The sequence below is a fragment of the Lactuca virosa genome, chromosome 1, assembly GCF_052849685.1.
Source record: "Lactuca virosa cultivar CGN04683 chromosome 1, Lactuca_virosa_CGN04683_v6, whole genome shotgun sequence".
In the NCBI taxonomy this organism is placed as follows: domain Eukaryota; kingdom Viridiplantae; phylum Streptophyta; class Magnoliopsida; order Asterales; family Asteraceae; genus Lactuca; species Lactuca virosa.
This window is the reverse complement of record NC_136426.1, coordinates 164955345-165099523: the sequence shown is the minus strand read 5'-3', so window position 1 is coordinate 165099523 and position 144179 is coordinate 164955345. Positions and strand designations below refer to the sequence as shown.

General features: G+C 36.3%; 2 protein-coding genes, 1 long non-coding RNA gene and 1 pseudogene across 5 annotated transcripts; 1 reads left to right on the top strand and 3 right to left on the bottom strand.

The window, feature by feature from the left end:
- Positions 1 to 11004: 11004 nt before the first annotated feature.
- Positions 11005 to 20488, top strand: LOC145160912 (eukaryotic translation initiation factor 3 subunit B-like). Its single transcript, XM_079080288.1, has 11 exons — positions 11005 to 11300; positions 11669 to 11906; positions 12003 to 12149; positions 12272 to 12400; positions 12500 to 12628; positions 13592 to 13675; positions 13767 to 13891; positions 15135 to 15333; positions 16728 to 17248; positions 18877 to 18985; positions 20007 to 20488. Exons 1-11 carry the CDS (start codon positions 11179 to 11181, stop codon positions 20334 to 20336), a joined length of 2133 nt encoding a protein of 710 aa, XP_078936414.1. The 5' UTR covers positions 11005 to 11178; the 3' UTR covers positions 20337 to 20488.
- Positions 20480 to 21784, bottom strand: LOC145160919 (uncharacterized). The gene is made up of 2 exons (XR_013738269.1): positions 21206 to 21784; positions 20480 to 21009 (listed from the first exon to the last, which is right to left on the bottom strand). It is a non-coding gene; the product is annotated as an uncharacterized LOC145160919 (long non-coding RNA).
- A 35917-nt stretch (positions 21785 to 57701) lies between these two features.
- Positions 57702 to 60233, bottom strand: LOC145123454 (gamma aminobutyrate transaminase 1, mitochondrial-like; annotated as a pseudogene). Its single transcript, XR_013715147.1, has 10 exons — positions 60208 to 60233; positions 60009 to 60105; positions 59824 to 59912; positions 59673 to 59746; positions 59547 to 59585; positions 59373 to 59465; positions 59221 to 59297; positions 59045 to 59122; positions 58484 to 58657; positions 57702 to 57927 (listed from the first exon to the last, which is right to left on the bottom strand). The product of XR_013715147.1 is annotated as a gamma aminobutyrate transaminase 1, mitochondrial-like (transcript).
- A 13165-nt stretch (positions 60234 to 73398) lies between these two features.
- On the bottom strand, positions 73399 to 109113 carry LOC145160894 (disease resistance protein At4g27190-like). 2 transcript variants are annotated; one of them, XM_079080274.1, is made up of 6 exons: positions 108884 to 109113; positions 107728 to 107788; positions 77199 to 80146; positions 75962 to 76324; positions 74446 to 75117; positions 73399 to 73593 (listed from the first exon to the last, which is right to left on the bottom strand). In XM_079080274.1, exons 3-5 carry the CDS (start codon positions 80106 to 80108, stop codon positions 74446 to 74448), a joined length of 3945 nt encoding a protein of 1314 aa, XP_078936400.1. In that variant the 5' UTR covers positions 80109 to 80146; positions 107728 to 107788; positions 108884 to 109113; the 3' UTR covers positions 73399 to 73593. The 2 variants fall into 2 exon arrangements, with proteins under 2 accessions (XP_078936400.1, XP_078936403.1); XM_079080277.1 differs by having other exon boundaries at positions 73399 to 73588.
- Positions 109114 to 144179: the final 35066 nt, after the last annotated feature.

Genomic DNA, 144179 nt, shown 5'->3' with positions numbered 1-144179 from the left:
ATACTAAAAAATCGTCCGCTTAAGTTTCATAAAATTTATTGAAAAATAGCGCCATTTCCATACCACCATTTTCCACCTTATAATTTCTCTCCCACGAGACCAAACACGAAGAGAAAGCCCTAATCACGATCTCTTCTCCTCCTGACGATGACGGCACACCACCATAGCAAAATTAACACCTCCAGTTTTCTCACCCCTTCATCGTCACACCACCATAGCAAAATTAACGCCGCCAGTTTTCTCACCCCTAATGCACTCTATCAGTAGTCGTCTATCCGGCGTAAGTTTATCCATTTAATTTTAAATTTGCAATTCTCTTTAGTGTTGAATCTTTATCGATACTGTTCATAGTCTCGAAGATTTTACTTGAGGGTTCCTTCACTAATCAATTTCACGCTGAAGACTTAGCATGTTTAATATGGCAATCGAAGCCAATCAAGTAATCAATCACACTTCTTCATTTAGTTAAATGCGATTTCAATTTTTCAAACTCACAAAACCCATTTCAATATGATTTGAACTCATAGAAACAAAGGATTGAAGAGTCACACTCATACGGAAGAGCTACTTTTAAGTATATAGAAGTTGTTGCTGTTTCTATTTGTTGTACACCAAAATCATGAAAAGTGTTCTATATCAGTGATCAAGTTTTACTTTTTGTGGTAGGAATAAATTGTAAATCTCAACAACAGGAAGGTATAAGGAAAAGCCGTCTGACCTCATTATTTTTTTGTTTTCATAATTTTTTTTTGTTTTTTAGAATGCATAGGACTTCAGGAGTCCCAAGTCTCATTGAAACAGGGTTGTGAAATACTTAATTTATGGTCCTTCAGGAAAGAAGTATAAATATTGTAAGGTGATTGGTTAATTGCTTTGTTTTAGACATGATTGGATATTTGTTTATGATTTCATACTTGTAATTCCCATCTTAACAAACGCATGCCATTAAATGTTTTGCAACATATGGCAAAAGAGGTCGACTGGTGTAGCATCCCACTCCATTTTTTGGTATGTTTTTTTTAATAAACTTTACAATTTTCAGTTGTTGATGTTATACAATATACTTAATAAATAGTTTTTATCTGTTTTTGTTACTAACAATCTTTTGACAAGGTTGTCCCCTCATTCTTCAAGAAAAGAATCCAATTGGTATATTGGTATGCTTTTTATTAAGCTTCCGTTTTAAGTGGTGACGAGTGTAGCATCGTACTTCCATTTGTTATGCTTTTATTTTTTCAATGTATTTGTTGGTTTAACTTTTTTTTTTTTAAAAAAAATATTTATAAGTTTAGTTTTTCAATAAAGCATCCTATTTTAATTTTATGTCTAGTATTGGTTTAGTTATTTTTTCATTTTATTTGTTGGTTTAGCTGATCATTATGGATACTACTTCCATTTTTGAGACAGTAGTGTCTAACATTGGTTTAGTTTTTCAATGTAATTGTCCATTTTTTTCAATTTTGATTGATATACCATCCTGTTTCTTTTTTTCTGCCCCATCAGTGGTTGCATAAATGGATTCTTCTGCACCACATGCTTACCATTTTATTTCATGAAAAATTGCATGGAATTTTGAAAATGAATTAAAAGGCATAAGACTGAGGCTGCTAGCATTGATTTTGAGTGCTGATAAATTGTAAGAATCTTATTTGTCCTTCATTTTTTTATTACTGATATTATCTTTGAATTTATTAGTTGTTGAATCTAATAAAGACTTGGGGAGTGAAATACCTGCACTCAAGATGACCATATTTGAAGACTAAGGGTTGCAATGTATGTATTTTTTTTTTATGTTTTAAGCCTTTTTTGCATTTACAGTTTCCTTAAATATGCTTTGATTTCTCTCATATAGGTGCTGATAATCTTATGTACATTCTTCAACAAGAAGCAGATGCGGCTTTGTATGCACATTAAGTTTGATTAGGTTGTATATACCGGGGTTTTTAAGTGAGTAATGTCAACATATTGATCCTTGTGGGAAGAGGGGCGTGGCAAAGAAGTTGGACTCTAAATCCTATGTTAATGTCTTGTTCAATGTTGGATACTAGAGTTTTTAGATTTAAATATGTAGAAATGCATTGAAAATCAATAGAAGGAATTCTTTATTTGGGTATATCAAATGCAAATATAGAATATGAAAACTATAACTATAAGCATGTTGGTAAGGAGGCTATAGTTTTGTAAAAAAAATATTAAACTAAATTAACGCTACAGGTTTGTAAAAAGTATTAAAATGAAATAAAAAGTCTCGGTTGCATAGCCATAGCTGGATCATATGATCAAACAAAATTAAAATCTAACTTGCATAATAAAACCCGGTTCTGTGCATGATAACCGGGGTATATATTGGTACAAAAGTAATACTCAAATGTAGGAAAAAAACCAGTTTTGTTCACGGAAACCGGGTTGTATTACTCAAATATGGCCCGGTTGTAAAACTGCGTCCTATTATGTTTTCCACATAAGACTCGCTTCCCTTAAGACCCAGTTGAAAACCGGGTCTTTTAATTCATTTAACCGGGTCATTTAAGCCTTTTTGTAGTAGTGTGGGATAATGATACTTCGATGAAGTTTATCATATTTGTGTTTGGTTGAAAAAGAAAAGGGGGCATATACCCGGTACTCATTTCAATTAGCTTAGGTGGGCAAACTTAGAGAAATACATGCATGAAGAAACATACAAAGTCTTTACTAAAAAACAAATTAAAAACAAATGGGACAACTTGAAGAAAGATTAGAAGCTTTATGTGTGACAACCCGAAATTTCTATCTTGTAAAGTCATTCCATTCAATCAAATGTCAGACTTGTTTCTGCTATCTTTTAGCATTGTTAAGGGTTTGTTTGAGAGTTTCTGAGCCTAGTGTAACGTATGAATGGATGCTAGGATGAGTTAGCTTGAGATCGGGAGGATTAATTCGAACCAGAAAATCACTCACAAGGTGTTCACGGCCGTGAACCACCTCCTTTATTTATATATATATATATATATATATATATATATATATATATATATATATATATATATATATATATATATATATATATATATATATGATAGTGAACTCACTTTCTTCTCTTTTCTCCTCCTCCCAACCGTGAACACATCCATTCTCTCTCAACTTCTTCAACCGTGAACACTACTCAAAGCTCCCAAGAAGTAAGTATCTCTTCCATTAGCTTGTTGTCCATTAAATCACTTGATTACATCCATGAAACAAGCACCAAATGACAAGATCTTGAAGAGTTCACGGCCGTGAACCCTTCATTGGGCCGTGAACCCTTCATAGGATCTTGGTTTGGCCGTGATCCCTTCATCCAAGGCCGTGAACACCTCATAGAATCAAGGTTGGGCCGTGAACACATCATGTGTTCATGGGCCGTGAACCCTCCTAAGGTCGTGAACACCCCTTTGTTTGGTCGTGAACTCCTTTAGTGCAATCATATGTGATTGTAACACTTCATTCCAAGTGTTTCCTAGTCCCCAAGATTGTTCCCTATCAAGATTAGTTGTTATATACACTAACTATATCCATATATGTGTCATTATATGCTTAATAGGATCTGTGTGTGCTCGGGACTTCACCTGACACTTAGCTTCCTATATCGATCTTACATTCGAATCACTCACTGCAGGTGAGTTCATACCCCTTAACTTATCTTTTAAATGATTTTAAATGATTTTATGGGGGGGGGGGGGGGAATACAAGTAGAAAACATTATAGTTATTGTATCAATCATATGTGATTAATAACTATCAATCAAGTAGATTTCTTATTCTTCAAAACTGTGTTATCAAACTGTTTCAAAAACCTTTTATAAACTGACATCAAGTCATCTATAGTCATTCAAATGGTTAAAACTCTTTTATATGTTAAATTCTTTATCAAACTCTTTTAAACTTATATATTGTCAAAATCATGTCTATATGGATATAGTTATATAAATAAGGTTGAAAGGGCTTAAGACTGATAACTCGCTTTATTTCCTTTTCCTTGTTTGGTTGTGGACTTAGGGTATCAGTTGTTTGTACGAATGTCGTTTGAATCTTAGTTATATATTATGTATATGTATATAGATATAAAAGTTATTCCATTCAGTTCAATACCTTTGGGTAGCAAAGGCATTCAAACATAATCAGTCATTCAAACAACATCACTAGTAAACTATAATAGGTATAGTTTAGGAAGTCACTACTTACTATTTCTAGAACAATGAAACTTACAAGATTCAGTTCATACATGAGTCAGTTCAAACATACTATATTGAGAAACAGAGAGAACATACTATATAGAGAGAACATACTATACACTAGAACAGAGAGAACATACTATACACTAGAACAGAGAGAACATACTACACTAATTCAATAACAAAGATAACATTAATGTGAGACACTACTTCATGGCACGACAATATACTGTTGTGTCACGTTTTGTAACCAGAGTCTCCTGGAGGGAGAGTGTGAATTTGTGTATAGATCTATACGGGATTGACCATCCTACACCTTGCTGCTAGCTACAGTGGGACCTGCAGGTCTACGGGTGACGAATGTCATACCATTTCGACGTCTTTGATCGTCGTGTTTTAATAGTCAATCAAGTATGGTTATAATCTCATCACATTTTACCTTAATTAAACAAACTGGTTTAAGGTAGTTAGTACATCTGTAGTTACTTATATACAATACTACTGTACATCGTCATTTTCCCATTACATTTATATTGTGATCTTCTCACATAAACGGTAATGTAAACTATATTTTGGTAATGATAGTCATACTTGGGAAAAACATTCACTTTTACAAAAGAACAAACTTACAAAACAGTTGAGTCTTGGTAGAAGACTACTTTAGTAGAACATATAGGATTTTCTAGGAAGTATACAAACATTTAGATCAAACACTTCCAAACTTTTACATCAAACATTTACAAACGCTTTCATCAAACTTATACAAACAATGACACTAAAATACTTATGAACTCACCAACTTTATTGCTGATCTACTCTTTCAAAATAACTTGTATTCTCAGGTCACCAGTAGACAGATACCGATGACCAGGTTTTGAGAAGACGGAGCATGTTCAAGACTCGTTTTTTATTTTGATTTATATTTTGGTGTCTTTCAAACTATACATAGAACACACTTGTATTGAATTATATTATTAATACAATGGATGATGTTGTTGCTTGTTTTACTATTATGCATTGTTATGATACTGTACATGACATCCTCCGCCCCCGAACGTTTCCACCGTTCTGGTTTGGGGGTGTGACATTATGACCGCTTAATGAGGCTTGAAACTGGAATCGGTGGGACAAGAAGCTTATTATACGCATCGCCTGAGTGGTGGGAGGAGAAAATAAAGGTAACATTTACTATTCCTTTTAATCATTTATACTTATTCTTGCATGGTGAAATCTATGAATTAAATGTCATATGTTTATCTTTTAGGTTGATAGACTTTGCCAAATTTAAGGGCACATATTTGTCCATATATGAGATGTATTATGGTCCTTTGTTTCGGGATTCCGTTGCTACCGGAGATCATTCTATGACTTCGTTACAATTTCTAATCGGTGATGAACGTGAAGAAAACATGGAGGGCAATGGAGATAATGAGGAAATCAATTTAGGTGATGATGAGCATCTTTTTCCTAGTTTCCCTCAAAGTAGTTCAACTAAAAGGAAGAAGTCTAAGGATGTTTCCAACAACCGTTCAACCAAGAGTAAAAGTTCACATCTTGAGGAAAAACTAGAAGTTGTATTGGATGCCCTATCAACAAAATGCACACAAACCTTTCCACCAACTAATCCCTCTCCAACACTATCACATTGCATGAACAATGTGGTCAATTTTTCCTTGTTTCAATGAAGGTTTAACATAATATTCACAAGCATTACTTGTCTTATTCGAAAAGCAAAATCGGGAAGCTTTTATATTTCCAACGACTAACAACGCAAAGATGGAGTTCCATAAGTTACTTATAAAGAATTGATGTGTCGCTTGAACAATTGATGTGTTGTCCTTTTATGTGTTCTGGTTTGACATTATGTGTTATCCTTTTATGTGTTCTCGTTTGACATTATGTGTTATCCTTGTATGTGTTATTGTTTGATGTTATGTACTTTGCATTTTATATGATGTGTTACCGTTTAACATTATATATTATATTTAACATGATCTGTTATTATTTAGGATTGATAGTGATGACTCTGGTTTATATGATGATAATGAAGAATATTGTACGAAAGAGGATTTAGAATTCAAATGAATTATGTGGATTAGTTGTCACAGGGATAATAATTGTTCATAAGATGTGTAAGACACGTACGCCATGTCACACATCGGAACACACATGGAACATATTTATTAATGACATTTTAAATGGGAGTGGTAGGTGGTGTTACGAAATGTTTAGACTGCATGTACAGGTATTTAGACAATTATGTTCTGATCTTGCTACAAATTACGGGTTAAAAGGAACACGTCATATTTCTATTGAAGAGTTGGTAGGAATCTTCTTAATAACTTTGGCTCATCGATGTACAAATAGGTTCCTACAGGAAATTATTAATCATTCGGGGGAAACATTTCATAGGCATTTTCATATAGTTTTGGCAACCTTTCTCAAGCTGCCATAATCAAGCCAGACACTAACTATAATGATGTCGTACCCGGATATATATTAAATAATCTGAAATATTATCCAATGTTCAAGATATTATTTAATGTTCTAGTTACTTTAACTTTAGTCGCACTTTAAGAAATGAATTAATCATGATTTACTTTTTATTTATTTATAGGATTGCGTTGACGCTATAGATGGGACACACATGAGCGCATCGGTTCCACACTCTGAAGAAGCGAAATACATTGGTCGAAAGGGATATGCCACACAAAATATCATGACTGTTTTCGATTTTAATATGTGTTTTGCATTTGTGTTCGCCGGATGAAAGGGAACCACACATGACACAAAGATTTTTAATGAAGCCTTACGGAGACCGGAGCTTCATTTTCCACATCCAACGGGTGGTTAGTATAATTTTTTAATAATGAAAGTTGTATGTTTTTTATACTTGTTTGAAATGTATAACAAATGTTTGCTTTATATGTAGATAAATATTACGTTGTTGATGTTGGCTACCCGAATACTAGAGGGTATCTTGCTCCATACAAAGGTACAGTCATTCGTTATCATCTACCAGATTTTTGATGTGGACAAACTGCTGCAATGCGTAATCCTCATGGGCCGAAAGAGTTAATTATCGCCACTCATCATTACGCAATATCATTGAACGAACTTTTGGAGTGTGGAAAACTAGGTGGGCGTTATTGAGTGATATGCATGTTAATTACACATACGAGCACTAAGTATGGGATAGTGATAACATAAATGGTGGTCCATAACTATATAAGAAAGGCTGATAGATTTGATGAAACATTTAACAAGGCACAACAAGAATCTTATAATCCGACTGAAGCTGGTAATAGTAATGAAGCGCATGAAGAAGGTACAAGTACATGTCATACAAATGATAATGATATGTATATGGCAGCGATACAAGATATGATTGTGGGAGAGATAACGAGATCGCGAGAATGAATGTAATATGTGTAACGCCCGTGTTTCTACGATAGGCTTTAATGATGATGTAATATATTAGGTCAACCTTTGTAACTCATTTTGAAGAAATATTATGTGAATTATGTGTTTTATGCTTAATTATTAGAAATTAATTAATTAAGAAAAAAAATAAGCGTCGAAAATAAATATTAGATAAAGCCGATATCTATTAAGAAAGTTATAGTGGTCGTGACAAGGATTCCGGATATATAAAGAATACCGAAATCCGAGTTATAACGAAGAAGTTATGACATGTCGAAGTTCCGCGACAAAACCGGCACGGCGCCGAATGACGTAAAAAGTGAGTTTTTGATAAACTATTTTTTAGCCTTGGTGATCTAAATGAAAGTCGTAGTGTTCGTTATACCGAGATTATGTATAACAAGAACGCCCAAATCTGACTTCGTATGAGGAAGTTATGATTTTTCTAAGTTTTAGCTTAGCAGTAGACATCTAAAAACTCGAATTTTAGATCGAGTGATTTTTAGCCGACACATCCTAAACGAGAATCGAAGGTCTCGTCAATAGTAGTACAACGGTAAAAAGACAGACGAAAACGGACATCGGATGAAGAAGTTATGAATTTTTAACGGATTTTCCTGTCCCGGTCTGTTAAAAATAATAATATTAAAAATAAAGTCAAAATTTGCCGACGAAGTCTAAATGAAAGTTGTAGAGCATAATTTTCCCTACGCGTGCATATAAAGAACGTCAAAAACGGAGCTCGTATACGGAAGTTATGGATTTTAGAAGTTTTTGGCACAAAAATCGAGAATAATTGCGAAATCCGAGAAAAATCGCATGGCCTGAGTTCGGCCACGTCACCCTCGCTCCTCGCGCGACACGTATCCGATGCGAGCCACGTCAGGCGCGCCCCGTGTCCGACGTCGATGACTCAGCCGAAGACCATCCGACGCGTGTGCACCCCCGTGTCCGAAGCAACTGCGTCATCCGAGACGCTGGACCAATCCGAAGCCGACGCGTGCCCATCTCGCATCCAAGCCGCGCCCCTTCTTCCGCGTGTACCGAGCCTCGCAGCCTCGCGCCACCTGCCCTCATTTCCTCTTGCTTCGGATCCGAGACTCGCACCTATATAAGGGTGCGAAACCTCCCGGGTAAATGTTGGAAAATTGTCACTTTTCACCCTTAAACTCATATTTTAGCTATTTCCACTTCCCCCGAAGCCCCGATATTATTTTCAACACCCGAAACACGTCCCGAAGAGTCCGAAGAGCCCGGGAAATTTATCTTTTCTGTTTTAAAGCTCAACCCTCGCAGAGCCCGGTTTTTCATTAAAGCTTCTGGTTTCATCGGAAACGATCATTTTAGGAAACGAAGTGCTGCCCGATTATCGTTAAATCAAGTGAGTGTATAGTCACTTTCATCTTACACATAGATATGAAGTATTTTATATAAAATACGTGCTATGTATATATATGTTGTTTGTTTACTTGAGATGGATGTTGATAGAATGTTTTATACATGTTTAAAATGATTTAAAATGTATATATATTTTATCTTCAAATATGTTGGGTAAAACATGGGTAGATAAAGAATGAGAGATGAAAGTACGGTATAGATGTACGTTGGTAGCTATGAATTTAGTACGGTATAGATGTACGTTGGTAGCTATGGATGTAGTACGTTGGCAACTATGGACTTAGTGCTTGTTGTATAAACCTTGGCGACGATGTGACTTCGTGCCTATTTGACATAAATTGCTGAGGAAAAGCAGTGTTGTCACTCCGATGTTTGCCTTATTTGACATAAATTGCGGAGAAAAGCAATGTTGTCACCCCATTGGTTGCCTTATTTGACATAAATTGCAGAGGAAAGCAATGTTGTCACCCTATTGGTTGCCTTATTTGACATAAATTGCTGAGGAAAGCAGTGCTGTCACCCCGATGGTTGCCTTATTTGACATAAATTGCTGAGGAACCCCCGAAGCAGTGTTGTCACCCTGATGAAAATCCTTAGGCTAGGTCCCTTGTGATAGTTGTTTTAGGGACGTAAAGTGAGGATAACGAGAATGGGTAATCAGGGTTATTTTTGGTTGATGAAATTAATAAATTTATTGTTGAATGATGAAATTAATAAATTTATTATTTGTGGGTTGAAAACCCTATATGCTCGCAAGCCTGACCCACTCTGTTTCTTGTATTACAGGTAGTGGAAAGAGCATAGTTGGATGACTTAACGAATACTGTTTATGCTTTTGATCTGTATCGAAACATGACATCCTGATGTTTTGTTATGAAATGGTAAATATATTTCTTTAAGAAATGTTTTGATAAAATTTTATTATATTTTGTTTTGGGAATAAATTCCGCAACATCTTTTGGAAAATTACTCTGATTTTATTTTAAAAACATAAATTAAATCGGTCTTTTCTGGCCGAGAAAATTGGGGATGTCACAATATGAAATCACCTATGATTTTTTAAGAATTTTTTACAATGTGCTTTATAATTTTGTATGAACACTATTTTTTGAATGTTACCAAAAATTTCTAAATTGTGTAAAAGGAAATTATATTATATATTTTCTCAAAAAAAAAAATTATAAAAAATTTATAAATTTTATCCAAAAAATGGCTCCTATAAAATATTATATGAAAATAAGTCTAGATAACCAAACATATCTTTTTTTGGTCGTTTTACATGTAAGTTAACCAAAAACTTTTTAAAAAATAACTTATTGATTTATTTATTTTTGTTATTATAAAAATTAAACCAAACACCTTTTAAAAACTTTCTTTCCCATCTTCAAGTTAATAAGTGATTTTGGTGAAATTTTTTCAAAATGAACATCCACCACCCTCTTATACCCTCTTAGGAAGGAGGGAGTCATTCCCTCCCAACCCACTGAACCCACTGACAAAATATTTTTTCTCTTTTATTTTTCTTCATCTTTCCGAACCCACAGCACACAGAAACCCTATCTTTTTGAACCCACTCAACCCACTCAGTTAAAAAAAAAAATACAAAACAATCAAATGTAAAATCTTAATTAGCAATAGAGTTATCGGCGGTACCACTCCCAGTTCAATGAGTTGGTTGATTGGTTTCACTAACCCACTTCATCATCTCTCTCTACTTTCTCTTTCTTATTTTCTCTTGTACCATGTGTTTTAAAACTTGTACCTTAGTTGTTTTGTATTTTTTTTAATTGAGTGGGTTCAAAAAGATAGAATTTCCGTGTGTTGTGGGTTGAAAAAGATAAAGAAATGATGTGACAGTGGGTTGGGAGGGAACGACTGCTTCCTCCCTTGTGTATTTACTGTATTTTTATTTAATTTTAAATAAAAAAATAATATGGAGTGTGTAGTGAAAATTTTCGTCTCCACTTAAATATGAAGGGCCTCTTTGGTTCGTTTACAAAAGTAACGCTAAAAGTGGTGGTGATCTTCTCGACGCTACTAGTACTCTACAGTTGCGCAGCTCCTCCGATCGCAAGTTATCAGAAACCCTAAATCAAGCAATTGCAAAAGCGAAGCTTTGAACTCCTCTTGATTGCGGTTTTGTCGATCTAAAAAAACTTCGAGAAATCATGGCGGACGTGATGTCAATGGACGACATAAGAGCTGAAGCTGCTCGTTTAAACATCGATTTGTCGGCAGTTGATTGGAACTCGGTTCGGCTCCCTCCCGGTGAAGACTTTGGTATCAAAAGGTAGGGGAAGAAAACCTAATGGCCCGATTATGCGTTTATATTTTCGTAAGGTCGAGTATTTTGCACTGCATGTTTTCAATGATTGAGTACACGAATCGTATGATCAAATTTGAGGTTGTCTTATATATAATTGTACATGTCCTTAAAAAAGTTGAATACTTATATCTATTTAGTTATGCATTTGCATATGAAGGACATAATTGCTTGGGGTTTTGCAGCTGAATGGGCATGTGCTCTTGTTTTGAGCTACTGAATACTTAAGTATCTGTTACTTTGTGTGTGTTCTCTGTTCTGAATTTGAGTTTTTGTTATGAGTTTGTATGTTTCACTAAACAGCATGGTAAAGTTTCCTGTATTTGTATTTTCAGCGATGATGATGATCTTAACGAGGAAGATTCATTGGAATTTGATGCTGGATTCGGGAATATTATTGTTGTTGATAACTTGCCAGTTGTGCCTCGTGAGAAATTTGAAAAGCTTGAAGGTGTAGTTCGTAAAATCTACAGTCAAATTGGTGTAATCAAGGAGAACGGGCTTTGGATGCCTGTAGAAGAAGACACTGGAAAAACTCGAGGTTATTGCTTCATTGAGTACAACACTCCTCAAGTATCTCCTTCACCCTTCTTTAATCCAACAGTTCTCTATAAACCAATGTCTGAATAAACGAATCTGTTCTTTTTCTGTTGTTTTTGCTTGTTGTAGGAAGCTGAACTTGCTAAAGAGAAGACCAATGGATACAAACTAGACAGAGCACATATTTTTGCTGTCAATATGTTTGATGAAATTGAGAAGTTCATGAAAGTTCCAGACGAGTGGGCCCCTCCTGAAATCAAGCCATACACACCAGGGGTAAGTAATTGAATTAACTTAGTTTATTGTTATGTGACAATGTTATATACTGAAGAAGAGTAGTTACTTTCTTTTCTACTAAAAATCTTGATAAATAAACTGTATTTGGTGTATTATTGCAGGAGAATCTGCAACATTGGCTTACTGATGAGAAAGGTAGAGATCAGTTTGTTATTCGTGCTGGATCTGACACAGAGGTGTTGTGGAATGATGCAAGACAAGTGAAAGCTGATCCTGTTTACAAACGCCCTGTGAGTGGAAATTCTTTATCTTTTGCATTGTTTTTGTGTATTTCATTAAAACATGTTTTTACTTACAATTGAATATTTGAATTTATCAATTTTCTGCAGTTTTGGACAGAAAGTTTTGTGCAGTGGTCTCCATTGGGCACCTACTTGGCCACAGTCCACAGGCAGGGTGCTGCTGTGTGGGGTGGTGCCACCACATTTAACCGCCTAATGCGTTATGCTCATCCACAGGTTGATTATAATTTAGATTTTCTCTAGAATTAAATGCAAGATATAGCAATTTAGTTTCATATATTTGTTTATAATTGAATCCTACTTTCATTTAATCCTATTTTAACATTATACATTAAGAGGGTGTTTGGGATTTCATTTTGAACTTTAAAAGGACTTATAATTAAAAGGGACTTATTGACTTATTTTTGAAAAAGTGTTTGGATTAGCTTTTTTGATGGGAAAAGTCAATAAGTTGTTTTTTAAAAAGTGTTTGTCTTAGCTTATACATGTTTTAAGGGGTATTTGTCTTTTACAACCCAAAAAGTTATAAGAAGTTTTGAAAAGTTAGAAATCCTAACTTATTGAAATCTCCTTTTTGAAGGGTTAATGAGAAGTTATTTTAAAAGTCTTTTTTATATTGCCAAATACTTTTTTTGACTTATTGACTTTTCAAAAAGCTAAGAAGTCAATAAGATATTTTAGATGAAATCCCAAACACCCTCTACGAAATCTATTCAGTTATAGCAATGCCATCCAAATACAAGCACTTTACAATGCTATATTTGGTTAAATTTTCAAAAAAAAATTTATATTTCATCGATAGTTTTACCAATTAACGCCAATACTTTATTTTCTTCAATCAAACTATAAAAGTTACATACATTTTTCCAAATTAACCATTTTCACCTGTTATAGACTTATATCAGTTTTCAACAGTATTTTTCTTATATCAAGGTCCCCTTGTAATTTTCCAAAATAACCTTTTTGACATGTTACATGTCAAAATAGTTGATTCAGAAAAATATCAAAACTTTTATGGTTTGAATGTTTGATTGGAAAAAATAAAGCATAAGTGGTTAAAGTTTAAACCACAAAATTACATAATTTCTGTAAGTCGCCCTAGAAAAAAAATAAAAGAAGGATGCAATAATAATTAATAAACAAATAAATTAGGTTTTGAAATTGTTCTGTTGAATTTAGGTTAAACTCATTGATTTCTCACCTGGTGAGAAATATTTGGTCACATATAGCAGCCATGAGCCAAGCAACCCCCGTGATACACATGTAAGAATCATATTATTTTGTCTGTTTTTTAATTTTTTTAAAATTATAACAATGTTTTTTTGGTTAACTTTAATTTTTTTGTAATGATCAGAGGGTAGTGCTGAACATATTTGATGTGAGAACTGGAAAAGTAATGAGGGATTTTAAAGGAAGTGCTGATGAGTTTGCAATTGGTGGAACTGGAGGTTTTACTGGAGTCTCATGGCCTGTTTTCAGGTATGTGTATTTGAAGGATTGAGAATTATGGAATGGAATTGTTGATTCCATTCCAATAAAAAATGTGATTCCTTTAATCATGTTAAAGTTTTCATTCCTAGGTTTTTCGTTTGAATACCATGGAATGAAGAATTGCAATATAACTTCATTTTTATCAATGCAATTTCTATTATCAAAAAATACTTGGGAAATATATTTTTCTTTAAAAACTTACTAGTTTTGAGACCCTTGTATTACACGGGTTTATTAAAAAAAATAAAATAAATATGAAGGTCTAAACATTTAGAAAGTTTGGATTTATAAGGAAAATTAGAAAAATATTGAATTATTGAAATTGAAGTGTTCATTTCTCTTTTAAATTTAAATAAATAAACAAAGGAAATCATTGAACTTCAATTTAGAAATTTTAAATTAGAAGGAAAGTTGTGTTAATGAAATTGATATCCATTTATTACAATTATTACATTAAAATACCATATGTAATTTATTAAAATGGAAAAAACCATAAAATGACACATGGGAAAAATTTAATTTAAAATAACTACAAAATGACATGTGGCAAAAAAGATTTCTATTTATTAGAGTATATTTTGGTTTTATTGAGCTTTTATTATATTTAAAATCTTATTTTTGTAAATAAGAAATTCAAGAACTATAATTAAATAATATTATAGCAAAATTCGATTCATGCATAATATTTATTCCTGGTCAATCAATAAACCCTAGACATTCTCATAACACAAATCTTTCTTATAAAGTTCCACAATTTTTATTAACATACAATTTCATTATTAATAAATTCATAGAAAATAATTTTTAGTCTAAACTTATTTTGGTTTTATTGAGCTTCTATTATGCACAAAATCTTATTTTTGTGAATAGGAATATGATGAATTATAATTAAAATAACAATACAGCAGAATTCAAACCATACATAATATTACACTACACATGATATAAAAAAATTTAAAGAAATATTCATTCATTCATTCATTCATTCCAGTCATGATAAGTGTAATGACTCATTTCTTATTCCATTTCTATCTTATCCAAACAAACCCTAGACTTTCTTATAAAATAAATCTTTCTTATAAAGTTTCCACAATTTGAGTTAATTTACAATTTTATTGTTAATAAATACGTAGCTATCTTATCCAAAACAAATCCTAGAAAGTCAAGTCTTACATATTATTTTATCTTGAACTTGTGTGTTGATGATGTGGACATGTTTGTACTTTTGCAGATGGGGAGGAGGCAAAGAGGACAAGTACTTTGCTAGAATGGGCAAAAATGTCATTTCAGTTTATGAAACAGAGACATTCAGTCTTATTGACAAGAAATCCATCAAAGTTGAAAATGTTATGGACTTCAGTTGGTCTCCCACTGATCCTATTTTTGCACTCTTTGTTCCTGAACTTGGTGGAGGAAATCAACCTGCAAGAGTAAGTTCATAATTGGAATCCAAGATTCCATTCCTTAGTTGGTTTGGGAATTCAATTCCATTGGAATCCTCCAAATTCCATGTTTGATGGATTTTGACAATTCCTAGAGGAAGGTGGAAGGAATCCAATCCAATCCAATTCCATTCTTCACTTATTACTATAAAGAACAAAATACCAATATTACGCATATTTGAAAAAATAAAAATAAAAATAAAAATTCAGTTATTTATTTTTTACAATAATCAACACACGTTAAAATATAAATAAAGCTTCAAGAATCATCAAAATTTTAGGGTTAATCTAAAAGAAGATCTTATATTTTGTGTTTTTTTTCTGGATTAAACCTAAAATTTATTTTTTGCCTGAAAAAGACCTTGTATTTTTTCTTTTTTTTCGAAAAAGCCCTCAACTTTGTATTTTTTTTTTCCTGAAAAAACCCTCAGCTTTCTAAATGCTTCCTAATATACCCTCAACTTTTTTAGTTTTTTCGAAAACCCCCTCACGTTTTACAACTTTTTTAGAAAAAAACAAGTAAAAGGGCCAGATCGTTAAAAACGAAAAAAATGCAAGGTCTATTTCATAAAAAAAAAAATTCTGAGGTTTATTCCGGAAAAAAACACAAAGTAATTCAAAGTACATTACTATGTCAAGCTTTTATTGTTTGAATGTTTGATTGGAAAAAGTAAAGTATAAGTGGTTAAACCACATGTTTACCTAATTTATATAAGTTGCCCTAAGAAGGATGCAATAATAAAGGTTTTATTCAGAAAAGTTCCATTATTTTAGGAAAATCACATAATCTATCATTTCCATTCAAAATAAAAAAAGTACTTTTTCGTTAATACATGCAAAATGTTAAATAATCGGGATTTTTCATTTCAATTTTTTAAAAAACTTTATAAAAGTTTTTCCCAAAATAATGGGACTTTTCTGCATAAAACCCAAAGAAACGAGCACTCCAATTTCAATAATTCAATATTTTTCTCACTTTTCCTATAAATCCAAACTCCTAAATGTTTACACCATATTTAATCGAGTAAATTACTGAAATCGTCCCTATGGTTTGGTCAAAATTGCACGTTTGCTCCCTAACTTTTTTTCGCACTCAGATCGTCCCTATGGTTTGATTTTGTTGCGTTTTTCGTCCCTTACATACATAATGTTAGGGACCAAAGGTGCAATTTTGACCAAACCATAAGGACGAAAAACACAACAAAATCAAACCATAGGGACGATCCAAATGCAAAAAAAAAAAAATTAGGGATCAAACGTGCAATTTTGAGCAAACCATAGGGACGAATAATTCAAACTAGTAAACAAATAACTCAAACTACATTACTATTTCTACCATTTCTCCAATTTCCAACCCGCCTACGTGGCATATCCATTGCCAGGTGTCACTTTTCCAAATCCCAAGCAAACAAGAACTCCGCCAAAAAAACCTCTTCTCCGTAAACGACTGCAAAATGTACTGGCAATCCACCGGCGAATACCTTGCAGTCAAAGTTGACCGCTACACCAAAACCAAAAAATCCACCTACACAGGATTCGAGCTCTTCAGAATCAAAGAACGCGATATTCCAATTGAAGTATTTGAACTTGATAATAAAAATGATAAAGTAATTTCCTTTGCATGGGAGCCGAAAGGTCACAGATTTGGTGTCATACATGGGGATAATCCAAGGCCTGATGTTAGTTTTTATTCGGTGAAAGGTGGGAAGGTGGTGAAGCTTGTGACACTTAAGCAGAAACAGGCGAATGGGATGTTTTGGTCGCCAGGTGGCAGGTTTGTAATTTTGGCAGGGTTGAAAGGGTTTAATGGGCAGTTGGAGTTTTATAATGTTGATGAGATGGAAACTATGGCAACTGCTGAACATTTTATGGCTACTGATATTGAATGGGATCCTACTGGAAGGTATTTTTTTTATTTTTAGGGCTTTTGACATAAAAGTCCTTAAGTTTGACAAGTTTTGTCACTTTAGCCCCTGTGACGATTTTTTGCTTGTTAATGCCCAAAGTTTGCCAAGTTTTTTTTTTTTTTTTTCATTTTTGCCCTTGGTATCTATAATAGTAGGTGTACAGGGACAAAACCGACAAAATTTAACAAACTTAAGGACTTTCATGTCAAATTTGGAAAACATAATTAGGATAAAAACATATAAGGTTTGTAAACTTAAGGGTTTTTTTTGCAAATTTGAAAAACATAAAAGATTTTTAGAAAGGAGAAAAATGAAAAAAACTTGGCAAATTTTGGACATTAACGAACAAAAAATTGTCACAGGGACAAAACCTGACAAACTTAAGGACTTTTATGTCGAAATCCCTTATTATTATTATTATTATTATTATTATTATTATTATTATTATTATTTCTCAAATCTCAAATTTTCAAACTTTTGTATTAGGATATGTTTGACACACCTACAAGGCTACAACTACACAGACTAGTGTTTCAATAAGCTTATTGAGCTTTTTTTTAGAATTCTCTTAAATATACCCTTTGTTAATTATAAAAATACTCAATCTTCTACATGCCCTTTTATGTCATTTTACATATTTCAACTCTCTTATCTGCTAGTTTTACCAAATGTTATTTTTTATGGGCTAGCAACTTTTTTTTAAGCTATCAGCTAGCTGATAGCTGAAAAGCTAGTTGCTAGCTGATGAAAAATAACATTTGGTAAAACTAGCAGATAAGAGAGCTGAAATATGTAAAATGACATAAAAGGACATGTAGAAGATTGAGTTTTCTTATAATTAATAAAGAGTATATTTGGGAGGGTTTAAAAAAAAGGGTCAATAAGCTCGTTGAAACGTTAGTTTGAGTAGTATTTATAAAAGCTAAAAAAGTTGAGGATTTATTTGGAAACAATTAGAAGGTTGATGGTTTTTTTTTCAGAAAAAAAGGACAAAGTTGAGGGTTTTTTCGTAAAAAATGAAAAAATATAAGGTTTCTTTTCATGAAAAAAAAATAAAGATGAGGTTTAATCCGGAAAAAAACACAAAATATAAGGTCTTTTATGATATTAACCCTTTTTTTTTTTAATTTCTCAATAACATTTTCATTAGTTTTTTCAAACTTTTATAGACCAAGGCTATGTTTGGCAATACAAAAAATAGCTTGTAAGCTAGCTTTTTAAAAAGCTACCCAGATTAGCGTTTTAATGTGCTTGTTTTACCAAATATATCCTTTATTAGTTATAAAAAAACTCAATCTTCTACATATCCTTTTATGTCATTTTACATATTGCAGCTCTCTTATATATGCTAATAGTTATAACCAAAATAAATGATTCGAGTACTAGTAAATTCGGTTAATGAAAAGAACATTTTGCCAATTAAAAATAATTAATTTAATATATATATATATATATATATATATATATATATATATATATATATAATTAATTAATATGAATTTTTATTTATAACAAATATTACATTACTAAAATTACATGAAAATTTGTGTGAAAGTTTGAGTTTTATCTGATGAAGCTATAACCAACTCATTTATTTTATTTTTTTGATGTTTTTTTTTAAAAGGTATGTTGCAACTTCAGTGACTTCAGTTCATGAGATGGAAAATGGGTTCAACATATGGTCATTCAATGGGAAGCTACTTTACCGAATTTTAAAGGATCATTTCTTCCAGGTAATTTCTTCATCTCTTATATGACCAAAAGACGAAAATGCCCTCATCTTTTTATCATGAACATTAGTCTTATAGAAATCTTGTAATGTCCAGTCCTGTCCCACCAAAAATGCGGGACCACAATCTCTTGTTTGTGCAAAAGACATAAACGCCCCTTTTATCCTTGTCAGTGTAAAAGACGTAAATGCCCTTCTCACCTTTGTCACTAAAAAGAGCTTTAGAAAGATTGTCTAGTCACAAAATCATGTCAATAGTATAGTATAAACAATGTGGGACAATCACTTAATTACTTGTTTGTGAAAAAGACATAAATGCCCTTTTCATTCTCTCAACATAGGAAATAGCCCTAGAAAAACTTATCCCTTATGTCAATGTGATAAAAATTGAATTTTTTTGTCCCACCCTTGAAGGTGGAATTGGACATCGACTCAAAAGACATAAATGCCCTTCTCACCTTCTTCACTAAAAAGAGCTCTAGAAAGCTTCATGATGCCAATGGGATAAAAATTGCAATTTTAGGTAACAAGCCAAACAATTTGAGACATTGACTCAATAGTTTGTTTGTGCAAAAAGACATAAATGCCCTTCCATTCTCTTAAAGTAGGAAATAACCCTAAAAAAACTTATCCTTTATGTCAATGCTATAAAAAATATTTTTTTCGTGCCACCCTTGAAGGTGGAATTGAACATTGACTCACATAAATAACCTTTTTATGTGTAAAAGACATAAATGCCCTTTTCACCTTGGTCACTAAAAAGAGCTCTACAAAGCTTACATCATGTCAATGGGATAAACAATGTGGGATAATGACTCAATTGCTTGTTTGTGCAAAAGACATAAATGCCCTTTTCATTCTCGAAACATAGAAATAACTCTAAAAAACTTATTTGTTTATCTGTTATGTCAATGGGATAAAATTTGAATTTTGTTTGTGACACCCTTAAAGGTGGAATTGGACACGGACTGAAAAGACGAAAATGCCCTTGTCATTGATATAATAATATTATTTGATTGTTGCAGTTTTTGTGGAGACCAAGGCCACCATCTTTCTTAAGCCCTGAAAAAGAGGAAGAAATATTGAAAAACCTAAAAAAATACAGCAAAAAATACGATGTACAAGATCAAGACATCTCAGTGTTATTAAGTGAACAAGATCGTGAAAAGAGAAAACAATTGAAGGAAGAATGGGAAAGATGGGTGAATGAATGGAAGAAACACCATGAAGAAGAGAAAATGGAAAGAGAAATGTTGAGAGATGGAGAAGCAAGTGATGTGGAAGAGGAATATGAAGCTAAAGAAGTTGAAGTCGAAGAATTATTAGATGTTTCTGAAGAAATCCAAGATGTTTGAGTGAGTACGAAAATTGGATTTTTTCCAAGGTGTGTTTTTTCTAGTTTCGTGGAAATAAACTTTGTTAAAATTATACTAAATTTGCATGAAATTATTGTGGTTAATGGTTACTTTAAAAAAAAATAAAATAGAAAAACCACTCATTTCGAAAAGCCTTTCAACAGAGATAAAACGTTGAGAGGATACTCAAGTCTTAAAGAGCCAATTACACAGGTAACCATTACATTATTGCAATCGTATGATTGCAAAATGACAAACTATTTACACTATTGACCCTTACACTATTATAGGTCTTACACACTTTATGTCACATTACATTATTACTAACTGACATACACTTTATGTCACACTTTATACGTATTATCCTACCGACACTATTTTATAACGACAAATAATCATAATTCGGCTGACTGTTATTGGATGAAATTTCCTGAATGTCTTTTTTGAATTTTTTTGTGGTTGAGCTGCATTCTTCCTTTGGTGCATAGTATAATGATAATATTTGTAATTTTTGTTGTAGCTGATTTTTTTCATGTTTTACTGCTTCTAGTTGTTTGAGTAGAGAGGTTTCTTGTTCCTGCTTTTGTTTGAGTTGATGTTGTACTTGCTTCATGATGGCTTCCATTCTCTCGTAAGCGTGTCTGCTATGTGATTATTTTCGCTTTTTATGTACCTGAGATAGGGATGAAATTGATGTAATTGCAATTGCCACCGAATCAATCGGCCACGTCAATAATCTTCTTGTAATTTATAGCGACAAAAGCCTAGCTAGTAGATACTTTGAGTCTGTGTGTAACTCAAATCTTGTTTGTAGAAGCTCGACCTTCTCAAATGCGATAATAAAATGATGATGAATAAGAGTTTTATACCTGAATGGTGCGTCAGAATATTTTTTGATCGTTGGATGATATGGATACTGATGATAAACTCTGCTATTCAGAAATTTTAAAAAAATTCAACAAAGATAAAACGTTGAGAGGATACTCAAGTCTTATACACAAATCACTCTAATTTGTTCATTACGGGCAAAGCCCTATATATAGGCTCTTAAAGAGCCAATTACACACGTAACCTTTACATTATTGCAATCGTACGATTGCAAGATGACAAACTATTTACACTATTGACCCTTACACTATTATAAGTCTTACAAACTTTATGTTACATTACATTAGTATTAATCGACAAACACTTTATAATTATTATCCTTTCAAAAGTATTTTATAACGATAAACAATCATAATTACCAAAACTTCAACGATACGAAAATATTAAATTGATGAATTAGTTTTTCTAAAAGGATTCAAATGCGATGTTGATAGTGGTGATTACAATTAATATTAAATTTTTTGACGATGGTGATGATACACAAATAATAACGATGAATTTTCATCGTAAAAATTTTCAAACTAAATGACACGATAATAAAATGATGATGGATAAGATTTTTATACATGAATGGTGCATTAGATGATATGGATACTGAGTATAAACTCTGCTATTCAAAAATTTTAAAAAATTTCAACAGAGATAAAATGTTGAGAGGATACTCAAGTCTTAAACACAAATCACTCTGATTTATTCATTACGGGCAAAGCCCTATTTATAGGCTCTTAAAGAGCCAATTACACACGGAACCTTTACATTCTTTACATTATTGCAATGGTATGATTGCAATATGACAAACTATTTATACTATTGACCCTTACACTATTATGGATCTTACAAACTTTTTGTCACATTACATTATTACTAACCGACAAACACTTTACAATTATTATCCTACCGACACTATTTTATAACGACAAATAATCATAATTTGACTGACTGTTATTGGATGAAATTTCCTGAGTGTCTTCTGTTGGATTTTTTTGTGGTTGAGCTGCTAGCTGCTTATTCCTTTGGTGCAGAGTATAATGATAATATTTGTAATTTTTGTTGTAGCTGATTTTATTCATGTTTTACTGTTTCTAGCTGTCTGAGCAGAGAGGTTTTTTGTTCCTACTTTTGTTTGAGTTGATGTTGTACTTGCTTCATGATGGCTTCCATTCTCTCGTAAGCGTGTCTGCTATGCGATTATTTTATCTTTTTATATACCTGAGATAGGGATGAAATTGATGTAATTGTAATTGCCACCGAATCAATCGACCACGCCAATAATCTTCTTGTAATTTAGAACGCCAAAAGCCTAGTAGATACTTTGAGTCTGTAGGTAACTCAAATCTTGTTTGTAGAAGCTCGATCTTCTCAAATGCGATAATAAAATGATGATGGATAAGAGTTTTATACCTGAATGGTGCGTAGAATAATTTTTGATCGTTGGATGATATGGATATCGATGATAAACTCTATTATTTAGAAATTTTAAAAAATTTCAGTTGAGATAAAACTTTGAGAGAATACTCAAGTCTTAAACACAAATCACTCTGATTTATTCATTATGGGAAAATCCCTATATATGCTCTTAAAGAGCCAATTATACACAAAACCTTTATATTATTGCAATCGTATGATTGCAAGATGACAAACTATTTACACTATTGACCCTTACACTATTATAAGTATTACAAACTTTATGTCTCATTACTTTATTACTAACCGACAAACTCTTTATGTCACATTTTATAATTATTATCCTACCGACACTATTTTATAAGGACAAATAATCATAATTCCTCACCCCCACCAAAAAAAAGGTAAATTATACCAATCGCCCCTAGTGCATATGCTAGAAAACGTGTTTAGTCCATATTATCAAAAATTAACTCGGATCGTCCCTCATTTGGTGGTGATGTTTTGGTCTTTCCAGATAGTTAGGGAGACGAAAGAAATGTAAGGAAAGAAAAGGGGGGAGGGGTGGGTAGGTGTATATATTTTTTCTTTTTTTATTAACTAAAAAATGATAAACTAAATAGAAAAATTAAAACAAAAATTGTAAAGGGTAAAATAGTCTTTTTATGTCTAGAGGGATGAAGTGTGCAAGGTTAAAACAAACGAGAGACGATCCGAGTTAATTTTTGAAAACATAGACTAAACATGCTTTCTGACATGTTCACGAGGGACGATGGATGTAATTTACCCAAAAACAAGACATTTTTGTAAACTGAAAAACTAATGATTTAGTTTTTATTATTTAGAAAAATAACTTTTTCGTGGTTTAGTTTGATTTCCATACCTAAAAACTGAAAAAAAATGAAGAAATACTCAAAATCTTGTCATTTTATATGTATATGTAATTGATTAAGTGTCTTAAAAGTTAAATAATTGTTATGATTTTACAATTTTTATTGAGAATTAAAATAATAACCATGTGTTGGTCTAGTGTGTTGTTATATTTTAGAAAGTTATGTGTTTCAGCATTGTCAACGAAGAAACCTAATAAAAAAAAACAAAAAACCAAGGAAAATGAGAAACTAAAACAAAAATACTTGTAACTTGACTTCTAATGACTCAATATATATATATATATATATATATATATATATATATATATATATATATATATATATATATATATTAAACGACAAATCTAATTACTCCTAAACTATTCCTTAAATTCCACCTATGTCCTTGATGAAACTTGAACCTTCAACCTCAAGGAGAGAAGACAACACTTCAATTCCAGCTATGTCCACGACGGGACATGAACGACAAATCAAAATTCGAATCAAATACTTGATGATAACACTAACTATGGAAACTCCCGTTCCCAAATTCATTTTAAGGAGATAAAAGAAAGGAAATGGGTGGAAGTGAGAGGAAAGTAAAAGAATTTGATGTTCCCGAGTTTCATTAAAGGAAGAAAGTGTAAGGAAATGAAAGGATCACTTTTCCTCCTAACTTTCCTTCGGGTTTGAAAGGATTTGGAGAGAAAGAATAAAATGTTTAATTTTTCCGTCCACTTCTCTCCAACTTGAGAACACAAAAGACGAATTTTGTTTCCTTTCTTTTCTCTTCTTTTCTCTCCTTACTTTCTTTTCTTTGCTTCATTTCACTATATTGAGCAATATTTTTTGATTTTGCTCAATTAATTGAACAATAATTATTAAAAACTTTATTCTATTTTTTAGAAAAACCTAACGTCTAGGGAAGCGGCGATTGACGATTGCCTTTAATTGCCGGTGACTATTCCAGTAGGTAAAGAGTATTGTACTTTCACATTCGACATGAAGGATAGATGGATGGGCAGTGAATCATGGTCTGAAGTTCGACACCATGCAACAACTTCTACACGTCAAAGGGCAACCCAAGTAAGTCTGGATCTCAACCGTGTAAGTGTCGATGTTCAATCATTCTATGTTATGAATTTCCCTGATTATGTGTTACCCAATGATCTATGTAGGGTTTATTCATGTTTAGGCAAGGTAGTACATGGATGGGCGGTGAATCATGGTCTGAAGTTCGACACCATGCAACAACTTCTACACATCAAAGGGCAACCCAAGTAAGTTTGGATCTCAACCGTATAAGTGTCGATGTTCAATCGTTCTATATTACGAATTTCCCTGATTATGTGTTACCCAATGATCTATGGAGGGTTTATTCATGTTTAGGCAAGGTAGTAGATGTGTTTGTCTCTAAAAGATTGTCTCAGGTTGGAAAAATGGTTTGGATTTATTAGGTTTTCGAACATTACTAATGTTGAGAATATGGTGTAACAATTGTGTGATACTTGGTTTGGGTATCATAAATTATTTGCTACTATCCCAAGGTTTTCTTGTAAGGGTTCCTTGACTCAACGTTCCTTTCCTTCTAAAGTTGAAAACAAGAGAGGTTCCCACGAACTCGTATGCTAGTGTTGTGAGGGGCATTTCCTAGAATAATAGGGCTAAACGTTCGGAGGAGAATTTCATTGAAATTAAATCAAGTGATTTTGTGGTGGAAAAAACTAGCTTGTCTTGCTAAAGCTAGGGGTTTTCATACTCTTCCTAAGATTCATATGTTATGCTTGGATGAAGGTTTTAAAGATTTGGAGATTCGTTATGTGGGTGGTATTTGGGTTTTGATTGAATTCAAATCCAAACATGCTTGCAAATGTTTTTTTGATTAATGATGCTCTAAATCGTTTTGAATAAAATAACCATGGGATAGGAATTTTGTGCCTTCGAAAAGGATTATTTGGTTTGATGTGGAAGGTCTTCCTTTATGAGCATGGAGTAAGGATGCTCTTCGGAAAATCCTTGCAAGATGGGGTACAATTATTCATATTGATGATGATCTTAGGGAAGATATTTATAAGAATCGTGTGTATGTTTTGACTACATGTCAAGACATTATTTCTGATGTTGTAAAGGTATGTGTGGATGATTCTTTCTTTGGTGTTTAGGTTAAGGAGGCTCCTGGTTGGACTCCTTCTTTCCCACCTAGAGGTTTTAAAAGTGGGGTAAATGCTAGTGATGGAATTGGTAATAATGTAGACAAGGGGAGTGTTCACTCATTTCAGAAAAAGAAGATGATAATAAGTTTCAAGAAAAAGCAACACTTGGTAATTGGGGGAATGGAAAAGGGCATTTTGGCCAGAATTCAAAGATTGAAATAAATATTCAACACGCACATAACAGGAGTTTAGTTCATTTCTAGAAGAGCACTGCTGCTACTGTTAATGATACAGATCATCCAAAAACTCCAATTGCTGCTGAGGTTACGGAGGTTGTTCAGAGGCCGATCCATCAGAAACAACTCCTGCTATCGTGTTTGCTGCTATGGCAGCTCTGATAGCAGTTGTTCCTTATACTACTGTTCCGCAGGTTTCTACCCCTATTTTTCCAGCTATAACTCTCGGTGCTGATTCTTTTGTGAAGGAGGCTACGGGTTCGGTTAAAGTGGTGGGATTCTTGTGTCGGTCTGGAAGATCGTCGGGTGTAGATTTGTTTGAAGATGCTTTGTCACACCTATCTGGTTTTACAAATCAAATTCATACCACTTTTGGTGGAAGTAAATGTACATTAGATGGGTTGTTTACTAATGATTGTCATAAAGATTAATTTGATAAAACGTTTCAAATGGGGGAGATTATTGGTTATGATATGAGTGGGTGTAAGAATCGAGTTTCTGATTTTTTTGAAGGACAATAGGATAGAAGTGGGTATCCATGAATTGTATTTTGATAAACATTCAAGGAGCGGGTAACTTAGATAAAAGGACGTGGGTGAGATCCTTATGTCATAAGCATAAGGTTAATTTTTTTGCGATTCAGGAGACAATATTAGAGGAGGTTGGGCCGAGAATTAATATTTTTTTGGGCTCTTTGAAACAAAAACCATTTATTAAGCTTTAATGGGCCGAAAACTCTTAATAGGCCAAGCCAAAAATCGGGCTATTCTTCTTGGGCCACTCTTTTGGGCCGAGGACCCCTCTTGGGTCAGTTAGCCCATTTAAAAAAAGATGGATTAAGCTAAGCAAGCCACCTCACATTTGCACCACAAATAACAATGCAAATTACATTGTATACATCTAGGAGGAGATAACATCCAACATATTTCCATGCACTTCCTTCTCCTCTCTCTTACCTTAAACTCGGCCAAATGCATTCCCCTCCCCACAATTCACTTCAATTTTCACTCTCTCTTCTCATTTCCTCTCAACATTCAACACTTCTCTCATCTTCCTTCTTCAAAATTCGTGAATTGTGTGTGTCCTTCCAAGGAGTTTCCTTCAAAGATCATAAGCTTGGTAAGTGATAAGTTAAACTCCCTTGTTTTGTTTCAAGTTTATGTAAGATCTTTCCCCTTACTCTCTAGTCTTCGTGACTATGGATCTTAGAACCACCACCATTTTGAAATCTCTCCAAGAACTCAAGCTAGGTTCAAAGTTTCCCCTTCTTCTTCATCTACATCTTGAAAACCCTAAGGTGAGCTTCATACCCCACTATTTTTCATGTTTTCATACTCTTTGAGGGGGGGGGGGGGGGAATACAAATCAAAGTTTCGGTTAACCATTGGATAATTGCATGGACCATTGTGTTATGTATTTAACTTTTGAGTTATTACTTGAACATGAAGTTTATCAGATAGATATTCATAAAAATCATGAGAAAAGTATGTGTTATCATATATATTACATGTAAACCTGTAAATGTGGGTTATATACTCAGATATAGCAAAAATGAGTGTTGTATTGAAACATACATAACCTAAACTTAACTAACAGCTTTCAACTGAAAAGTTATGTGTCATTCATGGACTGTTTTGACCACCTTGAATGTAATATTTTTCAAAAATCTTTTACATGAAAAAGTTTTAGGTTTATACCTTTCAAATGACCACTTTCACACGTTCATACGATTTTTCTACAATTTTTGGCGATTTTTACAAAACTGCCTATCATTCAGAAATAATCTCGGACCAGTCTGTGAAGATGAATAATTTCACACTGGTTTGAGGCCATTAAAAATTATGAGAAAAATTGTCAACAAAGTAGACTCAATTTCCAAACTCCCAGAGTTTATTGATCCAAATTTCTACTTACGATGATTTTTCTATAATTTTTCTAAAAATTGGGATAGAAAATCCAAAAACCAGAAAATTGTTTTAACTTATTAAAAGTGCTTATACTTGTGTTTAGATGTAAGTTTTAAAGGTTGTAACCTTTTAAAAACACCTAGACATGATAACTTGCAGGTGCGTATACGCTTGATCATATGAATGTTTTTAGTTACACTACATATACTCAAGTCGTTTTACAAGAAAGAGAAGTCATAGTTTACGTAAATCTGTTAAGGCTCTTGTGAGACTCTCCTTTAGTCGTACCTACCTAGCGTATGTGGTAAGTATTGTTAGTTATAGCAGAGTCTCCTGGAGGGAGAACGAGAGTTTGTGTATAGATCTATACGGGGTTGACATCCCACACCTGAGCTGTTCGCTACAGCTAGACTAGGCCAGTCTAGGGTGACAAATATCTTCTACGAAACCGACGCCTGAAGAGCGTCAAGACAGGCACTATGTAATATTAGTATGGTTATAGCGACTCACACATGGAATAACAACACCATTTTGGTTTACATGAAGCTTTAATTCGTTAGTTTTATTAAAAGAAATGAAACTATATATATGCAAATGTCTGTACACTATTCATTTTCATCATGGTCTTAGGGTTTAAGACTGCAGTTCGCTATTAAGAAAATATTGAATTTTCTGGATACATTCATTTTTACTCTACAAGGAAAAGACACATAGAGAGTAACAACGTTATTTGGATTTACAAAGGATTTACACTCTACTAGTTATTACAAAATACCAAACTATGTTTCGTATACTTTGTAAACTGATTTCACCACTCAGGTCTTAGGGTTTTAAGATCACAACACCTATATATACATAAAATATAGGATTTTCTGGGGATACACTCTTTTTAAACACCAACAAAGGATAATAAAGGACATGCATGCAATTATACACGTTTTGGAACGAAACTCACCAACTATTTTTTTTAGAAAATATTGGATTTTCTGGAATTTTACAACTTATTATAAGAGACGATATTACAAAGTTTTTCCTATAAACATGCTTATGAACTCACCAACATTCTATGTTGACGCTTTTCAAAACGACTTGTATTCTCAGGGACTCAATGAACAGGTACTCGAGCCTTGGATCTGAATTATTTTACTACCTTTTGAGTAAATCCTACTTTATGTTAATATTATTTAATTGATAAACAAGTACAATTTGCAAACAATGAATGTTGTTATATTGTAATGTATGATGTTTGGTTTCTATGTTTCATTCGTATTCAATTGTTATGATACTGCACATGAAGTCATCCGCCCCCAAACGTTTCCGCCGTTCTGGTTTAGGGTGTGACAAATTGGTATAAGAGCATTGTTTATAGTGAATTAGTATATCTAACCATACAAGATATACAACTATAAATACAATGGGACTAAAACACTCTGACTAAAAGTATACTTTAAAGTTATAAGTATTTATTAAAAGTATACATACTTGCTAGGACCGTATCATAATAAGAACAAAACCAAAGTATTTAGATGTTGAACGCTACAATCAAACCTGGACAGTTATGTAATCATATCTGGGATAATTATAGTCTGATCAACTATATTTGTTTGAGATACGACCAACATGTGTTTGTGAGTGAGGGTAGTGTTGCAACGAGTCTAAAACTTATCAACTTTACATGCAAAGGAGCATTAGAACCAAACCTAAAGCTTAAAATACTATGGGAGTATTTTAATACCAAACAGTAACAACAAGTCTAAAAACTTATCGATTTCGTACACCAGGAAACCCTAGGATCAAACATGTAATGCTATAATAGTACTTTAGATTACCATATGACCTCCACACTTAAACCTCCTACATGTATCTCCTACCTCTATTCTCGCACATGCAACATGGTTGAATTCCATCATATAGGCCCCTACTACCCTGCCGTAGTGGCCAACAAATGGATCGAGGAAGAACCAGGATAGGCTCATGAAGAAAACCTAGAAATGGGTCCTAAGGAGTACCCGAAGATGGACTATGAGGGAGACAATTCCGATGCGGAGTCAGACGAGGATGAAGGCGCCAGAGGAATCCTTAGCGAGCCTTACCCATCGGGAGCAATACCAATCCAGCCCGCAGAGCAGGAGGACCCTACCGACCGTCTACACTCCTTAGAGGAGGAAGTGATCACCCTAAGGCAACAACTCATTGAGGCTAAGGCTAGGACAACCTTAGCAGCACAGAGAGCGGAAGAGGCCACTCATGAAATGAGCGAAATGGCTGGGCACCTGGTGCGCCACTTCGACATATAAGAGTCACTACACTACATGCACTACGTCTTAGGTTTATTATGTCTTCGTTACAACTAGTAGTCGTAAATCAAGAGAGGTGCACCCTCCAAGAATCCATGTAATCCGAATTCCCTAATTGTAATGATAGATATATTCTATTATGATAAACTTACCGTTCTTATAATGTCTATTTCTACTCCTTACCATAAGTACATCATCGAGATGTAGGTCGAAGCATTTAGAATCATACAACCACACGTGAAATTTATCTGTTAATATAAATAGACGTATACAACTAGAACTGACCTTGGTTACTCACGCGCTAGTTTCTCCTCATGCAACATAATTATGTCCTCCCATGGAAACAACCAACCAACCGGTGAAACACCGATCCTACAAATACACTCCGCTACCTTCCAAGCCGTAGTGACAGCTGCTGTGACAACTGTCATGGCACAACTCAACAACACAAAGGGGGATGAAAACGAAAAAGGTATCAACAACTCCAACCGTGGTAATAACCAGGGGCACCAACGAGGGGCTGTCCACAAAGACACTCCAAACCACAAACCTAAGAGCAAGAAAAGAAAGTCCTGGAAAGAAAGAAAGAATAAAACAACACAAGAGCCCTTGAAGAGGCCACGTACTGTTGCAATTCATGCTACCACAGCACCTGCCACACCAGTACTAGTCTGTTGATACGTCGGAACCCTCCCAAAGTGTAACAAGTGTAATTTTCATCACTAAGGAGCCTGCCGAAAGTTACACCGCAAGAATAGCAATAGGAAGGTGCATACTACCCGTTTCTGTAGGACATTAGCACGGCCAATTCCCCAGACCCCCATCGTCAGAATGAGCCCGAACTGTTACGAGTGTCATGAATATGGAAACTTCAGGAGGGACTATCTAATAACAAGGAACTCTGGCAGGGAGGGTAAAGTGCTGACAATCACTACAGGAGAGACCCTCTCGAAATCAGCTGCGAACAGCGGTACGTTTTTCCCACTAAAGATATTTGAAAGCTTTTGTAACTAATTATAAATTAACACTCTCGTCCGAACGAAATACGTCATTCATATAAAAACTAAAGGGTCCTTGCAGGTGAGTTATGATAGCTTAGTGTATACATTAGGGTCATAGATAATTGAGATTTTAAAGGCTTAGAGTGCGTGATTCCGCCTTATTTCATGTTCCTTGTATGGTTGTGGATTTAGGGTAGAGTCCCTCAGTCGACGGCCTTCCCAGTCTTAACTATACATGACTTACATACGCCAAGCGATTATAAAGGGGCCTGGTAGGGACCATACTATGAAACTTCATCACTAATAGTCGGAGCACTCATACTGCTAATGCTCACTAAAAATGGAACAAGATACTCACAGTAGTAATACCAAGGACGAAATTGGTAACATTACAAACGTGTACATAGAACACACTATCATTTCGACCAACCATTCCTTTCAGATCAATCCAACATCTATTACAACAAGGAGCTCAACAAGTGTCATTTGACATGGGATGGTTTGATCCTCACCATACAAAATTCAGGTGCCGCAAGGAGACCTTTCGCCTTAACCAATCGATTAACAAAACCCTTATATCTAATAACGCCAAATCCCCGAATCGTCCCGGGCATCTAGACTCCTAGGTACCCATGTAAGAAATACTACGCTCTTTCCTAGCCCACAATAGAGATAAGAAACATGAAACAAAGGACACCGAGGGTAATCTAGAGATTTATAACCTTTCCGAAGTAGATCCCAGAAGGTCTTTTGGAAATACCACCTATATGCCAATATGAGTTCAGAATCGACTCAACCCATGGAACCATTTCCAGAGCCAGACCACCAAGTCCACCTAGCACCAACATAAACACCAAAAGTGCCCGGTCGATGAACGAACCTGTAAGTATGATAATTATTAGACCAAGACTCGAAACCCAGAGAAAACTCATCTGACTTATAAAGAGCAAAGACTAATTGTCCATGGGATCACAGACTACTAAGAATCAAACGAACCCATCCTCAAGGATCAATATGCCCTATCCTGAATCAAATACTTACTCGACCTACCCTCAGAAACAAGTAATGACCGACATTCTACTAGTTCAGAATCCCATAGTAAGAAACTCCCATGACAACCTAAAAAGTACGAGGCCAACTATATTGCACGCAACCTTAACTTGGTGACAATAGTGTTTGCCTTAAGGTTTAGAGACACTACTTTTGGGACACCAAGCACACAATCTTAATAACCGTGACCATCCATTCACTTCACCTTATAGGATGCCAAGACAAAATACCTCTGTGTTGGACTGAGATGGCCAACGCTCAGCTAGCCAGGGAGCAAGGTCAAGTGCTAGTAGCGAAGATTCGCTGGAACGCTAAACAAAGACTTAAATCCTTCTAGGAATGAGGAAACTAGACAAAATCTAAGTACCCACATCTTTCCCCTAGTACCTGAGAGATGCTTTAAAACGAATTTAGAGACGAAATTTCCTTTAACAGGGGGGATGATGTAACAACCAACATATTAATGTTATACTTTCTATCCTTGTACAGGATAATTTCTTAGTGTAACCTTGTAACCCTGCCTTTGAGATAAATCAAACTTCAACACTCTATGAGTTACACATCCAAGAATCGTAATTCAAGTCGAAATTTCTTCGTGTAGCCCAAGAACTTAACCCGGTGAGCTAAAATTACTCAACTTTGGGCATTAGTCTAAATTTTCTCGGCCCAAAACCCCTACTTGGGCCAAGACTCTCTAATGGGCCCTTTTGGGCCGAAAACACACATATGGGCCTAGGTTGGGCCGAGAATTAATATTTTTTTGGGCTCTTTGAAACAAAAACCATTAATTAAGCTTAATGGGCCGAGAACTCGTAATGGGCCAAACCAAAAATCGGGCTACTCCTCTTGGGCCACTCTTTTGGGCCGAGGACCCCTCTTGGGTTGGTTAGCCCATTTAAAAAAAATATGGATTAAGCTAAGCAAGCCACCTCACATTTTCACCACAAATAACAATGCAAATTACATTGTATACATCTAGGAGGAGATAATATCAAACATATTTCCATGCACTTCCTTCTCCTCTCTCTTCCCTTAAACTCGGCCAAATGCATTCCCCTCCCCACAATTCACTTCAATTTTCACTCTCTCTTCTCATTTCCTCTCAACATTCAACACTTCTCTCATCTTCCTTCTTCAAAATTCGTGACTTGTGTGTGTCTTTCCAAGGAGTTTCCTTCAAAGATCATAAGCTTGGTAATTGATAAGTTAAAATCCCTTGTTTTGTTTCAAGTTTATGTAAGATCTTTCCCCTTACTCCATTGTCTTCGTGATTATGGATCTTAGAACCACCACCATTTCGAAATCTCTCCAAGAACTTAAGCTAGGTTCAAAGTTTCCCCTTCTTCTTCATCTACATCTTGAAAACCCCAAGGTGAGCTTCATACCCCACTATTTTTCATGTTTTCATACTCTTTGGGGGGGGGGGATACAAATCAAAGTTTCGGTTAACCATTGGATAATTGCATGGACCATTGTGTTATGTATTTAACTTTTGAGTTATTACTTGAACATGAAGTTTATCAGATAGATATTCATAAAAATCATGAGAAAAGTATGTGTTATCATATATATTACATGTAAACCTGTATATGTGGGTTATATACTCAGATATAGCAAAAATGAGTGTTGTATTGAAACATACATAACCTAAACTTAACTAACAGCTTTCAACTGAAAAGTTATGTGTCATTCATGGACTGTTTTGACCACCTTGAATGTAATATTTTTCAAAACTCTTTTACATGAAAAAGGTTTAGGTTTATACCTTTCAAATGACCACTTTCACACGTTCATACGATTTTTCAACAAAGTAGATTCAATTTCCAAACTCCCAGAGTTTACGGATCCAAATTTCTACTTACGATGATTTTTCTATAATTTTTCTAAAAATTGGGATAGAAAAGCCAAAAACCAGAAAATTGTTTTAACTTATTAAAAGTGCTTATACTTGTGTTTAGATGTAAGTTTTAAAGGTTGTAACCTTTTAAAAACTCCTATACATGATAACTTGCAGGCGCGTATACACTTGATCATATGAATATTTTCAATTACAATAGATATACTCAAGTCGTTTTACAAGAAAGAGAAGTCATAGTTTACGTAAATCTGTTAAGGCTCTTGTGAGACTCTCCTTTAGTCGCACCTACCTAGCGTACGTGGTAAGTCCTGTTAGTTATAACCAGAGTCTCCTGGAGGGAGAACGGGAGTTTGTGTATAGATCTATACGGGGTTGACATCCCACACCTGAGCTGTTCGCTATAGCTAGACTAGGCCAGTCTAGGGTGACAAATATCTTCTACGAAACCGACGCCTGAAGAGCGTCAAGACAGGCACTCTGTAATATTAGTATGGTTATAGCGACTCACATAGGGAATAACAACACCATTTTGGTTTACGGGAAGCTTTAATTTGTTAGTTTTATTAAAAGAAATGAAACTATATATATGCAAATGTCTGTACACTATTCATTTTCATCATGGTCTTAGGGTTTAAGACTACAGTTCACTATTAAAAAAATATTGGATTTTCTGGATACATTCATTTTTACTCTACAAGGAAAAGACACATAGAGAGTAACAACGTTATTTGGATTTACAAAGGATTTACACTCTACTTGTTTTTACAAAATACCAAACTATGTTTCGTATACTTTGTAAACTGATTTCACCACTCGGGTCTTAGGGTTTTAAGACCACAACACCTTTATATACAGAAAATATAGGATTTTTTGGGGATACACTCTTTTCAAACACCAACAAAGGATAATAAAGGACATGCATGCAATTATACACGATTTTGGAACGAAACTCACCAACTATTTTTTTTAGAAAATATTGGATTTTCTGGAATTTTACAACTTATTATAAGAGACGATATTACAAAGTTTTTCCTACAAACATGCTTATGAACTTACCAACATTCTATGTTGACGCTTTTCAAATCGACTTGTATTCTCAGGGACTCAGTGAACAGGTACTCGAGCCTTGGATTTGGGATTATTTTACTACCTTTTGAGCAAATCCTACTTTATGTTACTTTTGTGTAATTGATAAACAAGTACATTTTGGAAAACAATGAATGTTGGTATATTGTAATGTATGATGTTTGGTTGCTATGTTTCATTCGTGTTCAATTGTTATGATACTGTACATGAAGTCATCCGCCCCCAGACGTTTCCGCCGTTCTGGTTTGGGGGGTGTGACAGTCTGCTCGACGAGTTGGAAGGCCTAACTCGACTAGTAGGAATTGTCAAGGAAAACTCCAATTTTCCGGGTTTAGCACGCTATTTAAAGAACTTAACCATTAGGGATGGCCTCCTTACCATCCTCCTTACTCAGAGAAACCCTAGAACCGCCTCCCCGTCTTGTTCCTTGAAGTTTTGAGTCTTGTGGTGTGATTTTTGAAGGAAATCTTGAAGAGAGAAGTAGCAATCTTGGAGGAGTGATCTTGGATCCAAAAGCTCTACATCAAGGGATGCATTTTGAAGGTATAAATCCATAACCATGACATGTATTGTGTTAGATATCATCTTTTGGTAGTTTAGGGTTTGTTTTGGAACTTTGGGTTGGATATCCCAAGATAAGAGGTTTCCAGAGGTTAGAAGTGTAGATCTGGCTTTTATAAGACCTCTAGAGTATTAAAGGTTCAAACTTTAATAGCCTCCATGTCCTATTCATACATTATGTCCACAGTGAAGGCTAAAATGGATCTTGGAGGCTATTTCACGCATGCGTGGACGTAAAGTTAGAAAATTTACGTGATTTGTCCACCCTTGGACATCAGATCTGTGTTTTGGGTCTATGGTTAAGGATCTGTTGTATGGAGCTTTAGATTCGACTGGAAATGACTAAATGCATGAAGACAGGGGAAACTTGACGAGTTGCCCTGACGACTCGACGATTCGGGACGGGTTTCCCTGTTTCTGGATGCTGAGCAACTCGGCGAGTTGGCTAGGATTTTCCCCTGTTTTATGAACACCGAAGGAACTCGACGAGTTGCTAGATGTACTCGACGATTTGGGTCAACATGGACTGTTGACCTTGACCGTTGACTTTGACTTTCACCATGGTTGGGCAAGTTGGAGTTTTAAGGGTTTGAAGGGTTGAATTGTATACTCAGGAGTTGTTTATGGTTAGGGAGTTGGCAGAGTTGACACTCGGATCTTAGATTTATTCAGCTACAGTTTGCATTGAGGTGAGTCTCCTCACCACACCAATGGGTCGAAGGCACAAAGGCCGGACCTGATGGGTTTCGAGCAATACATCATTCCTATGGTGTACATGCAAACCCTAATAGCTTTTGGATCTAGTTTGTCTAATGAACATGCAATTGAAAAACCAAAACCATAAACCCTAGATCTAATAAACTATAACTGAAATTAGGGTTTAGATCTTACCTTTGATTGTTATATAGTAATAACAATCAATCCTTGGCTTTAGAAAGCTTAGTGCCTCAAGTGTTGCACCTCTAATGGAGTCACAAACACCACTAAGCAACTTGGATGAAGAGGGAGGAGAGAGGAGCACCAAAAATCGTCCATGAAACCCTAAGGATTCAATCACCACGTTTTTGGGGCTTAGGGGCTCCTTAAATAGGTAGGCAATTAGGGTTATCTAACAAGGAAACCCTAATTTGACTGCTTAAGCCCTAAGCAGCCCATGTACCCCTTCTGGAACATGCCTTGGACGATTTCTAATGGGCTTCCCCATAGAATTCGTCCAACCTATTATTCCAAGGTGATCCATAGCCCAATTGCAATTATCTTATAATTACAATTCCAGTCCCCTAAGTTTAATTAATCTCTTTTAGCCACAAAATCAATTCTTTATTAATTCTTGACTAATATTAATTAAACAATATGATTTCTCTTTTAATATATTATTCTCATAATATATTAATAAATCATAATTAAACCTTTCTCTCCTTAATTCATCCTACATATTGCTATAATGAAGGCAACCCAAAAGGAAAATGCTCATACTCGGGTCAAGTACATACCAAAATAGTTATGGACTTAGAAACTAATCCAACAGTCTCCCACTTGGATAAGTCTAATAACTATTTTGTATAACTTCAGAACCTGATCAGCAATCGTAGCTTTCAAAAGCCGCTGTCAACTCTGATTTTATCAGATACGCGTGTCCTTTAGATAAGGGATCATATATTCCTCCACTCTCAAGATATCGTATAGACATAAGACATGAATTTTAATCATTCTCTCTATACTGTTTCCCGACTTCCGATTTATGATGACTGAGAACAGACTACAATTGAACACATCAACTTAGTCTCGGCTTGGCCAAGCGCTTCGGTGTTATCACTAAATCATCGAGGGGCCCACAAATATAGCTTTTATCCCACTTTGGGTAAAAGGAATGGATAAACTTCGACTCATATGCTCGCTTGCATTCACTCATCGAATCACACACAACAATAAGTTTTATAACACCAAGTTACTGGTGCGTTTACTTATCATCAATGTGTAACCGACCAGCAAATAACAACTCACACGTCTCGGTTTCAAGAATATACAATATTATCGACTCACAATCACTCGTGATAAAATCTATAAGGTGATTCTTGTGAGCGTGGGTTTAATCCAATACTCTAATCTTATCAAAGCACTCATGAACCCTGCAGCAAACTTGTGCTATGTCTAAACTCTTCAGATAATCTATAGACTCTTCATGACAGTCTTCCTTCATACCTACTTCCAACGTATGACCGATTGTGGAGGTTCGAATAACCCAGTTATTCTGGAAGTCAAAACATGCAAAATGAAACACAACGATAATACTTAATCCTACATGGCCCCAAAACTTTTGAGCGTAAATAAAACACTTTTATTTAAACACCATATTGACTACTCATTATTCATTGTTTACTGTTTCAGAAAATCAACTTATTACTCAAATTACAACAATAGCTGTCCCATGCACAAAGCATGCACACTATGTTTCCTATGGTCCTTACTTTGTGAAATAGATCAATTGAAAAACTTTTGCAATGATGCTCATTTCACAATTCCCAATCCTTATCATTAGTGTTAGAACACAAGGTTCTTGCCACTACTAGAATATGCTAGATTCTAACATTTTATGCAACGATCCTTTCGCAAAGTCATAGCACAAAAGTCACCAAGAATTGGCCAATGAAATTACAAAGTACTCTATCAGAAATTGTTACAAGATAATTCCATAGACATGAAGTCTCACATTCAAAGTACATTCCTTTGAACATCCTTCTTGCATAAAAGTTTCTAATCTAGACATAGACTCTCAACATCCAACTCCCAATATGGAAACATTTCCATATTTGCCATATGACAACTCATTCTTAATAGAATCTTATCTATTCATAATAATGTCGATATGGTCCATCCAATACCATACTTCCAACTACTCACAAGCGACCAATCCTCAGCGAACTTTGGATCGTCCTTTGATAGCTGTTTAATTATTTTAGTCAAAAACGATTCTAGTCCTTTTTCCCTCTTAATGCGGTAGACATTTGGAAAATTTTAGAATGGTCAAATATTATAGCATTTGCAATCGATCCTATACCCGAAGCGTATGGGACACAATGCATAATGTCTTACATAAAGATATGATACTTTATCAATCTTCTGGCATAATATTTTATGTGTCACGTTCTCACAATTCGAAATATGAAGAGGGATGCCGTAATCATAATCGAAATTTAAGAGCACACTATGTATCCTTTGACTAAATTTATTAAAATTTCTCAATCTAAGCTTTAGATTTTGAAACAAAGTATAATATTCTCTCCCTTAATTATAGCAAAACAACTTTTCAACCCATGCAATTTTGCAAATTGAATCTTTGTTTTTCTATAATTAATATTGCTAACTTGCAATACTTGCCATAATAATCATACAAGCATAACACTTATGCTCCCACTATCATGATGATTATTATCATATAAGCATAACACTTATGCTCCCACTAGCTTTGACATGTATTCAGAAAACAGCTGAACTTCCAGAAAACAATGCCTATTGAATTTCTGAAGTTCATATTTCTAATACCAGATGCTTCGATAAGCCTTTATCTAAGCTTCTTAAACTTATACACCTTTGCCTTAGATAGCTCATATGTGTGTCTAAACAATTCAGAACTTATATCAATAAGTCCCAAATGTTAGACTAATTGCCAAATCTCACAATTCGAACTATGGAAAGGGATGCCGTAACCATAATCGAATTTGAGAATACAATTTTCACAATTGCTATCTTCTTAAAATCTCTCTTAGTGAAAGCATTTCCTCACAGTCATTTTCATGAAGGAGGGAATCTTATGACACTTAGATTTTATGGTGTATGAGTTCCTATCCATGTGAATTTGCCAAAACCAAAGTTTGCGACAAATCCAATCTCATATGGACTGAACTTTCTTAATCTTGATTTCTTGCCTTATGGTAACACGAGTGCCCACCATGTCTTCCAAGTAGTTTAGCAACTTATCCTTACATATCAATGTACTTTCCATCGATCAAGGTGCTTTGTCTTTATGCATTCAAATGAGAACTCATAGAACTCACATACATAATTAACTTAATTGGAATGGCACAGAAACAAAATAATGTCAACACGATAGGTTGTAAACCTCAAGTCGTGTGCTAGTGATGATCGATATGGTTTATTCTTGATTTGTTCTTGAAACCTTTTTCAAGATCATTAAAACTCCCACTGACCTCTTGACATATATGATTCTCTTGTCAGGAAACTTTCCTAGACAAAACAAATATTTAAGAATTAGTGCAAAATCCTATCAAGACTAACACTTCACACAATTGGTCCTAGTTGGTCTTTATCTTATCCAAGACATCACAACTTACCAATTTCAAATGTACAGGAATAAGAAGACTTTTTTCCAATTCCACATTTGTTGAGTGTAATAAACCTACTAAAGACTTGTCACTCAATTCACAATCTTGGAGTATAACTCTAAGACTTGATATTGGAACGAAGTATGATTGACTCCTTGATTTAACCATTTCCACAATTCTCGATTCCTCTTCTCAGACATACAAATGCACTAAGATTCACTTAGAGGATCAACTGAGATATGGTTCTTAATCATTAAGACTTATCATAAAACACAATAAAAGGTACTCTCCCTTCTTCTTAGAATAGAGAAACTTTTATCTTTCTGCCTACTTGATTCTTCTTTATTCGTTCTGCTATTCATTAAAACTCTTTCAATCAACTCATAATTACACTTAATCTTATAAGTATAATCATATTTACTAAACTTTTAGTAAATCATGACGAATATCTTATCTCTCTTTGTGGTGGACTTGATCAACGCACAACCTAGTGTACTCGATCTCCTAGTCCTTCACTTGACACTTTGTTAAAGAATTAGTCTAATTTCCAAATATGAAAGTTTTCATTCATCACGCAACCAAGTTGTATGATTCCAAGTTTCTATCCAATTGAAACTTGGGCGATGAGAAACTCTCCCTATTTGGTAAATTCTTGACATTTCCACAAATAACATAATTAAGAATCAAATCCATTATTGCTAATAATAGAAACTTTCAAACATCAATTTTTCATACACGCCATTGCAAGGATAAATAAATAAGATAAAATCAAAATTCATTTTATTGCGGAAAAAATTTGTCCTTACAATGCAATTCAATTGAAAAACTATGTTATTACATATTTCTTAGCAATCTATTCTAACTCCAAGTAGTAGCTCAAGAATCTAATCTTCAAGCAATGCGATCGAAATCCATTTCTTCACGATTAGATTTAGCTCACTTCTTCCCTTAAGCTTCCTCTCTTTTCTTCGATCCTACAAAACATCAAAATGTAATCTTATCATATCATGTATTAAGAATCTAAAATAGGAACTTAAAAGAGTTAGATAATGGATTTTACCTGAAGTAGAGCCATACGTCTTGACTCTCCCATCTCTTAGATCTCTCAGGTAAATTGGGCAGCTTCGTCTCCAATGCCCCTTCTCTTGGCAATAAAAGCAAATGGACTCCTTTGGTACATCACATGGGACAATCTCATACTTAGTCCTTTCTGGACTTCCAATGTTGCCAGTGTCCATTGAAGTTTGGGAGTTTGATTCACCAGACAAATTTGCTTGATCATCACGCCAAATCATTGCTGATTCAGCAACTATAAGCAAATAGGTGAGATCAATGAGGGTCACGTCGTGGTCCATCATATAGTACTCTCTAACGAACTAACTATATGATTTAGGAAGTGACTGAAGAACCCAGTCAACAGCCAACTCACCTGAAATCTCGACACCCAACATCCTTAACCTGTCAATGTGTGACTTTATCTCTAAGACGTGTGCACACATAGGTTTCCCATCTTCGTGTTTACTTGCCAAAAGGGCTTGAGTGAGCTTGAACTTTTCAAGCCTTCGAACTTGTGGGTTAGGGAGAACAATTGGAGGAGGTGGAGGTAGTGAAGCATGATTTCTTGTTCCTCTATCATATCGTGGAATATCATCTTCATTTGGAAAACTTGTTCCAAGGGATTTAGGAAAACCATAGTTGTTAGACATCTACAAAACGGGAGAAAATTCAAGTTAAGTTGATTGTGTCCTTAATAAAACACCCAAATGAATTATTAAGGCTAGGATCCAACACAATACTCTACAACCTAGAAGAGGGATGCCTCAACGCTGTGCACTCAACGCTACTATCACCTAATCAATGTGCCAGTTAGCCACACACGCTCCATTGATCTATGATAAGCATCGAGCCACCCTTGGCTACCAATGTCATCCCCAAATTAGTGTGCCGGTTAACCACACACGCTCCACTAACGTTTGACAAGGGTACGAAGTGTAATTCCATGGATTAACATACAATTTCACATTTTGCCTAAAGTAACTATGATTTGGGAATTTGTAAAAGCATTTAGTTACTTTGTACTTCATTATACTTATAATGGAAGGTTTCTGTCCTATCCTACCCGTTCGGCTAACGACCCTCCGCTAGTCAAGAGTGCGGTGGGTAAGAGTGGATACCCATTCAACCGTCATTTTATAGGCAATTTCCTTAAACACCCCTTATAGACCAGCTTCGTGAATGAGGCCTACTAACGGTAAGACTGACTCTTTACTCATATATATATATATATATATATATATATATATATATATAATATTAGACTTTTAATGTTACATATATATATATATATATATATATATATATATATATATATATATATAGTATAGGGTGTATTTTACACTTTTAAAATACTAGGTGGTTTTATTAACTTTCTCTTTTAATTAAACCTTTAATTAATTTAACAAAACCATGAGGGTGTAATTTGAACCTTTTCAAAATACTAGGGTCTTAGAATTTAACATTTCAAAATTAAACTTTTAATCAACTTTTAAATTCCAAAACTTGAGGGCAAGTTTTTGAAACATTTCAAAACATTAGGGTTTAGAATTTAAATATTTCAAAATTAAACTTTTAATCAAAAATTTAAATTCCAAAACTTGAGGGCAAGATTTGAAACTTTTCAAAACATTAGGGTTTAACTATTTAAATTTCAAAACCAAAACTTTTAAGTTCAAATTTAAACTATAAAACCTAAAGGGGAAAATTGAAACTTTTTCACAAGATAATTCAAATCTAAATTACAAATAATCAATCTTTATCTAATAAAACAAAAGATTATCTAAATTTTGACAATTATCTTTTATTTTGGTAAGGATGTTCACCCAAAATCAATAAAAAATCGGATTTTATCAATTAAAACTGTTTTGGTAATTATCCCACAGTAAAATAGGCAAGAAAATCGCAAAAACAGGCTGCCAGATCCAAGGACTTGCCGAGTCAGGTACTGGACTCGCCGAGTTCATCCACTAAACTTCGTTTTTCATGCAAAAATCGATCAATCAAGCATCAAATTCACTAGCAAACAGCCCTTGGCTCTGATACCACTGATGGGTTTCGAGCAATACATCATTCCTATGGTGTACATGCAAACCCTAATAGCTTTTGGATCTAGTTTGTCTAATGAACATGCAATTGAAAAACCAAAGCCATAAACCCTAGATCTAATAAACTATAACTGAAATTAGGGTTTAGATCTTACCTTTGATTGTTATATAGTAATAACAATCAATCCTTGGCTTCAGAAAGCTTAGTGCCTCAAGTGTTGCACCTCTAATGGAGTCACAAACACCACTAAGCAACTTGGATGAAGAGGGAGGAGAGAGGAGCACCAAAAATCGTCCATGAAACCCTAAGGATTCAATCACCACGTTTTTGGGGCTTAGGGGCTCCTTAAATAGGTAGACAATTAGGGTTATCTAACAAGGAAACCCTAATTTGACTGCTTAAACCCTAAGCAGCCCATAGACCCTTTCTGGAACATGCCTTGGACGATTTCTAATGGGCTTCCCCATAGAATTCATCCAACCTATTATTCCAAGGTGATCCATAGCCCAATTGCAATTATCTTATAATTACAATTCCAGTCCCCTAAGTTTAATTAATCTCTTTTAGCCACAAAATCAATTCTTGACTAATATTAATTAAACAATATGATTTCTCTTTTAATATATTATTCTCATAATATATTAATAAATCATAATTAAACATTTATCTCCTTAATTCATCCTACATATTGCTATGGTGAAGGCAACCCAAAAGGACAATGCTCATACTCGGGTCAAGTACATACCAAAATAGTTATGGACTTAGACACTAATCCAACAGGACCATTATGTGTTATGTGGAATGCTAGTTGATTTCATGATATGTGATATGCTAGTTATCTTTGTGATACTAGTATGGAAGACCCCGGGGGGTTCCCGTGGCAGTAGACTAAGGCCATGCGGGGGTTCCCATGGCATTCAGTGTAAGACCTTGGAGGGTTTCCATGGCGTCCTAGTATGCATGTATGTTTAGTTTGTATGATATTTATGTGATAAGGAAGACCATGTGGGGGTTCCCATGGCAGGCAGATAAGACCATGTGGGGGTTCTCATGACAGATAGTTAAGAGCATGCGGGGGTTCCCATGGCAGTGGGTTAAGACCACGTGGGGGTTCCAGTAGCACCCGGAGGAAGACCTTGGAGGGTTTCCATGACATCCTTATATGTTTATATACATGACTTATGTCACTTATGTGATTGATATGGATTATACAGTTATATGGATTATGTGGGGTATGCTCTGGGGAACTCACTAAGCATTAGCTTATAGTTTGTTTATTTGTTTCATGTACATCTGAGCCTAAGGGCGAGGGCAAGGCTTGATGGCGCGACATGCACTCTTCGACATTTGATTTGATGGGACACTCTGATATTTGAAATAAAATGTTGATGTTATGGATTTTGAAAACAATTGTCATTGTTGTTTTATATTTTATGAGAATGTTTTTGGTTAATTAAAAATGAAAAATTTATTTGAAAATTTGGGTCGTTACAATTTCATTGATTTTTGAATTGTCATTAAAACTACAAAAAGCTGGATTAAACTAGACTATAGCCAAACTAAGCCGCAACCTTACACAAACATTATAATTATAATCATCCTACATTAAACCATAGCAAAAAACACAACAAAAAAGTTGCATTACAACAACCATCCCTAAACCCTACTTAAATATAACAAACACTGCTACAAAAAAGAACTAGGTACTGATCACATACAACTTCAATGTTCTCACTTCATCCTCAATTGTGGCCATTGTATCCCGAAGCTTGTTCATGGATTTTAACAATCCTTGAATTATTTCCTTTACCCATTCACACATTGGTGTATCATACCAACCAACAAACCCACAACTTGAATCCTATAAAAAATATTTCTGAAAAGAAATCAGAACAGATCCACAGGTAATTGGACCAAGACATGGAATTAGATCACCTATCGGTTTAGGGCAAGACCAAAATTACCTCCCTCCATCTGTCCATGAGGTATGAAGAATCGACACTTTACCACAATATCACATCACCATTGTTGATTGGTATATGTTCCATGAGGAAGACGAAAGGGAGGCTGACGAAAATGGAAGCGATACGTTGGGAAGACATTGGAAAGCGTTGGGGAAGACCAAGTTTAAATAAAGGGTTCCACATAAGAAAATAATAAAAAATATATGAAATATTGAAAATGCCCATCACATATATCACATATAGAGGAATTAACATGAGTTTTGGATGTCTGTTAAGTGGAAGGACCAGTTCTGCACGATAGTTTCGATTTTAGATGATCCATGCATGAAAAAATTGTCCCGAAATTGCACTTTACTAAACCACATGTACCAATTTTGCAATTTACTATTTTATTATTTAACATATGGACACGATGTATGATATGTCACCTCCCCATTACTCACATCATGAAGATAAATACCATCTATTGAAGACTAGCAATCATATGATCCATCAAGAAGAAGATTCATCATATTTTTATTTTTATATTAAATGTTAAAGTCATATTAAAAATTGTATAGGAAGAATTTTCATGTTATATCACAAATGCAAAGTCAAGGAAATTCAAATGAAATATCAAGTTAAATGGAAAGTCAATGGAAAATCAATAAAGAGTCAAGAAATGTCAAAGTAATTTCAAGCTTCAAGGATTAGAAATTCCACAAGTTAAATTAGCAAGAAATTCAAAGTTTGAATAAATAAAAAATTTAAAAGGTGGGAAATAGGGATATAAATAAAATTTTATTACATATTGAAGATCCCAGAACGCAACAAAGACAAGTGCTGAATGAAGAGCATCGAATGGATCATCGTGAAGATATAGTTTTGGGAAATTGATGAAATCTTGTCGGATTGTTTTTGGTGTACTGTTGTAGCCAACACCATTGAAGACCTGTGATGATAAGCCACTCTACTCTTTTAAGACATCATGAAATGAATCAAGAAAACTTGTGAATAATGCCAAAGCCCAATAGTCCTTGTGATTGAACAATATTTAGATTATGGGACATACTCATATTGAGGCATATTTAGGTGTCTCGTGAGTATGAGGGGGATGATGTGGGAAAACACTTAGTTTTAGTCTTATTTAGCCAACTTACTGGGCGTGAACATGAGAAATTTCTATGAGTGTCCATCCAAATGAGATCTAGTTAAGCCTTAAATCATTTTGTGGTTTCCGTTTTAAGTCTTAAAGGAATATTTCTAAATTTAAATATGTTTACCCTATGGAAATGGAATTTAGGACTTTGATTTAGAAATAAACATTTTCAGTATTTCTGTCAAATATTTTCAGCCGTTCAAAAAAAAAAAAGTATTTCCGTCAAATATTGATTTTCGGAACTTGTTATGCTCTTTCAAAGTGATTGCATGATTATCAACAAAATGTAATTCTTGATTTACTTAAAAATATTGTTCAAAATCAGAACATTTTCATATTATTTGCTTAACTAAATGATTACTGTTAGGTCTCCTATTATCATGTAATTTTCAACAGGACATGATATTTTTTCATTCTAAGCTTTCTCATAAATTAGCTCAACCAAAAAGCTGTCCTCCATGATTCTTTAGTAAATTGTTTAAAGTCATATATATAGCTGATTTATAGTATGATAAAAGAATAGGATCTGTTCCTTTTAGTCATTTCACTTTATTTCTCACTTCCTATATGAGGATTTGTCTACATGGGATCCAAATCAGTGGGAGACGAGATAAGAAAATAAGTACATTAAACCAATTTAGCTTATGAGACTTAAACATTTGATTGGAAATAATGAAAGCATACCTAATATGCCCATCTTGACGCCAAGTGCCGCATGGTACTGTTGAGATCATCATCACCCAACCATTTCCGTACATCATCAACCACATCATATTTGAGCTTTGGTGTGGTCACCGAACTTTCAGAAAAAGTGTATATTTCTTGGCAACTCTTTATATTCACATGAGTTAGTTCTGGTAGTTCCATGTCACATTTGTTATGGGAAAAGTAACTAAGATTTGGCAGAAATGCAAGATTCAGTTCTTCTAGTTTGTTGAGAGAAAGAACTTCTTTCATTTTTCCATATGTGTGCTCATATCCAACTACTTCCTCCATCATCTTGCAACTAGATATATTCAAAATCTGGAGATTTGATAGATCCTTGAATGTATAAAAAGAGCACAAATTTGTCAACATTGGACACTCATGGACAAATATACTTTCAGCTTTCTGATTTGTTCTTCTGTAGAACCCCACACCTGTTCGAGAGAATCACACTTCTCCACTTCTAACTTCTCCAAACTAGGAAATACTGTTTGCAATTCCGATGGAAATATGTTCACCAGTTTGTGACATTTCTCTACTCTAAGAGATTTTAGTTTACCAAACTGACTCATGGGAAGTTCGCTGGACCATAACTCCTCAACACTGTCAAGTTCAGACACTTCTAGTGTCTCAAGACTAGGAAATGAGACCTAATACAACATAAGTAGAAGACAATAAATGGACTCATTTTCAAAATAGTTTATAGACATGGTAGAAATGGATTAAATAATTTGATATGACTGTTTTCAAGATTAGTTGATGTGGAAATATATTTTTCGGATGATCATAAAAAAAATGGGATGTCAGTATAAGAAAAACGACCATCTTTTCAACTTTTATCAGTTGTCGTCAAATGATTTTTTTTTTAAATCCAATCTTTTTTTGTTTTGCAAAACATTTTTTTCACAAAAAAATCAAATAAAAATCCGCATCGCAAAACTATAGTGGGGATCATTGAAAAGGCAATTACACAGAAAAAGTATATCGAAAAATACATGGTTTGTTTTGTGATAAAAATTGAAAAATTGGTCATTTTTTTAATATTACCTTCCCATTTTTGGTTATTTTTGTGATCACTAGCATATTTTTTAAGCTAATATAAACATGTGTATGGACCACTATTTTATACTTGAGTTGAAATGCATGGCTACTTTATTTAAATCATTCTCAACACGGTTCATGATTCAGTCAAGGATTTAAGATGATAGATTAATATACGTATGTATGAACAGTTCATATATACCTTGTCATTGAAGAGCGAAGATGTGCGACCAGTAGTCTCTTCAGGACAAAAATTTCTGAAATGTGTTAGCCAACGAAGTCCTAAAACTCTCAGCTGGGGAAACTCAACATGATCAATTCCTTTGCAGAAGAAGGTGAGCCTGTTTAATCCAAAGATGATTACTTCTTTCAATTTGAGGAAAACAATCCTTTCTTCCATTGTAGTTACTGATGGACGTTGGACTGAAATCACTTCTTCCATCATGTGACAAAACTGAATGTAAAGTCCTTGTAGATGTGCTAGATTGGGAAGGTGACCACACCAAACTTGCTTAATATTGCCCATTTTTGTGATTGTTAACTCAGCCAAGCTTGAAAATTCAACCTACATAGTTTTAGACTGTGTCAAGAATATCTTTAAAGTGAATCAACAAACATTTGGAATTATAGATAATCACTACGATTAATTACAGAAAAATTGCATAAAAGATGCTAGGTTTATACAAAATTTCAATTTTGACATTCTGTTTTTTGTTCTTAATTAAGTCGCTAAGTTTACAATTTTATTGCAAATTTAACAATCAAACAATTTGTTTCAGGTATTGATGTTTGTCACTTGCTGATTAGACATAAAACACATATGATCCTAGTTGGCAATGATTTGGGTTATGTTGAACCCTTACGTAGATCTGTACTCACTTTTCCTTATTTCTTCTTTTTCTTTTCTCAAAGCATCATGATTTTTTGCGCTGGCTTCCAAGGTCGCTCAAGTAGTTCATCATCCCAAAGTGGTGTAAGCAATGCAATGAAGGTTGTTACACCACCCTGGGATTGATGAACCACTTGAGCAACCTTGAGAAGCCGGTTATTACACAAAATGGTAATGCTCTTAGAGAAGAAAAGAAACAGAAATAAGGGAAAGTCAGCACATATGTACATAAATGCTCATTTTAACCAAAATATTTGCCAACTAAGAACATATGTGACGCATCAACATTTTGCCTAGTTAGCAACTAAGAAACGTAACAAACCGATCGATTGGTTAAACATGCAACAAAATTGTAAATTTAATGACTTAATTGAGAAAAAAAGGGCAGTGTAAAAATCGAAATTTTATGTGAACTTAATGTCATTATGCAATTTGCCCTACATTAAATTCGTGGAAGTCTCACTAAACTAGAGTAAAGAACATACTATAATTCTTGCAACAAAATATATATGGAAGAGTTAAAAACCTTGTGGTCGACAAGAGATTGAAAGTTTGTGCCTCTGTGGTTGCCTTTGGAAGCCAGATTGATCTCCTCGGGACAAAAGGTATGAAAATTCTGTAAATATTCAAGCTTTAATACTCTCAGCTGAGGAAACTCAACTTGCAGGTTGATTCCATGGGAGAAACAAATGAGGCTTGCAACATCGTTCAGGATTAATTCGGTTAACTTTTGGAAAATAATCTTATTTTCAATGGTACTTTCCAGTGCTGAATATCTCTGGTTCAAAATGACTTCTTGCATACTGTTACAATATTCGATATGAAGCCTTTCGAGATGCTCTAAATTATTTTCAACTGAGTATGTAAACAGATGGGTCATTTCAGGTAAAACTGACAGATGAATCTTGCGTAACTTTGAAAATGATCTAATTGGTATTCGATTGCTTTGCATGCATCTTCACTTCGAGACATCAAAAGTACTTTGCAAGTCTTGTATTCTTTTCCAAAAGGAATTCCAATGCTTTTCAAATCAATGTGTTTCCATACATCATCAAGTATCACACGAGTCCCCTTCTTGCTTTGGAGTAGCCATTTCCATATCTCATTAGCTCTTCCTTCTAATGTTGGACATTTGAATTTTAATCCCAACCATTTTGCATGATCTTCTTGAACCTTCATGGGAAAATGACATATATGCCCTATTATGTTTCTAGGGTTTACCCATTTAGCCACTTAACTTATTGTTCATAAAACCGGATATTTCAGCTTGAAAAAACATGTTTTTTTTTACCGAATTTGTACACAACTATATATTAACATTTGTGGTCTATTTATGTCATATTTCATGAAGTTGTGTAATTCTTAAGCAACATATTGGATCTAGTATTGTGAATATGGATAATTCTTCATAAGTAACATATGACACAATAGATATATGAAGACCGAGCTAGACACAGTGAAAGTGGAGTTAATGTTGTGAAGGACAACTTCACAAAGGACGTCCATTCTTCATTAGCAAATGTTAGGGTTCAAATACTTCAAGAAACGATTCAAACAAGTGCAGACACGAAGTAATAATACAAACGAAAAAAATAACACATTGTTTAATGTGGTTCATACGATCAGAAAGTGATCCACTACATCCACACGCTGCACCGAATGTTTAGTCTGCCTAGCGCAACTATAAGGTTGAAGGGTGAATCAAGCTCCACAACTCAACAACTTTGGTTATCTGAAAGGATAAAATCATATGAAGAAAGAGTATCTTGCTCCTGAATACACGATCAACGAAATTTAGGTTGTTTAGATATTTAGAGTTTGGTCCTATCAGTTCTAGTTATACAAATAAAGAGATCGGGACGACCAAGTCCTTAATGAAGAATGATCTACCAAAATAAAAAGGAAAGTCTTTCTATATGCGTAATTAAGGAGAAAAATAGATTAATGATATGGTTTCATTTACTTTTCTTGTTGGCTATATGATTAGTAGCATTTTATTTGAGTCATGATACAAGTATTTCTTTTTTGTACCAAAGTTTCATCGATCTCTGAATATGCCTCTTTACATTTTGGAGCTGCTTTAGAAGTAGAAACAAAACAAGGATTCAATATCAATTTGATATGAGCTTAAACACGTAACCACAAAAAAAAAAGACAAATCTTAGTGATACTACTTACTGTGGATCTGGATCTTAGAGGTTTCGTTATTTGGATATAATTTAGTTAGGCTAGAACCAAACTGAAATTATTTTTAGCAATATGATGGTTTGAATCAAAAAACCCAATGGAATTTCAATAATTATTTAGGGCAACAAAAAGGAGATCAGGTTTGGAATTATCACGATGATTAAAGCTTGCAAATATCTTGCGATATGATGTGCTTCTTATTTACCTCATGTTATCGACGCAAAGAAAGAGAAAATAATAATTCTAAATGTTCTAATAGCTTGGGAGTACTCTGAGGTCTTTCCGAAAGACCTCTTCAATCTATATCCAGTTTGTCATTGATTTGGTAACAAAGACAACATTGACTGCAAGAGTAGCATAGATCCTTAGATTTAGTATGCATGCTGCATCTCCTATGTGTTTCAACTCAAGTTGTAGAACTCCAAAACAGTTCGTGCTTATAAAGCATGGAATGAAACTGAGAAATGCTAATGTCCTACTTCTACTTTTGAGCTACAGGAAATGAGTCGGGTTTCACATGATTTTCCTAAAGGACTGATCTTGTATGCCATGTCATGTACTAGGTTTGGTGACTCGTATGCCTTGAGCATCACAAGTCAGTAAGATTCAACAAGTCGAAATCAATAACATTCTTAAGTGTCCTTGGAGGACAAAAGTGATACTCTTGTAAGCATGGAAGAGATCAATGTAAAGTTTACAACGATGGTAGTAGAGATGATTATGTTCACAGTCAAAGTTTGTGCTCTTAATGAATGGTGAATTTATAAGTTGGAGAGTACCAAGCAATACAACATAATCGGCTTAACAATAAAACTTGAGTGTATTGTAGATAGTAAGATTGCAAAGAAAACTATGTGGCTAAAAAGGATTCATTTGGGGCCTTAGTGTTGAATTTAAGCATTAATGATCCTTTTAAATCTTATGATTATAAGGGTGAATTCACCTTGAGTGAGGATCCTAATTCACACAAGCTCACATAAAATATACTCAATAAGTACCTTCATATGTGATGGTTAGTTGAATTTGAGCCCATCATAGTCAATAAAGTCATACCAGAAGAGAATCTTGTCGATCCATTCTCTATGCCATAATCATTGACCAAGTATGATAGTTACACAAGGTCAAAAGGCATTAGATTTGCAAATGAATTGGGTTGAGCACATTTAATTTAATTTATTTTGAATTTAGGAACTTATTATAAGTCCTTATCTGATTTGGAGATTATTAAGTGGAGATATTAATATATGATGAAGATCATTCATTTCATTAGTTTATCATTATGTCCCTCTTTGCATGTTTTTGCCGGCTTGTAGAATATTAATTTGTTCAAACTTACAAATTTGGTTATATTTCTATAAGTAAGTAGTGATTTAAGATTTCCATGAAGCATTGCTAGATTGTGCATGGAAATGGACATAACATAAGATTGCGACAAATACTCATGAGTTCTTAAATGGAGATTTAAGGTATCAGAGTAACCCCTACTAAGAAATTACATCATGGATTATGTTACGAGTAACTCTAACATGGTAATATCATTTATTCTTCAAACATAGATGCATGGGGTTTTGTCCTACAATTTGGCATATATTGGTGTCTCCGTAATATTGTTAGTAACGGGCAGCCATACTGGGTTTGATCAAATATGACATCAGGAATGGGTGGAATATATTTAGTCAAAGTTTATTTGGTCCTACTTCTGTAATAGAAGATGTTGATATCTTTGGGCCTCTTGATGATTTGGTTTTGACATTAAAATGTGTGGCTATGGTCAGACTAAATTAATATTGGATCAATTATGTAGTATGTTGTAGTCGACATAAGTCTCAGAAACATAAGATATCTTGAACGTCTAATATTGATATATTTCCATGTCTCACATTCATATAGATATCTTGAAGTGTAAAGGAATATTTGATCACCTATCTAAGAGATGAATCACAATGTAGAGTTGTGAGTATGGCATGTGATAGATGGCACACTCTCGACTTATTATTAGTTAATATTAGACCATATAGTGTTGGGGACTTGTGTAAGTAGGAGAATGTTGGAAATAGTGCCAAAATTCACAACAGTTGGTAATATTATTATTAATTGTAGGGCCCTTTTAGGTTACACGATAGAAATATTTAAGCAATATTTGACAAGAGAGAGATAAAAAGATTTAGTTTGTTAATTTTTTAAAGATGATTAAATTAATTGAAATATGTAAATTTATAAGGGTTTAAAGTGAAAGATAGTTGCTTAGTGACAAAGTAACCACTTTAAGGAAACCCTAATCTCACCCCTACAAAGAGTGGTATATAACCAATTGAAATTCGTCATAACCCTATTTTTCTCAAACCCTCTGCCATCAGCTAAGGTGCGACACATCGGCCTTCTTGTACGACGTGCTTCGTCATCAGACATTTTTTATTTTCGGGCATTCAAGGAGACTACAAAATCTGGAGGTGTCAAGCCTTTCTAGATCTACTCTTGGGTGCGACTACGAAATAGGAGTTCTATTTTGTGATCTTAGGAATCTACTCTCCATCAAGATCCAAGAAGGGTTCAAAGGACTCCAAGGGTATGTTTTCTTTATTCCTTTTATGATATTTTAGTTACAATTGATTTGGTTGAACATGGATCCATCATTAGGCTTATGAGATTAACTATTTATTGCCTTTGTTGTGTGCCTTTGTGGTTTTTATATCCCTTATAACCCTACAAGTGGTACCCAAACATATTACCATCCAATTGAATTTTTGCAAATCGGTTTTGATATCAACAAAATAAAATTTTAAGATCTTTAGGATACCATCTTCCCATGTATATTTGAAATATTTATCATCGAAGACACAAGGTGACATAAAATTTTCTTTCAATATTGGGAATTAAATAGACATCCTTTAGAGTAGGAATGGTGCCATCAAACATCTTCATATGAATTGAGCCAATGCCTTTAATTTAGCATTGTGAATCGTCAAATAAAGAATAGACCATGTGTTGCAGTTAGCTGATTTCTCTTCATCTTTATTTCTTTATTTTTATTTTCTTTATTTTCAAATTATAATACTCCAAAATATCATAACCATCTTTGTGACGATATACGAAACTTTTGTCATTGCATTTGCCTCAAGATTTTGGTTGTCATTTCTTCCCTAGAGAACATCTTTCTTTAGAATGTCCTTGAACTGACAACCTTTCATTTCCGAGCTACTAGACTCTTTTGAAGATACCATATTGTTTATCTTTTCTTTTGAGTATAAAATTTCATAAACTCCATTCAAAGGAAGAGAGTCATTGTTACAAAGAATTGCATCCCTTTGGGCTTAATATTGGGTTTTTAAATGTAAAAAAAATGTAATTATAAAATTTTAAATGTAAAAAAAATTATTTATTTGGATTCAAATGGAAATAGTCAATCTTGAACGAAATTTAAAAAAACGATGTTTGATTTGGATCAAAAAAATGCAGGGTCAAAATTGAAAAAAATAACTAAAAACATAGTCCAAAAATTGAAAAAATTGAAAACTTAGTGTCTCTTGTACTATTTTTTAAATTGTTTTTGACATATTATCATGCGTCGTTAGCGCCAAATAACCAAATATTGTCATGTTAATATGTCACAAGACTTGATACTACAAGTCAAGATGTCATGTTAGTAGCGTACTAGATTGACCAATTAAATGGTCAGTATTGCAAAAAATTAGAAAACTTAGGTGGCATTTGGTTCACTGGAATCCTTAGGAGTTACACAGTTCCACTAAATTCTCATGTTTGGTTCAGAATTTTATAATGAATTGGATTCCTAAATGAGGTGAACTTTCCATAAAATGAGGGAAAGTCCATTTCATCAAAATAGGATGGAATTAAATCCTTTTCATGTGGGAAAGTTTAAGATTACCATAATAACATTTTTTCGCCACCATTATCTCCGCCACTTCGACCACCACCATCGTCACCACCTCCACCACCATCGTCGCCACCCATCGCCACCATCACTCACCACCCACCACCGACCCCTCCATCATAACCTCCCATCGCCACTACTTGTAACAACCCGTTATTTCAAGACAAAAATAAATATTAAATAAACTTGATTGGTATGAATGAAATGGTAGATGTCGTAACAAGGTTTCCGAAAATATAAAAAACACTAATATCCGAGTTATAACGAAGAAGTTATGACCAATCGAAGATCCGTGACAAAACCGACAAAACGTTGTGTGTCATAAAAAGTGAGTTTACAATAAAATGTTTTTTAGCCTCAACATTCTAAATGAAAGTTGTAGAATACATTAAACTGAGAGTTTACATAAAAAGAACGTCCAAATCTGACTTCGTATGAGGAAGTTATGATTTTTCTAAGTTTCGACACAACAATGTACAACCCAAAATTCGAAATATAGATCGAGCGATTTTTAGCCAACATAACCTAAACGAGAATCAAAGATCTCGTCAATAGTAGTTCAATGGTAAAAAGACAGACGAAAAAGGATGCCGGATGAAGAAGTTATGAATTTTTAACGGACTTTTCCTGTCTCGGTCTGTTAAAAATTTAACTTTAAAAATATAGTCAAAATTAGCTGACGGAGTGTAAACGAAAGTTGTAGAGCATGGTCTCACCTACGCGTGGATATAAAGAACATCAAAAACGGAGATCGTATGCGAAAGATACAAATTTTTGAAGTTTGGAAAATAGAAGTATGCCCCGCGTACAAGAGTATGCCCAACGTACTCGGAAACTACACCTCGGATTGACCACGTTGCCCTTACCCTCGCATGCGACATGTGTCAGACACGTCCTCGACTTCGGATATGATCAAAGGGACTACGCCCAACGTACAAGAAGATTACGGCCAACGTAACCCCACTAGCTTTGATGCGTATCTCGTAGCCTTGCCACGACCGAAGATCGGATAAGACTCAAACCAGTACGCCCCGCGTACGAGATGTACGCCCAACGTACTGAGGTTTTCAGTTGTACGCCCAACGTACATGAATATTATGTGCAGCGTAATTCGAGACCTCAGCCTCCTAGAAATAGGATGTGAGGCTTCCGAGTTTTGTTTTCAAAATTCAAAACCTCTCTCCTCTTAAACACTCATTTAAGCCTCTCTAAACCCTACGAAGTCCCAGGAACCTCCCTACCACCTGAAGCAAGCCCCGAAGTCGTCAATCTTTTAGCTGAAACTTTGCCCGTGTGAAGCCGTCGTTTCATCAAATACTCTTAGTTTCATCAAGAAAAATCATTTCTAGAAACGAAGTGCTTCCCAAATCACCACTTATCAAGTGACTTCATACCCCCATATTTTTCCAAGCTTTTCAATGTTTTTTTTTTTTTTTTTTTTTTTTTTTGGGGGGGGGGGGGGGGGGGAATACAAGTAAAACACAAGAAATTGTGTGTTTTAAAATATAATTTACTTATTATGTTTTTATTACCAATAATATGCATTTAAACGTGAAACTTGTTAAAACATGGAAATAAAGTTATAAACTATAATAGGTATAGTTTATGGATCATATGAACTATTTTACAAAGTTAAGGTTAAAACATGGAAATAAACTTATAAACTATTGTAGGTATAGTTTATAGAACAAAGGAATTATTTTACAAAGTTGCATGTTATTTACTAAAAGGTTTTTCACTTTATGTAAACTAGTTAATTCATGATTGTGAACCGCTTGATGTACCAAACATGGTACCCGTTAAGGAACCTAATTATAATCAGAGCGTGAGTTTGTGTATAGATCTATACGGGACCAAAAATCCCGCGCCCCGAGTATTAACTACATTCGTTTTGGGTGACAAACACTACAAGAAAAACAGCCTTTTACGACGCGCAATGCGTGTCGTAAAACGCTCAGACGACGCGCAAATGCATGTCAAGGAAGGCCCTGTCATAACGAGAGACGACACGCTTTTGCGCGTCGTCTATTTACGACGCACATTTATGACGCACATTTATGACATACATTTACGACGCGCAGTTATGACGTGTTTATGACACGCAATGCGTATCAAGGAAGCCCCTGTCATAAATGAAGATGACACGCATTTGCGTGTCATAAACTTCAGTGACCATTTACGATATGCATTTACGACGCGTCTTTACAACGTGAATACACCTAATAATAAAAACAAATATATACCAAAAACATTCACTTTCATTTAAATGTCAAACAAGTTACCTAGCATTACATGTCAAACAACACTACATGTCAAGAAAAATAACACTTAAAAGGATGCTTTTTCCTCCATTTGGAGCACCCACTATTCCTATATATCAGCAACCAACTTTAGGTCCAATTCCTATCACCTGTAAAAGAACAACATTGTAAAAGAATAAATCACATAACCATCCAAACCTTCTCTTAACTCCAAATTAATAAATAATATGCTATGCATAATCAATGTAAAATGTCAATCACTTTACTTTTAGCCTAACATACACATACTTTCATCATTTCTTCTTATTTCACCATTATTCTACTATAAATGTACATTGAAAACTACCCTCTCTCTCTCTCATCCAACTATTTACAAAACAATTTTGTGGAAAAATAAAAAACGAGACTACAATTTCTAATAAGAAAAAACTTCAAATGTGACTTTAAGGATGTTATAATCAAAAGAACACATAAACACTCTTTGAACCAAAAAAATGAAATCATACCTTCGTTTCCACTTCCGAGCATACTTTTTAATCTCGGAATTGTCCCCATCAACAATTAAATCCGACAATCCGCTCTCTTGAGATGAGATGTTTGGGTTTGGGTTGTTTTTTTGACAAACTTTGCTTCCTCTTTGATATTCTATTATTGCCTTTCATATCACCATCATCTTGATCTTCATCAATCAATTCCAATACTTTTTGAGTAGGATTTACCTTTCTTGCCCTCCTAGATCTAATTCTCGGAACAGCACTGCAATTTCACACAAAACTTCATCCAATTTCACACAAAACTTCATCATCGCCAATAACTTACTTCTTCTAACTAGTATTAAATAATACAATATATGTAAATAAATGTACAATTTTAACTCTATGCTATTTTCATTATTACAAAAGTAGTCTCATTAAACCCAAAATAAAATCATGATTATATATATATATATATATATATATATATATATATATATATATATATATATATATATATATATATATATATATATATATATATGTACATTCTTTAGCTTATGGAAAAAAATGTACTATAATCAAAATCATGATTTTCTTCAGAATATTTGTTTCATTAAAACTAACATAAATAAAAATAGGTTTAAATGTGACTTGGCGGAATGAATAAAACACTGCTAGGAAATGAAAATTAACAAAATGGAAGGAATCATCCATTCCATTTTAGTTCCTAATTCAAAACAAACAAGTTTTTTCATTCCAAAGGAATGAAGCATTCTATTCCTTCTCTGATTTCATGGGACAAGAGTATTGGATCACGGAGATTGAAAAGAGCATACCCAAATAAGGATTCATGTTCACATTGCTGTCCCATAAACTGCCCTCCATACACTTTAGCAGATTTTGGATACACTACACATCAGTCACCTTTAAAAGTTGCAAGGTTAGGATCAACGACATGTTGCAATGACAGAACTGGCGATGTGGAAGGAACCAATAGTGCAATGTCAAACCTGCAATGGTCAAAACAGTAGAAGAGATTGATTTCCTCTGGATTTGAAGAGAAACTAACTTCTGTCATGCAATCCAATATAAAAATTTACTCATAGCTGCGGAATGAAACTAGTCAAAATTAGTAGAAACTATGACTAAATGCAATTTAATACATGTTTGTTTTGTTTAAGATCTTTCTGCATTGTTTTTTCTATATATATAAAAAAACTAAAAACTATAGAGGAATTCGAGGACTTAATACCAAGTTTTGACTCATGAAGATCTAAAAATCACTATCTTGATCTATATGGACAGAGTCACAAGTTAACACTCAGGTACCAAAAAAAATATAGCACTCGTGTAAATCAATGAACATGTGCAATTTGCGTATTTTATGTGACGCGTACCAAAACCTCAAAGTAACCTTCAGGTGGAGGTGTCACACCTTCTGCTCCCATAACTGGTTCTGCAATAAATGCAGCAATCTGAAATAATAATAATAAAAATAATTAAAAAAATATGTGGTATCATTAAAAATAACCACCAATGATATTTGAGTAACAGATATATCTTTTCAAATTACCGTTTCTGGTCCCTCTTTGAGAATTAGATTTTCCAAGCTGGTTGCTAATCTTGTGGAAAACTGCTCCTCTGTTTCACCTATATTTAATTTATAGAACTCATAAATGATTAAGTAGATAAAAAAAAATGATAAATTTATAGAAAAAGAGAAACCTGGAAGATGGTATCTCCATTAATGGGGACAATCAGTACGCAAAAAAAAAAAACGGAGTAGGCAGATCAAATTTCTGATGCAATGCTCGAAGACTTCAAAATATTAAAAAAAAAAATTGAGAAGAATAAACAATAAAGTTTTTAAATATTCAGTTGAATATAGAAAAAGATTACCCAGAAAGACTAGCGGATATGAGAGTTGAACCATGGTATCTGTAAATACATAAAATCAAATTAAAAAAATGAATCTTTTTGGAAGAAATAGAAGCATATGATAAAATTTTTGAGATATAATATTACGATTTAGATCTAGCAATGAATTTCTTCTTGTTTGGCCTTCCAAGTGCATTGTTATAATACCATACAAGTTTCACCTATAAAAAAATATAAAATTGTTGAGAGAAGTAAGATTATATAAAATTATGAATTGACTTATACACCATAAGCAAACCCGAGTGTCATTAGCTTCAGAGCCACTGTTTGTGAAAAAGACTTTTTCATTTTACTTGTTGTAAACATTTCAAGTTCTTTTGCAAGATCCTAAATATAATACAAAAAAAGAAAACAGTTTTAACTTTTAACTTTTAATATACTCAAATTAATCCAATTTTAATAAATAATTAAATTTCTAAATACCAGAGAGGGTTTTGTGATAAGATTCCAAAAGGAGTGGTAGAAAGGTAAAGTATTTAGCTGTTTAGTTGCAGCATCAACAAGCCTTGATTCACTCCCCCTAAAAGTTACAAAAAGAAATAGAAAAAACAAACAATTTTCAGAAACTGTTTAATCCAGAAAAGGGTTTTGTGTATACTAAAGCTGTGCAACATAAACCAACAAGAGAATCAAGATACTTTTTCCCATTGATGTCATACACATATGAACCCTATCATAACAAGAATCAAACCTTTTTCACAATAGACATAGAATATACAAAATTCCAATACTTTTAAATGTTAATAATCTTTACCTCAGATTTGTCTATTACCAATGGATGCAATTCATCAGTCTGCCATCCAACAGTGAAAGGAGCCAACATGTCATGTCCCTTATACCTAATATTGGAATAGAAGCAATCAGAAAACAATTTTTTTTAACGAAATCCAATATTTTGAGGCATAGTGTTAAAGATGCATTGCTATAACATACCCCTTACGATCAACTGCAGAATCATCAGTTTGTACAGCTTCTATACTAGTCCACCTCACCATCACACTTCTAGAACCTCCAACATTTTTTCTGTGTGAACCAATCTATAACATGTAGCATTTTATTAAATTCAAATCATTAGAGTTGTAATCGTAAAGCCTGTTTTCATCTGAGTGTCAGTAACTACAAGTCACATGAAGCAATGGAAAAAAAAGTAAGTGGTAAATACGGTATGAACTATGAAAACAAACAAGTTATAAACTTTCACACTTTTGCAATGCTAAACATTTAATAGCTTCTCTATTTATTTAGATAAACAGGTCCCGCGCCCCAAGGAAATTTCAATGTTTCATAAGCTATTAGGTTTAATTATGTTGGAGAATATCAAATCTAGCCGATATCAGATTAGCAGAATACTAATTTTAACAAGGATCTGTGAGAATGATTTCCCTTGAATATTATTGAAGTATTGAAACAAATATATATACAATTACAACATGAATAAAAGGAAACAGAATAACTAATTTACATAAGAGATTTATTCCTATTTATTCCTAATACTGTGAGTGTAAACCTACTTGGGTGTGAACCTGCCATGAGTAGCTGTACCACCCTCTTTAGTTGACAAATGAATCCCTCCTTTGTTGACAATAAGAACTCAAATGGCAACTTCGTATGTTCACATAATGAACACAATAAATGGTAGCAGTAGTAATTGTAGGCTTGTTTAAGTATAAATAGAGGCTCTAACCTCAGTTGTAAGACACCACAAAACAGAGAGTGTAGTGTGTAATACTTAGAGTGAGTATTAGAGGGTTGTTTTTTTTTCTTGTAATATTGAGCGTGTAAGCTCTTCTCTTTTGTTCTAGTTCTGAATAAAAGTGTGTTTCAACCCCAACAAGTGGTATCAGAGCTTGGTTAAGCTCCGGGGGAAGCATTCTCTGTTTTTTGGTCTCAAAAACAATTTCGGAGTACACCGTTGGAAAGGTCTCGTTCTGAGGATTCCGAAAATATATTTTTTTTGAATTTTTTGACCACCGGAAGGCCTCCAAATCACCGGTCAAAGTTGGTCATATCTGCCGGAAAAGTCGCCGGAAAAACCAGGGTTCGCCGGAGAAGACGGTACTATAGCAGTGACATCAGCAGTGACGTCAGCAGCTGACCAAAGTTCTGGAAATTGTAGTTTAGTCCCTGTTCTTCCGGAGAGTGCAATTTAGCCCCTGTTTTTCAGAAAAATTGCAATTTTGGTACCGTTTTTCAGAAAAATTTCAATTTAGCCCCTGTTTTACTTCTGTAAAAGTTCTGTTTGCCCCCTGAACTTCTGAAAAGTTCATATTGGTCCCCGTACTTCAAAAAAAAAAAAATTATTTTTACTCGTGTATGCCCAAGTATATGCCAAGAATGACTACACCAACCTCGTCATCTTCTCAAGCCGGAGTTGAAAGTTTTCAAAGGACCGGGAAAGACGGTAGCGTTACGTTATACTATCCAATGCTCACGAAGATGAACTACGCGGTGTGGGCCATAAAAATGCGAGTGAATTTACAAGCACAAGGAGTATGGGATGTAATTAAAAATGCAGAAACGGACGAACGTAAAGATCGGATGGCTCTTGCGGCTATTTATCAAGCAATTCCAGAGGACGTACTTCTGATGTTAGCTGAGAAGGACACAGCTAAAGAAGCATGGGAAACGCTCAAGATGATGCACATGGGAGCCGATCGGGTCAAGGAGGCTAAAGCTCAAACCTTGAGAAGTGACTTCGAGGTGATCCGGATGAAAGACAGTGAATCGGTAGATGATTTTTCCATGAGATTGAATACTATCGTAACCGGTATTCGATCTCTTGGTGAAAAGATTGAAGAAATTATGGTTGTGAAGAAGTTTTTGCGAGCCGTACCGATACGATTTATACAAATCGTAACATCGATCGAGCAATTCGGAGATTTGAAGAATATGACGGTGGAAGAAGTTGTGGGTCGTCTTAAGACCCATGAAGAGAGACTTCGAAGCTATGGAGAAAAAGAAGAAGGACCTTCTCTATTGCTTACACATGCCGAGTGGGCATCTCGTTCGAAGCAAACTGGCGAGAGAAACTCGTCAAACACTTCAAGAGGACGAGGAGGACATGGTAACCGAGGTTGGGGACGAGGCCGAGGTAGTGGACGTGGCCAAGGAGGTGGTCGCGAGTACAATACAAATCGGAATGACCATAATCCTTCTCGAAAGGATAAAAGTAAAATCAAATGCTTTACTTGTGAACAATTTGGTCATTATGCTTCGGAGTGTCCAAACAAGAATCGAGGTGAGGAGGCAAACCTCACTCAAGCCAATGAAGAAGAGAGCCTATTTTAATGATGGCAACCTCACAAGAATATGCACACAAAAAAGTGTCTCTAAGAGAGAAGATTTGTGTTAATCTTCTTGCATCGGGAGAAAGTCGAGTCGAGTCTGAGGTATGGTATCTCGACAACGGTGCTAGCAATCACATGACTGGAGACCGCTCAAAGTTTCGGGAACTAGATGAGCACGTTACGGGCCATGTGAAATTTGGGGATGGTTCGACCGTCGCTATTTTGGGAAAAGGGTCGATTTTATTCGATAGCAAAAATGGCGACCAAAGACTCCTTAATGAGGTATATTTCATTCCAAGTCTAAAAAACAATATTATTAGTCTTGGACAAATGACGGAGGAAGGGAGTCGGGTCATAATGGATGGGTCGGATCTGACATTGTTTGACAGAAACAAAACTCTACTTTTGAGAGTTAAACGATCCCCAAACCGGTTATATAAAACTCCTTTAAGGACCGGTAGACCGACTTGTCTTTTAGCAATAAAAGACGAACCAGCTTGGATATGGCATTCTAGACTCGGTCATGTTAACTTTCTCGCCTTAAAGAAGTTGTCCGAAAAGAATATGGCAATCGGAGTCCCAAAGATTGAGCACCCAAACCAAGTATGTGAAGGGTGCGTTCTTTCCAAACAAACCCGAATTCCTTTCCCGGATCATGCAGTTTTTCGAGCTCAAAAACCTCTACAACTTGTTCATGCGGACTTATGTGGTCCGATCACACCTACGTCTGTTGGAGGGAGTAAATATTTTCTCCTTTTAGTAGACGATTTTAGCCGGTGGATGTGGGTTTACATGCTATCGGAGAAGTCTCAAGCCTTGAGCGCTTTCAAACGGTTCAAGTTGATGGTTGAAAAGAATTCGGGTTATCAAATAAAGACACTTCGAACGGACCGAGGGGGAGAGTTCACTTCAAAAGAATTCTCATTATTTTATGAAGAAAATGGTATTCAAAGGCATCTTACGACACCATATTCGCCTCAACAGAACGGAGTTGTAGAAAGGCGAAATCGGACTGTTATGGACATGGCAAGAAGTCTGCTCAAAGGTAGAAATGTTCCGGGAGAGTTTTGGGGAGAAGCGGTTAGACATGCAGTTTATCTTCTCAACCGCCTGCCAACAAAAGTACTTCCCGACAAGACGCCTTATGAAACATGGTTTGGCAAAAAGCCCACCCTTGAACATCTAAAAGTTTTTGGTTGTGTTGCTTTTGCTAAACTTGTAGGTGGTCACTTGAAGAAGCTTGATGATCGAAGTAAGAAGATGGTGTATTTAGGTGTGGAAGATGGAACTAAAGGCAACCGTTTGTTTGATCCGCAAGACCAAAAGTTGCGAGTTAGTCGCGATGTTGTTTTTGACGAAAAAGAAGAATGGAATTGGTACAAAAACAAAGAAGAAGAGATGGCGACTCCTAAGACCTTTAACATAATTGAACCACAACCCCAAATACACCTCGAAACACCTCAAAATGACCCCGAAATCAATCTGGAATAACCAAACAGTCCAGGAATCGATGCTATCCAAGTTGGACAACCATATGCTGAATTTGACGAGCCTGAACCAGCTCCACATACTCCTGTCTCAGCCCCGTTTTCTTCAACCTCGCCTCATATGGAAAGCCCTTCTAGTGAGATTGGGCCAAGGGGATTGCGTCCGTTAACCGATATTTATTCTGAAACCGAAAATGTGTTCCTTGAACCCGGAGAATTGTTGATGATTGCAGCGGATCAACCCTTGAATTTTAAAGAGGCGGTAACCTCTAAGGCATGGCAGGAGGCTATGCAAACAGAGTTGGATGCAATCGAGAAGAACAAGACATGGCAACTTACCGATTTGCCATCCGGACACAAAGCAATCGGTTTGAAATGGGTGTTTAAAGTGAAGAAAGACAACTTGGGAAAAGTGGTGAAGCATAAAGCTCGACTTGTAGCAAAAGGATTTGTACAAAAGGAAGGAGTCGACTTTGATGAAGTTTTTGCACCGGTAGCACGACTTGACACCGTAAGGCTCATTCTTGCCTTAGCAGCTCAACATGGGTGGGTTGTCCACCATCTCGATGTCAAATCGGCTTTTCTCAATGGAGATCTCAAAGAGGAGGTTTATGTCACCCAACCAGAAGGATATGTTGATAAAGCAAACAGTCACAAGGTGTTCAAGCTTTATAAAGCTCTTTATGGTCTACGACAAGCTCCTCGAGCTTGGAACATTCGTTTGGATAAAAGCTTAAAAAGGCTTGGTTTAACAAAAAGTTCACAAGACCCAGCTGTTTACAAAAGGAACTCAAAAGACAAAATTTTTATTGTTGGTGTCTATGTTGATGACTTGATCATTACCGGGTCGAACACTAATGATGTTGTCGAATTCAAAGAACAAATGAAGAAAGAATTCGAAATGAGTGACTTGGGATTACTTTCTTACTACCTTGGAATCGAAGTTTCGCAAAAGAAGTGGGGAATATCTTTGCGACAAACGGCTTATGCAAAGAAGATTTTAGAGCAATTTGGGTTGCTGGATTGCAATCCGACAACGTCACCAATGGAACCTAAGTTGAAGGTTAAGAAGGATGAAGATGGTGAAAAAGTTGATCCAACTGAATATAGGCGAGTGGTAGGTTGTTTGAGGTACTTGACTCACACTCGACCAGACCTGTCATTTTCGGTTGGAATTGCAAGTCGTTTCATGGAGGAACCAACCACTTTGCATTTCCAAGTTGTGAAACACATCTTGCGATACGTAAAAGGAACCGTTGATTATGGAATCAACTATGGAAGAGGTCGTGAAATTGAAGATTTGGTTGGTTTTACCGATAGTGATCTTGGAGGTGACCCTGTTGATAGCAAGAGCACAAGTGGAATGATTTTCTATCTGGGAAGGAATGCGATAACTTGGCAATCCCAAAAGCAAAAGACTGTTGCTTTGTCCACGTGTGAAGCCGAGTTCATGGCAGCTACAACAGCAGCATGTCAAGCCATTTGGCTTGCTAATCTCGTGAAGGAGCTCACGGGACATCATATTATGCCTATCACCTTATATGTCGATAACAAGTCAGCAATCGCATTGATGAAAAATCCTGTGTTTCATGGTCGAAGCAAACACATTGACATTCGTTATCACTTCATTTCCTGTGTTTCATGATCTCGGAACCGTTCAAACAATGGTCTGGGCAATGGCTTAGTGAATATATCAGCAACCTGAAGCTTGGTTGGAACAAATTTAGTGTGTAGTTTTCCAGCTAAAACAAGTTCTCGAATGAAATGATGATCAATGTCAATATGCTTGGCTCTTTTATGTGCAACAGGATTTTGACTCAAGAAAATAGCACTTAAGTTGTCACAAAGGAGTGTAGGATGCTCAGAAGGAAGAGCATTAAGATCACGTAAAAGATGAGTAATCCAAATAAGTTCAGCAGCAGTGTTGGCCATAGCCCCGATATTCAGACTCACAACTTGAGCGAGACACAATTGGTTGCTTCTTCGCACTCCATGAAACTAGATTGCCACCAAAAAAGATAGAGTAGCCATAAGTATAACGTCTAGTCTCAATATAACGTGCCCAGTCAGCATCAGAATAACCAATAAGCATAGACTTGATGGGGTGTAAAAAGGTGAGTCCATGATGAAGAGTGCCTTTAACATAACGCAAGATTTGTTTCACAAGAGAAAAATGGTGATCAGTAGGGGCATGAAGAAACTGACTGGCTTGATTGACTGCATAGGATAGATCAGGCCTAGTAATAGTCAAGTATTGAAGAGCACCAACATAGGACCGGTACAAAGTAGCATCATGAAAAGGAGTTCCATCAGTAGTAAAAACATCATTAGTGGCAAGAGGCGTGCCAACAGGTTTGGAATCAAGGAGACCAGCCCTTGATAAAATATCATGTGCATACTTACTTTGAGTGAGACACAAACCTTCAGCAGTATAAGTAACCTCTAGACCAAGAAAGTAGGTAAGCTTCCCTAAGTCTTTAATGGCAAACTCATGTTTTAGGGAAGATACAAAACGAGCAATTGAAGGTTCATGATTACCGGTCAAAATTATGTCATCAACATAAACCAGAAGATACAAAAGACATGAGCCTTGATGAAAAATAAAAATTAAAGTGTCAACCTGACTACACTTAAAACCTTGAGTAATAAGAAAGTTGCTGAGTCGTTGAAACCATGCACGAGGAGCTTGACGAAGGCCATAAAGAGCCTTATTAAGGCGACACACATGATTTGGATGGCGTGGATCAACATAACCTGGAGGTTTCTCCATATAGACAGTCTCACGAAAATGGCCATTTAAGAACGCATTTTTAACATCAAGTTGATGAAGGTTCCAACGATTTGCAACGGCTAGAGAAGGAACAACACTGACTGTTGTGGCTTTTACAACCGGACTAAACGTGTGAGAAAAATCAAACCCTGGAACCTGAGTGAATCCTTGAGCAACGAGTCGTGCCTTATGTCGCTCAATAGTTCCATCGGCATTAAATTTAGTCCGGAAAACCCACTTAGAAGCTACTATGTTAGTAGCAGATGGTCGAGGTATGAGAGTCCAAGTTTGATTGTCACGGAGCGCCTTGATTTCATCATCCATAGCATGACACCAATGTTCAAACTTTGAAGCTGATTTAAAACCCTTAGGTTCGGTGGAAGCAAAAAGAGCATCATGCAAAGTAGAAGGAGAAACAACAAGAAGATCAAGAATATGCCTCGGTTTAATAATCCCATTCTTACCACGAGTAGCCATAGAATGCCCTTGAATTTGTTGAGGCTGTGGTGGAGAGGGTTGTTGGAAAACAACCGGTGACGGAGGTGGCGACTGACGCGGCGCTTGAACCGGCGACGCATGTGGCGTCAGAGCTGGCGCAGGTTGTGATGATGGTTGGATAAATGCCGAGTCATCATGGATACAAGAGGGACACAGCTGAGATGAGTTATGAGAAACAGCAGGTACCGATGTAGGAGATGACTGCTTGGAACTGTCCAGAATTTGCACAGGTAGATCTTCAAAATAAGAAGATAAAAATAAGTGTAATGTGTCAGCTGTAGGAGGATCATAGGCATAAGGAAAAATGATTTCATCAAAGGTTGAATGGCGAGTAATGTAAACCCGAGAAGTTGAAGGATCCAAGCACTTGTGCCCTTTGTATTGAGTGTAATAACCGATAAAAATGCATCCAATACTTCGAGGAGATAATTTATGCTCCGCATACGGTCGTAGATAGGGGTAGACACGACACCCAAAAGCTTTAAAATTGTTGTAGTTAGGTACGGTGTGAAAGAGAACTTCAAATGGAGACTTATGATCGAAAAGCTTTGTAGGAAGACGATTTATTACATAAATTGCTGATGTGAAAGCATCAACCCATCGATTTGCAGGAGCATGTGCACTAAACAACATGGCAAGACCGGTTTCAGTAAGGTGACGATGCTTTCTTTCAACACGGCCATTTTGTTGAGGTACATAAGGACACGAAACTTGATGGTGAGTGCCATTATCAAGGAAAAGTTTGGTAACTCGATTGTTTAAGAACTCTCCGCCACCATCACTTTGAAATACCTTTAGCTTGCAAGAAAACTGAGTTTGAGCAAACTGTAAGAAACCAACCAAAACCTCATAAAATTCAGATTTCTTTTTAAGTGGATAAAACCATGAGAACCATGAGTGATCATCTACAAATAAAGCATAAAACCGATAGCCATCAACAGAGGTGATAGGGGCCGGACCCCATAAATCGCAATGAACTATATCAAGGATATGTAGAGCTCGTTTATTATTTAATTCAAATGGTAAACGATGTTGTTTGGACAACGCACAAGAAGAACACATAGAAGGACTTGGTAAAATATAATTAACACGCAAAAAACCATTTTTATTGAGCAAAGAAATAACATCATAAGTAACATGTCTAAGTCTTTTATGCCATAATTCAAAAGAGGCTTTATTGGAAGAGATCACAGATGCCACCAAAGCTTGAAAAGCAGAATTGAAAATGTGAAGTCCATCCTCATGCGTGCCTGTTGCTAGTATCCTTTTGCTGATTGTGTCCTGAATAGAAAATTTGGTTCGAGAGAACAAGAAATCAATCGGGTAATCATTAGTCAACTTGCTAACTGAGAGTAACTTCTTTTTGAGATTAGGAACAATAAGTATGTCGCGTAATTTCAAGTTTGGAGCAATGGAATAAGTACCAACACGAGAGATAGGGAGAACATTACCATTACCAAAAGCTACCTTATCATTGCCATGATAAGGAGTAGAAGAGTCCATTCCAGCCGAGGAGGGAGCCATATGAGCTGTGGCACCCGAATCGACATACCAATCGGGTGTAGAGCTGTTTATGTTACACTCGGTGTTGAAGGCTTGAGCAAGATTAGCAGCAGAATAAGAAGACCTTTGTGCATAATTTCCAAGATCCGGGCAGGCATTCGCATAATGACCATTATTATGGCATAGTTGGCAATGGGGTGGTCGACGACCACGACCCCTGCCGGCTGAGTTTCCTCGATTTGAGGAGCGACCACGTCCTCGGTTTGATGAGCCTCCTCGAGAGGTGTTGGCGGTGAAGGCAACAGGGGCGGGTGGGGAGTCATGTAGCGAGGAGATGAAGAGCTCGTGGCCTTCTGCTCGAGCAACGAGATCCCAGAAGAGTGGTCGAGTAGATTAGGGTTGCTGTGCGGTGGAGAAAGTTTCGAAGGAGGGCCCTAAGCCACACAAGAACCAGTGGCTTTTATCGTCATTGGACACAGTCTTCCCAATCGTCGAGAGCTGATCACAGATGGCCTTAAATTGTTTGGCAAATTCGGAAACAGATAGCGTACCCTTCTTGAGCTGACGTAGTGAGTCCTTGAGATTTTGCGAACGTTCTAGGGAGTCATGGCTGTAGGCTGATTCAAGAGCAAGCCAGACTTCACGAGGGGGAAGAGCGTCCCAATACTTCTGCCATAGATTCCTCAGAGAGAGAGAGAGGGAGGATTGAAGAATGAGAAGTACCTTCTGATCAAGATCGATCCATGAGTCAAGGTATGGATTTACAGTCTCTTTGCCGTTGACTGTGATCTTGGAGGGAGGAAGAGTGGCCGAGCCATCGACATGGCTGATCCATTTTTGATGTCGTAACAATGGTGTGATTTGATTCTTCCACAAAAGGTAGTTGGAAGAATTTAATTTGATGGTGAGCATATTGATGAGGGTATTCAAAGAAAAGGAGTTATCGGAGGAAGAAGAAGCCATCGAGAAGAAGAAAAATAATTCGCCGATCGAAGGGTAGCCGATTAGGTTTAAGACCGATTTTTGGCTGATACCATGTGAAAATGATTTCCCTTGAATATCATTGAAGTATTGAAACAAATATATACACAATTACAACATGAATAAAAGGAAACAGAATAACTAATTTACATAAGAGATTTATTCCTATTTATTCCTAATAGGATCATGTATAGTTCAATAACATATATTCCCGATTTAATTCGTGTAATAAACTGATTTTGATTCCGATTGTGTGCATGAATGGGAGGAATAACTAATAAGAGGGCCTAACCTGTGATACAACCCTTCGAAACAGATTAAATATCTTCTCCTATATTTTAGTGAAAAAGCTCCAAGAATCAAGTGAATGTTAAAAAAAAAGCAATATTGATATCCCTTTTATACGCCCTTAAATCTTGACAGAGACAGAAAGGGAGTCGACATGGAGAAAGAGAGTATGTCGATTGTCGACCATGTGGTGCGATGTTTATAGTTGGCTTTTAATAATCGAAATCCGATAAATATCGGATCGAAGATCTTGAGTTTCATCCCGTTGAGCAACTCGATTTCATGGGAGTCGTATATTAGGTAATAGGGAGATGAACGATGGTAAGCACAACATACTTTGTGTAACCAGAAGAGGAGAATCGAACCCGTCAATTGGATGTTGGGCTTATAAGGAGAAGCGATTTTCGATCGGTGGAAACAAGGAAGAGGAGAACACAAGGCGGGGTTTTTGTAGAGAGAAGGGAGGGAGAAAATGAAGTTCTTTGTCGGCTGGTAGCTCTGATTGACGAAGAGATCTCATTCATCATGGCGTGGTGGAGAGGGGAGAAGCAGACTGGAGAAGAGGGATAAGGGAGAATCGATTGCTAAGATGAAAGATAGAAAGAAGGTAGAAAAGCGGGTTTTCAAAATTTTGGGGATTTCGTTTTCCCCCGTATCTACTAAACGCGCGTTTCTTTAAAATTATAAAGCGACATTTATAGAGGACGCTCATTTAACATACAACGCCCTTCGTGTTTTTTTTTCTTATGACACTAATTTAAGGGCACGCAATAATGCGTGACCTAAATCCTTAAATTTTTTGAAGAGATAACACTTTTTTAATGTCACTCTGTTTTGCGTAACATAAATCAACGAGTGTCGTGGTTTGTGCGTCGTAAAAGGGCCTTTTTCTTGTAGTGAAACGTCGTTAACGTTTAGTATGGTTATAATGAATATTCATAATAAGTATTAACTAATTATTTACGTAAAGATATACTTTTACACGGTCTTAACGGTAAATAACTCTGTGATTACTTAATACTTACATCAAGGTTATATAAAATTAATGTCCGGTAGACAATGGACTGTGTGATTTCCGCCTCATTTCCTGTTCCTTGTTTAGTTGTGGGCTTAGGCAGATTCACCCAATCGATTGTCTATTCGATCTCAATTTTATGTAATTCGTAGGTACTAAGTAGTCATAGGAGGGTATTAACTTCATATCTAGTTTTCAGTGCAAACACATCTTCAGCTAGTTTTATTTATAGATAAAACTAGGTATCATTAAATTAAGTATGATATATATACTTGTGCCTTTCGGTCTTGAAACGATTAAGACTACAAATCGGTTTTATGGAAAATATTGGATTTTCCGGGGTAAACATCGTTAGTTTTACAAGCAAACATATTTACAAAAGGTTTAACACTTCTTTACAAACTAGTATACCATAAAGGACCTGAAATGGTAAATTCTATAATTCCTTAGTTTATACGTCAGAGTTATATATAAATAATATTCGATAGGCAGTGGAATGTGTGATTTCCGCCTTACTTTCTGTTCCTTGTTTGGTTGTGGACTTTGGGCAGATTTACACATTCAACTGTCCGTTCGATATTAGATTATATATAACTAGTATAAACTAAGTAATTGTAGAAGGAACTATTGTGGTCACCATTCTAATAAAGAAAATATAGGATTTTCTTAAGGAATACTTTCATCATATCTCAAAGAGCTATTATAGTTAACTCTGTAAGTACCTAGTGAATACGTCAGGGTTATATACAATGAGGATCCAACAAACAATGGGATGTGTGATTTCCTCCTCATTTCCTGTTCCTTGTTTGGTTGTGGGCTTGGGGCAGAACCACACAATCGATTGTCTGTTCGATCTGGATTGTATATAACTTGTATACACTAAATACTCATAGAAGCTACCACTCCTCTACCACCCATCGCCACCTTACCACCAACACTGCCACCACCACTACCACCCACGTCATCGCCCACTACTATGGCACCACACCAGCACCACCACCACCCATCACTACTGCCGCCACCACCACCACCACAACACACTACCACCACCACTCACCACCACCACCACTGTCGACACCTCCGCCACCGTCACTAACACCCACCGCCAACACTAACACCTCTATCACCACCACCGATCGCCACCGCCACCCACCACCACTCGTCGCCACTGCCACTACGACCACCACCACCCACCACTATCGCCACCAAAACAATTTACTATTTTTATTATTTATATGATATATCTTTACATATAAGTTATAAAACAAAGTAAAATTAAGCAAAAAACAAGAAGGAAAATGTTTTCATTATATATTATTCCAATTTAACTTTCCATCAACCAAACAGAATATGTAATTGGATTTCAATTCCATTTTGTGCTAACGAAACAGAATACAAAATTAGATTACAATTCCTGACAAATTCCAATTCTTTAACATATTCCAATTTATTCATAAACATTCTGATTACCAAACGTCACCTTAGTGACTAAATTATAACAGAAATTAACACAATGTCAATATATATATATATATATATATATATATATATATATATATATATATATATATATATATATATATATATATATTATGAAAACGTACTGATTACATTTATGAAATTTACCCTACAAAAAACCTTTGAGATATCTTGAGCCTCGTCATCATTAATGGATTCACTTCTTTAGGGCTAATGCATTCTAGGTGTGTTTTTATAGGATTTACATTTTCATATCGCGATATTATGCTTTCATATGTAAGAATCAAAATGATCAATGATGTTTATTCTTTAATATATGGACACGATGTATCATATATGTCACCTCCCCGTTACAAACATGATGAAGATAAACACCATCTATTGTACACTAGAGATCACATGATCCATCAACATGAAGATTCATATTTTTATGTTTAGATAAAATGTTAAAGTCATACTAAAAATTGTATAGGAAGAATTTTCATGTTATATCACAAACTGAAAGTAAAGGAAATTCAAATAAAATGTCATAGATAAATGGAAAGTCAATAAAAAATAAGAAATGCCAAAATAATTTCAAGCTTACAAGTTAAATTAGTGAAGAATTCCAGTCAAGACTGATCCTTTTTGGTGTACTGTAGCCAACTATATTGAAGACGTGCAGTAGCAATCCACAACTGTGATGATAAGCCACTCTGCACTATACACCAGAAAGAGAGGATAGTTTAAGACATCACGAAATGAATGAAGAAACCTTGTGAATAATGTCAAAACCCAATAGTCCTTGTGATTGATCATTTACATTACCGTGCTTAGTTCTTTTTAAACAGCGAAATTTAATTAAAAAACTCTAGTAAGAAACTAGAGCAAAGGAAACATGGCCATACATAGTGGAGAACGTGTATTGGTGTAAGTTCATATTGAGACATATTATGTGTTTACCCTACCGAAATGGTATTTAGGACTTTGATTTAGAAGTAAATATTTGCAGAATTTTTGTCAAATATAGGTTTTGCGATCTTGTTATGCTCTTTCAAAGTGATTGCATGGTTATCAACAAAATGCCATTCTTGTTTTACTCTAAAATATTGTTCAAAATCAGAATATTTCCATATTGCCTGTTTAATTAAAAGTTTAGTGTTATGTCTCCTATGATCATGTAATTTTCAACAAGACATGTTTTGTTCATTTTAAACTTTCTTAGTGAAAAATCGTCAAAAATCAGTAGAAAATTCGTCACAAATCCGTCACAAAACCGTTGGCATTCAATTACAAAGTCTAATAATTGTGAATTTTGTGTAAATTCATCGGTATCGGTTTAGTGACGATTTTGCAACGGAAACTGCATTCAGAAATGAGTTTTTTTCTAATACTGCAACCCCTGATTTTTTTTTTCTGGATCTGCCACTAATTTCACTTTATTTCTCACATCCGATATGAGGGTTTGTGTACATGGGATCCAAATTAGTGAAACGAGATACGAAAATAAATACAATAAACCAGTTTAGCTTATGAGACTTAAACCTTTGATTGGAATATAATGAAAGCATACCTAATGTGCCCATCTTGAGGCCAAGTGCCGCATGGTACTATTGAGATCTTCATCACCCAACCAGCTCCGTACATCATCAACCACAGCATATTTGAGCTTTGGTGTGGTCACCGAACTTTCAGAGAAAGTGTACATTTCTGGGCAACTCTTTATATTCACCTGAGTTAGTTCTGGTAGTTCCATGTCACATTTGTTATGGGAGAAGTAACTAAGATTTGGCAGATATGCAAGATACAGTTCTTCTAGCTTGTTGAGAGATAGAACTTCTTTCATTTTTCCATATGTGTGCTCATATCCAACTACTTCCTCCATCATCATGCAACTAGATATATTCAAATTCTGGAGATTTGATAGACCCTTGAATGTATAAAAAGAGCACAAATTTGTCAGCATTGGACACTCATGGACAAATATACTTTTCAGCTTTCTGATTTGTTCTTCTGTAGAACCCCACACCTGTTCGAGAGAATCACACTTCTCCACTTCTAACTTCTCCAAACTAGGAAATACTGTTTGCAGATTTGATGGAAATATGTTCACCAATTTGTGACATTTCTCTACTCTAAGAGATTTTAGTTTACCAAACTGACTCATGGGAAGTTCGCTGGACCATAACTCCTCAACACTGTCAAGTTCAGAGACTTCTAGTGTCTCAAGACTAGGAAATGAGACCTAATACAACATAAGCAGGAGATAATAAATGGACTGATTTTCAAAACAGTTTATAGACATGGCAGAAATGGATTAAATAATTTGATATGACTGTTTTGAAGTTTAGTTGATGTGAAAATATCTTTTTGGGATGATCATAAAAAATGGGAAGTCAGTATAAGAAAAACAACCATCTTTTCAACTTTTATCAGTTGTCGTCAAATGATTTTTTTTTAAATAGAATCCTTTTTTGTTTTGCGAAAACATTTTTTTCACAAAAAAAATCAAATAAAAATACGCATCGCAAAACTATAGTGGGGATCATTGAAAAGGAAATTAAACAGAACAAGTATATCGACAAATACATGGTTTGTTTTGTGATAAAAATTGAAAAGTTGGTCATTTTGTAATACTCACTCCGTCCCAATATTATTGTCCACAGACAAAAAAACACAGATTAAGAAAAACATTAATTATCACTAAGTTTATACAATAAAAGGACATTTTTTTTCCTTACTTTGTATTTAATGTTCAATTAAATGTTTAGTTGGTTAAATAATAATGAAGGGTATTTTGGTAAAAATGTTATTTATTTTTATAAGTAGACTATATTTTTGGGACAAACCAAAAAGTAAAGATGAACTATAATTTTGGGACGGAGAGAGTATTACCTTCCCATTTTTGGTTATTTTTGTGATCACTAGCATATTTTTTAAGCTAATATAAACATGTATATGGACCACTATTTTGTACTTGATTTGAAATGCATGGTTAGTTTATTTAAATTATTCTCACTAGTTCATGATTCAGTCAAGGATTTAAGATGATAGATTAATATACGTATGTATGAACACTTCATATATACCTTGTCATTGAAGAGAGAAGATGTACGACCAGTAGTCTCTTCAGGACAAAAATTTCTAAAATGTGTTAGCCAACGAAGTCGTAAAACTCTCAGCTGGGGAAACTCAACATGATCAATTCCTTTGCAGAAGAAGGTGAGCTTGTTTAATCCAAAGATGATTACTTCTTTCAATTTGAGGAAAACAATCTTTTCTTCCATGGTAGTTACTGATGGACGTTGGACTGAAATCACTTCTTCCATCATGTGACAAAACTGAATGTAAAGTCCTTGTAGATGTACTAGATTGGGATGGTGACCACACCAAACTTGCTTAATATTGCCCATGTTTGTGATTGTTAATTCAGCCAAGCTTGAAAATTCAACCTACCGAGTTGTAGATTGTGTCAAGAATATTTTTCAAGTGAATCAGCAAACATTTTGAAGGATAGATAATCACTAAGATTAATTACAGACAAATTGCATAAAAGACATTAAGTTTATACAAAATTTCAATTTTGATACTATTTTTTTTTTAATCTAAATCAAATTCACTAAGTTTACCATTTTATTGCAAATTTAACCTATCAACCGGTTTCTTTCAGATGCTTCATGTTTCTCACTTGCTGACTAAACAAAAATTGATATCACTTCAACATATGATCCTAGTTGGCAAACATTTATGTTAAATTGAACCCTTATGTACATTTCCCTTATTTCTTTTTCTTTTCTTTTCTCAGAGCATAACGATTTTGTGCACTGGCTTCCCAAGTTCGTTCAAGTGGTTCATCATTCCCAAAGTGGTGTAAGCAAGACAATTAGGGTTTCCTTTAGGAGATGTTAATTGCCTTGCTTACACCACTCTACTTTGCTTACACCACTCTGGAAATGATGAACAACTTGAGCGACCTTGGGAAGCTAGTCATTGCACAAAATCGTGTGCTTTCATAGAAAAAAAAGAATATGAAATAAGGGAAAGTAAGTAAGATTCAGGGTTCAATTTAACCAAATTTTTTTCCTTCTAGGATCATATGTGGAAGCCCGCATCCGTTTTTTTCCTTGTTAGCAACTAAGATTGGTTAAATTTACCACAAAATTGTAAACTTAGTGACTTAATTGAAAAAAGCACCATCAAAATCAAAATTTTATGCGAACTTAATGTGATTTATGCTGTTGATTAAATTTCTGAAAGTCTCAGTAAACTAGAGTAAAGAACACACTATAATTCATGCAAAAAAATATATATGGAAGAGTTAAAAACCTTGTGGTCGACTAGTGATTGAAAGTTAGTGCCTCTGTGGTTGCCTCTGGAAGCCAGATTGATCTCCTCAGGACAAAAGGTATGAAAATTCTGTAAATATGAAAGCTTTAATACTCTCAGCTGAGGAAACTCAATTTGGAGGTTGATTCCATGGGAGAAACAAATGAGGCTTGCAACATCGCTCAGTATTAATTCAGTTAACTTTGGGAAAACTATCTTATTTTCAATGGTACTTTCCAATGCTGAAGGTCTCTGGTTCAAAATGACTTCTTGCATATTGGTACAATATTCTATATGAAGCCTTTCGAGATGCTCTAAATTATTTGCAACTGAGTATGTAAACAGATGGGTCATTTCAGGTAAAACTGACAGATGAATCTTGCGTAACTTTGAAAATGATCTAATTGGTAGCCCTTTTCCATTGTGACGTATAATTCCCTTCAAATGCCATATTCTGTCCATACGAAGTTTTTCCAGATTATTAAACACACCATTACCATTTGATGTGTTGCTGTAATCTGAAAGATACGCTATCCCTTCATTGTTGCAGGATTCAACAGTTAAATTCTTGACTTGCTGAAAACCACCTGGATCTAGCTCCTTTAGAGCAAGTTTGATACCATCACCAGTCAAGAACACTTTCTCTGTGTTGTTACGTAACAACTTCTCGATACCTCCACTTAAATGTGTATCTGTACCCTCAAGCTTCAGCAAAAGCATCCGGTTATTGAAGGATCTTCTTTTTTCAAGAGGAACTCCAACAGAAATTACATACCTTTGTAGGTTTTCAAAGAGGTTGTAATTATGTAGGAACCTTGATGATTTAATACGAATCCCTAGATATTTCAAATTGGTCAAGGACTCTAACTCAGTAAGGCTTGCATCTCCTTCTTCTTCATCTCCCCACCATTTTGATCCTGTATCTAGCTCTTCAAGTTGAGACAAGCTTGAGATAACACCAGGTGAAATCCTTTCAAGCCAGCGGCAACCACTCATGTCAAGAAGCCTTAAATTTGATAATTTCCGTATCTCCATAGGCAACTCTGTAATATCACAGTTTCCAAAGCTCAGTATTTCAAGATTCAAAAACTCGTCAGTCATAATATCTCCGATATTTTCCATTTTGCAGTCCATGCACAAAGCATAAATGTCTCTTGGCAATGAAAAGAGTATTGTTGACAATGATAATAGAGACATATTCCACAGCTCAACAACTCTTACTTTCTCCATCCTCTCAAACATGGTATTCAATTTATCTACAGAGAGTTTTGGGCATGCAAGTTGCAGAAGTTCAAGTTTTCTGAGATCCAATCCACGAGAAGGAAGCTCAGATAATTCATTTGATACAACTGAAATGGCATTATAGTTTCCATACGTCATACCTCTAGGCCATTTATCCTCATGTATCACCATTCCACTAAATTGTCCTGTGTTTGATTCCAATCTAGAAGCCACTGATATTCCCACAGCACGTACAACATTGTGTACCTTCACAGTCGACTTCCTATCACCACTTACCAATAGAAAACGACTTCTAAGCATATCAGTTAGTGCATATACTCTATTTCTTGCTTCTATTAATAAGTGGACGCCTTCAAAGAAATCCAACCCAATCCCACATCGTACCAATGCTTCTAGTGGGACATTTGCATATTCTGGATACAGACAACATAGGAGAAAGAGTCTCTTAGCTTCCACATCCCCTAAAAGATCATAACTTACTTGCAGAGATTGATAAACTTCTTCTTTCATGCCTTCAATATTTGATGACACTATACACCGTTGTAGTTTTAGAAGGGTGTCATCCCACACTTCTTTCCTTTTATCCTTTAGTGCCCTACCAAGGCATACTATTGCAATAGGTAAACCACCACACCTTTTTGCAACATTAGATGCAGTTTCACACAGATCAGGATCATTCAGAGAATCACCAACCATTTCTCCTAGAAGACTAAATGCTTCTGATTGTGTTAATACGTCAAGTCTTAAAATGTCTTGGCATCCGATTGCTTTGCATGCATCTTCACTTCGAGAAGTCAAAAGTACTTTGCAAGTCTTATATTCTTTTCCAAATGGAATTCCAATACTTTTCAAATCAATGTGTTTCCATACATCATCAAGTATCACAAGAGTCCCCTTCTTGCTTTGGAGTAGCCGTTTCCATAACTCATCAGCTCTTCTTTCTAATGTTGGATATTTGAATTTTAATCCCAAAAAATTTGCGAGATCTTCTTGAACCTTCATCAGATCATGTTCTTTGGACACCACTGCCAGTACGATTTCATCAAACAATTTATCTCCTTTTACACGCCTTGCAACTTCGTTCACCATAGTTGTCTTTCCTGATCCTCCCATACCACATATACTTATAATTTGTCTTGTGTCATCCTTTAACAAATGCATCAACTGATTTATGGTAGGTATTCTAGATTCGAAGTTTTTAAAATCTCCCATAGATCTGTCTCCTACTGCCAGTGGAGGGGCTGGGTACGATATCTTATGGAACGCTTCAGCTTTTAATGTGGCAGCTGCAGCTTTCTCGGTCTTCTTCTTTGCTTTCTTACTTAAAATGTATCGTCTTTTGATGTTTGGTAACCTACCATTTAGGATACCCTTGTTTTTTGGAACTTCATTATCGAGAATTCTCCTAGACTGTTCATATATTATATCCACACTTGAAAACCACTGATCAACCTCAGGCGCAATAATTTCTCCATTTCTTATTGCTTCATCAACATCTAGTTGGATACGTTGTGATTTTGACATTAACGTGCCCACTTCTTCCATTAGACTTGCAATGTAGTTGTTATAGTAAAGCACGTATCCCAGTTGACGGCCAGCTTCAACAAAAAGCTTTTCTCCAATTTTAGCTAGTATATTAGCAGCACAACCTATTACCACATCCACCATCTCTAGAGCGCTGAGATTTTCACTATCTTTAAATCCCCCTGATGAAAAAACAAGAGCAGTTCATGATAATGTCAGACTATTATGGTTATGGCATCTATAAAGGTAATATAAGTATTCTCCTTTAAGATAGTGAGAAAAAAATGTTGGCACTGCCCCCTTTCGACATATTAAGGAGTGGTTGTTGAAGTATGATTAACCATCTTTTCATATTTCTACAAGATAAAATGTACAATGACAGAGTTGTGAAGTAATATTGTTTGTAAAACGTGATATTTCACCTTGTAAAAACATTTTTTTTAGAATTTGTACACGACTATATATTGACATTTGTGCTCTATTTATATCATATCTAAGGAGTTGTGTGATTCTTCATAAGCAACATATTGGATCTAATATTGTGAAGGAGGGGAATTCATAAACAACATATTAAACAACAGATATATTAAGACCGAGCTAGACACAACGAAAGTGGAGTTAATATTGTGAATGAAAACTTCACAATGGACATCCATTCTTCATTATCAAATATTAGGGTTTAAATACTTCAACAAATGATTCAAACGATTTCACACACAAAGTAATAATACAAACACAAAACAAATAACACATTATGTAATGTGGTTCATCAAAGTATTCACACAAAACAAATAAGACATTATTGAGACATTGGTCTTATCAGTTCTAGTTAAGAACTATCTGAATAAAGGGATCCGCACGACCAAGTCCTTAATGAAGAATGATCTGCCAAAAGAAAAGTGACAAGTCTTTCCATATGCGTAATTAAGGAGAAAAACAGACTAATGATATCGTTTCATGTACTTTTCTAGTTGGCTATATGATTAGTAGCATTTTATTCCGGTCATGATCCAACTATTTCATTTTTGTACCAAAGTTTCATCGAGCTCTCAATATGCCTCTTCACATTTTGGAGTGTGGTTTAGAAGTGGAAACAAAAACGGGGATTCAATATCAGTATGATGTGAGCTTAAACGCATCACCAAACACTTAAAAATACATATTTTCAGTGATACTACTCACTATGGATATTAGAGGGTTCGTTGTAGATTTGGGTATAATTTAGTTAGGCTGGGACTAACTAAAATTAGTTTTGGCAATATGATGGTTTAAATAAAAAAAACCCAAGGGAAATTCAATAATTATTTATGGCAAACAAAAATAGACCATGTTTGGAATTATCAGTATGATTAAAGATCGTAATTATCTTGAGAGAAGATGTGCTTCTTATTTAGCTCATGTTATGTGTAACACTTGTTTTTCTCATGAGAATTATCCTTTATAATTAATCATTCAAGATACCAAGAGTAGAGATCTTGGGTAACCACGATGCGAAGTGTGCGTGTCGCGACACGACCACATCATTTAAGTAGCGACGCGGTCAAGTCTAGACCACGACGCAGTGGCAGGTGGATTCAAAACCTTAGATCTCAGGCTTTGGGCCCTATTTAATGGTGCAAACTTCTAGATTTCCTTAGATTCATCAGCCCCCCCCCCCCCTCCTTTTTCTAAACCCTATCCTCCAACTTGAATGTTAAATAGTTTAGGATGTTCATGAAAAGATTTGAAGACGAAGAAAGCTAGTGAGGGTTGAAGAGATTGATTCAAGCGAAGTTTCCACCTTCATGTCACTTCATAAGCAATGTAAGTGTTAAAGTGTGCTTCCTTATTCGAATTGATGCATTTACCTAAGGCCTGCATGACTTTTGGTAACATTTGGGTCTTTATGACCTCTTGTTCGTGGAGTATGAGCAAGTCCAAAACTTTAGTTGACAAGTAACTATGTCTCTGGACCTAGGAAGAAGAGAAAGGTGTTTGCTTGGGTTCCTTTAGCAGCCATGCAAGAAATTTTAGATTTTAGTGGACAAAATCTTGTTATGATTCTAGATTTGGTAAGATCTATCCCTTGGAATGGATAAAGTTGGAAACTTTATCCATTAAGTCGTTTATAAGAATCCAAGTTGATGATATGAGCCTTGATCTGAAGATATTAAGTGCTTAATGAATGAGATGTTCTACCAGCAGGACCGTGACACGGTCAAGGGCGACCACAACGTGGTAGTCAATGGAGTCGTGTTCATATTTTTCCGTGATTGGATCACAACGTGGCCAAGGACTGGCCATGATGCGGTTGGACGTTGACCGTTGACTTTTTGACTAGTTTGAGTTTTGGTCAATTGTGGTGTAAATATGTCTTGCATTGAGTTTTTAAGGGTGAAATGGTATTTATCTTAACAGTATAAGAATAAGTAGGCCAAGCCCGTCATGGGATGAAAAAATATGTGTTGTACCCTAATGGCTAAATCAAGGTTATATATATTTGTATGTTTGTGTAATGGCTCGAAGAAGTTTTAAAGCCACCTTACTCGTTGTGTAGATATATGTTATTAGATATTCAGGTGAGTTCTCACGAACTTTCCTATTATGTGGACTATGTAATTATGTTATGTAAATCCACGAAAGCCTCTTAAGTGAGGGAAGTGGTTAGTGATTTAACAATTGGAGAAATTCCTCTCAGAAAGGGAATCCGGTTGTTTCGGTCTTGATGACAATGTACCGATGGTCGCAGGATGGACTACTAGAGAATCGGCTCTTAAGAGAGGGAAGTTCTTGTTGTACCATGGTAGTATGTTAATCACAAACAACCTTTTCGAGGGAAGTATGGTCGGATGATGTATGTTCTAGAGAATAACCTCTTCGAGGGAAGTTCTAGACACAATGGTTAGAGTATTCTAGCATATGTTATATGATATAATGTACTGAAGTGTTATTGCATATGATATGTATAATGTGAGAGTATTATGATTACTCATTAACCCTTAGTCTTACAATTGCTACTTTATGTTTTTAGTTGTAGGTCTTTCTAGTTCGAAGGGAAAGGAGCTGGCATGATTGAGATATCTGAACATTCTCAGAGGGACATACCGTCTAGTTTATCATGTTACATCATGGTTTTCAAAACTAGACTTAGCTTTGGCATTTCACTATGATTATTTTGATATCACGTTCAAAGGTGATTTTATGATTTACAATTGCTTATACGTAAACCATTTGATATCAGACCAGTGGGTGAGAGAATTAAACATACTCTTGAGCGTGCTTAGACTCAAATCACTGCAACGTTTCAGACATGAATTGTTTTTATAAACAAAAAAATTAAGTAAATGGGAATAGTTTTAAAAATATAAATGAAAGGAAATGTCATATGCCTTGAAGAAGAGAATGCAGATCGTCTAGTGATCTAAGCACCACGATTAGTCAATCACGATTATCGAAAGAATATGATGTTTTTTGTAATGAAGCAGACTTATATGCCTTATTTGATGATTATATGCAAATTAGTACGTGCTTATCTATTAAGGTCTAATTAGTTCTGCTAGATATCTTGTACAATGTCTTCCATGATTATGCATGTTAGTGGTTAGACTAAGGATCTTTACAAAAGTGGGGTGCTAGAATTTTCTTTAAGATTAGCGGCTTAACTGTTGGCTTACTTGGTGTTGGAAATTTATATTTATATTAACTAAATGTTAAGTGAATGTGTTAGGATTGATTTCCCCTAGAATTAGATAGTCTTATATTGTTTGGTCTAGCCCCTATTGTGCAACTCTTGTTTGGGTCCAACCGTTGTAGTGTTGGATCTCTCAGCATAAGAACTGCCTAATTCTAGTTGAGTATATTTAGTATTCATAAAATAGTTGATTAATGTTGATAGAAGTTTCTTTCCACCGTAGGATAGCAGGATGGAGTGGGATTCCTAGTGAGATAGGAAAACTATTAGAGTGTGTTAGTGTAGGCATATGTGTGAGAAGAATCCTAGAAGGAGAATCTAGAAAGATTATTTTGGTGGATGCTCGTTCGAGCACATGAATATATAAATAGAATGTTGTTAGTAAGCAGTGACTTGCAAACTATGATATAATACTTGGTATGAGTACGAATAGGTGTGGAAGGTAGTATATGCCCATACTACCGGAAGCATAGAATTCGTACGAGGATTAGGCAAAGTCGAACAGGTTCCTAAGGAACTTGTAAATGAGTAGACAATATGATATAACTCTTTCTATCGATCGTATGATTATGGAAAGTTATAATGTGAAGGATTATGGTATTAGTTCAAACCGAAGTACCGTGGATGATTTCGGTTTGGGTGATGCAAACATGGACAACCAATTTGAGTTTAAGGTAGTGTGGTCCTAGTTCAAGTATCAGCTTAAGTCGCGAGACTCAAGAAACATGGAAAAGCTATTTGGGTTTGGGTGATGCAAACATGGACAAGCTATTACTTGCTGTGACGTGGTTATTTCAATATCCCAATGAGATGGGAAGAAATTAGACTCTTATACGTCAATAGGTAGCCGAAAGGGAAAACATTCTTTCGTAATAGTTTCGGCCTTGAGGAAAAAAGTCTGACTTGTTATGGATACTTTGCACCTATCAGTGAAGGAATGTAGACATGTGAATATGCGGATGGTTTGGCGGAAAAGGTGAAGACCATGTCGCAAGTCAACTCTTCGACTTAGTTGAGGAAGGAGAGGTGCCTCTGAGGAAGATTGTGCGCATAAAACCAGAGTTTGGACTAGAGATACAGAAAGGAATTTATGGCCAAGTATAGAACCTTGCACCACTAGTATCAAAGATGTTTAGGATTGTTGATGCTCTTGGTAGGAAATGGAAGCTGCGGTTGTGACAATGTGTGTGGGAAATTACTCTGAAGTTGTGATGCGTCTTTATGAGGGTGTTTCTTTCTTGGATAAGTGGATGATTACATCGATAAGTAACATGAGAAGGAGGTGTATTCTTCTTCGTAAAATAGCCGAAGAACATCAACAAACGTTATGGTGCTTATTATGTTCAGATCGACTCAACTCCGTTCTTAGTTTGTTGACTTATAAGCAAGATATGCGGCTAGATTCTTGTTGAATGGAAATAGTTTCAAGTTGCTTTGGGAGCATGGAGATGTTGGAAACATTCAAGAGTTATTGCAGTTGTCAAAAGTCCATGCAAGAGCATACAGAATTGGGTTTACATAGACTCCAAATTTTTGGCTTAGCCCTATTGTCTATTCTTATCTGATAGGATTCTAAGGTTGAGCTAATTATTTGGAAGGATTTATTATTCTATTATAGGTATGGTCCTTGAGAATCGAGGATTTAAAGTATTAATCGAGCGGGTTCGGGGATATGATATTGTAAGCGAGAACCGGTGGCAGTTTGAACACTAAGTGAGGGGGGGGGGACTAAGTATTCTTATTAGAATTTGAGATACGGTTTGACTTTCAGCTACAACTTTGTAACATCCCGGAATCAGGTATATTTCCTTGGCCCTTCTTCTTTCCTTAAGTTGTCAACTTTAGCCCTCGAGTAGTTTGTGTAATAATCGAGTACGTTGGGCGTAATAGAGAGTACGCCGCGCGTACTCGTGAGCGTATTCATGACGCGGAGGTTGCCTAGTACGCGGGGCGTACCAAGGAGTACGCGGGGCGTACTAGGCCCATAATGAAACCCTAATTCTTAATGATCCCCCTATTTAAAGAACGTTATGGCCTCATTGTTGGCCACCATTTCCAGAGACTTTTCCATCCAAAACCCTAATCCTCGTTCTTATAGCTAGAGTGCCTTTGAGAGCTTGTTAGTGTATTCTTGAGCTTTAGGAGTGGAAAGGAAGCTGTGGAGAAGAAGGAGCAAGAGCCCAAGCACTTGGATCTGAGCTTAATAGTGTGAGAAGCTTCATTTGGAGGTATAAAGCTTCAAACTTCCTTCCTTTTCTGTTTGGTGTACATATATGGGGTGTTTTAGGGTTTTTGTCCCAAAAGTTGACGGCTTTGTGAGTTAATGAGCCTTAAGAACCGAGATCTCTCCCTTACTAGTGTGTTTCGTGTTATAAGGTCATAAAAATCCAATCTTGGTCATTAAGAACTAGCCATGCATGGGATATGAGCTTAAAGAAGAAAAAGGATGAAGGTTTTGAGTGTTTGAATCCAAACCAGCCATGCAAAGGCAAAAAGTCTTCGACTTTATGGATTAAGAGACTGTAGGGGGTCCAGATCTATATTTTGAGCTAAGGTCTTAACTGATTAAGACCATAAGTGAGATAAAAGTAGAACTAGGACGTACGCCTAGCGTAAATCCCAATACGCGGGGCGTAGGGGTCAAGCAGCCCGATATCTGCGTAGCAGTCGAGTACGTCCAGCGTAAGGATCTGGTACGTGCAGCGTACTCACAAGCGTTGACTTTTGTTGAATTTTATGGTTTGGTCAACAAGTGGACTTTTGGACTCATGAAGGGGTAAAATGGTCTTTTACCCTTCTGTGAGAACATAGGGAGGGTTGTCTAGCTTAATGAGTGCAGTTATTAAATGAGAATTTCGTTTGTGTGTATTAGGCGGGGGCTAGACCGGAGATTTGAGTCTGAGATTACTCCGAGATAGTTCGAGGTGAGTCTTCTCACTATACATTACCTAGAGTGGTAGTTATGTGTGACCAGAGGGTCTTATGTGCTTGTTGAGTTATGCATGATTGTGTGATATGTATTGTATGCTATATTATTGTTGCTTAGACCGGACCGGAGGGTCCAACGTACTATGAGGCCAGAGGGTTGTCAATCAGATCGGACCGGAGGGTCCAACGAGCTAGACCGGACCAGAGGGTCCAACGAGCTACGGGACTGGAGGGTCCCGCTGAGACACATGGGCCGGAGGGTCCTATAGAGTATAGCCTCGAGTGGCGAATTTGTTGTATGTGGTATTTTGGGGAACTCACTAAGCCTTCGTGCTTACCGTGTTATGTGTTATGTGTTTCAGGTACCTCGGGAGATAGCGGGAAGGCGCCGGTATGATTGTACACACACACACACAGTTGGGATGGAACATGTTAGAGGATCCTGGATTTGAATAATTATGTTGAAAACTTGTTGGTTGTTTTTGAGAACTTATGATGAGACATATGTTTTATGAATTTTAAAATTGAAATTTTTTTTTGAAAAATCTTGCCGTTATAAGGTGGTATCAGAGCCTTGGTTTGAGGGATTCGGATACACCTTCGGGCATATATGGACTCAAACTGAGGATTTGAGAAAAGTTTTCAAAAAGAAACGATTTTTCCAAAACGAGTAAAAGATTTCAAGAGGAAGTGGAAAAGAGCAGTGTGTACAATCAGCCATCACCCGAACGGGGATTTCCCAAAATACCCTTATGTTATGTGTTATGAGATTTGTTATGCATGCTAGAGTAGGCTAGGTATTCATATTTAGGGCTAGAGTGGCCTGATTTGTGATGCCTTAGCCTAGAAGTTACTGCTACTGTGAATTACTTCGAGTGTGAGTAGGTAGCCGAGAGGAGCTTATGAGAGGTCTACTGGAGGGTAGCCTGCGTTCAGCAAGATATAGAGTACTTGTGATCTGGAATCCTAGGAGGACGACTTGGGGTGAATACTGATGTGGTGTGGAAGGTAGTATAGGGCCCGTACTACTGGAAACACCGGACCAGTGAGCAGTCCAAGTAAGAATCCTTATGGTACTAAGGAACAAGTAGGGTTGAGTGTCTAAGTGTGAGAATATTCGAGCGAGTCTCTGATTTCTTTTGTGCTGTGTTTCAGAGACATTATGGTGGGTACGCGCCACAACCGAGAGAACAGCGGTGTTAGCGATGATGAGATTCGCAGGATGATTCATGATGAGGTGGTTGCAGCCCTTCGAGCTGAGATACCAGAGATGTTTGGGTCTATCAAGACCACACTGATTGAGACATTTGACGAGCGGTACGCTGCTCTTACCGATGCTGCTGTTGATGCAGCCACCGCAGTCGTCGCTGTTGCTAGGCCATAGGGGGTGACTCGTTGCTGTACAGGGAGTTCAGCAACACGAAGCCACCAGAGTTTGATGGGACTCAGGATCCGATAGCCGCGATGAGATGGATCTCTGACATTGAGGGATGCTTCTACACATGTTCTCTTCCGGAGCATCTGAGGGTGCGGTTCGCGCGGAACCAGCTTCGCTTGGGAGCGAAGGACTGGTGGAAGTTTGTGACAGCTGACCTTACAACTGCAGAGCTTACCGTGGTAACTTGGGAGAGGTTTACCGCCATGTTTCGAGACGAGTATGTTCCCCCGGTGGAGAGGGAACGGTTGGCCCAGGAGTTCTTGTCCCTCAAGCAGGGGACTGAGTCTGTGACTGTGATCACACGGATGTTTCATGAGAGGGCGTTGTTTTTCCCTGAGCATGTGTCTCCTGAGCAGGTACGTATGAGCCGATATCTGAGCATTCTGAGGAGAGACATTCATGAGTTCGTGGCGAACTCGACATACATAACATTTTCCGAGCTCCAGGCAAATGCTCTGAAGAGGGAGATTGAGCTAGAGACTCAAGCCATGGAGGAGGCGGAGTCTCAGAGGAGGGATAGGCGGCCGACACAGTCTCAGCCGACGGGCAAGCGGGCAAAGCCCGCTGATTCGAGATCGTGAGGTCAGAAGGGCCGCACTTGTGGTCAGTGCGGCAAGAGCCATGATGGGGTATGCAGAGCAGGTGTGTGTTACAAGTGCGGGAAGGAGGGGCATATCGCGAGGGATTGCCCCAAGGGTTTTTCGGTTTGCTTCCATTGCAACCAGACTGGCCATAGGAAGGCCGAGTGCCCGCAGTTGCTTCAGGGATCAGCGCAGGGATCTGCGCCTTCTATTACTCGAGCTACAGAGAGTCGGCCCGTGAAGGCCGAGGCACCGAAGGCTCGTGGTAGAGCCTTCCAGTTGACAACGGAGGAGGTCCGTGCAACACCCGATGTTGTGGCTGGTATGTGATCTTTTGCTTATTCTTTTGTTTATATATGGTGCTTATTTGTGGTATGTTCAGGTACTTTTCTTATGAGATCTGTACCTGCTTTGGTGTTGTTTGACTCGGGTGCGAGTCGATCTTTCATATCCCTAGCATTTAGTCGTCACATCAGTATCCGACGTATGGCGTTGAGTCGACCTTTGAGAGTCTCCATAGCTGATGAGCATGCTGTTTTTGTGACTGATGTGCTCCGGGGATATGTGCTTGAGATTTTTGGAGTCGAGTTTTCGATAGATTTGGTACCTATCGCGATGGGGGATGTCTGTGTCATCATAGACATGGACTGGTTGAGCCGATTCGGAGCCGTGATCGACAGTGAGCGTCAGCTGGTGACCATCCGAAACCCTAGTGGGGGAGTACTTACAGTATTCGGTGAGGGTACCCAAACTGGATCAGCATTTTGTTAGGCTGCTCGAGCGAGGCAGAGCTTGCAGCAAGGTTGCATGGGTTTTTTGGCGTATGCGTCGGATACGCGGGATGTTGCGGAGAGACCGAGTACTGTCGCTGAGGTTCCGGTAGTTAGCGAGTTTCCGGACGTTTTCCCCGAGGAGTTGTCGGGTGTGCCTCCCGAGAGGCAGATGGAGTTTCACATTGATTTGCTTCCAGGGGCGGCACCTATCGCCAAGGCACCCTATCGCCTTGCACCGCAAGAAATGCAGGAGTTATTCTCGCAGCTTCAGCAGCTATTGGGAAAAGGATTTATCTGGCGGAGTAGTTCGCCGTGGGGAGCACCGATCCTTTTTGTCAAGAAAAAGGATGGCTCGCACCGGATGTGCATTGATTACCGGGAGTTGAACAAGCTGATGGTCAAGAACCGTTATCCACTCCCGAGGATCGACGATCTGTTCGATCAGTTGCAGGGTGCATCTTGGTTTTCCAAGATCGATTTGACGTCTGGTTATCACCAGATGAGGGTTCGTGAGGAGGATATTCAGAAGACAGCATTTAGAACTCGTTATGGGCATTACGAGTTCGTGGTGATTCCTTTCGTGCTCACCAATGCACCAACAACGTTCATGGATCTCATGAACCGGGTATGCAGGCCTATGTTGGATCGTTCGGTGATCGTGTTCATCAACGATATTTTGGTATATTCGAGGTCTAGAGAATAGCATGAGGAGCATTTGAGAGAGGCCCTCAGAGTATTGAGGTCGGAGAGGCTTTATGCCAAAATCTCCAAGTGCGATTTCTGGTTACGAGAGGTCCAGTTCTTGGGACACCTCGTTAATTAGAATTGGATTTTAGTCGACCCGGCCAAGATTGAGGCGGTTATGAGTTGGGAGGTGCCAAGATCCCCCACCGAGATCAGGAGTTTTCTGGAGTTGGCCGGCCACTACCAGAGGTTTATCAGAGATTTCTCCAAGATTGTTGTTCCTCTCACCAAGTTCACCCGAAAGGGCGTTGCTTTTGTTTGGGGTCCCGATCAGCAGACCTCGTTTGAGACCCTTCTCCAGAGATTGTGCGAAGCGCCAGTGTTAGCTCTTCCTGAGGGAATGGAGGACTTCGTGGTTTACTGCAATGCATCTATATCAGGGTTAGGTGCAGTGCTTATGCAGAGAGGGTACGTGATAGCTCATGCATCGAGGCAGCTGAAACCTCATGAGACGTGGTATCCCACCCACGATTTAGAATTGGGGGCAGTGGTGTTTGCCCTCAAGATCTGGCGCCACTACTTGTACGGGGTTCGGTGTACCATTTACACGGACCACAAGAGCTTGAAGTATCTGATGGATCAGCCTAACCAGAATATGCGCCAGAGAAGGTGGTTGGACGTGGTAAAAGATTACGACTGTTAGATTCTGTATCACCCGGGTAAGGCTAACGTGGTAGCTGATGCCCTGAGCCGCAAGGCGGAGAGTGCCCCGATTCGGGATATATGCATGAGGATGACAGTGATGACTCCGATATTGGATACCATTTGAGAGGCCCAGGCGGAGGCCATGAGACCGGAGAACCACAGGAAGGAGCGGGTGATCGGCCAGGTATCCGAATTTTTGATGGATAGTCGGGGACTTATGACCTTTCGAGGTCGGATTTGGGTGCGTTATACGGGCAGGGATCGTAGCACTTTGATGGAGGAGGCGCATAGGTCGAGATGTTTGATCCATCCCGGGGCCACTAAGATGTATTTAGATCTGAAGAGAGACTATTGGTGGCCCTGTATGAAGAGGGACGTCGCGTGGGTAGTAGAGAGGTGCTTGACCTACCGTCGGGTCAAGGCAGAGCACCAGCGTCCACATGGTCCATTGCAGCCTTGGGAGATTCCCCAGTGGAAGTGGGAGCAGATCTCGATGGACTTTATCACCAAATTACTGAGAACGATGCGTGGAGTTGACGCGATCTGGGTGATTGTGGATAGGTTGACGAAGAGTGCTCACTTCCTTGCTATTAGTGAGAGCTCTTCTGCTGAGAGACTGGCAGAGATTTATGTGCGAGAGATGGTAGCTCGGCATGGAGTGCCGGCGTCCATAGTGTCGGATTGGGACGTGAGTTTTAATTCCATATTCTGGAAGAAGTTCCATGAGGAGTTGGGAACGCGATTGAATTTTAGTACCGCCTACCACCCACAGACAGACGGACAGAGTGAGCGGACGATTCAGACGCTCGAGGACATGCTTCAGGCATGCGTTATGGACTTCGGTGGGAGTTGGGACACATACCTACCCTTGGCAGAATTTTCGTATAACAACAACCATCACTCGAGCATCGGTATGCCTCCCTTTGAGCTTCTTTATGGGAGGAGGTGTCGTACTCCCATCTGTTGGGGAGAGGTGGGGCAGAGAGTTATGGGCGGCATTGAGATTGTGCTGAAGACGACTGAGCAGATTCTGCAGGTCAGACAGAGGTTGCAAACGGCGCACAGTCGTCAGAAGAGTTACGCAGACAGACGACGATCAGAGCTTGAGTTCCAGGTCGGAGATGTTGTGCTTCTGAAAGTTTCCCCATGGAAAGGAGTAATTCTGTTTAGGAAGCAGGGTAAGTTGGGGCCTCGATATATTGGGCCTTTCAGGTTGATTGCCAGGGTAGGGAAGGTAGCATATCAGCTGGAGCTACCAGAGGAGTTGAGCCAGATCCATAGCACCTTCCACGTGTCCCAGTTGCGGAAGTGTGTGGCTGATGAGACGGTAGTAGTACCATTAGAGGACATCCAGGTGGATGCGAGCATTAATTACATCGAGAGGCCGATCACGATCCTAGATCGGAAGGTGAAGGTTATGAGGAACAAGGAAGTACCCCTGGTTCAGGTCCAGTGGCAACATCGGAAGGGGTCCGATTTGACTTGGGAACCAGAGTCGGAGATGCGGGAGCAGTACCCCGAGCTATTTGCGGAGCAAGACTTCGATGGCGAAGTCTGAATCTAGTGGTGGAATTGTAACATCCCGGAATCAGGTATATTTCATTGGCCCTTCTTCTTTCCTTAAGTTGTCAACTTTAGCCCTCGAGTAGTTTGTGTAATAATCGAGTACGATGGGCGTAATAGAGAGTACGCCGCGCGTACTTGTGAGCGTATTCATGACGCGGAAGTTGCCTAAATGAAACCCTAATTCTTAATGAGCTCCCTATTTAAAGAACGTTATGGCCTCATTGTTGGCCACCATTTCCAGAGACTTTTCCATCCAAAACCCTAATCCTCGTTCTTGTAGCTACAGAGTGCCTTTGAGAGCTTGTTGGTTTATTATTGAGCTTTTGGAGTGGAAAGGAAGCTTTGGAGAAGAAGGAGTAAGAGCCCAAGCACTTGGATCTGAGCTTAGCAGTGTGGGAAGCTTCATTTGGAGGTATAAAGCTTCAAACTTTCTTCCTTTTCTGTTGTGTGTACATATATGGGGTGTTTTAGGGTTTTTGTCCCAAAAGTTGATGGCTTTGTGAGTTGATGAGCCTTAAGAACCGAGATCTGTCCCTTACTAGTGTATTTCGTGTAATAAGGTCATAAAAATCCAATCTTGGTGATTAAGAACTAGCCATGCATGGGATATGAGCTTAAGGAAGAAAAAGGATGAAAGTTTTGAGTGTTTGAATCAAAACCAGCCATGCAAAGGCAAAAAGTCTCCGACTTTATGGATTAAGAGACTGTAGGGGGTCCAGATATGTATTTTGAGCTAAGGTCTTAACTGATTACGACCATAAGTGAGATAAAAGTAGAACTGGGACGTACGCCGAGCGTAAATCCCAATACGCGGGGCGTAGGGGTCAAGCAGCCCGATATCTACGTAGCAGTCGAGTAAGCCCAGCGTAAGGATCTGGTACGTGCAGCGTACTCACAAGAGTTGACTTTTGTTGACTTTTATGGTTTGGTCAACAAGTGGACCTTTGGACTCATGAAGGGGTAAAATGGTCTTTTACCCTTCTGTGAGAACATAGGGAGGGTTGTCTAGCTTAATGAGTGCTGTTATTAAATTAGAATTTCGTTTGTGTGTATTAGGCGGGGGCTAGACTGGAGATTTGAGTCTGAGATTATTCCGAGATAGTTCGAGGTGAGTCTTCTCACTATACATTACCTAGAGTGGTAGTTATGTGTGACCAGAGGGTCTTATGTGCTTGTTGAGTTGTGCATGATTGTGTGATATGTATTGTATGCTATATTATTGTTTCTTAGACCGGACCAGAGGGTCCAACGAACTATGAGGCCAGAGGGTTCTCAATCAGACCGGACCGGAGGGTCCAACGAGCTAGACCGGACTAGAGGGTCCAACGAGCTACGGGACTGGAGGTTCCCGCTGAGATACATGGGCCGGAGGGTCCTACAGAGTATAACCTCGAGTGGCAAATTTGTTGTATGTGGTATTTTGGGGAACTCACTAAGCCTTCGTGCTTACCGTGTTATGTGTTATGTGTTTCAGGTACCTCGGGAGATAGCGGGAAGGCGCCGGCATGATTGTACACACACACACACACACAGTTGGGATGGAACATGTTAGAGGATCCTGGATTTGAATAATTGTGTTGAAAACTTGTTGGTTGTTTTTGAGAACTTATGATGAGACATATGTTTTATGAATTTTAAAATTGAATTTTTTTTTTGAAAAATCATGTCGTTACAAACTTTATGGGTCAAAAAAATCTACCGTTCAAGTATGCAGGGTTGTATAAGATTAGGTGTATTCCCTCTAAGGTTTTCTGGACTTCCAACCAAGCGTCAGAAGGAAGGCAAAAGTTGATTAGATTGTGGGTACAACTCGGGTAGCTAAATGGGTTATTGACTACATGGATGCACGTGTTGTCCTTGCAACATAAGAGTTGTTGGACAAGGGACTCACTCTGGCCATTAGTTCCCTTGGTAGCGACATGTACTTTCGAAAGAAAGCAGTTGGGCCACTCCGGTGGTGTTTTTTGTTGAAGGAGCTTGGTTAGGTCGCAATAAAGTTCAATTATTTTGGTCAAGTTCTGACATTGTTGATCGGCTTGAAAGGACGAAGTGTGTGCTTTCTTCGCAAAATGTTATGGTAGATATAATCATAAGGGTGTGATTAAATTGGTGTTTGAGGGCACCCTTTTGATGGGTTGTGACTAGTATATTTCGATCGATACTGCTTAGTTATCTATGGTGTCAGTCATGAACAACTGAATCATTCGGGAAAGAGGGGCTATGTCATGATGTAGTAGAAGTGGGTAAGGATTGGATTCTTTGTCGAGTTCTATGTATTAATTATTGATTATTGGGAGATTCATCATTGGAATTTTGTTGAAGGAGCTTGGTTAGGTCGCAATAAAGTTCAATTATTTTGGTCAAGTTCTGACATTGTTGATCGGCTTGAAAGGACGAAGTGTGTGCTTTCTTCGCAAAATGTTATGGTAGATATAATCATAAGGGTGTGATTAAATTGGTGTTTGAGGGCACCCTTTTGATGGGTTGTGACTAGTATATTTCGATCGATACTGCTTAGTTATCTATGGTGTCAGTCATGAACAACTGAATCATTCGGGAAAGAGGGGCTATGTCATGATGTAGTAGAAGTGGGTAAGGATTGGATTCTTTGTCGAGTTCTATGTATTAATTATTGATTATTGGGAGATTCATCATTGGAATTTTTATTGGGTCAGTAGGGTATCGTCATTGGTTGTCCAAATTTTTTAGATTTGGGTTTTGTCGATTTGCTAGTCAAGTGCGTGGTGTAACCTCAATAGTTTAAGGTCGGAAAGTTGTTCTAAAGTTTGCACAAATGGATTAAGTAAGATTTCATGTGTCAATGCTAATTGGGATTTAGGGTATCGATGTCATCTCATGTGTTAGAGGTGGTTGGTTAGTCGAATGTCGAAGATCATAGTGAGAGTCTCCTTGATGGTAGTGGTTCCGAACCCACCAAGTTTCTGCTCTATTGTGAGAGATTCTAAGAACTTCTCCATATTAGGAGTTTTGAAACGATTGTCAAATGTTAATGGTCTATTTATATTTTTACCTAAGGTTTTGAGCCTTATTGAATGATTGTTGGTGGACATTCTGATTTGGATCGACAGTTGGAGGAAATGTTCATTGTTTGAAGTCATGAATGTGTATCAAAGGTTTTCCTTTTCTTGTAACACCCCATTTTCACCTTGCAGTATAAATGATTGATTACATAAAATAGACTTTTTGATAGAGGACTATTTATGTATATAGTCTTGACAAAAGTTGTAGTAGTCGTAAAAACGAATTTGTACATATAAAGAACACCAAAATCTAACTTCGTATGAGGAAGTTATGATTTTTAAAAGTTTCAGCGTAACAGTGTATGACACAGAAACTTAAATTAAGATTGGGTTATTGTTAGGGAAAACAATCTAAACGATAGTCGAAGATCTCGTCCATACCTATCTGTGGATATAAAGATACTCAAGAACTGATATCGTATGAGAGAGTTATGAGTTTTACATGGAATTTCATAGTCTAAGCTTATAAAAAATATAACTTTAAAAAAAAGTGAAATTCAGCTAACCGAGTCTAAATGGAAGTTGTATATATCGTTGATAGCTAGACATGGATATGAAATGCATCGAAAACAAAGCTAGTACAGGGAAGTTATGCGATTTTTAAGAAAACAAAATTTCCCGCACGCAGTCGCGCGTACAGACAGCTTGTGCAGCACACCCTGATACACCACCAGAATTGCGACATGTGTCACCACTCCCAATGAGATGTGTGGCACATATCTGGTCTATGCACAATGTGCCCTTTGTTTTTCATTATAAATACCCTTTAGCTCTTCTTTCATTTCCACACCATCCAATCTCTCTCAATTTTCTTGTTAGGGTGCAAAGCTCTTCATTGGATGATGTCTTAGGCTTTCCTTTATTTGATATGGGTTATGGGTTGAACTCGCCTATAAAATACTTATATAGTATTCATTATATAGGTTTGAGAGCTCCTAATGTATAGATGAGTAGTGTAGTTATAAATATATATATATATATATATATATATATATATATATATATATATATATATATATATATATATATATATATATATATACAGAGAGAGAGAGAGAGAGAGTATTGTAGTAAGCAAGCAAATGCTTCTACATTTTTATACTACTCCATTATCTATATAAATTGTGCTTAAACGTTAGATCAAGTCTTATCGACGTTGCATTGATTCTTAATTCCACATTTTTCATCTTCTATGGGATCTTACATGTGTCAGAGCTTAGTGTTTCAGGTTTAACAAAATTTTCAAGACCAATGATCCTAGATGGCAACTTTCGTTTGTAATTGACCTAACGATTCAAAATATTTGGTGAGTCTGTGCATTAGATCTATTTACCACAATAGCATTTCCTTAATTTAGCCCAAATCTTGTGATCAATATTGTTCATCTTGATTTTGGTTGGCCCAAAATCATCCCAATCACCTGCTTAGCTTTGTTCTTGCATCAAAGTGATTCAAGCACGGCTTATTTCTTTTGGATTGAGAAAATTATTTTATCTTTGAATCAGAATTATGTTCTTATCGCTCATAAACATTGATTCAATTCTGATTCTTCTTCTTTCATTCCTTGATCGAGTTCATCAATTGATTATATCTTGAACATATTTTTATTTAGTCTCATCTGTTCTTGATTTTTGAAATTGAATCGATTAATTGGTATTCTTTTGTTCGATTGGGTTTTAATTGATGTTTGGATGAGTGAATCGAATCTTGTCATTAAATCGATTCGTTGAGACATTTCAGAAAATGATTAGCTAATGATTTCTAGTGAAGAACGAATGATGAAAAAGACAAATTTAATTGAATATATATTTTGATATGAAAATGGATTTGGAGGAAATCGACTTGGTGTTTCTCAATATCTGTTTTTGGAGTCAAACAAGAAAAGTCAAAGTTTGAATTATTGTTTATATAGAAACAAAGAGGAAGTTGAACCGGAACGAAAGGTTGTGATTTGGGTGTATGTCTCGCAAGTGGAAGGTACCTTTGCAAATGTATGTTTTGTAATCATAACGAAGGGCTAATTTGAAATCGATGTTGGTTCAATGTTTCATTTTCAATGGAGAAATAATTTTGGGTTTGTGATTTAAGGGCTTGATATAGAATGAAAGATGAAAGGTTGGCTTCGCTAGTGCGTTGAAATCGAAGCTTAGGATTTTAACAGTGCATTTCTGTTATGAACCAAGAACTAGCGATAATGGGTTTTTGTTTTGTGATGATTGGTTTTCGATAGAGAAGGGTTAGGTGATGATTTCCGCTAGTTGGTTTGACAATTGTGATTCGCAGTTGATGTGTTTGAATTGTAAACAAAATTTGAGTATGCATATTACTGGCATATGGACTGGAGTTTAGGTTTTGCATTCGATGGTGGTTCCATGGTAAAACCAATTTCAATTGGGAAGTTGATTGAGAAGATAGCTAAAGTCTAAGGACTAAGAGCGAGTGGTCGAATGGTTGGTAGCGTATAGCTCGATAACGAATTTTTTATTGTCAATTGGGAAATTATGACTTTGCTAGTGGTTCGATTGTTGATCACAAAGTTTATTTTTGGAAGGTCGATTGGGAAGCTATTCATTCGTTATTGGGTTTGAAGGCTTGAGAACGAAAACATACTTCGATAGGAAGTAAGTGGTTCGATGGGAAGTGAATGGTCGAATGGGAAGCCTATGGTTCGATGGGAAGTGGGTGCTTCACATTTGTTCGTTGTGTTTCACATTTGTTAGCTATTGTCATTCATTCTTTTGCATCTGATCTAATTTGGGGAAGAAGCACTCACAAGATACATAATTGGTCCCTAAATTTTCATAAAAAGTGACACTTTTTACCCAGAAATCTAAATTTTTTGACATTTTGGAGATTTTTTTGGGAATTTCAAGATTTTTATTTTTGCAAAACATTTTTCAGCAACATGACGGGTTTTTTTTTCATTTTTAAAGTCAAAGTTGTTCGAGAAGTCAACATTATGAAAATTGTCATATTTTTCGTGTTTTATGGTTTCGAAGCTTCAGGTTTTTTTTTTTGCCTTCAATCAGTGGGGAGGATTTTATTGCCAAAGCCACATTAAGCACCTTCTCATTCCCATTTGAAGTTTTATAATCATATTTTCATTATAAAAAGGAGGAGAGATTATGATATGGGTATTTAAAATCGAAAGTTTTTGTATATTCATATTTGGCGAATGATCATTTATGATTGAAGAGCGATGTGGCCTTGAAAGGAAATTGTTTATGAAGTGATTCGGATTCGATTTTCCAAAATGGTTCGTTTTTAGGAAGGGTTTGGACTGATTGAAGATTTTTTGGGTGTGTTTTTAAGCTCACTCTTGAGGTCTTTTCGGAAAGTCGCACTTTTTAGAAATTGAAGTCGGGTCTTCCATTCCAAGCTTTGAGGGGAAGAATGTTAGGGTGCAAAGCTCTTCATTGGATGATGTCTTAGGCTTTCCCCTATTTTATATGGGTTATGGGTTGAGCTAGCCTACAAATACTTGTATAGTATTCATTATATAGGTTTGAGAGAGCTCTCATTGTATTGATGAGTAGTGTAGTTTTAGAGAGAGAGAGAGAGAGAGAGAGAGAGAGAGAGAGAGTATTGTAATAAGCAAATACATGCCTTTACATTTTTATACTAGTCCATTATATATACAAAGTGTACTTAAATGTTAGATCGGGTCTTATCGATTATGCATTGATTCTTAATTCCGCATTTTTCATCTTCCATGGGATCTGACATCTCTCTCAAGGTCCTATTTTATGGGTTATTTTTTGGAGTCTTAGGAACTCCATTTTCGTGAAGCTCCGAGGTAGAGAGTCAGGCAGACCAAAGTGCTCGGTATCGGGCCCTACTTGTGACTTTTTAGGTTTTTCGCTAGAAACCTATGTGAGTGCAGCTATGCTTACTAAGCTTATAATTATGATTATAGGCTTTATTAGGATCATATAAGTACCCATTAGTAATTAATTCATGTTAAATACATTGATCGGTTTAGTAATAGGAATGGTCATGTCGGCTTGGTTGTTGGATTTTAGAAAGGCTATACGTCGAAATGGTCCTACCTCCCGACTCTCCAGGCTGGCTAACCCTTAGTTGATAGCCATGAAAGTATATTTTGAATTAGTGAATGATCTATCCCTTACCAAATTTTCATTGGGACTAATAGGTTAAAATTTTATAGGTTAGTACTCGTTCAACACATTACATGTTAGTTGAATCGCTAATATAATCGCCCGGATAGCTGTGAATATTCAGAGTCATTATCCGGGTGAGTTATACTCTAGTATGTATCCTATGTATGTTAGGATATAGATACCATGTAGTATGCACTTCAGTAATTAGACTAGGATAGTAAGTTGCATGTTATGTGGATTGTCGGTATATGTATGTTTATATATATGCAGTTAAGGGCGGACCAACCTTGTGCTGAAGGCCAATAGACTCATGCGGACTAGCTTTAAGCTAAAGGTCAATGATAGCGAAGCAACTACATGTTGAAGGATATATCTAGGACGGATCAGCAACATGTTAAAGGCCAAGGTGCGGACCAGCTATAAGATAAAGGCCAAAATGTGTATGCATTGTATATGTATTTTGGAATATGGTATATTGCAGGAACTGATTAAGCCTAGCTCTTACCTAGTTGTTAAAATGTTATTTAGGCACTTCATTGGTTCGTGAGAAGGGAAATGTTTGATTGTACTCACGTGCATTCACAATCATATTTCCGCATTACACTCTTATGTAATTGAATAATTGAATAAATAAAATGAATTTTTTTATGAAAATCAGGACGTTTAATTTTGTTTATGAAAGTTGTTTTTATGAGTTCAGCTAGCAGAAATGGAGTACTAGTTCTGGAAATTGTGACCCATAGGGTTTACAATAACACCCTTGGATGATCTATCAAAAGTTCATTCGCCTAGTTCGTGTTGAAATTTTAGATATATTGAGAGGTTATGGTTTGTTTATTGGTATGCATATAGGAGCAATTGGAGCATGATGACTTATTAGGAATTAAAGTAAACGTTTGAAGCCCTTTGGTTGCGATTCAACTATTAGGGATTTATTGAGTTGTTAGGTCAAAATGTTTTAGATACCCGTTGCACCGTAGGACGGCGGTATCCCTCTTCGAAGGAGGTTCTTTGATAAATATATTTGGAGGGTGATTGTCAGTTTTTAAGGATAATTATTATGGCCTCAAATCAATGGATTTCCAGATTAGTTCGGTTTACTGCTCATGTTATTTTTCAATTATATGGCTAAGATTCCCGAATCAAGAGGATTTCCAAGTTTTTGAATGACCATCAGTGTTGGGTAAAGTGGGTATTACGAATTGGGTGAGATCTGATAGATGGTAGAAAGTGATGATGTTGTATAGGTTGTAGGTGGTATCATAACCTCTTATGTTTATATGCTAATTCAGTGAATATCCTATTGAAAATCATTAAGGAAATGCTATAGAGTTTACTCTACGCATTATAGCCAAGATGGATTTCGAGGACGATATCAAAAAAAGTGGGTGATAATTGTAACATCCTTTTTTCTGATAAGATTTATCCTTTATGATTAATCAATTTAGAAAGATTAGAGTTCTTGGTTAACACGACACGAAGATGGTGTGTGTCGCGGTGCGGCTACGTCATCTAATTGGAGACATGGTAAACTGTGGACTGTGTTGCGGTGGCGGCTGGCTGAAACCCTAGTTCTCGGGATTTGGGTCATATTTAATGGTGTAAACTCTAATGGTTCCTCAGAATCATAAGCCTCCCTCTCCTTATTCGAATCCCTAGCTCAATATTGCATATTAAAAAGTGTATGATGTTCTTATTGAGATTTTAAAGATGAAGAAAGCTAGTGAAGTTTGGAGAGATTGGTTGAAGTGAAATTTCCACCTTCATGTCACTTCATAAGCAATGTAAGTGTCAAAATTTTCTTCCTTATTCGAATTAATGTATTTATCAAAGGCTTTCATGATTTTTCATCACATTTGGGTCCTTATGATTTCACGTTCTTGGAGTTTGATCAACTCAATAACTTTAGTTGGAAAGTAATTATGTCTTTAGAAAATAGGAAGAAGAGAAAGGTGTTTTCTAGTGTTCCTTGGCAGGCATGCAAGAAATTATATACTTTAGTGAACAAAATATTGTTAGGATTCTAGATTTTTTTAGATCTATCCCTTGGAATGGATAAATTTGAAAATTTATCCATTCAATCGTTTATAAGAATCAGATATAATGAGCCTTCATTTGAAGAGATTAAGTGCTTAACGAATGAGATGTTCTGTCAGTGGGAACATGACGTCGTTAAGGATTGACCACAACATGGTAGTCAAGGTAGTCGCATGTCTGTTTTGTTACGACTGGAGCACAACACGGCCAATGACTAGCCATGGCCAGTTGGTCGTTCGTCGTTGACTTTTTTACTATATTGACTTTTGTTCAAATGTGGTGCAGTTATGTCTTGGACTGAGTTTTGAACGGAAAAATGTTCTTTTTGCTAATACAATGAGAATAAATAGGCTAGAATGTCATAGGAAGGAAAGACAAGTGTTGTACCCTAATGGCTAAATCAAGGTTATATATATATATATATATATATATATGTGTGTGTGTGTGTGTGTGTGCATGTTTTTGTGTAGTGGCTTGAAGAAGTTTCAGTACCATCTAGTTCATTGTGTGGATATATGTTATCACATAAAATGATTTTGTGTTCTCTCGAACTTTCCTAATACGTGGACTATATGAATATGTTATGTAAATCCACGAAAAGCATATTTAGTGAGGGAAGTTGTTATGGATTGAACAACTGGAGAAAAGCCTCTTATAAATATAATCGAATTGTTTTGGTCTTGGTGACCATGTACTGATGGTCGTAGCATTGACTACTAGAGAATAGCCTCTTAAGTGAGAGAAGTTTTAGTTGTACCATGGTAATATGTTGATCATGAACACCCTCTAAGAGAGAAGTGTGATCAGATGATCTATGTTCTAAAGAATAACCTATCAGAGGGAAGTCCTAGACACCATGGTTAAGAGTATGCTATCAAATATTATGTGTTAGAATGTAAGTAATATATGATTTATTTCTTGATGTTATATACTACCTCAAGGTAGATTGTTTTTTTGGTTTTGGATATTCGAATAACAGATTGTTTCATTTGAATGTTATTGATAAATTGTCACCTATTCAATTTTAGACTGAGTTATGTCAATTTTAGAAGGATGCATGAAATTTCAAAAGATGCTCATATTCCACCTATTTACATGAATTTGAAAAAATATATAAGATGCATGCTAACAAACGCTACAAAACAATCTTTTCAAAATTTCACTAGAAAATCAGCTATTTTGGAATGTGTACACAATGATTTGTGTGATTTCCACTCAACTCCATCTTTACGAAAGAAAAAGTACATGGTCACATTCATTGATGGATGTACTCGGTTTTGTTATGTGTATTTGCTTAATGCTAAAAATGAAGCAATGGAAAAGTTTAAAATATACAAAACCGAGGTGAAATTGCAATTAGGTAGTCCGGTTAAATATATTAGAATGATCGGGGAGGTGAATATATGGATCTCATATACTTCTAATCAATGAGTATCATTCATGAAACCAAAACACCATCCTCGCCCCAAAAATGGAATTATCGAACACAAAAAGCATGTTTTAAAAGAAATAGTAAACTTGATGCTTTCTTACTTGAGGTTGAGTGAAGGATTATGGGGAGAGGCGAGTTAACAACCTACAATTTTATGAATAAGGTTCGAAATAAAATGAAAAAAACAGTCCCATATGAACTTTGGTTGAAGAAAAAGCAGAACTTGAACTCTTTTTGGGTTTGGGGATGTCCGACAATTGTAAAAATCATCGATCCCAAAATAAAAACTTTTGGAGAGCGTGGAATAAGTTTCATATTCATTGGCTATGCTGAACATTCCAAGGCATATATGTTCTACGTAATAGAACCTAATGATCTGGTACCGGTTAACACCGTTATCGAGTCACGAGATGCAAGTTTTTGATGAGATGCGCCTTGAATCGATTAAAAGGCCCAAGGATCTGACTTTTGGTGCTAATAAAATGCAAAATCTAGAAAGTCAAGATGGTGTTGTTGTACCAGAAACACAAGAGCTTAATAGTAGCAAAAGAGGTTGAATTGTAGAAGATTTTGGTTCTGACTTCCAACTATGCTTGGTAGAAGGTTCAACGTATGAACTTGGTATTCAATACTATTATTGTTATAGTATTGAAAATGATTGTAATACTTATCAAGAGGCCATGAAGACTCTAGATATTGTCTTTTGGAAGGAAGAAATTGATTAAGAAATGTCATCAATTTTTTAGAACAACACTTGAGTGTTGTATGATTTACCTCCAAGTTCTAAACTACTTGGTTGCAATGGATATTGAAAAAGAAAATGAATGTAAATTGGACTATCGTAAGTACAATGCCCCGTTGGTCATTCCAGGTTTTAGGCAAAAACTTGGTGTTGACTATTTTGATACGTATGCTCTCGTTGACTGTATTTCTACCATTAGATTGTTGATTGCATTGGAAAGTGTCCAAAATCTGATTATCCATCAAGTGGGTGTTAAAAAAACCTTTTTAAATGGTCCACTAGATGAAGAAGTTTACATGAAACAACCATAAAGCTTTGTTATGTCCGGTAAAGGGTAAGTGGTATGTAAATTCGTAAAATCTTTGTATGGGTTGAAACAAGAACCCAAAAATTGGCATCAAAAGTTTGATGAGGTTATTTTGTCATCTAATTTCAAGTTGAACCAATGTGCAAATATTTTTATAGTAGATTCAATGATGTTGTTGGTACAGGTATGATCATTTGCTTGTATGTAGATGTCTTGTTGATTTTTGTTACCAACCAAGATCAAATAGATGAAACAAAGCAATCGTTTTCATCTAAATTCTCCTTGAAAGGCTTATGAGAGGCTAGTGTAATTCTTGGTAGAATAATTATGAGGGTGAACATGGGCTTAGTAATTACTAAAAGTCATTATACCGAGAAAAATCTCAACCGGTTCAACGTTAGTGATTGTTCTCCTGTAAACACTCCTATGGATTCATGTTTGGAATTAATGTCTAACACTAGCATTCCTATTTCACAATTAGAATACTCCAAGACTATTGGTAGCTTGATGTATGTTGTGACAAGTTACATGCCTTATATAGCTTATGTTGTGGGTAACTTGAGCAGGTATACTAGTAATCCCAGTGCTCAACATTGGCAAGCAGTTAATAGAATGTTTAATTATCTCAAGGGAACCATGGATTATGGGTTGAGTTACTTAGGAATTCCTTCGGTTATAGAAGGTCGTTCGGATGCAAGTTGGATAACAAACACGGATGACCATTCCTCAACAAGTGGTTATGTATTCTTGCTTAGGGAGGTGCCATTTTCTTGGGCTTCCAAGAATCAATCTTACATTACAAACTCGACAATGGAATCTAAGTTTGTTGCATTAGTTGTTGTTGGTAAAGAAGCGGAATGGCTAAGGAATATATTCTACGAGATTCCTTTGTGGTTAAAACCGATAACACCTATATCTATCCTTTATGATAATGCACCCACTTTGGCAAGGGATTATAGCCAAGTCTAGACACTTTGGTGTTAGACATAGTATGATTAGAGAACTAATTATGAATGACATGATTTCGGTTGAGTTTCTAAAATCGCAACAAAATTTGGCAGATCACTTGGCTAAAGGTTTGATAAGAAACTTAGTGCACAAGTCTGTTATTGGTATGAGATTAAAGTCCATTAAATTATGTAATGGTGATACACCCAATTCCCTTCTAATATGACATTAGGAGTTGAATTCAACATAGAAAGCTCACACTTATAGATTGGAACGTATAAAGTGAGATCCCAGTTACATGTTTGGTTCTGTAGTTGACCAAGTTGAAGTGTAGCAGCATTTCAAGAGGTTGGGGACTTGGCCTTGATAAAATCATGAGAGGGTTGGGACACACGGGTTTATAATAGTGTTAGGTTGTATTACACTAGAAAATTCAATAAATCATTATGTATTTTACTTTAAGCTATTCAGTTGAGTTGAAGGGTTCAGTTCTTAGAACACATTGATTCTCTAGTTTTTGAATTTTTTGATACTAAAATGTGAATTCAATCGTGTTGACATTTTCATCAATGTACTGGTTTGGTTTGGTTTGTTTAGATAGTTTTATGTTTGTTCATGAGTTACACTAAAATAGGGGAGAATTGTTTGTGAGTTTAGTGTCACATGAAATTTTGTGTAATTGGAACTGACATGTGAGCGAAGGGGCTTATCGTTTGTACTCTATATTATATCTTTTAGAGAATGTGGAGTTTTTTGTAATTTCGCTTGTGTTTGTGTGGTACCAGAGCCATCTCGGTTCAAGATTGAAGATTGAGTGGGAACAACACAGAAGAAAAAGGAGAAATTGAAAAAAATAAAGGTTTTCTATGGCTTCTCAAAAGAATATATATCAAACCCTACTTCTAAAATTTAGAGGAAATAATTATTGTCTTTGGGGCATTCAGATGAGGGTACTTTTCGAGTCTAAGGATCTCTGGAACATCACTGAGAGTGGATTTGATGAACCAGAACAAACTAATTATACAAGTTTACAGCAAATTCGTGAAGTTAAAGAAAATAAGATGAAGGACAAGAAAGCATTATTTATTATCTATTAGGCATGGATGACCACATACTTGAGAGAATCTCAAATTTCCAAACATCCAAAGAAGCCAAGGATATGTTATACAAAACTTATCTAGGAGAAGATAGAGTCAAAGTGTGAGAATGCAAACTCTTAGGTGTGAATTGCGGATTACTACAACAAAGTTATAGTTTTACTCAATTAAATGAGATTGAATGGTGAAACTCTTGAAGACAAGAGGCTTGTAGAAAAGATTACTCGAAGGTTTACAAGGAAATTTGAGTACATCGTTCTTGCAATAGAAGAGTCCAAGGACTTGCACATAAAAGTATCTATTTCCTCTAGTTCGATTATATATGTAATCTTCTTCTTTTTCATATATTTCCTGCAACTATTCAATTATTGTTTATGTCTAGTTTGATCTCTAATAGGGTAGGTGATTAAGTTTGAACACGATAATTAGGAACGTCGTGGAAGAAGATGAAATAGTGAATGGGCTGATGAACTTGGAAGAGGATTGGTGTGCAAATCAATGTAGACTAATGCAATGCACTGTAAATATGATTTCGAAGTATATAATCATATCCAATTGTATAAAATCGCAATATTGTTCTGAAAATCATATAAGTATATGCGTGCTTGAGAGGAGCGGAGAACAGTAGAAATCAATACGGTGTGCCCTGATTGGTGCCATATATTGAAGAATCATTTGGATGATCGTTGACCCGGAACTAAATAGAAATCAATGATATAGCGTGATTGATGCTTCGAGTACGTATACCGTAATAGATTCTCTGATACCATGTAAGCAATATCTATGATTAATTAAGTTATCAAGTGAAGAAGGCGATAGAAATGAGCCATCGTCGTATTTTCCATTCAACTAAATTCTTAATCGCAATAATTAGGAACTAGGGATTTAAACTAAACCCAATAGAAGGAGAGATACATAAACTACCACTAAAAGCATCTCCAACTCACTCTCATTTCCATTTTCCCCCATTCTTCTCCAACTCTCTCCCATTTATTCCCCCATTTTGGGAGATATGAATAGTATTACACCAAATGTGGTGTTATACTATTCATTTTTCCCAAAATGGGGATGAACTTTGTATTGTCTGTTTTACTCCCTTGTTTATATAATATTTTGTTATATATTAAATTATATTAATTAATTTTAAATATAAAGTTTGATTTTTTCATCAAATTCATATAAAAAGTTAAATACATATTGAAATTTTAAAAAATGATAACATATTTTATAAAAGCTTATAAGTGTGGTATAAATATAATCTTATTTATTTAATATTATTGTAATGAAAAAATATAGATTATATTGTCTTAAAACCAAATTAGTAGAAGTGTGTGTTTGACAATCTATGTAAGTTGGAAGAAATGAATATACTAGAAATATATTTTTTGGGTAAAAAATAGAATAAAAAAAAGAATAAGGTTGGAGATGAAACACTATTTACCCTATTTTTTTTAATCCATTTTTGGGAGAAAAAATGGAAGTGGGTTGGATATGGTCTAAGTATGCCAAAAATACATATACAAACCTATATATGTATGAAACAATCGGAAAAGATACACCAACACATATATGACAGTGGTTGTATCAGGATTACTCAAAAAACACGTCCACAGATATAAAAAAAGCCACACACCCTTTGCATAAAAGTAATGTTGTCATTCTTGGTAAATTGAAACTCATAAAAGTTACATACCTTTAGAGGTAAGTTGATCACCTTCCAAATGAAGTGGACTTAGTTGGACTTCTGATTAAACCTATATATACCCGAATATAAAATCATTATGAGATACAACGGATTCAAAAGAACTGCAGTACACTTTAATTAATCAGCAGCTATAGTGAATGGTACAAGAAGAATGTTCCAAGATCTGATAATTTGAAGAAGATTGACGTTTTGTTATAAATTTTGACCTAAAATAACTTGTTTAAATGATATGAAAGGCGTATATCAACATATAAATTAAATGGGTAATGATTCCAAACCCTAGCGTTGTTCTTAAGATGTCATATTAAAGTAAAGATACTCGAGGTTGAGAATGTTACCTTACTTCTATAATCTATATATATAGGATTTTTTGAATGGCTCTGCGTATAGGATCCCTATAGCCTTTTTAAACTTTCATGTTCAAGTCAAATGCTTTCAGCTTTTCATTAGGATCATGGTTTGAATACATTTTACCTTTTTTAGCTTCTTTTAAAACATAAACGAAACAATAATATGGATGGCAAGCTTGCTTTGGTCTATTAAAATTACTTCACCAAATTTTAAAGCAGAATATATGAGCTTCGAAACTGATTTTCGTGTCTGTTTTAAAATATTTCAGATAAAGGAAAAACAGAATGAATACTGCTTCACATATGTTGGATCTTTGCAGTTGCTCAAATTTACAATCCCTAGCCTGATCTCAGTATTGACATAGAGATATTTGTGTGGAATTTTCGAAGAAAGAAAGACAATTGATTACGTTTATTTAGGGAGATTGTGGAGGAGAAGAAAATAATTCGTTGTTCAAAAAAATAGAACGGAAATAGATTTAAGCATATTGCTACATCTAACTATTTTAAAAAATTGAAAGTTTGACCATGCAAATTTTGATTACAACACCAAATGAAAATAACAACACCTTATTACAAGTATAAGTGTTACTAAAAAGACATCATAAAAACTTGTATGTAATATTATTTCAATTAGTTAGTAAAGTTAGATAAATTGAAAACTCAAATATTTAAACAGTTTGATCAGTTTATTTAGAGTAATCCACATAGAAGATAATACAAACATAGAAAAAGGCAAAAACGAGAAAAAATAAAGACAAAATCGAAGAAGCTATTTAGGGATTAATCTTTACCAGTGTTCACTGTTCCACCTCCTTTGACAACATGAAAGTGCTTATAGAGACGTGATATTTGCAGCACCAAAATAAGAGTTAAACAGCTTGTACATTTTTTTCATCGATGTCCTATTATCTTGTAGTACTACGGTGGCTATATTGTGGCACAATTTCTGTGGGTTATGGATTTGGGATCTTGATGCACAGTGACGGGTAGAACAAGTTTGGAAGCAGGAATGAGTGGGTTTTGTTTTGCGTGGCAGTGAATCAAAGGATCAACTTATATAGGGAAACAAGCCTATTCTTTTGCATAAGTTAGAAAAGTGTGCGAGATTCTTTTATAAGCCAGTTACGTCTTTTTCCTTTTTCTTTTTATTAAGGTGATACTTTATTATTCTTTTTAAAAAAAAAAAAAAATGATTCTAGCAATAGCATGTGACTTTTTTAAGAATCTTTCAGCAGTAGGTGTATAATTCAAGTATTTATGTAAACAACTTTAACTTAAGTCAGGAACTTGAGAAACTCTGTTGGCTATCTAGTTAATTTAGTTTGTTCAATATTCTTGTCTTCTTTGATAATATTCATTTTATTGGGTACAAGAGGACCACATTCCAGTAAAGTTTATTGCATAATAAAAAATAAACAAAATGAGTTGTCAGGTTCAAGCACTTTAACAAACGATATATGATTTCATTCAAAGAGTAATAATGCAAAAAAAAAATAAATAATAATAATAATAATAATAATAATAATAAATAAGAACATAATCAGTTGATGTATTCAGAATGAACTGTAACGTCCATCGATGAACTTGAGAGAAGTATTTTATTATTTTTACCGAATGGGTTGCTTTTTTCGATTAGAGAGCGTACAAAGTAGAACATATGATCTTCTCGCTTAGGTCCGACCATTGAAGAGAAAATAACCATGGGGTGGCATATGGTTACTATTCCTAAAATGTAAACTCAAGATATTCTAATTCTGATGGCAAGACTCAATTTTAACGTGTTTGAATTTTGTATTACTTATTAGAGGGTGTTTGGTATTGTGTTTTAAATTAGTTTATATGTTTACTGGATTTTTAAGAATTCTAAAAAAATTAAAAAACAAAAAACCAAAATAACATTTTAGATGGAGAATTTCATATACGCCATAAACTAAATATCAAAATATCAAAATAACATTTTAAATGGAGAATAAAATAAATATCAAAATATCAAAATAACATTTTAAATGGAGAATTTTATAACGCTCTAAACATTAAAATCTCATATGTGCCACATATAATATATACCCTAAATAACCGTTTAGAATATCACATTTTGCCAAAAAAAAATTTGAAACATTCTTTTAATCATTTGTTTATTATTTAAAATCTTTTTATTTGTAAAAGAATTATAGACCGACTGATATACCCATCTCCACTTCTTGCTCTTTATCAAATCCATTCTTTTCAGTATACAGAACTCTCTTCAACGATGTTATGTTAAAAAATGAAGGATCCGTTTCTTAAAAAAAAAAAAAAAAGCTCCTGGTACAATGATCTCCAGAAAGGGTTTGGATAAGATAAATTAAGGTTTCAATTGAATCTGTTAGAGGTGTTCATGTGAATATATTGGTGCAACAGTTCTTGTACGAATTACGATGTCTCCAAGATACCTCAAGAACAAGACCGTTGAGGGGGGTCGGGGGTGGGGAGAGTGGGCAGCCGCACATGACCGAATTTTTTTATTATATATTTTTATTTAAAAATAACAACTTATAATAACGACACGTGTTATTTTTTTTTGTTCGTCCTGAGCCTTTGAGGATATTTAATTCCTCAGCACCGACCCTCCAACTCATTGTCGTCGATCTTGCCAGCTTTTTATCTTTGATAATAATAACTTCCTTCACTTAAAAAAAAAAAAAGTTAAATCATGTATGGTTGTTTTAAGCGACGTGGAAATGTGACGAAGGAAAAAGTATGCAAACCACAAGGAAGACATTTTTGTTCCCTGTTAGAAAAAGTTAAATCATGTGTACTTGTTTTAATTAAATGCTAATCTTCAATTCTTTTTTATTTTCTATATTGTTCCACATAAACAAATGAGAAATCATATTTTCTTCACAACGATCAATCATTCTAAACGAATTTATCCTTTTTTTTTACATGGAGAGATGTTCAATAAAGTATATGTACGTATTTTATGTGAATAGGTATTTTGTTCATTTGTTACTAAACTTATATTTATAAGATGGTCAAGTCATAAAAAAATAATTTAAAATAATTATATAATGTTTATTTATTTATTTTGAGTAAATATGATATTGTTGATGTTTATTTAAGGTATATATGATATTTAGATTTTAGATATGATAAATATGATATTTTATTGTTTATTTAAGGTATTAGTTTATAAATCGTGGAAACTACAGTTATAAAATTAATTAAATTTTAATAGTAAAAAACTCAAAATTATTAATCAATTATTTTAAATAACCTATTCTAAATAAATTATTATATTTTTTAATTATATAAATTTATAATCGGTGATTTAAATAAATACGTGAAATTATATCAAATATATCTTTTGGATACTTGTTCTACATACCTAGTGAGAACTTGGTCTTTATAGCTTGAAGGAGAGTCTTTCACGAGAGATAACTCATATTCAAAGAGGACTGGTGGGAGAATTGACCTTGAAGAGATTGAGAATTCAACCAATGAAGGAACCTTAGAAGACACTAGCTCTCAACCAGATGATGAGACTCCTTTTGAGCCCATTGACAATTCATTACCTCTTCATCAATCCAACAGGGTTAACATGCGACAGTTGTTTTATGGTTTCCATATAACGTCGGATGGTGACACACTTATCAATGATGACACACTGGTAAATTTGGATGAGCCAAGTAACTACAAGGATCCAATGACGAGCCTTGAGGCTGCTAAATGGAAAGAGGCAATAGACAGCGAGATCAAGTCCATGTATGATAATCAAGTTTGGAATTTGGTTGATCATGTAGCAGGTCAAAAGATAGTTGGGTGCAAATGGATCTTCAAAAAGAAGACAGACATGGACGGAAAGGTAAACACTTTCAAGGCACGACTGGCCGCGAAGGGCTTTATTCAAACCTAATGGATTTACTATGATGAGACCATCTCACAAGTGACTAAGATAAGTCTATCAGGCAAATGCTTGCCATAACTGCCTTTCATGGTTATGTAGTTATAACAATCGGTTTCGAAACTTTTCATTATTCAGGGCCGTAGCCCGATTATTGGTTATCATAAGGCTTAGGGCCTTAGGGAAGAAGGGAATTGGCCCTTCTTAGATGAGGGAGTTATAGACTAAGTGATCCGAGTGTCCGATTGTCTTTTGGAGCCCATGAGTATAATCGTTATTTGGTAGTTCGAGCCTTTATGAATTTTGGGTTTTTGTTCGGGTTGTTTTAAAGCGAAGTTGAGTTGATAGAAGTGTAGGGCTTTTCGTCACCTTTCCGTGGATATAAAGTTTGTCAAAAACAGACTTACAACGAAGGAGTTATCGCCAAGTACGTTGGACATAGTGGATTGCCGTATCGCGGGTTCTCTTTGAGTATGCCAAGCGTACTAAGGTGTATGTGGGATGTACTCCCTTCAACAAGAAACCCTAATTTTGGGTTTTACACTATATAAGCATTATTATATCTTTCCTATAGACATTTTGGGATCAACCTGTGTCCCCTTTAGCCTAATATTGAAACCCTAGAGTGCTTTGAGTGATTTTTAGAGCTTAGAAGAGTGTTTGTGGTGGTTCGTGTAAGAGAAGTTGGATGTTGAAGACTTATTCTTTGGAGAGGAGCTTAGAGATATGGATTTAGAACCTTCATTTTGTGACTTTTGAGGTATAAAGTCCATATCTTGTCTACTCCTTGTATAGATCTTCTTTTGAGCTTGTTTATGGTCATTTTAGTCCCTTTTGGTTGGTCCTTATGAGCTAAGGTTGTTTCAAAAGCATAATCTTGTAGATCTGGACATTTAAGGGGTCCCTTAAGCATAAAAATGCAAACTTTATGGTGTATTTGCACTCATGCATGTGTTAAGACCCTTTATTAAGCTTTTTTGAGCTCTAGAGCTCCATTAAGCCATGTATGTAAGTAAAGTTGCCAACTTTAGATGATAAGTCATCCATAGGAATCAGATCTGAGAGTTTGGAGCAAGGGCTTAAGTGATTAAGTGCTTAATGGAGTAGGATAGGGTTCAGGGGAGTACGCTAGGCTTACTCATCTAGTATGTTGGGCGTAGCAGCTGAGTACGCAAGGCATACTCAGCTTGTTTTAGTTTCCTTGAAATGTTGACCATGAACCATTAACCAAAAGTTTGACCAGGGTTGGCCATTAGATATTTTGGTCCTTTTAGGACAATGAGCCTTCTCGGTTTATGCTTATGATGGGTTTCGGCCCAATTTTAATATTTGGGCCTTATTGGGCGTTGTGGTGTCATTTAATGAATTTAGGACTATGATGCTAGTGGATTTGTCTTTGGATTTTGGCAAAGTAAGGAATAGGGTAAAATAGACATTTACCCAGAAGGTTTGGTTATTGGACTAGAATTCTTGGTTGGATCGGAATCAATTATTGATGAAATACTATTTGATGATGTCAGTGAGAGGATTTCGGTAACAGTGGCTCAAGTATTCAGTTATCTTGGATTGAGGTGAATCTCTTCACTACATCTATAGGTCAAAGGCACCAATGCCGACCCATTGGCTTACGCATCGTTGAAGGACTAAGGGGTGACCCTTAGCATTGAATGAAAGATCCGGAGGTGGCTCCTAGTAAATCTATATGCAAGGCCATCGTTCGGACCCTGACAGTTAAGTAGATAGTTAGTGGTAGATTGTATGCTAGTTGTCTTTCTTATTCTTGCATGAAAGACCATGAGGTGGCTACCGGCACTTGTCTGTGAGACCCAGGGTGCTTAGCCCCTGGCCTGACACGTAAAGACCATGATACGGCTCGTGGCAAATGACAAGACTATTGTTAGCACATAACACTTTCTATTGCATGTATGATATGTGGTATTTTGGGGAACTCACTAAGCTTTGTGCTTACAATTGTTGTTTATGGTTTCAATTACTTTCGGTTCAAAAGGGAAGGGGTCGGCTGGATCGCAGTGCATACACCCATGTTTTCCGCAACTTAGTTTTCGGGGCGTTATAAGTTTGTATCAGAGCCTTGGTTTGAGGGATTCGTGCATACTCTCGGGTGTGCCTGAACTCAAACTGAGGATTTGGAAAATATTTTAATAAAATAAATGTTTTATTAAAAGGTGTTTCTAATAAAAAAAGGGTGTGATACGTGCAATCAGCTGAGCTCAAGTAAGTGGTTCCCAAAATACCCATACATGTTTATTATGTTATATGATTATGAGAATTGCATGCAAGATTAGGACTAAGGATCTCGTCAAGATTTTTTGCCAGGAGAGATGCATTTATATGCCTGATTAATTGCTCTTTTAGCATTGCTTGCTAGTATGGTTTTCAGATGATTGGAAACAATAGCTTGATTACTGATGCATTGGTAAGATTTTTCTGTTGCCCGAATGCTGCTTGCTTTGTGTGTTGTGGGACTCTTAGTGATGTGGATTAGCTACTAAATGAATATGTTAAGTCACATGTTGCACAGGTTAAAGAATCTCAGAGTGATGGATTTGGCCCTATTGTGCAACTCTCGTTTGAGTCCAACCGTTCTAGGGTTGAGTCTTTTACTCGAAGGATTATCTGATCTTTGTTACATGTGACTATATCCAAGAGGTAGCTAGTTAACATTGCTGGGAGTCTTTCGGCAACCGAGGGCAGGGTGAGTTCGGGAACCTAGGAGAGCCTAAGAAGTGCTTTTGTGGGCTTAGTTGCACTGTTTAGTGATTTGGAGTATCAGTTTGAGAAGGTGACTTAGAGGATTTGGGATGGTTCTTGTGGAAAGTATGGATAGGTGTGGAAGGTAGTATTGGACCCGTACTACTGAAAGTACATGATCCATACTCGAATAAGGACGAGTCTTGGAGAATATAGGAAGCCTGTGGGATCAGTATTCTTGGATATGTTCTGATCTTTTTCATGTTGGTTTTCAGTTGGGGATGAGCACTCAAGGAGGTTCAGGTTCTGTTTCCAGATCAGGTGCAAGTACTGAGCCGATTAACGAGCACATGTGGGAGTTCATTTCTTTAGAGATTACCCGCAATATTTTGGAGCAGACTCCTGTGATCTTTAGTACGATAAAGGAGGGGATTTTGGAGATTCTGGATAAGTATCTGGGTGCACTCCGTGATGAGGTTATGGCTATTGTTGGAGCTCGCACTCTTTTTTTCCATGTGTTCTGAGATTGTGGAGCTCCCGAGTTCTTTAGGTAGAAGGACCCCATTTCTAGTAGGAAATGGTTAGCGGATATGGCTAACGCTTTCCAGACAAGTTTCTACCCCGAGGGATTAAAGGTCAGATTTGTTTCTTGTCTTTTGAAAGACAGAAGCCAAGATTGGTGGGAGGAGGTAGACTTTGCTTTGCGAGGCGAAGCCCTAGAGAGGATGACTTGGGATGAGTTTGTGACCCGGTTTAGGGCTGAGTTTGCACCAGTTATTGAGGTGCAACAGTTGTCGAGGGAGTTTCAGGACCTTCACTAGAATACTGAGACAATAGCGGAGATCACTGCCAAGTTCTGGGAGAGGGCTCTGTCGGTTCCAAAGTATGCAACAGATGAGGAGATGAAGAAGGTAAGGTATCATGATATGTTGAGGCAGGACATCAATGAGTTCGTGAGTATCTCAGGGTGCAATACCCTGCATGATATGATTTCTAGAGCCCGATAGCAAGAGATCAATTTGGAGCAATTGGAGAAGAGGGGGCCAGATCAAGTCCAGACAATGGATAGTACTGTAAAGAGACACAAGACTTTAGATCATCAACTGGGGGGCCAACAGGGCTGGGTCAGTGCAGCACGTGCGGGAAGCAACACGATGCGATTTTCCGTTTAGGGGCATGGGATGCTACAAGTGTGGCAATGTTGGTCATGTCAACCAGGATCGTCCTTAGGGGACAAGCCTGTTATGTTTTCACTACAACCAAGTGGGCCACAAGAAGGACGACTGCCCGATTTTGAGGGGAGTGGCAGTGAGTGCACTTGCTCCAGTTACTTTTAATATCAGTGTTGGTCGTGAGAGTAGGGCAGGAGCCCTAACAGAGAGGAGCTGAGCATTCCAGTGCCAGTCAGGAGTTCTAGCAGGTGCTATTGCGGGTATGTTATCTTTTGTCTTCTTGGTTATTATATTTATTTATATTGCTTTGAAATTTTGTATCGGTTTAGGTAAGCATTATCTTTGGTTTAGTTCTCTATTTTTGTCTGGGTTAGATTATCAAGAATTTTTATATGCAATCTTGCATGCAAGGATTCTTTAGTGGAGCGGGTTTTAGTGTTGAGTTGTTGTTCCGATTCGTTGATGGGATCAGTTCAGGGGTATTGTTTCAAAGGTTTACATTTAGATTAGCGGGTTAGTTCTTTAATGGGGTTAAAGTTCAATTGTATTAGCGTAACTGTTATGATTTTTTGTCACCAGTAAAAAGGGAATAAGGATTGGGTGTTGTATCATAGGTAGCGATTGGGGTTGTCAGACTTCTAGATATTTAGGGGAGTGTTCATCTGGAGTTCAAGAGTTGTGTGGTCATTGGGCTTAGCTAGTGATGGAACACTAAAATCTGGTGAGTGTCGGTCATCAGCGGTTCAAATTATAAGGAGATAAGATGGGTTGGGGAATCCATCAAATTTTGTCGGTTGGAAGAGCTTCAACGAATCTAAGTGGGGGATAATCGTTCAAAATTGCAGAAGCTGAATTAGGCGTGAAGAGCTTCAACGAATCTAAGTGTGGGTTGGATGAGTTTCACATTCCCGTCGGGAGGGAGGACGACTCAAGTGGTCGTCTAGTTTGAATATTTTGTAAGTTGGGAGTTCAGGGGACTTCCAACAGTTAGTTGATATCTTTTTAGGTTGGAAAGAAGGCACGTAGATGGATCCAGGTTGAGGGTTGTGTTAGAGACTCTCTGCTTGTTCTTGTCTGATTAAGGCTTTGGGGTTTGAAGCATGACTCGAACATCTATTTGGGGTATAGTGAGATGAGTATGGATGGATTGGTAGATGAGCGGTATGACCATGGGCGGTGGCCATGGAAAGATACTGTTGAAGTGTTGTAAGACTGCAGGGTGACCCGTAGCGTTCACTAGGTTGGCAGGTAGTGTTGAAGTATTGTAAGACGGTAGGGTGGCCCGTAGCATTCACTAGGTTGGCAGCTAGTGTGGGAGTGTTGTAAGACTGCGGAGTGGCCCGTAGCATTCACCGATTCTTAGGTAGCTTTGTGAGCATGGAAAAATCTATGATTTGGCTTGTAAATTCCTTTGGATGGGTTTAGACCAGGGTGGGTGAGGATTTGAAACTATGGTCAGGCCACAACAATTTTTTGGGATCAAGAAAGTGGTGGGCTGTATGAGGCTGGTTGTGATATAAGACTACAGATGATCATGTATCATTCACTTTTAACATTGGATTTGGTGACGTCAGTTTTGGCGTTGGATTATGATCGGTTGGATCAGAAAGGTTGTTGGAGCCATAGTGGGAAGATAGCTAGGACAACTCTTGTTAGATGAGGCCTTCATTTGGAAGTCGCATGGTATGACTGGGTATGAGTATTTGACTCAACAACCAGGTGGAAATTCGATGAATCGGTTAGTGTGCAAGTAAGTTAGGACCAGGGAGGTCTTGGCTGCTTTTGTAAAGCAGCTAGGGGATAACAAGATGAGTCAAGGTGGTGTTAGTGATTTGGGACTCGTGTGTGGACTCGCTTGTTATTCGGAGAATATGCTAAGTCACTTGTAGCTTGGATTAAATAATCTCGAAGAATATGCTAAGTCGCTTGTAGCTTGCTAAGTCAATCGTGTGTCGAGTCACTTGTTATTCGGAGAATATGCTAAGTCTCTTGTTGTTTGAAGAATATGATAAGTAACTTGTAGCTTGGATTAAATAATCTCAGAGTAAATGATTCGACCCTGCTGCACAGCTCTCGTTTGAGTCTATCCTTTGCAAGGATGAGTCTTCTACACAAAGGATTATCTGAGCCTTCTGTCAAGTAAAAGTGTTCCCCAACAATGAATGGTCAGTGATTTTGTTTTCGGTAGAAGCAACAAGATAGTCAGGGGTTGGAAGTGTTTGATTAGCTTGGGGTACAATGTGGAATTGATCTATCAGTGTTTCGAAGCAGGCTGTCTATCAGGGAGTCAAACCGGTTTTTAGAATCTCGGATTTTGGTCAAGGTGGTAATAATTATTCCTTAAGGGTTAATATCTGAAATATGAAGATTTTTCCATTGCAAGAAAGTGAGAGCCTTGTTCAGGCCTGGTTCCGTAGCAGGTTTAGGATGTTGTTGTATGTGTGATCTATTCCTTCAGTCGTATCAGAGTGTGGATCGGTTGTTCGGGTTATTTGGTGTGGCCGAGTGTTAGTAAAGAGCGATTTCGAAGACGAAATCTAATTTAAGTGGGCGAGAGTTGTAATACTCGGTATTGAATCGTTTCATTATTCGCGGTTGTAGCCTGATTATTGGTTATCATCAGGCTTAGGGCCTTGGGGAAGAAGGGAATTGGTCCTTCTTGGATGTGGTTGTTATAGTCTAAGTGATCCGAGTGTTCGATTGTGTTTCGGAGCCCAAGGTTATAATAATAATTTGGCAGTCCGAGCCTTTATGAATTTTGGGTTTTTGTTCGGGAAGTTTGAAGGCGAAGGTGAGTTGATAAAAGTGTAGGGTTGTTCGTTACCTTGTCGTGGATATAAAGTTCGTCGGAAATAAACCTAGAACATAGGAGTTATATCCAAATAAAGTTTAAGTATTTTGAGGCTTGGTCGAGTACGTGGGGCGTATTCACCAAGTACGTTAGGCGTAATGGATTGCCGTGTCACATGTTCTCTTTGAGTATGCCAAGCGTACTAAGGGGTATGCGGGGCGTACTCCCTTCGGCAAGAAACCCTAATTTTAGGGTTTTACCCCTATATAAGCATCATTATATCTTTCCTCTGGACATTTTAGATCAACCTCCAGCCCCTTTAGCCTAATATTGAAACCCTAGAGTGCCTTGAGTGAGTTTTGGAACTTGGAAGAGTGTTTGTGGTGGTTTGTGTAAGAGAAGAAGATGGTTGATGATGCATTCTTTGGAGAGGAGCTTAGAGATCCGGATTTAGCGTCGTTACTTTGTGACATTTGAGGTATAAAGTCCATATCTTGTCTACTCCTTATATAGATATACTTTTCGGCTTGTTTATGGCCATTTTAGTCCCTTTTGGTTGGTCCTTGTGAGCTAACGTTGTTTAAGAATCTTAATCTTGTAGATCTGGACATTTAAGGGGTCCCTTAGGCATAAAAATACAAACTTTATGGTGTATTTGGGATCATGAATGTGCTAAGACCCTTTATTAAGATCTTTTGAGCTCTAGAGCCCCATTAAACAATGCATGCAAGTAAAGTTGCCAACTTTACATGATAATTATCCATAGGAATCAGATCTGACAGTTTAGAGCAAGGACTTAAGTCCTTAAGTGGTTAATGGAGTAGTATGGGGTTCAGGGGAGTAAGCTAGGCATACCCTTCTGGTACACTACGTGTACTGGCCCCAAAAGGAGTACATTTGGCGTACCAGCTGAGTACGCAGGGCGTAATCAGCTTGTTTGAGTTTCCTTGAAATGTTGACTTTTTGATCATCGACGATTGACTAGAAGTTTGACCAATGTTGACCATTAGATATTTTGGTCCCTTTAGGACATTGGGCCTTCTCAGGTTAGGTCTTTGATGGGTTTGGTGCTAATTTGTATATTTAGGCCTTAATGGGTCTTGTGGTGTCATTTAATGAATTTGGGCTTATGATATTGGTGGATTGGTCTTTGGATTTTGGCAAAATAAGGAAAAGGGTAAAATGGAATTTTAGCCTGAAGTTTTGGTTATTGGACTATAATTCTTGGTGGAATCAGAATCATTTATTGATGAAATACTATTTGATGATGCTAGTATGAGGATTTCGGTAATAACAACTTGAGTATTCAGTTATCTTGGATTGAGGTGAGTCTCTTCACTATATCTATGGGCCAAAGATATCAATATCGGCCTATTCGATTATGTATTGTTGAAACACCAAGGGGTGGCCCTTAGCATTTAATAAAACATCTGGAGATGGCTCCTGCCAAATATATATGCAAGACTAAGGTTCAGACCCTGACAGTTAAGTACATAGTTAGTGGTAGATTGTATGCTAGTTGTCTTTGTGATTCTTGCATGAAAGACTAGTAGGTGGCTCCTTGCACTTGTTTGAGAGACCTAGGGTGTTTAGCCCCGCGCCTAACAAGTAAAGACCATGATATGGCTAGTGGCAAATGACAAGACTATGGTTGGTACATAGCACTTTCTATTGGATGTATGATATGTATGATATGTGGTATTTTGGGGAACTCACTAAGCTTTGTGCATACAATTTTTGTTTATGGTTTCAGGTACTTCCGGTTCTAAAAGGAAGGGCTCGAGTTGATCGCAGCGCATACACCCATGTTTTCCGCAACTTAGTCATTTTGGGATTGTACTGTGATAACTGTTTTATTATGATATACTTCTAAATGTTAAATAAAATATAATTAGTGTTTTGGTTATATTAAAAACGAAATTTTTACCTTGTGGTTTTTGGGGCGTTATAGTGATATGGAAAATGGATGTCAAACTGCTCTCTTATATGGGAGGTTGGCTGAGGATGTTTACATGAGCCAGTCAGAGTGTTTTGTACATGGAAAAATTCCTAATAGAGTGTGTAATCTTGAGAAAACCATTTATGGATTGACACCAGCATTTCACAGCTGCAATCTTTGCTTCCATGAGAAAGTCAAAGAGTTTGGTTTCTCTAGGACTGAGGAGGAGTCCTATGTGTATGTCAAAGCTAATGGGAGTATATTGAATTTCCTAGAATTGTATGTTGATGACATACTCCTTATGGGAAATGAGATTCCGACCTTGCAAGAAGTGAAATCTTGGCTTGGAAAGTGTTTTGTCATGAAGGATTTTAGGGAAGTGGCCTACATTCTTAGGATAAGGATTTTGAGGGATAGAAAGAAAATATTTTTTGGTCTTTGTCAGAGTAGATACTTGGAAAAGGTACTAAAACGATTTAGTATGTAAAATACCAAGAAAGGCAGACTATCCATTCATAGTACTGTTAAGTTGAGTAAGACTCAAAGCCCCATTATAGATGAAGAGATACTTGACCTGAGTCAAGTACCATATGCTTCGGCTATAGGCTTGATCATGTATGCTATGACATGTACTCACCCTGATGTGTCTTATGCTTTGAGCATGGTTAGACAATTTCTGGGCAATCTTGGCAGAGCACATTGGACTTCATTGAAGAACAATCTTAAGAATTTGCGAAGGACAAAGGAAATGTTTCAAGTCCTTTTTGAAAGTGGTATGTTGAGAGTAAGTGGATATAGTAGCCATCCTTTAATTAGATTGGGAAAACTTCTATTCTCAGTCCGACTGATTGTTTTTATTGAATGGTGGAGCGGTTACTTGGAAAAGTTCCAAACAGGAAACATCGGCTGATTCTACATGTGAATCAGAGTACATCACAGGGAGTGAAGCATCGCAAGAAGTGACTTGGTTGAAGAATTTTATCGGTGATCTCAGTGTAGTCCTCACCATTCATGAGCCAATGGAACTTTATTATGATAATGAAGGTGTGGTTGCTTCGACCAAAGAACCTAAGGATCATGGTAGATCCAAGCATATTGATAGAAAGTAACACTACATCATACATAGGGTCGAATAATTTCATCTCCTAGTGAAGAGAGTGTCTTTAGAAGATAATCATGCAGATCCTTTCACAAAGGCTCTGAGTAGGGTTAAGCATAACCAACATGCTAGGAGCATAGACTTGCAATATGATATTAGTTTTAGTAGTTATTTTATAGTTGACACTTGTAACAAAATAAATGTAATTGATTTTGGTTATTAATTAATAGAAATTATTTATGAGTATGGTTACTGCCTTTTTTAATTGTTTATTCTTGTGTTTACATGTTTTACTTCCTGAATAATTTGATTATTCATATTCCACAGTTGATAATAATTTGGAAGTAAATAGTGAATTAAGGATGTCATGAATTGAATTCTAGAATGTCTATGGGGATTAGACATTGCAATAAGATTACCACATTTTTCATGATCACTTAGAAAATGGGGATTTTGAGTATTGGATAAACCCATGCTCAGAGAATTTATTCATGGATTATATCATGAGTAATTCTGAGACGATAATATATTTTATTCTTAAAATGAAGACATATGAGTTGTAATTTATAAGTTGGTTGTGCATTGGTATTATGAAAACCCAATAGTAATGTAATGTTATAAAACGTAGTGTCATGCATGATTTGGTGAGTAAAAGATACAAGCATATTTGTCGAAGTTTATTTATTCATTCTACCCTAACTAGAAAAGTGATATCTTTGAGCCCTCAGTGATTTGGTATAAACATTATAATGTTGGGCCCAACCATGACTAAATTGATGTGTTCAATTAGTAGTCTAATGAAGTCATCACAAATCAAGAAATCGGGAAATATAATTTTGGACAAGAGATTGATTGTGGTCCATGTCTTATGTCCATACGATATCTTGAAGAACAACATAATAATTGATCACTTATCTTAGGGCTGATGTTTGATCATATCAAAGTCTGGTAGTTGCTTTTGAAAGTACACTTTGTTGTTAATTTAGAAGTTATACTTGCAATTGTAGTTGCCAACTTATCCAAATGGGAGACTATTGGATTAGGTGTCTAAACCAATAACTAAATTGGTATATACTTGAATTAAAAGCAAAGTCCTTTTTGTGTTGCCCTCAAAACTAGTAATAGACTAGAATGACTTTTAGAAAGATGGTTTGATTTACTGGTTTATTATATGATTAATATAATGCAATAAATAATTTGTTAATATATTATGAGATCAATATATTAATTAGAAATAGTAATATTTAATTAATAATTAATCAAAAATTAATTGAAATTAATTTTAGGATTAAGAATTAATTAAATTGCAAGGACTTAAGTTGTAATTGTTTAATAGTTGAACAAGAGAAGAATTCTGGAATGTTCCTAGGGTTGGCTGAATTTTAGGAGCCTTTTATGGTTTCTAGAATTCTCTATGTGGGTAATAAGGAAATTAGATAAAGTTGGATTTGAAATAATATTATTTTATTTCAAATTGGGGTTATCTAGGGTTTTCTTATCAGATATAAATAGGGCTCCTTGGACTCCCTATTTTCTTCCAAGCGTTATCATACTCAAGAAGAGCCTAATTTCTGCTCCCTTCTCCTATCCCTTCTTAAGTCTTCCATTGCTAGGTTTTTGGTACAAATTGTTAAAGACATCATAATTTTGGTGTTAGCTTTCCAAAGGAATTGAAGAAAGGAATTGTTGATTATTTACTAAAATAATCAAAAGGTATGTAAACTCTAATCTTTGTAATTTTCGATAATAGTAGGATGACTTAGGGTTCTTGATGTTCAATTATTTATTGCTTTTAATAGAGAAAAATTTAGATCCAAAGTAGGTTGCATGTGAACTTAAGTGTTAAGTTGTTTTGCCTCATGCTTTAGTTTATAACCTACAAAACCTATCAAAGTCGAGTTCCATATGCTTCAGATATTGGATCGATCATTTATGCTATGACTTGTGCTTGTTCTCATGTCTTAGATGCCTTGAGAATCATGAGAGTAATGGAAGTTTGTGCGATCGAATCGCTAGACAACAACCAAAAACATTTTAAATTATCCGAGAGATACCAAGGATTGGTTGCTTGTAGACAGTAAAGAACATGATTAGGAAGAGCTATAATGACACGGATTTTAGAGATGACTCTAAGTCATAGTCTAACTGGATATTCGTCTTGAATGGAAGTGAGGTAGGATGAAAGGTTTCATGTAGGAGACGGTGCTAGACTCAACAATGTTAGTAAGACTACACTAACGAAAGTGAAGTATCCAAGGAGTGTACCTGAACTAGAAAAATTCAATGTTGACTTTGGAGATGTTTCGAGTAACAAATTGACATCAGAAATAATATGCGAATGTATAGGCGCCTTAACCAATGATTCTCGAGGTCACAGAGGGTCGATGCATAAATGGAGGAAATTTCACTACATTTAAGATAAAGTTAAGGATAGAGATTTGGTTGTGAAGTGAGTATCATCCTAATGATTCGTTCACAATAGTGATAAAAAAAGGAAAACATGATATGCATGCCAAGGGGATAGGCATGAAAAATGTTGAAAAGTTTAGTTGTTAAGTCGATTACCTAAAACACTCATACAATCAATAAATCTGTAATTGTTGCAGTGATTAAATAATGGGTATTTATTTATATTTAAGATTATGATTCCATAGAGAATTAGTTTATTATTGTGTTTCATTTTGCTTGTTTCTTCCTAAGTAATTAATTTATTTGAAAATCCACAATCGTTCGTACTCTTAGGAGTCAGTACTGAATTAAGATTATCATGGAGTTTTAGTAGGTTGACCATTAATTCTCATAAGCGTTTAAATATGAATTAAATATTAGAACAACTCGCTTGCTTAGTTATTACTTCATGAATTCTATCACGAGTAATTCAAAGAGGATAACATATTCTATTCTTCAATAGGAGATGCATAATTTGTTGTTTTCAAATATGTTGTACATTGGTATTACATAAACACAACCATAAATTGATGTTATAAAATGTAGTTCCATGAATGGCATAATGAGTAAAGGTTATAATTATGTAGTCAAAGTTTATTCGTTCCCTTTTGTCTTAATAGGAAAAATTCATATTGTTGGGTCTGTCAGTGATTTGATGTTGATGTTAATGTGCTAGGCCTAGTCTAGACTAAATTAATGTGTTCAGTTTGTAGTCTGAATTTAGTTCATCATAAATCAAAAATCAGGAAACAGAATTTTGGACTATGAGATTGATTTGTATCTATTAGGGCCAAGATCCTCAACACTATTCCGCATCTCAGATCTTTAAGAACTTCCAAGATCTTGAACATATTTTAGGATCCTGGCCATTATCATTATTGTTATTTACTAACATTTTTAACGGATACATTTCTGGTCCATTTATCACATGTGCAAATATAGTCAACATAAGACGAATTCTTAATGAAGAAATTCTTTTACCAAGAAGAAGACCAGGAAACACCAAGTCAAGACAATGTGTTTATATTTATTCGAGAGGATCCCGGAAATATCAGATTTATTGTTACATAGACTAGACTATAAGCACACATATACTTCGCACACTATACAAACATAAAGACTCACAGAAATACTTGCACTCTTTTACTTACTTTCATCTTTGTAATTCATATTTCAATCAATATAATTGAACAAGGCAGGTGATTCTTATCTGTAACATCCATAATTTAACGGCCAGAAAAGCCCGTTTTATTTATGCTTTATCTAAAAACCAAAGTATCCTTTTGAAGAATAATATTGCAGAATTTGATCCCAAAAGTATGATATATATATTATTAAAAAAATTTCCGAAGAAATGTATTTTCAATATATAAAAAACGTTGGGATGTCATCGTCAATATAGTGCATAAGCGTAAACAGAAAATAACATAAGCCTTACAATATCTATTATTCTACCGGCCTGTAATCCATAATTATCTCATCTGTTCATCACACCGATGCTCTTGTGCCACTACCTGTAATACAAGAAACTACGTGGGCCAAGCTTGGGATCCTAGTGAGCACATAAGGTTTTCAACCCACAATAATTAAGCTCTTTAATTTCATCAAACAGTTCAAACCGATTACCCGTTCTCGTTATTCTCACTTTCTGTCCCTAAAACATCTAATTTAAAGGACCTAGCCTAAGGATTTTCGTCGGTATTGACAATAATGCTTTGGTGATTACTCATCAATATATGTCAGTAAGGTGACCATGAGGGGGATGGAGTAAACCTCGTGAACATGTAGTTCAAAAACACGTACAGGTTGCGAGCCTGGCAGCGTTCCATTGGATTGTCTAGAATACTCTGTGCTCGTCATCTATACTCCGCTAGATGACTGGATTAGCTTTAACATCAAGGCTTCTCATCATTTGTTTCATCTTCTATATCATCTACCCATCTTTACCCAACGTAATCATATGCATAAAATAGATTTACAATTTAAATCAAGTAAAACATGTATAAATCATTCATCCATCGTAGATATCAGGAACACAAATAGTAGGCACATATAGCATGTAATTTATACTAAATAATTCATATCTATGTGTAAGATGAAATTAACAATGAACACACTTGTTAAAGTGAAGACTCGAAATTCAGGCAGCGCTTCGCTTATAGCAACTGTCTTTTCCATTCACGTAACCTAGTGTAATTATCACTAAGTCTTAGTCTAATATTTATTGCGACTAATTATAAGTCTAGATCCATCATTAACTCAAATTCTACTTCAGGATCTATCAGTAAGGAACAACTAGGTATGATCATATCGGAGGTAGGGTCCGTTTGGTATATAAAGTATACTGTTTGGAAATCCCACTTTAAACACCTCACTAAATCTAGCCTAGACATCATCCACTTAAGTAAATCAATCAGTATAACAACTTCGGATCATAGATAAATATTTTTTATAGGTTCATAATAACGATAATGAACTTAAATATAAGTTATAATTAAAGTATGGTAAGCATAACTCACTTACAGAGGGTTTAGCGAGGAATCAGGCGCCGCGTGGGAAAACTTCTGAGTGGAAAGCTCTTCTTCTCGGGGCTTTCTGGCACTTTGGAGCTTCATTACTAATACCTAGGAGGTGCTAGCGAAAGGCTTAGAGGCTTTGGGGGTGTTTGGGAGAGAATCGGTTGAGAAGGTGTGAGTTTTTGAGTGAGAAACGAGCTCCATTTATAGGCTGGAGGAAGTGTGTACGTGGGGCGTACTCCAGCATTACGCTAGGCGTGCTGTATTATGTGGGGCGTACTTCAAACTACACTGGGCATACTCTGTCCAGGTGTCGCTATCTCGTTCCAAGTCGTGGGGAAGAAGTTTTGGCCTAGATCTTGCCACGTGTCACTCCGAGGTTTAATCCGAAAATAATTATCTTCTAAAATTCGTAACTTTCGCATACGAGCTCCATTTTTGACATTTTTTATATCCACGCATAGGAATCGACGTGATCTGTGACTTTTGTTTAGACCCCGTTGGCTAGTTTTGAATTTAGTATTTTAATTTATATTTGAACAGGCTTAGACAGTTAAAGTCTGTTAAAAATTCATAAGTTTGTCATCCGACGTCCGTTTTCGACTGTCTTTATATCGTTGAGCTCCTATTAATGAGATCTTAAATTCTCGTTTAGGTTGTGTTGGGTAATAATAGATCGATCTAAAATTTGATTTCCGGACTGTGTACTGCTATTCTGTATTTTAGAGAAATCATAACTTCCTCTAACGAACTCAGATTTGGACGTTCTCTATATATACGTTCTCAGTTTAACTTCTACTACGACATTCATTTAGATTGCTAAGGCTAAAAAGTATTTCATCGAAAAATTTATTTTTACGATGCACGGAGCCGTGCCGGTTTAATCGTGAAACTTTCGACGAGTTATAACTTCTTCGTTATAAGTCGGATTTCAGCATTCCTTATATCTCCAGAATCCTTGTTACGACTACTTCAACTTTCTTTAAAGATATTGGGCCTAATTATTATTTTATTTTAGACGCGTATTTTATTCCTATTTCATTATATCGTTATAAGCACGCATATTGCAAATAAATCACATAATTCTCAAATAATTCTTCTTCATTACTTCAAAATAGGTTACAATTGTTGACCCTAAGTATTACATAATCATAATAATGCTTAGCCAGAAACGGGGGTATTATAATTCTCTTCCTCGTAGGATGATTCCATCCCGGAATCATGTATCAACAAACATATATGGATAGCGACTCATTATGTCATTCGCTATCTCCGAGGTGAGGTTCAGCCCATTTGAATGTTTCCATCACACTATCACTAATTCGACCATCTTGCGGTGCTATTTCTTCGTTTTACGTTCAACAATTGCTTTAGGCTCTTTAATTAACCTCTTATCTTCATCAATCCTTAACTTTGAAAGTGGCATTTTATCGGGAACTTCTCCCGTAAGCATCCTCAAATAACACACATGGAAAGTGTTATGAATACCATTATGTTCTTCCAGCAATTCCAACTTGTAATCTTGGTTCCCAATCCTCTGAAGAACCTTGAAAGGCCCAAAAAATCGTGGACTCAACTTTCATATTTTTCCAAATTTTATAAGTACCTTCCACGGTAAGACTTTGAGAAACACCGAATCTCCAACTTCAAATTTCATTGGTCATCGCTTCTTGTCAGAATAGCTCTTTTGGTGATCCTAAGCTGCTAACATCCTTTCTCTAATCACTTTTAGCTTTTCAACAGTCTGATGGACTATTTCGGGACCCATAAACTACTTTTCTCCGGCCTCAAGCTAACAAGACGACGTACGACACTTCTGTCCCTGCAAGGCTTCATAAGGTGCCATCTTAATGCTCGAATGGTAACTATTGTTGTAGGAAAACTCTACCAGGGGTAAATGCTCATCCCAGTTACCTTGAAATTCTAGTGTACATGCTCTTAACATATTTTCCAGTGTTTGAATTGTCCTTTCGCTCTGACCATCAGTCTGTGGATGGTAGGGTATACTTATACACAACTTCGTACCCATTTCGTCTTGTAGACGCTTCCATAATCTTGATGTGAAACGACTGTCGCGATCTGATACAATCGTGAAGGGAACACCATGAAGTCTTACTATCTCCTTCATGTAGGAATCTGCAAGCTTATCCATAGACCATCTCTCATTGGCTGCTATGAAGTGTGCACTCTTTGAGAACCGATGTACGACTACCCAAATCATTTCGTGACCGTTTTTCGTCCTGGGTAGTTTAGTTATTAATCCATTGTGATGCCTTCTCATTTACTCATGGGTAAAGGAAAAGGTTCTAAACTCCCATACAGTTTCTGATGTTGTGCTTTAAGTCTTGCACATGTTACACATTCGGCCACATACTTTGAAACATCAAGCCTCATGATCGGCCACCAGTAGTAAGGTTTCAGATCCCTATGCATCTTAGTGCTGCTAGGATGAATCAAGTACATGGTCTTGTGAGCTTCTTCCATCAGAAGATACCTTATTCCTCCCATCTTAGGCACCCAAATCCTATTTTGGAATACCTTTAATCCTTGACTATTTGTACCGAATACCAATGTTTTTCCTAAACGTTCTTCCTTTTGGTCATTTTTCTCCAAAGCTTTTTCTTGAGCTTTCTTGATGCTTTCCATAATTATTGAGACAACTTCTATTCTTAATGCTCTTGGCCTTTTTCTTTCGAGGTTTACTTTTCGACTTAGAGCATCAGCTACGACATTTTCTTTACCGTGTTGGTAAAGTATCTCGCAGTCATAATCCTTGAGTAACTCTATCCACTGCCATTGTCTTATATTCAAATCCTTTTGATCAAAGAGATAGTTGATACAATTATGATTAGTGAAGAGTTGGCAGTTTGTGCCATAAAGATAATGCTTCCATATATTTAATGTGAATACTACTGCTTCTATCTCTAGAGCATGAATGAGGTAGTTCTTTTCATGCTCTTTAAATTGTCGAGATGCATATGCTATCACTTTATCTCTCTGGGTCAGAACACAACCTAACCCAACTCCAGATGCATCGCTATAGACTGCAAAGTCTTCAACTCCGATAGGTAAAGAAAGAATTGGTGCTTCACACAACTTCTTCTTTAATTTCTTGAACACTTCTTCGTGTTTCTTAATCCATGTGTATGTAGATCCCTTATGGGTCGAAGTTGTAATGGAGCAGCTATCGAAGAAAAGCCTTGGATAAACCTTCGTTAATATCCAACTAATCCTAGAAAGCTTTGAATATCAGTGAGACTTTTTGGTCGTTCTCATTTAATCACAACTTCAATGTTTGCTGGATCAACCATTATTCCTTCCTGGTTAACCACATGACCCAAGAATTGGACTTCTCGAGTCCAAAAATCACATTTAGAGAACCTTGCATACAACTTCTCCTTCTTCAAAACTTCTAACACTTCTCGCAAGTGCTTGCCATGCTCTTACTGGCTCTTTGAGTAAATTAGAATGTCATCTATGAACACTATTACAGATTTATCGAGGAATGCTTTGCAAACCTTGTCCATCAAATCCATAAATACTATTGGAGCATTGGTTAGTCCAAATGAAATAACCAAGAGATCATAGTGTTTGTATCTCGTGCTGAATGCGGTCTTCTCAATGTCTTTCTCTGTTACCTTCCACTGATCATATCCTGACCTAAGATCGATCATTAAGAAATAGCTCAAACCTTGCAACTGATCGAACATGACATCAATCCTTGGAAATGGATACTTGTTCTTTACCATTGCCTTGTTAAGTTCTATATAGTCTATGCACATCCTCATGCTCCCATCCTTCTTCTTCACAAATAACACTAGAGCTCCCCAGGGTAAAGAACTAGGTCTAATGAAATTGTTATCCAACAACTCGTAAAGTTGCATCATAAGCTCTTTCATCTCCCTCAATGCTAATCGTTATGGTGCTTTTGCTACTGGCATCGATCCTGGTATTCTTTGCATTTCTTTCTTCTCCATTACGTCAATTACAAATGCCAACTATGATGTGCATCCTTTAGACAAACATTTTTTGGTATTCATTAGGGAAATGATCCCAAAATTTACTCTATGTTTGTCCCCGTACACCACAAATGACGATTTTCCAAGTGGGTTTACTCTCACCATCTTCTTCCTATATAGTATGTCGGCATCGTTTACACTAAGCCAATCCATCCCTAGTACAATTTCGAAACCGTTCAACTCAATGGGCAACAACTCCTTGTGGAATTTATTCTTGTTCAAGTCGATGATGATGTTTTTAATGTAACTGCTAACAGGAATGAATTTGCAACTAGCAACTTCTACAACCATAACATTATTAAGTTTATTTATAGGCAATGCTAGTCTTCCACCAAATTTATGCAATATAAAGGAGTAGTTTGCTCCTAAATCAAACAATATATTGGCAGGCAATTGATTTATAAGAAAGGTACCTGAAGCCACATCTGTTTCATTCCTTGCTGCTTCCAGGGTCATCTGGAATGCTCTTGCCTTTGGCCTTGGCTGAACATTGGATCTGGCTGCCTCTTTCTTCTTTGGGCAGTCCCTAGAAATATACCCTTCTTCATTACATCCGTAACATACCTTCTTGTTAAATGTACACTCGTTGGCCTAATTCCCATTCTTCCCACAGTTAAAACAAGTCACCTCCTCGCCATATTTTCGAAAGTGTTTATTTTTGCACTTCTCACACCATTTTGCTTCTCCTCCTCCTCCAAACTTCTTAGAACCAGACTTTGAGAACCTTCTTTTCTTGTTGCACCTTAAAAATCCATTAAACTTCCTCTTCTCTCCTACCTTAGTTCTCTGTAGACCCTTTTCCCGAAGTTGGGTCTCCACATTCTTGGTTGCTCTAACGGCTGTCTTCGAAGTAGTTGCCATTTTGATCGTTGGGCCAAAGTCTGTTGGCAATCTGTTAGCGAGCTTGTCTATCTTGTAGAGTTCATTAGGCACCAACTAGGGGAATAACTTCACCCTCTCGGTGAATGCGGTGACATTCTCATCAACAGTCATCTTCCTTTCTTTAGGTTCTGAAACTCATTGTTTAGATCTATCGGATATATCTCTGAGCAGTATTGCATTTTCAACTGCTCAATGAATGCTTCCCAAGACATCCTTAGGGCTTCTCCCGATGGAATTGTATATGCCAACAACTTCCACCAACTTAAAACACCGATCTTTAGTTGTCTAACTGCAAAGACGATTTTCTGCTTGTTGCTGTAGTTACAACTTTCAAATACCATCTCCATCTCGGAGATCCATTCTATAATTCCTACTGGCTTTGGGCTTCCAGAAAGACTTGGTGGTTTGGCACCCAAGAAGTTCTTATACATATGCCTATCCTTGTAAATCCCTCTATCCAAGTCGTTCTTCCTTACCACTCGGGGTTCAACTTGACTCACAGTATGGCTGTAATTTCCTTCCTCTTACTGTTTAATGTTTAGTTCAGGTTATACAACGGGTGCAGTAGGTTCATCCCTATTTCATGCAATATCTGTCTCATCTCATCCTTTTGTATGACCATCATAGCCCGAATCATTGCTTGGACTCCTGCCATCGTAATTGGCTCGGGTGTAGCTGCTACCTCTGGTGCACACTTAATCACTCGTGGCTCGGGCTAGCTACAGGTTTCCATTAGCATTTCCTAATCTACTATGAGTTCTTACCATGTCGATCTATACACCGAAGCAGAAGAATTAACATCTTTATTTACGATAGACGTTTAAATCCTCCTTATCTCTCCGAAAAGTTACACGCCAATTTTAATATCAAAATTAAATATTTATAAATCTGAACACATAAAGTTTCTAGATCCGGTCCGCAATAGACCATAGATCATTTAGCGTATAAAAGCAATTTAGGCATCTTTCCAAAAATAAGCTAGCGCTCGAGTCTATATATTTCCTAAATATGGCAGGCACTCATCTCGCAATAATCGTTTATCATTCTAAGTATAAGTCTAGAAATCCTACAAATTCCTAATTCACTTAAAGTAATGCTCTAATACCAACTGTAACATGCCCAATTTCACGGCTAGAAAAGACTGATTTATTTATGCTTTATTTAAAAACCAGAGTATCCTTTTGAAGAATAATATTGCGGAATTTGTTCCCAAAAGTATGATAAATATATTATCAAGTTATTTCCAAAGAAATGTATTTTAGTTATATTAAAAACGTTAGATGTCATCGTCAATACAATACATAAGCATAAATGGAAAATAACATAGGCCTTACAACATCTAATATTCTACTAGCCTATAATCCATAATTCTCTCATTTGTTCATCACATTGGTGCTCTTTTGCCAATACTTGTAATACAAGAAACTGAGTGGGTCAGGCTTGTGAGCCTGGAAAGCACATAGGGTTTTCAACCCACAATAATTAAGTTCTTTAATTAATCAAATCATTCACCCCGATTACCCGTTCCCGTTATCCTCACTTTCTGTCCCTAAAGCATAAATTTAAGGGACTTAGCCTGAGTATTTTCTTTAGGATTGACAATAATGCATTGCGGATTCCTCAACAATATATGTCAGCAAGGCAACAGTGAGGGCGATGGAGTTCACCTGGTGAACACGTAGTTCAAAAACACTTACAGGTTGCGAGCTTGCTAGTGTTTTATTGGACTGTCTAGAATAGTTTGTAGTCGTCACATATACTCTGCTAGATGACCAGATCAAATTTAACATCAAGGCCTCTCATCATTTATTTCATAATCTATATCATCTATCCATTTATACCCAACATAACCATATGTATAAAATACTATATAGTTTAAATCAAGTAAAACATGTATAAATTTTTCATCCAACATAGATATCAGGAACACAGATAATAGGCACATATATCATGTAATTTATATTAAATACTTCATATTTATGTGTATGATGAAAGTAACTATGCACTCACTTGTTAAAGTGACGACTCAAAATTCAGGCAGCGCTTTGCTTTTAGCAACTGTCTTTTCCTTTGACGTAACCTAGTGTCATTATCACTAAGTATTAGTCTAATATTTAGTGCGACTAATTGTTTGTCTAGATTCATTATTAACTCAAAGTATACTTCAAGATCTATCAAGAAAGGAACAACCAGTTAGGATCATATCGGAGGTAGGGTCCGTTTGGTGTACGAAGTATACTGTTTGGAAATCACACTTTAAACACCTCACTAAATCCATCCTAGATATCATCCCAGTAAGTAGATCAGTCAGTAAAATATCTTGGAATCGCTGATAAATCTTGTTTATAGGTTAACGATAATGAACTTAAACATAAGTTATACTCAAAGTATGGTAAGAATAACTCGCTTACAGAGGGTTTAACGAGGAACTGGGCTCTGTACGGGCATAACTTCTAAGCCAAAAGCTCTTCTTCCCAGGGGCTTTTGGTACTCCAGGGTTTCGCTACTACCACCTAGGAGGTGCTAGGGAAAGGCTTAGAGGCTTTGGGGGTGTTTGGGAGAGAATTGGTTGAGAAGGTGTGAGTTTTTGAGTGAAAAACGAGCTCTATTTATAGGCTAGAGGAAGTGCCTACGCGTGGTGTACTCCAACATTATGCTGGGCTAGTGCAGTACACGGGGTGTACTTTGAGCTATGATAGGCATACTCCGTCCAGGTGTTGCGATCTCGTTTCAACCCATGGGAAAGAAGTTGTGGCCTAGATCTTGCCATGTTTTACTCAGAGGTTTAATCCAAAAATAAATTATCTTCTAAAATCCATAACTTTCTTATATGAGCTCCATTTTTGACATTCTATATATCCCGCATAGGTATCGACGTGATCTATAGCTTTCGTTTAGACTCCGTCGGCAAATTTTGAATTTACTTTTAAAAGTTATATTCTAACAGGCTTAGACAGTTAAAGTCCGTTAAAAATTCATAACTTTGTCATTTGACATCCATTTTTGAATGTTTATATATCGTTGAGCTCCCATAAAGAGATCTTCAATTCTCATTTAGGTTGTATCGGCTAATAATCAATCGATCTAACATTCGATTTCCGGGCTCTCTACTACCATGCTGAATTTTAGAAAAATTATAACTTCCTCTAACGAAGTCAAATTTGGATGTTCTTTATATATACGTTCTCGGTTTAATGTCTACTACGACTTTCGTTTAAATCGTTTTGGCTGAAAATTATTTCGTCAAAAATATTCTTTATACGATACATGGAGCCGTGCCAGTTGAATCGTGAAACTTCGACGGGTCATAACTTATTCTTTATTAGTCGGATTTCAGCGTTCCTTATATCTCTGGAATCATCATTACCACTACTTCAACTTTCTTTAAAGATATTGGGTCTAATAATTATTTTATTCTAGAAGCGTATTATATTCCTATTTTATTATATCGTTATAAGCATATATATTGCATATAAATCACATAAATCACATAATACTAAAATAATTTTTCTTCATTACTTTAAAAAATGGTTACAATTATTGACCCTAATTATTACATCATCATAATAATGCTTAGCCAGAAACGCGGACGATACATTATCACCCCCTACGGTTTTGTGCTGGACTTCCTAACAAGGATCATGGGCTTTTCTTGTAGATCAGTTGTGCAATCTTATTCCAATTTTGATAATCAATTTGTTAAAAACACCACAGCCTCTCATTCAGTTCGGTTAAAAGAAAAGTTACTTTTGGGTTTCTCTCAATAACTAGAAATAGCTAGAAATGAATTTAGGAGAGAGATAATGTCACACCCCTGGCCAGCGGCAGAAACGACGGGCAGTGCGAACGTGGGGAAATTATATCGAGGCATATATATATATATATATATATATATATATATATATATATATATATATATATATATATATATATATATATATATATATATATAACATAACATAAAAGTATATTACAAACAGTACTTGTATTTATTATAAGTTATTTTGGGATTACAATTTTTAAAAGTCAAGCACACAACCTAGACATTACTAGAAACGATAAATGGATGGAAGAAAACTCTAGTAAGCTTCCTTTAAGACCTCCACCTTATCGGCACAACTATCCTCCACACTCATCTCCCTTAGAAAACACGTATTTTGAAAATGTTAATATAATATTGGTGAGTACATAGGTTTTTATAGTTTTTGGCATTTACTTGGTTGTATTAATCTAAGAATCTTTTTTCTTTTTAAAAAAGCCTTTCCTAAAGTATTTTATAGAACCTAGCTTACTATCTTTTTAGAATATCTAATGATCCTATCTGATTATCTTTTAGGATTTTTCATTAATCCTAATTTTCTATCTTTGTAGGATATATAACAACCTTAATGTATTTTATCTAGCATCCTACGACGTCCCTAATGGTAGTCAGATCTCTAAGGTGTTTGTACTATATTACCATGAGCCCCCATAATCGATGCAATTTGACTGATGATTTCCCTGCCACGACGCTTCACCGGACGTCGAATATTGATTAATAAGAAAGTTATCATGTCGGGATTCTAGCTACCAATCGTAGGTGGTGTCACAACTAGCCTTTTTGTCTAGGAAATTTCACCCTCAAGTAAGCAAGGACTATTGTAATACTTGTGCTAACACACCTAAGTGTTCAATATGAGTTCCTAAGGAGCCATATAGTGTTAGTATGCCAAATCTCTCCAAGTATGTGAAATCTCTCCCAAATCGCTCTAAATATGCGAAATCTCTCCAAGTATAGTGAATCTCTCCCAAATCTCTCCAAGTATAGTGAATGTCTCCAAAATCTCTCCAAGTATGTGAAATCTCTCTAAGTATGCGAAATCTCTCCAAGTATAGTGAATCTCTCCCACATCTCTCCAAGTATGTGAAATCTCTCCTAAATCTCTCTAAGTATGCGAAATCTCTCCAAGTATTGTGAATCTCTCCCAAATCTCTCCAAGTATAGTGAATCTCTCCCAAATCTCTCCAAGTATGTGAAATCTCTCCCAAATCTCTCAAAGTGTGTGAAATCTCTCCCAAATCTCTCTCAAATCTCCCTAAGTACCTTCCTTAGTCGAAAACATCTCAAAACCGGAAGAGGAAACCCCAAAAGGACCCTCTTGGTCCGGAACCCTCTTGGTCCGTACTCCTCTTGGTCCGGAACCTCTTGGTCCTGAACCTTCTTAATCCGGAATGCCTCTTAAGGAGCCAAGAGGAACCCCAATGCTTCGGAACCCCCCCCCCCCCCCTCTTTTGGAATTCAGTGAGGAATCCAGAATGCCCATGCTTTGCCTCGGACAATCTCGCAAGTCCGGAAGGGTGAGTCCGGACAAAGCCTCGCTCCGGAAGACCTTACCTCGCATTGCTTCGGAACTGCTAATCACTTCGCACCTTCGGTCCGGACTCCGGAATTTCGCAGAGGAATTCGGAACCTCGCCAGTTGACTCCGGATCTTGCTGAATGGCTCAGGAACTCCTCCTGAACACTTCGCAGACCTAACTTTCACTCCGGAAAATTGTGATGTAGCTCCGGAAATCACCTTATGACTCCGGATTTTGGCATGTTTCGGACCTTTTCTCCATTTTGGGGTATTTTGACGTCAGTAATCCCACCAAACTCGAGTTTTTCTTAACAAAGACCCCTAAAACCCCTATTTAATGCTAAAATAAATTAATTTAAGCCTATTTTTCAGAAAAATAAATGTTTAGGATTTAGGAAAACCTTATCCTAAATCAAGAAAAGGACAAAGAGATTGACTTTGTGATTTGACGAAATTCCTCATTTCCCATGCAAATCACAATATTCCATGCTTTACCCACCAAATATCCATGCATGGACCAACAGATCCCCATGCACCAAAGATTCCCTCCCTTTTTGTTACTCTTAATCACGACATTAGAAGAAAGATTGGGCTATCCCTTTCCTCTCACTCCTCTCATTTCCTCTCAAAAGCTTATCCCCAAGAGCAAAATAAGGATCTTGCTGGAAGCAAAATTCTCAAAATTCTTCCTGGAATTTTAAAGTAAGTTTTCCACTCATCTAATATTTATTAATATTTCAAGATGAATCCATATTATTTTATTCATAATAATATGTGATAATCACCTTAAAGAAAACATTTTCCCTAAAGAAGTTCCCCCTCTCAGCCAAGAGTTTAAGCTTGAGATCTTCACTCCATAACTCCAAATATCTCCTCAACCAACTCAAGGTGAGCTTCATACCCCACTTTTTTTCAATATTTTAATGTTTCTTTGGGGGGAGAGTACAAGTCAAATCTTGCCTAAATTCTTAAATGATTGCTTACATACGTATGTTTGTATGTATGTGTGAAATATTATTAAATTAATATTTCAGTAATATATTCATGAACGTAAGAATTCTCAATTTCATAAAGAACAGATGATACTTTGTACAAAAGAGTCTCTCAACTATTGGATGTGTCCAACTTAACCCCTTTATCTATGCTTTCATGCCTAAAGATAGAAGTTATAAAGAGGGACTTTGTTAAATGGACACCATTTCTAGTAATTTTCGAAAATGGAAACTTTGTGACTAGTTGCAAACTATCAGGGAGTATTTTATAAATATTCAATATAAAAGTTTGCGTCAAGAAAATATACAAAAAGAGCCTTTATGAAAGAAATATTTGCATGTCATAAGCTGCTGTCGTAAAACCTCCAAGAACATAAGTAATGTTCTATATGTCATAAATAGAAAATGCGTGTCATAACCGGCTGTTATAAATTTATACAAATTATAACTTGACACTTTTTCTCTTGACTAAAATGACTCATTTTTCAATAAACGAAAAGGAACGAACACGAGCACCCAGTTAACGAGCACAATCAACGATATGGAACGAGAACGATATTTCTATTCAATGAGTATGAATTTCATTACTTATCAAACAAATAATGGAACTCTAACGATTGCTCGAAAGGTTGTTAATATTCTAGTCAGACAAATCTCAAAAGTACCTAAATATGAAAATATTAGTGTACGTCTAAGTCCTGTAAGGAGTTATAGCCAGAGTCTCCTGGAGGGAGAGCGGGAATTTTTGTATAGATCTATACAGGGTTGACATCCCGCACCTTCGCTGTTCGCTACAGCTAGACAAGCCAGTCTAGGGTGACAAATGTCTTTTCCAAACCGAGGGCGCCTGAGAAACGCCAAAACAAGCACTCCGTCAGATCAGTATGGTTATAACGACTCACTAGAATATGTTATATTATCTAGAAATTTATGTAAGGAAAACCTCATAAATAAATTTTGGCATGTTGTGTTGAATGTCCTATATGTGATAGGTGATGGTCCGCATTTGTTGCGTTGACTGTCCCTTCTTTTCACAGTGTAGAATGTCCACAATTGTCATGATTCTTTCTCCTAACCAGTATAGAGTCAAACTAGTGCTATTTTACAAATTAAAAAGCGTAGGACTCTGTGGGAAACGTTTGTAAACGATTTTGAAAACGATAAACTAACCTACACATATACATAGTTGGAACTAGAATTTCGAATACTTTATAGCAGAAAATATAGGATTTTCTGGAGAAAACAATTTTTCTACGATTTCGATAACGATAAACTAGAACGCACACTCAATTCTACTCGATAAGAGGAACAAGATTTTCAACCATATTTTCCTTTTGAAAATAAGGGATTTTTATTGAAAGGGTTGACTATTACTATTCAAAAGAAATATTCTCATACACAGCTCGCTTTTACAAATCACACTACTTTCAAAATCACTCCTTATAAGGATGAACGAAAGTGATGGCATACACACATATATCCAAGATTTTCAAGGCAAGACTTCAAACGATTTCATAGAAAATATTGGATTTTCTGAAAGTACGATGACAACGATTCTAAACAAGCGTAAACGATTTTATACAAAAAGGCTTATGAACTCACCAACTTTTTAGTTGACGCTTTTCAAAACGACTTGTATTCTCCGGGATCTAGTAACCAGGTAACAAGGGACGCTGATGCAAGACCATTTAGCTGTAGTTTGGATTCTTTTCTATTTATGTATCTTTTGTGTAACTCGAAGAACAAATACAATATGTAAACTATGTAAGTTTGTTTTCTCAATGTATGATGTTTGGATTGCTCTGTTTCATTTATATTCAATTGTTATGATATTGCACAATGAAGTCACCTGCCTCCGGACGTTCTCGCCGTCTGGTCCGGGGGTGTGACAGATTGGTATCAGAGTATTGTTTATAGTGAACTGGTATATCTAGCCATACGAGATATACAAGGATAAATACAATGGGACTAAAACAAACTCTGCCTAAAAGTATACTTCAGGAAGATCAGTATTTTATAACGAGAAGAAAACGAAAGTAACTAAAGGTTGAACACTACAATCAAACCTGGGCAGTTATGTAATCATATTTGGGATCAGTATAGCCTGATCAACTATATTTATTCGAGATATGACCAACATGTGCTTGGGAGTGATGGTGGTATTGCAACAAACCTAAAACCTAACAAATATGCGTACAAGAGAATACTAGAATTCGAACATCAAGTTTAAAATACTATAGAAGTATTTTAGGATACTATAAACCCCTTCCGCACCTAAACTATCCCCGTATATCTCGAGCCGCGACTCTTGCGCCAACGACATAGTTGAAAATCCCACACCAACACTTCTACTACCCTATCATGGTGAATTACAAATGGGAAAAGGAGAAACCAAAAGAACCCCATGAGGAAACTCCAGAAGTGGATCCTAAAGAACACCTAGGGATGAATCGTGAAAGGGAGAATTCCGACTAAGAGCCCAGCAAGGGTAAAAGCGCCAAGGAAACCCTTGACGAGCTTTACCCAACTGAGAGTAGACCCGATACGCTTCACCTTTCTCTTCCCAGATACGTAAACACCCGATATAAATGTCCCTGGAATAGACCTACCTAGAAGACAAAATGATACCCACACATAAACAAGGTGAGGAATTGGCTCCTATCCAATTTAGGGCGTACCTCCATAAAAGACAATCCGATCCACAATCGACGTGCACCGAACTCCGATAGCCAACACCCTCACGACTCAGGCATCATCTCTGTCTAGACCGCAAGTAACCCGAATTGACTCCCAGTTTCCAACTCTCCGTCATGGAGTAATGGAGACCATAAACAAAGCCAGTGTGCAACAGTGTAAATCCGATCCCCCACAAGTAACAAGAACACCATTCCAAATGCCTTACGAAACCCACCAGTAGGACCAGAAAACTATGTAGACCATGTACACTCTTTAAAAGAGGAAATGCTCATTTGGAGACCACAACTCATAGCAATCAAGACCAGGGCAGCCTTAGCAGCGTAAGTAACACAAAAAGGGCACCCATAATATAAGTGAAATGGCCAAGCACTTTGTGCGCCAAAAGAGGATCACCACACTACTCACCTTACTTTCATAAAGCCTTTAATCGCAACCAGTGGTAGTAAACCAAGAGGAGTACACCCCCCCAAAATCCATACAACCGAATCCGTTAACCATATTGCTAGTTATGTGCTGTTTTGATGGACTTTACGTCAGACAATATATGTTCCCACTCTCTATCATAACTACATCATAGGGATGTAGGTTGACCGATTAACACCAGTACGTTAAGATTATACGAGTAAACTCACTAGAGACTAACTACAAGTACTCACAAGCTCACTTTTCGTGTGCAACAGGGTTATGTCTTCTCATGAAGGTAACCAGTACCCCGACTAGGCGCCGGTCCTAAGAATAGACCCCGCCACTCTCCAATCCATTGTAACAGCGGCCGTGGCAGCCGTCATGGCATACTTCAATGCCAACGACACAAACGAAGTTGGAGGCAATATCGGTAACTTCAACCGTAACAACACCCAAGGAAACCAACGAAGAACAATGCACCCATGCACTCAAAAACCTAAACCTAAGAACAAGAAACGAAAGTTCGGGAACGAAAAAGGAGGTAGTTCGACTCAGAGGCCTACTAAAAGGCAACAAGCGGGATCAGTCCCTACCCCTACTAACTCTAGTACTCTCACATCAAGACAATCATATTTTGGGAGCGATCCACCCTGCAACAAGTGAACATACCATCATTGGGGAGCCTGTCAGACATTTCGTTGTAAAAGGTGCAACAAGATGGGACACACCTCCCGCTACTGTAGGGTCCCGACCCCATGCGTCACCCCAACTCCCAACCCAGAAGTAAGTCCAGTTTGTCACAAGTGCGATGCAACAGGACATCTCAAGAGAGATTGTCCAACAGAGATGAATAACGAAGGAGTCGACGACTAGACAGGAGTTGACGACAAGGAACCCTACCGCAGCTTTTGGTATGTTCCACGATAAACTTAAGCATCGAACTATCACAAAAGTTATTTTCAATTAAAAATATAATCCAAAAACTATTTTCTCATTAGAGCCAATCCTGTAAATCACGGGAAGCTAGGGATCCTCATTAATGGACCATGATGGTTCCCTATGAACGTTAGTATCGTATATAGTTAGGATTCCATAAACTAAACGCGTGTGATCCCGCATCATTTTCCTGTCCCGAATGTTGATTGGGACAGAACCCCACCGTCAATTACCTTTTAAAATCCTAAGTATGTGTGGTTAGGTCACATCCATCTATAGTGGAAGGACCTGGCAGAATTCAGGTTATGAATTCCCTTGCCTTATAACAGCACCCCCGTGTCGCCAAGAACACCTAACAAGCAGAAACGAGATAGACCAAATGGTAACAACGAGAACGAAACTAGCAACGATAAGAACGCGAACACCTAACAAGTAGAAACGAGAAAGACCCAATGGTAACAACAAAAATGAAACTAGCAACAATAAGAACACAAACACTAGAACACCTAACAAGCAGAAACGAGATAGACCTAATGGTAACAACGAGAACGAAACTAGCAACGATAAGAACGCGAACACTAGAACACCTAACAAGTAGAAACAAGAAAGACCCAATGGTAACAACGAAAAAAAACTAGTAGCGATAGGAGCATGAACATAAAAAACCCTGTCATTCCTAACAACATACAATGAGTCAGTTCATACATGAGTCATAACATATAGTGATGAGAAACAAACATAACATATAGTGATGAGAAACAAACATAACAGATAGTGATGAGAAACGAACATAACAGATAGTGATGAGAAACAAACATAACATAAAGATAGAGAATACTATAACGACAAACAAACGATAACATACAGAGAGAACATACATACATACTAGATAGAGCGAGAACATACAATACAGCTAGTACATACAATACATATACAAGAACACTACTACAGTTATGTGAGCCACGTAACGGGGCATGACATCACCTGTCATGGCTCGTTTTGTATCCAGAATCTCCTTAAGTGGAGAGCGTTGAGTTTGTGTATAGATCTATACTGGATTGACTATCCTACACCTTGCTGCTCGCTATAGTGGGACTTGCAAGTCTACGGGTGCCAAACGTCATTTCTTCTGACGTCTTACATCGTCGTGTTTCTAGTCGGTAGTATGGTACAGGCCGATCACATGGTACTTTAAATAACAATTGGTTTAAGGTAGTTAGTACAGCAATAGTTACTTAATACAACACTACAATACTATTTTATTTCCCCATTGCATTCACTTTGTGATCTTCACACAATGAACAGTAATGTAAAAACTATATTTTTGGTTAATGATAGTCATATTTGGGAAAATATATACTCTTACAAGAGACACACACACAAACATTCGATGCCTTGGTAGAAGGCTACTTTTAGTAAAAAACATAGGGTTTTCTAGGAGAGTTCAAACATTTACAAACTTGTACATTACATACTTACAAACACTTTCATACAAACACAAACACTAAAATACTTATGATCTCACCAGCTTTAAAGCTGATCAACTCTTTCAAAATAACTTTTATTCTCAGGTCACCAGTAGACAGGTACCGGTGCCAGGTTTTGAGAAGATGGAGCTCGTTCAAGACTCATCTTTTATTTTGATTCGTATTTTTGGAGTCTATTAAACTTGACAGAACACACTTGTATTAAATTATATTATTAATGCAATGAATGATGTTGTTGCTTGTTTACTACTATGCATTGTTGTGATACTGAACATGACGTCCTCCACCCCCGAACATTTCCGTCGTTCCGGTTTTGGGGTGTGACAGATTGGTGACAGATTGGTATCAGAGCATTGTTTATAGTGAATCGAGTATATCAACCCATAAAAGATATACGAACTATAAACACAGCGGGATTTAAAATACTCTGATAAAGAGTTTATACTTTTAAATAATAAAATATTTAACCAAGTATACATACCTGCATTCATACTAAAATCAGTGTCACTAGGACAGAACAAAAGTATTACGATTGTTGGGCAGCACAAGTAGACTTAGAGACATATAGTCAAATCTGGGAAGATATAGCCTGATCAACTATATTATCCGAGGAGTGACTAGCATGTGCCTAAGGATGGTTGTGAGGTTGCAACAAGTCTAAAAACTTACCAACAATACCACAACGAAAACCTTAGAACAAAACAGAAACCTAAAATACTATAGGAGTATTTTGTGTTACTATAGAACTACTTATGTGCTCAGTTCTCATAT

Bases quoted from the DNA above. Each gene is read 5' to 3' on its own strand.
- LOC145160912 (XM_079080288.1), top strand. From the start codon at position 11,179: ATGGCGGACGTGATGTCAATGGACGACATAAGAGCTGAAGCTGCTCGT. The intron at 11,907-12,002 runs GTATCTCCTTCA...TGCTTGTTGTAG, and splicing joins TTGAGTACAACACTCCTCAA to GAAGCTGAACTTGCTAAAGA. The intron at 12,150-12,271 runs GTAAGTAATTGA...GTATTATTGCAG, and splicing joins TCAAGCCATACACACCAGGG to GAGAATCTGCAACATTGGCT.
- LOC145160894 (XM_079080274.1), bottom strand. From the start codon at position 80,108: ATGGTGGATGTGGTAATAGGTTGTGCTGCTAATATACTAGCTAAAATT. The intron at 76,325-77,198 runs GTTTTTAACTCT...ACAACTCGGTAG, and splicing joins AATCACTAGTCGACCACAAG to GTTGAATTTTCAAGCTTGGC. The intron at 75,118-75,961 runs GTATATATGAAG...ATGTTGTATTAG, and splicing joins CTTCTCTCTTCAATGACAAG to GTCTCATTTCCTAGTCTTGA.